The 144,179-nt window shown below is 43.8% G+C and overlaps 4 protein-coding genes, 1 long non-coding RNA gene and 1 other non-coding gene across 11 annotated transcripts; 3 read left to right on the top strand and 3 right to left on the bottom strand.

Annotated features, from left to right (window-relative positions):
* Positions 1–36,382: 36,382 nt before the first annotated feature.
* On the top strand, positions 36,383–41,228 carry LOC115169001 (keratin, type I cytoskeletal 18). 2 transcript variants are annotated; one of them, XM_029724597.1, is made up of 7 exons: positions 36,383–36,902; positions 38,881–38,963; positions 39,180–39,336; positions 39,695–39,859; positions 40,029–40,154; positions 40,305–40,525; positions 40,748–41,228. In XM_029724597.1, the coding sequence occupies exons 1-7, from the start codon at positions 36,465–36,467 to the stop codon at positions 40,866–40,868; spliced, it is 1,311 nt and encodes a 436-aa protein (XP_029580457.1). In that variant the 5' UTR covers positions 36,383–36,464; the 3' UTR covers positions 40,869–41,228. The 2 variants fall into 2 exon arrangements, with proteins under 2 accessions (XP_029580457.1, XP_029580458.1); XM_029724598.1 differs by having other exon boundaries at positions 40,305–40,541.
* On the bottom strand, positions 41,164–55,935 carry LOC115169003 (uncharacterized). Its single transcript, XR_003870801.1, has 2 exons — positions 55,834–55,935; positions 41,164–41,800 (listed from the first exon to the last, which is right to left on the bottom strand). It is a non-coding gene; the product is annotated as an uncharacterized LOC115169003 (long non-coding RNA).
* Positions 55,648–79,984, top strand: LOC115169000 (eukaryotic translation initiation factor 4B). 2 transcript variants are annotated; one of them, XM_029724596.1, is made up of 13 exons: positions 55,648–55,730; positions 57,958–58,104; positions 65,538–65,743; positions 66,140–66,256; positions 68,850–68,904; positions 69,056–69,208; positions 69,306–69,419; positions 69,518–69,718; positions 69,819–70,050; positions 70,161–70,249; positions 70,445–70,679; positions 78,937–78,974; positions 79,079–79,984. In XM_029724596.1, the coding sequence occupies exons 1-13, from the start codon at positions 55,718–55,720 to the stop codon at positions 79,096–79,098; spliced, it is 1,620 nt and encodes a 539-aa protein (XP_029580456.1). In that variant the 5' UTR covers positions 55,648–55,717; the 3' UTR covers positions 79,099–79,984. The 2 variants fall into 2 exon arrangements, with proteins under 2 accessions (XP_029580456.1, XP_029580455.1); XM_029724595.1 differs by having other exon boundaries at positions 55,662–55,730; positions 57,955–58,104.
* trnat-ugu (transfer RNA threonine (anticodon UGU)) lies at positions 63,813–63,886 on the bottom strand. Its single transcript has one exon. It is a non-coding gene; the product is annotated as a tRNA-Thr (tRNA).
* Positions 79,985–82,377: 2,393 nt separating the features above from the next.
* LOC115168998 (tensin-2) lies at positions 82,378–136,650 on the top strand. 4 transcript variants are annotated; one of them, XM_029724590.1, is made up of 28 exons: positions 82,379–83,531; positions 93,017–93,122; positions 93,428–93,465; positions 104,554–104,592; positions 104,864–104,905; positions 105,021–105,070; positions 105,593–105,776; positions 114,290–114,340; positions 114,451–114,573; positions 114,904–114,968; positions 115,215–115,298; positions 115,421–115,533; positions 115,910–115,970; positions 116,125–116,200; positions 116,360–116,489; positions 116,911–116,976; positions 117,120–117,236; positions 119,715–121,283; positions 121,420–121,582; positions 123,610–124,658; positions 124,758–124,889; positions 125,019–125,111; positions 125,452–125,529; positions 125,853–125,933; positions 133,238–133,406; positions 133,574–133,642; positions 134,068–134,097; positions 134,813–136,650. In XM_029724590.1, the coding sequence occupies exons 1-28, from the start codon at positions 83,406–83,408 to the stop codon at positions 134,952–134,954; spliced, it is 5,046 nt and encodes a 1,681-aa protein (XP_029580450.1). In that variant the 5' UTR covers positions 82,379–83,405; the 3' UTR covers positions 134,955–136,650. The 4 variants fall into 4 exon arrangements, with proteins under 4 accessions (XP_029580451.1, XP_029580450.1, XP_029580452.1 ...); XM_029724592.1 differs by lacking the exon at positions 82,379–83,531 and adding an exon at positions 87,378–87,617; XM_029724593.1 differs by lacking the exon at positions 82,379–83,531 and adding an exon at positions 88,058–88,082.
* LOC115168999 (dihydropteridine reductase) lies at positions 129,752–132,564 on the bottom strand. The gene is made up of 7 exons (XM_029724594.1): positions 132,355–132,564; positions 131,671–131,763; positions 131,402–131,498; positions 131,149–131,289; positions 130,935–131,043; positions 130,759–130,842; positions 129,752–130,310 (listed from the first exon to the last, which is right to left on the bottom strand). Exons 1-7 carry the CDS (start codon positions 132,445–132,447, stop codon positions 130,211–130,213), a joined length of 717 nt encoding a protein of 238 aa, XP_029580454.1. The 5' UTR covers positions 132,448–132,564; the 3' UTR covers positions 129,752–130,210.
* Positions 136,651–144,179: the final 7,529 nt, after the last annotated feature.

The raw sequence follows: 144,179 nt of genomic DNA, 5'->3' as shown, positions 1-144,179 counted from the left end.
GTGTGTATGTGTCTGGGTTTGAGTGGGGGCAGGTGCACTGCTGGTGAGTGTGCATATGTGTGTGTATCAACAACGTGGTCTTAGGGTAATTCGTATTATTCTGTACGTAAATCTGTGACACTCCATTTAGTATGATATATTACTTTACGTTCGGTTACATTATGAATAGAATAGCTATCGTACAATATCATATGAATTATAGGACATATAGTGTCATAAGTCTTACCCGTTCGCACAATAGTATATGAATTGGCTGAAGTAACTAATATAAATCTTGGAGGACGTATAGTATTATATGTCTTTCACTGAGACCAGGTTGCTTGTTGCGCTGTAACCACAAAGATCTGTAGGGAGTATTTACGTTGGCGCTCAGGGGAACTAACGGCAAATGTTAGGATAATTTACGTAAAAGGTTAGGAGAACTAAAATGACAAAGATTATGTGAATTTAGGTAGCAGGTTAGGTGAATTGTGTTACATTTTAGAATTAGGGTTAGGGGGAAGAGCTAGCTAAAATGCTACATGATACGTAAAGTATGTTTCGTATGCCTCTGAGACCAGCCTGGTATCAAAGAGGTTCAGTAATCCTTTCAACAGGACTCTAAAATGTCCTATCAGTCTTGACAGTTGCACCTTTTCTCATCGCTGAGCTGGTCCATTACTCATAGCGGTGATGTTCACAGACGTGTGAGAGATTCATTCATAAAAACAGCCGGTCTGTGATGTAATCATAGGGTACAGTAGCTACCGTGAGATATCTTCTACAGACATGACTCACACATTGCACCTATCATGATGAAGGATAGTTGCCAAATCCCTTGGCACCTTGATATATAGACATGGGAGGTGATCTCTCTCTGTCTCTGGCTTCCCCACTACCTTCATTGTCTCCTACCCACCCACACACACCTACTCATCCTAAGACCCTGACTATGATACGTACCCTACCATATAGTTATTGTAAAATGTGCAGGTTCTGATGACATGTTTCTGGAATGAGTGTTTCACAACACTGTGTGTACATACACACATACAAACACATACACTCTTGTCACCCATCGAGATTGTCTCATCACAATCCCATATGGAATCTGTGGGTGACAGTTGAGTGGCTGTGTCTTTAGCCTTTGGCCGTTACTAGTCACGCTTTCTGTCTGTGACGCACAGTCAACATGTGGTTGCCAATAGGTACATCTAGAAGACATGATTATAATTATGTAACATGCTCAGAGTCACATTCCAGAGAGATTAACAGCATGTATTAAACAGCATGATTAACAGCAGTTCAATGGAATAATTATAGACAACAGAAATTGATCAGAATACATTTTTTCTCAATGTTGCAATGAATGCGCTGCATATTTGTCCGTGTTTTACATTGTAGTTTGTGTAAATAAAGCAGGGAGGTGATGTTAGATGGGGCGTATGCTTTCCAGCTAAATTATTGTTAAAGTATAACATGTGACCTCATGAGCTTGACATTTTTTATTTAATTTTTCACCTTTATTTAACCAGGTAGGCTAGTTGAGAACAAGTTCTAATTTACAACTGCGACCTGGCCAAGATAAAGCAAAGCAGTGCGACACAAACAACAACACATGGAATAAACAAACGTACAGTCAATAACACAATTTAAAAGTCTATATACAGTGTGCAAATGAGGTAGGATTAGGGAGGTAAGGCAATAAATAGGCCATAGTGGCGGAATAATTACAATATAGCAATTTAATACTGGAGTGATAGATGTGCAGAAGATGAGTGTGCAAGTAGAGATACTGGGGTGCAAAGGAGCAAAATAAATCAAATAAATAACAGTATGGGGGATAAGGTAGTTGAATGGGCAATTTACAGATGGGCTATGCGGTGATCTGTGAGCTGCTCTGACAGCTGGTGCTTAAAGTTAGTGAGGGAGATATGAGTCTCCAGCTTCAGTGATTTTTGCAGTTTTTTCCAGTCATTGGCAGCAGAGAACTGGAAGGAAAGGCGGCCAAAGGAGGAATTGGCTTGGGGGTGACCAGTGAGATATACCTGCTGGACTGTGTGCTACGAGTGGGTGACCTTTGAGCTGAGATAAGGGGGAACTTTACCTAGCAAAGACTTATAGATGACCTGGAGCCAGTGGGTTTGGCAACGAATATGAAGCGAGGGCCAGCCAACGAGGGCATACAGGTCACAGTGGTGGGTAGTATATGGGGCTTTGGCGACAAAACGGATGGCACTGTGATAGACTGCATCCAATTTGCTGAGTAGAGTGTTGGAGGCTATTTTGTAAATGACATCGCCAAAGTCGAGGATCGGTAGGATGGTCAGTTTTACGAGGGTATGTTTGGCAGCATGAGTGAAGGATGCTTTGTTGCGAAATAGGAAGCCGATTCTAGATTTAATTTTGGATTGGAGATGCTTAATGTGAGTCTGGAAGTGATGCTGGACGGGCGGGCAAGTGTGGGCAGCGATCGGTTGAAGAGCATGCATTTAGTTTTACTTGCATTTTAGAGCAGTTGGAGGCCACGGAAGGAGAGTTGTACGGCATTGAAGCTCGTCTGGAGGTTAGTTATCACAGTGTCCAAAGAAGGGTCAGAAGTGTACAGAATGGTGTCGTCTGCGTAGAGGTGGATCAGAGAATCACCAGCAGCAAGAACAACATAATTGATGTATACAGAGAAAAGAATCCGCCCGAGAATTGAATCCTGTGGCACCCCCATAGAGACTGCCAGAGGTCCGGAAAACAGGCCCTCCTACATGATGTAAGTAACTCTAGTCTGAGTCAAACTGAGGAGAGAGACTGCTCTATTCGTCATAATATGGTTCCTGGTCTGAGAATTAACGACAGTAACAACAGTTTAGAAAAGTTACTATTACTGTGCATTTTCCTTTAAAGCTAGAATCTTTAGTTACTACACCCATTTTTGGACTATATATATATATATATATATATATATACATATACAGCATCATTTGTTTTTCAACAGGACAATGACCCAACACACCTCCAGGCTGTGTAAGAGCTATTTGACCAAGAAGGAGAGTGATGGAGTGCTGCATCAGATGACCTGGCCTCCACAATCACCTGACCTCAACCCAATTGAGATGGTTTGGGATGAGTTGGACCGCAAAGTGAAGGAAAAGCAGCCAAAAAGTTCTCCGCATATGTGAGAACTCTTTCAAGACTGTTGGAAAAGCACTCCTCATGAAGCTTGAAAATTCACAAATCTCAAAAAAAAATTGATTTGTTTAACACTTTTTTGGTTACTACATGATTCCATATGCGTTATTACATAGTTTTGATGTCTTCACTATTATCCCACAATGTCGAAAATAGTAAAAATTAAGAAAAATAATTGAATGAGTAGCTGTGTCCAAACTTTCTAGTGGTACTGTATATATTTATATACAAGGGTAATGAATAGTTTACTTGCCAAACCTTAGTGGATAGTTTTACTCAAACAGGCATTTTCTTGCTTCCTGCAAGTTGGCCTAAATTATAGTGCCAGGGGTCTGATCTAAGCTGACTGTTGAATTTAAAGAGATCCATTTAGATCTTTTCAACATGTAGTTATTGTTGATTCTCTGTCACATACAAAGCAAGGCTTGGGGTAGGCTCTCTAAACTAAAACATGTGTCATTGCTAGTACCGTAGCTAGACGGTACTAGCAGACAGCCTTCAGCCACAGACTGACAGTGGTATTCTGTAAAGCCTTGTCATGTCTTACCCCATAATGTGTTATCATAAGCCTCTTATCTTATGCACGATTATGTGTACAAGCGTGTAGGAGTGGTGCTTATGCCTGCAGGAGGGTGTTTTTCTAGGTGTGTGTGTGCTGTGTGCATGCCTGTCTGTGTATACATGCACATGCTGTGTTTGTCTGATCCTGTTGGTGTCTATGCATGTTTAAGTGATTGCGTCTAGGTTTTTATGTCCATTTTTTGTCCATTTTTGTATGAAGATAGTATGTGGCCCTGTTTAAGCTTTGCTCTGGGTTCTTATCTGTGCTCAAGTGTGTCTGTGTTTGCACGAGTACAACAGCATGTAGAGTGCAGCTTGATTGCAGTATTTACATTGTGCAGCTCTAATGTTTAGGTGTAGATTGAAGGTCTCAGACCACACTCTTCTAATGAGGTTTGGTTAGTGATAGAGTGGGGGTGTGCCGTGGCTGCTACTTACTACTCACATAATAGTCATGATTTGGGATGTATGGCTATTGGCTACTATTTAAATGACATGCACAAAATGGAATAGCATTGTTTATCTAGACACTATAGAGGCGCAATGCATTAATCTGTTTGAAGATCTGTTTTTGAATAAATAGAAATTCAGTTTTCTGTATTAACTTGGGAGCGTCCCTCAGGAGAGTTTCTCTGATATGTGTGGGAGGGGCTCTTACATCCCCTATAGGCAGGCCAAAGCAGCAAACATGCATATCAATCATGAGGTCTGAAGTGTGAACCATGTTCCTTAAGGAGGTGAGAGAGTGGACAAATCTAGACATTTCTGTTGAATGTCTACCAACTTGAGTAGTTAAAATGGTGACAAACCTGTCTGTGTGTACATGCACATAGACTTTGCAGAGGATAGAGAAGCTATTTTTGAAGTGTGCCGTTTTCTTACTGGCAACTTCTTGGAATGGGGGCACTCGAAGCTGATATCTCTAATCTCACACTTAATTACAAAAAATAAATAAAATACATAACAAAGTGTCTTATCTATCTATGAAAACTAACAAAGACACTTTTCAACATTTGCCAGAACACCTTTAACGTGACATGAACGTGTGTCAGAATGAGATCCACAATGTTGACAGAAACCTTTGGGTGGACTGTAGACTGTACCTCAATTTCATCCTCCTCGCCCTGAGAAGTATGTATCTACTCAGCAGCTTAGCAGGAATGCAGTTTTGGACATCGCCATGAGCCAAAGGTAATCAAGTAAAACACAATGGCGAAGCAAAACAGGAGGCACTCACGGAAGGGAAATTAAATGGTCTGACTCATTCCCCAAAGGCTGCTTCTGTTTAAGAAAGCAACATTTAAAAATTGTAGTTCTAGCCCTCAATTTCTGGATCTGTAGTTCTCAGCTCACCACTCATGGAGGTTATTATATCCTGAGTGGATAAGGATAAGGATTTTACTACTCCTTTCCACAGAGGTGCAGACTTATGTGCTGCCTTGCTGCTTATAAACTTGCCAAAAAGAGCCCGTAACCAGAAACAAGGGGCTGTATAAAACAAAGAAACAGGAGAGGAAAGTAGGCACACGTGCAATGCACTTGGGTAAATATTTCCCCTGTGTTGCTCGCGTTGCCAACCAGATTTTTTCCCCCCGTGGATCAAGCTAGCATGGGCCAGGAGTCCAGCAACACCAGAGGCCTTTGTCCAGGCCTGTTTTACCGTAGGGAGGACTGGGGAGTTTTAGGTCTGTGTGAAAAGCTTGCAGAGGATGATGGCAGGGGATAGGAATGCACTAAAACGGGCAGACAGAGAGGGGGTGAGGGGTCGGGGAGGTGGAGCTAGAGGGCAGTAACGAACGAGCACCGTTGCTGTGGAACAGATGCGGCAGGGATAAAGATTAATAGGCTTCAGGAAAAACACGTGAGGTGTTTAATTCCTCACTTCTTCTGTCCACAGCCCATAATCCAGCTCTCGCCGACTCTGTAAAAAAGAGACATTTTATCTGCTACAGCCCACCTCACCTGTGACCTTGTGTTAAATGTGCCTGAGAGAATGGGAATATTAATTCTTCAAACACACTATCTTGCTACACCCGGTTGGGTGTTAAAGAATGCTGAACGGTGGCCATGTGCATTTCTTATCTCATTGTTCTTTCACTCAGCACTCCCACACTGTTCTGATAGTGAGCTGCTTTGGTTATTCTCAGAGAAGGAACACTCCCTGCACAATCATTTTGTCAGGCATTTGGGGTGAATTATGAAGAGACTTGGCCTGTGGTTAGTGTTGCTGGAGGGGTTAAGTGCGTGGGAGAGGCCTCAAGGGAGAGAGGAGAGCAAGTTTATTGAGTTACCCAGTAGAGACTCTATCTCTGTGTTGTGTGTCTCACATCTGCTCTGATTGCGTAACACCCAAAACAGGCCAAACCCAGATAAGAAATGTAATATGTTTCTTCCCAACTCAATATTCACACATATCCTGTCCTTCTGGTCAATTAGATCTTGTTGTCTGTAAAATCAGCTGATGGACAGCTCAGCTGGAGTCCATGTTTACACACAGTGTTATCTTAAGAAGTGGTCACAAAGTAAATCCTCAGAACATGGGGCTCTTTTAGGTTGTTTCCCTGTTGATATTCAGAGCATTTATCAATGTCCGGCTGTGGGACGACTTTGGAGATCTGTATCCCTGCATGGGGCTTGGAACTAACTAGTACTCTAGGTCTTTGTATGGTGAAATTAGGACATTTGGATATGTTAACATGAGATTCAGGACATCTTGTTTTCCTGCCTAGCATGATTGTCAATTGACCCAAGTGGGGAATTAGTATTCATAGTTATATACTATGCCATAAAATGGTACTTCAGTAAATGATGGGTCAACAGAAAATGAAACGACTCATATAAGTAATCAAAACGAATATATATATTTTTTGTCACATGCGCCAAATACTACAGTACTACAATACTACCTTACCATGAAATACTTACTTACAAGCCCTTAACCAACAATGCAGTTTTAAGAAAAATAAGAGTTAAGAAAAGATTTACTAAATAAACTAAAGTAAAAAAATAAAAGAGCAACATTAAAATAACAATAACGAGGCTATATACAGCGGGTACCGAGTCACTGTGTGGGGAACAGGTTAGTCGAGGTAATTGAGGTAATATGTACATGTAGGTTGGGGTAAAGTGACTATGCATACATAATAAAATAATAAACAGCGAGTAGCAGCAGTATCAAAAAGGGGGGGGGGGTGGGTCAATGCAAGCAGCCTGGGTAGCCATTTGATTAGCTGTTCAGCAGTTTTAAGGCTTTGGGGTAGAAGCTGTTAAAAAGCCTTTTGGACATAGACATGGCGCTCCGGTACCGCTTGCCGTGCGGTAGCAGCGAGAACAGTCTATGACTAGGGTGGCTGGAGTCTTTGGCAATTTTTAGAGCCTTCCTCTGACACCGCCTGGTATAGAGGTCCTGGATGCCCCAGTAATGTACTGGGCTGTATGCACTACCCTCTGTAGCGCCTTGCGGTCGGAGGCAAAACGGTTGGCATACCAGGCGGTGATGCAACCAGTCAGGATGCTCTCAATGGTGAAGCTATAGAACGTTTTGAGGATCTGAGGACCCATGCCAAATCTTTTCAGTCTCCTGAGGGGGAATAGGCGTTGTTGTGCCCTCTTCATGACTGTCTTGGTGCGTTTGGACCATGATAGTTTGTTGGTGATGTGGACACCAAGGAACTTGAAGCTCTCAACCTGCTCCACTACAGCCCTGTCGATGAGAATGGGGGCATGCTCGGCCCTCCTTTTCCTGTAGTCCACGATCATCTCCTTTGTCTTGATCACATTGAGAAGTTGTTGTCCTGGCACCACACTGTCAGGTCTTTGACCTCCTGCCTATAGGCTGTCTCATCATTGTCAGTGATCAGGCTTACCACTGTGGAGTCGTCGCACCTGGGTTTGTGTATTGATGCACCCTACCCTGCCCTGAGAACAATGAGCTGAATCTATCTTCAAAAACATATAAACTCAAGTACTTGTGGTTGTCAGAAAAATGATACACTCCTATAAAGATGTGACAACCTGATTTATGTAACTTATTTTTTTTTTTTACCTTTATTTAACTAGGCAAGTCAGAACAAATTCTTATTTACAATGACAGCCTACCAGGAAACAGTGCCTTGTTCAGAACAACAGATTTTTACCTTGTCAGCTCAGGGATTCGATCCAGCAACCTTTTGGTTATGACCTAACGCTCTAACCACTAGGCCTATTGTTCTGTTACATTCAAGTGTGCTTTAATTAGCATTTGTTTTGTATCCAGGAAAAATTCTGGGATTCTAGATCCAGGAAAGGAGGGGTTAACGAGCAGGACCGACTGGTCTATCTGACAGCACAGGTCTCCTCGCTAACCTCAGGAGACTAATGGGGGAGAATCTGGGGTCACGGAGCAAGAGAGAGGAGGCACTGAAAGAAGGTTAGTGAGAGAGTAAAACAAGGCAAATGGTGCAGGTTAACTGAGAGAGAGAGAGAGCGTCAGGACATTTCTTACCACAGGGCCGTGGGGTGAGAAAGGGATGCAGCTTAAGCCCCAGCCTCTTTAACATACAGTATCTCACAAAAGTGAGTACACCCCTCACATTTTTGTAAGTATTTTAGTATATATTTTCATGTGACAACACTGAAGAAATGACACTTTGCTACAATGTAAAGTAGTGAGTGTACAGCTTGTATAACAGTGTAAATTTGCTGTCCCCTCAAAATAACTCAACACACAGCCATTAATGTCTAAACCGCTGGCAACAAAAGTTGAGTACACCCCTAAGTGAAAATGTCCAAATTGCGCCCAATTAGCCATTTTCCCTCCCCAGTGTCATGTAACTCGTTAGTGTTACAAGGTCTCAGGTGTGAATGGGGAGCAGGTGTGTTAAATTTGGTGTCATCGCTCTCACACTCCCTCATACTGACTGGTCACTGGAAGTTCAACATGGCACCTCATGGCAAAGAACTCTCTGAGGATCTGAAAAAAAGAATTGTTGCTCTACATAAAGATGGCCTGGGCTATAAGAAGATTGCCAAGACCCTGAAACTGAGCTGGAGCACGGTGGCCAAGACCATACAGCGGTTTAACAGGACAGGTTCCACTCAGAACAGGCCTCGCCATGGTCGACCAAAGAAGTTCAGTCCACGTGCTCAGCGTCATATCCAGAGGTTGTCTTTGGGAAATAGACGTATGGGTGCTGAAGGGGTGGGGGGGTCAGCCTGTCAGTGCTCAGACCATACGCCGCACACTGCATCAAATTGGTCTGCATGGCTGTCGTCCCAGAAGGAAGCCTCTTCTAAAGATGATGCACAAGAAAGCCCGCAAACAGTTTGCTGAAGACAAGCAGACTAAGGACATGGATTACTGGAACCATGTCCTGTGGTCTGATGAGACCAAGATAAACTTATTTGGTTCAGATGGTGTCAAGCGTGTGTGGCGGCAACCAGGTGAGGAGTACAAAGACAAGTGTGTCTTACCTACAGTCAAGCATGGTGGTGGGAGTGTCATGGTCTGGGGCTGCATGAGTGCTGCCGGCACTGGGGAGCTACAGTTCATTGAGGGAACCATGAATGCCAACATGTACTGTGACATACTGAAGCAGAGCATGATCCCCTCCCTTCGGAGACTGGGCCGCAGGGCAGTATTCCAACATGATAACGACCCCAAACACACCAAACACACCAAGACGACCACTGCCTTGCTAAAGAAGCTGAGGGTAAAGGTGATGGACTGGCCAAGCATGTCTCCAGACCTAAACCCTATTGAGCATCTGTGGGGCATCCTCAAACGGAAGGTGGAGGAGTGCAAGGTCTCTAACATCCACCAGCTCCGTGATGTCGTCATGGAGGAGTGGAAGAGGACTCCAGTGGCAACCTGTGAAGCTCTGGTGAACTCCATGCCCAAGAGGGTTAAGGCAGTGCTGGAAAATGATGGTGGCCACACAAAATATTGACACTTAGGGCCCAATTTGGACATTTTCACTTAGGGGTGTAGTCACTTTTGTTGCCAGCGGTTTAGACATTAATGGCTGTGTGTTGAGTTATTTTGAGGGGACAGCAAATTTACACTGTTATACAAGCTGTATACTCACTACTTTACATTGTAGCAAAGTGTCATTTCTTCAGTGTTGTCACATGAAAAGATATACTCAAATATTTACAAAAATGTGAGGGGTGTACTCACTTTTGTGAGATACTGTATATATATCAACGAATTGGCGAAGGCACTAGAAAAGTCTGCAGCACCCGGCCTCACCCTACTAGAATCTGAAGTCAAACGTCTACTGTTTGCTGATGATCTGGTGCTTCTGTCACCAACAAAGGAGGGCCTACAGCAGCACCTAGATCTTCTGCACAGATTCTGTCAGACCTGGGCCCTGACAGTAAATCTCAGTAAGACAAAAATAATGGTGTTCCAAAAAAGGTCCAGTTACCAGGACCACAAATACAAATTCCATCTAGACACCGTTGCCCTAGAGCACACAAAAAACTATACATACCTCAGCCTAACATCAGTGCCACAGGTAACTTCCACAAAGCTGTGAACGAGTTGAGAGACAAGGTAAGAAGGGCCTTCTATGCCATCAAAAGGAACATAAAATTCGATATACCAATTAGGATCTGGCAAAAAAAACTTTAATCAGTTATAGAACCCATTGCTCTTTATGGTTGTGAGGTCTGGGGTCCGCTCACCAACCAAGAATTCACAAAATGGGACAAACACCAAATAGAGACTCTGCATGCAGAATTCTGAAGAAATATCCTCCGTGTACAACGTAAAACACAAAATATTGCATGCAGAGCAGAATTAGGCCGATACACTCTAATGATCAAAATCCAGAAAAGAGGTGTTAAATTCTACAACCACCTAAAAGTAAGCGATTCCCAAACCTTCCATAAAAAAGCCATCACCTACAGAGAGATGAACCTGGAGAAGAGTCCCCTAAGCAAGCTGGACCTGGGGCTCTGTACATGAACACAAACAGACCCCACAGAGCCCCAGGACAACAACACAATTAGACCCAACCAAATCATGAGAAAACAAAAAGATAAATTCTTTCCAATATGTCAAGTAATTAACAAAAAAACTGAGCAAACTAGAATGCTATTTGGCCCCAAACAGAGAGTACACAGTGGCCTGACCACTGTGACTGACCCAAACTTAAGGAAAACTTTGTACAGTCTCAGTGAGCATAGCCTTGCTATTGAGAAAGGCTGTCATAGGCAGACCTGGCTCTCAAAAGAAGACAGGCTATGGGCACACTGCCCACAAAATGAGGTGGAAACTGAGCTGCACTTCCTAATCTCCTGCCAAATGTATTACTATATTAGAGACACATATTTCCCTCAGATTACACAGATCCACAAAGAATTCGAAAACAAACCCAATTTTGATAAACTCCCATATCTACTGGGTGAAATACCACAGTGTGCCATCACAGCAGCAATATTTGTGACCTGTTGCCACAAGAAAAGGGCAATCAGTGAAGAGCAAACACCATTGTAAATACAACCCATATTTATGTTTATTTATTTTTCCTTTTGTACTTCAACTATTTGCACATCGTTACAACGCTGTATATAGACACAATATGACATTTGAAATGTCTTCATTCTTTTGTAACTTCTGTGAGTGTAATGTTTACTGTTCATTTTTATTGTTTATTTCACTTTTGTTTATTATTTACTCACTTGCTTTGGCAATGTTAACATATGTTTCCCATGCCAATAAAGCCCTTGAATTGAATTGAGAGAGAGAAGTTAAAGGGTACAGGAGGACAATAGTGGGGGGAGCTTACATGTCTGTAATTTCCTATAGAATTTTTTATTTCATCTTTATTTAACTAGGCAAGTCAGTTAAGAACACATTCTTATTTACAATGACGGCCTACCCCGGCCAAACCCAGACAGCGCAGGGCCAATTGTGTGCCGCCCTATGGGACTCCCAATCACGGCCAGATGTGATACAGCCTCTTGTACTGAGATGCAGTGCCTGAGACCACTGTAACACTCGCATAATGTCAAAAAGTCTGCTTTGAAACAAGAAACCCATGTGAGGCGTCTACAAAGAAAACCATGTGAGGAAATGAGTGCAAAGAAAAAAAGGGCGGAGACTAGAGAGACCCCGTCATTGTGCTTACCTGTTCTTTACCTACTATACCTTGTAGCCTACCCGTGCACAGAACACCTACCCTCTTCTGCCCCCTACTGAAGTTTAAGAAAACAATGGTGCCCTGCACAGTTGCTGTTGAATGTGTAACTATCTATGACATGAAGTAAGATACAGCCTTAGACCCTTGCCACTTGTATTACTATTTAACCGCACAGTGCGTATCCACTTAGTTTTTCCTCCCTATTCGCCAGTGATTAGACAAGATAACATGTCTCTTCTGCAAAGGGTTCAATACTGTATCTAATGTTGACCACTGAGTCAATCCCAACTGACCCAGTGCGCTGGAAACCCATATATTTACACCTCTCATTTCAAGGAAGTGCCATTGGCTCAGGCATGTGTGACTAAGTAGATGTATTTCTTACCTAACAGCTGCACGTTCCATCTACACACGTCTGAAGTTTCCTGCTCTTCACTTAATAAATGTTTTAACCATATAAAGCAATGTGGGAAAAGTAATTATATGAGGTTTTCTTCTGGGTGTATTGACAAACCAAACAGAAACCTCCAGAAATCGAAATGACCTTGCATTCTCACATCTCTTGTGAAATACGCGAGTGGAATGTTGAATAGATAGATGTAGCAATAACTAGAGAGGAGAGAAGAGAAGAGTATGAAATGGGCATAGAGAGAAGAAGTCAGTCGAGAAATAAAGTAATGGGACAGGTTATGGCCTTCCTTCCAATGTTACTCTGATATCGTTCGAACGAAAGCTGTGCTTCTTGCCGACGACTCTGCTCAGTTCTTATGTCTTGTCATGTTTCCACCCTGGGATAAGGGGTCAGAAGGAACAAATTCCTACATTGCAGCTAAAGGGTCAGCTAGAAAGAGAGAGAGAGAGAGACAGAGACATATTAAAGAGAGAGAGGGGAGAATGAAATAAGAGATGAGAGGCAGTGACGGGCAAAAAAGAGGGAGATCTTTTTGGGGCACTGAACTGCAGCCGGTTCTGCTTTTTCCACAGGGTGTGTTCATTGGTCATATGATGCTGCCACTCCCATGTCAAAAGGCCAGATGTTAAGCAATTTATTTTTTGGTTGCTATTTTTATAGAGGTACCACATTTCACACATAGATAGGGAATGTCTAAAGAAGCATTTTTGGCTATAGTGCCATCGCAGAGTTTGTCCATTGCCACCCTGGCGGTCATTTTCAAATATGGCTGCCAACCAGCTCCATTGGGCCATGTTGGACAGGAGTCACATGGCCCTATCCCCATACATAATTGGTATATACAGCCCAATGACAGCTTAAAATGCTTGACGGGGTCTGGAGAACACAATAAAATGGTCTGAATATGCTACATACATTCCCCTACATATTTATTTGGACAATGAAGATACAACTTTTAGTTCTATATTTTCATTTTGGATTTTGAGATCAAATTCATATGAGGCGACAGTACAGAACGTCATTTGTTTTACAATTTAGTTTCTGAACACTTCTATATGAATGTGGATGCTACTGTGATTATGGATAATCATGAATGAATCGTGAATAATGACGAGTGAGAAATTTACAGAGGCATAAATATCATAACCCCCCCCAAAACATCCCCTGTTATTGGTAATGGTGAGAGGTTAGCATGTCTTGGGGGTATGATCATTGTGCCTCAATCTGCCTTTCTCACTAATCATTATCCGCAAAACATATTATTTTATTAATATTTACAATAAAAGTTACTCCAAAATGACACAATACATTATTTGCCACTAATTTCTATTGGGCACAACATAATCTGAAACACAATCAAAACAAACTGCAAATGCATCCAACAAATGTGTAGTCAAGCTTGATGTAATCATTGCGTGCTAGGAATACAGGACCAAATACTAAATGTTTGACTAATTTAACATACATATAAGTTAACTTGTCCAAAAACTTATGCAACCTTTAAATGGGGGGGATGCTTTCGTTTCTAAACAGTAAAACAGATGAAAACCCTCAAATTAAAGTGGATATTCTGTATTGTCGCCTCATATAAAACATTTGATCTTTTGAGTATAGAGCCAAATTAAAGGTTTTACTGTAGCTTTAGTGTCCAAATAAATATGTAGGGGAGCGTATATGTATTACTCAAAAACGTAGTAGAAAAGTGCTGACAAAGTGACCAATTGTTTTTTTTAAATGGTAATTTTTTTCATGTCTAGTTCCACTATTTTACATGTAAACACTACAAGTTATATTAAGTGTTCCCTGAAGTCTATTGATTAAAATTATGCATAATAGCATCAAATCAAATTTTATTGGTCACATACACATGGTTAGCAGATGTTAATGCAAGTGTAGAGAAATGCTTGTGCTTCTAGTTCCGACTGTGCAGTAATATCTAACAAATAAGTGTAAAGGAATGAATAAGAATATGTACATATAAATATATGAATGAGCGATGGCCGTGCGGCATAGGCAAGATGCAGTAGATGGTATAGAGTACAGTATATACATTTGAGATGAGTAATGTAGGGTATATAAAGTGGAATTGTTAAAAGTGACTAGTGATACATTTATTACATCCAATTTTTAATTATTAAAGTGGCAAGAGATGAGTCACTATGTTGGAAGCAGCCACTAAATGTTAGTGATGGCTGTTTAACTGTCACGGTTGTCGTCGGTTAAGGAGGACCAAAACGCAGCAGGTATGTGCAGGCTCATCTTGATTTTTAATTACTCTCATGAACATACAAAAATAACAAAACGAAACAACGAACAACAAAAAACAGTCTGGCAAAGCATAAGGCTCAACACAGAACAATCTCCCACAAAATACAAGACAAACACACCCAACTAATATGGGACTTCCAATCAAAGGCAACACCAAACAGCTGCCTTCAATTGGAAGTCCAACCCCAATTAACTCAACATAGAAACACACACACAAGACTAACCATAGAATACATGAAAACCAAACAGTGCCCAAAAACCCCGGAATATTTAAATCAAATGCCCCTTCAACAAACACACCACCCCGAAACACATAAAACTAATACCCTCTGCCACGTCCTGACCAAACTACAATACCAATTAACCTTATACTGGCCAGGACGTGACATTAACAGTCTGATGGCCTTGAGATAGAAGCTGTTTTTCAGTCTCTCGGTCCCAGCTTTGATGCACCTGTACTGACCTCGCCTTCTGGATGATAGCGGGGTAAACAGGCAGTGGCTCGGGTGGTTGTTGTCCTTGATGATCTTTTTGGCCTTTCTGTAACATCGGGTGGTGTAGGTGTCCTGGAGGGCAGGTAGTTTGACCCCGGTGATGCGTTGTGCAGACCTCACTACCCTCTGGAGAGCCTTACGGTTGTGGGTGGAGCAGTTGCCGTACCAGGCGATGATACAGCCCGACAGGAGGCTCTCGATTGTGCATCAGTAAAAGTTTGAGTGTTTTCAGTGACAAGCCAAATTTCTTCAGCCTCCTGAGGTTGAAGAGGCACTGCTGCGCCTTCTTCACCACGCTGTCTGTGTTGGTGGACCATTTCAGTTTGTCCGTGATGTGTACGCCGAGGAACCTAAAACTTTCCACCTTCTCCACTACTGTCCCGTCGATGTGGATAGGGGGGTGCTCCCTCTGCCGTTTCCTGAAGTCCACGATCATCTCCTTTGTTTTGTTGATGTTGAGTGTGAGGTTATTTTCCTGACACCACACTCCGAGGGCCCTCACCTCCCTGTAGGCCGTCTCGGCGTTGTTAGTAATCAAGCCTAACACTGTAGTGTCGTCTGCAAACTTGATGATTGAGTTGGAGGAGTGCATGGCCACGCAGTCATGGGTGAGCAGGGAGTACATCATATTACATAATGTGTGAATTTTTAAAAATGTGATAAACTTGAACTGTACACATCTCTCTAATTATAATCCCATAGGAATGTATTATGTCCTGCAGAGAGACAGGTCACCCATTTCCACAAAATGTCTTTGTGATGACACCATTCAACCTTTACAAAAAGCTAGCTATAGTCTAGCTATAGAGCACAGGAGGTTGGTGGCACCTTAATTGGGGAGGACGGGCATGTGGTAATGGCTGGAGCGGAATACGTGGAAAGGTATCACGCCATTCCATTTGCTCCATTCAAGTCATTATTATGAGACGTCCTCCCCTCAGCAGCCTCCACTGCAATAATGCCATTGTAGATTTAACCTATTATATTTTAAAAGGGACCAGGATTCCAAAGTGGCCGCCAACCAGCTTCATCTGTTCTTATTGGGCAGGAGTCAAAAGGCTATTTCAATCTAAATAATCGGTACATGAAGCCCAATGACGGCTTAAAATGCTTGAGGTGCTGTGGAAAATATAACAAAATGTCCCAAGTATGCCAGTGTCACAGGATCCAACGAAAGTGGCGCCCCTCCTCGGTCGGGCGGCGCTCGCCGGTCGTCGTCGCCGGCCTATTAGCTGCCACCGATCGTTGTTTCAGTTTCGTTTAGTTTGTCTGTCTGTTCCGCACCTGTTTTGTGTATGTCATTAGTGGGGACTTATTTAATGTGTGTTTTCAGTTGGGATTTTGTGCGGGATTGTTTGTTGTCCACTCAGGACGGTGGGCCTGTGAATGTAGTTGCTTCGCTAGTTGTATTTTGGATGTTTTTGTATTTTTGTGTTTTGTGCTGGCTGACGTCTTATTTCTCTCTTCGGACCGTTTTGCCCTGTGTTTTGGGTTGGTCATTATTATTACGCGCCCTTCTGTTTTGGCGTGACCAGTTTGTTGCCGGAGAAAATAAAGACCGTATACTTTACCTCTGCTCTCTGCGCCTGACTCCAACCACCACTCCTAGAATCATCTGACAGAATCCCGCACCAAAACCTATGGAGTCAGCAGGAGCAGAAGCGCCATCCATGGCTGAGCAGGTCTCCCAACATGCCGGCCTCCTCCACCGCCTAGGCTCGGCCATGGATCAGGTGTTGGCCCGGTTGGAGAGCTGGGAGAGAGGTGCCTCCCCAGCCAGACCAGCTCCGGTCCCTCACCCTACGCACCTATCCACACCCACTGAAGCGGGTGCCGGCGGGATCCGGATTTCACCGCCCAGGGAGTTCGATGGAACGGCCGCTGGGTGCAAGGGGTTCTTGCTCCAACTGGAACTGTACCTGGCGACCGTCCGCCCCCCCTCCCTCCGACGAAGAGAGGGTGAGCGTCCTCGTCTCGTGTCTCACGGGTCGAGCCCTGGAATGGGCCAATGCGGTCTGGGAAGGTCCAGACTCGGCCCGGGGTGACTACCCGGAGTTCACCCGCCGCTTCCGGGCGGTTTTCGATCATCCCCCGGAGGGCAGGGCGGCGGGTGAGCTACTATTCCATTTGAGACAGGAGACGAGGACCGCTCAGGATTTCGCATTGGAATTCCGGACTCTCGCCGCTGGATCGGGGTGGAACGAGCGGGCCCTGATAGACCACTATAGGTGTAGCCTTCGCGAGGACGTCCGCCGGGAGCTGGCATGTAGGGACAACACCTCCACTCTGGACCAACTGGTGGATTTGTCCATCAGATTGGACAACCTGCTAGCTGCCCGGGGACGTTCCAGTCGGGGCCTGTTCGTTCCGCCTACCAGTCCTCCCGCTCCACAGCCCATGGAGACAGGGGGGGCTGCACCGAGGAGGACCGGAGGGAGGGGTCTCTCTTGCACCCGATGTGGACACAGAGGACACACTGTGGACCGGTGCTGGAGAGGTCCCTCCGGGAGTTCGGAGGGCAGGCAGAGCACCGCTTCGGCCCCCCAGGTGAGTCCGCACCAGCCACACCCAGAGCCCCCTGTCGATCACTTGTACACCTCCGTTTGTTTCCCTAATTTTTCCCCTCACTTCCAGTATAAGGCGCTAGTCGATTCAGGTGCAGCTGGGACTTTTATGGACCATGGGTTAGCGAAGAGGTTAGGGATCCCCCTGGTTCAGCTGGACCACCCCTTCCCCGTGCACGCCCTAGATAGTCGACCGCTAGGGTCAGGCCAAGTAGGGGAGGTCACAGTGCCACTGGTTATGCAGACGTGGGGGGGTCATGTGGAGCGTATCAGCCTGTTCATCATTGACTCCCCAGCGTTCCCAGTGGTACTGGGAATCCCCTGGCTAGCCACTCACAACCCCCAGATTTCGTGGAGACAGAGGGCTCTTACGGGGTGGTTGAGGGAGTGCTCAGGTAGGTGCATAGGAGTTTCCATCGGTGCGACTACGGTGGAGAGTCCAGACCAAGTCTCCACCGTGCACATTCCCTCAGAGTATGCCGATTTGGCTATCGCCTTCAGTAAGACGAAGGCGACTCAATTACCCCCCCATCGACAGGGAGATTGTGCGATAAACCTCCAGGCTGACGCGGTTCTTCCTAGGAGTCACGTGTATCCTCTGTCTCAGGAGGAAACAGTGGCTATGGATACATACGTCACTGAGTCCTTGAGACAGGGATACATTCGGCCCTCTAAATCCCCCGTCTCCTCGAGCTTCTTTTTCGTGAAGAAAAAGGAGGGAGGTCTGCGCCCGTGCATTGACTATAGAGGTCTAAATGCTATCACAGTGGGTTTCAGTTACCCGCTACCTCTCATTGCTACGGCAGTGGAGTCATTTCACGGGGCGCGCTTCTTCACGAAATTGGATCTCAGGAGTGCGTATAACTTGGTGCGTATCCGAGAGGGAGACGAGTGGAAAACCGCATTTAGTACCACATCTGGCCATTATGAGTACCTCGTCATGCCGTATGGGTTAAAGAATGCTCCCGCCGTCTTCCAATCCTTTGTGGACGAAGTCCTTAGGGACATGCTCGGGCAGGGTGTGGTGGTGTACATCGATGACATCCTGATCTGCTCCGCCACACGCGCCGAGCATGTGTCCCTGGTGCGTAAAGTGCTTGGGCGGCTGCTGGAGCATAACCTATACGTCAAGGCTGAGAAATGTGAGTTCTTCAAAAGAGCCGTCTCATTTCTAGGATATCGCATTTCCACCTCGGGGGTGGAGGTGGAGTGTGACCGCGTAACGGCTGTGCGTAATTGGCCAACCCCAGCCACTGTGAAGGAGGTGCAGCGGTTCTTGGGGTTCGCTAATTATTATCGGAGGTTTATACGGGGTTTTGGCCAGGTAGCAGCTCCCATTACCTCACTGATGAAGGGGGGGCCGGTGCGGCTACGATGGTCAGCAGAGGCGGACAGAGCCTTTCATCGTCTGAAGGTTCTGTTTACCAATGCACCTGTCCTAGCGCATCCGGACCCCTCTTTGCCATTCATAGTGGAGGTGGACGCGTCCGAGGCTGGGGTAGGAGCTGTGCTGTCGCAGCGTTCGGGCGTTCCTCCGAAGCTCCGCCCATGCGCGTTCTTTTCTAAGAAGCTGAGCCCGGCGGAGCGCAATTATGATGTGGGGGACCGGGAGCTGTTAGCCGTGGTCAGGGCCTTGACGGTGTGGAGACATTGGCTTGAGGGGGCACGTCACCCTTTTCTCATCTGGACCGACCACCGTAACCTGGAGTATATTCGGGCAGCGAGGAGGCTTAATCCCCGTCAGGCGAGGTGGGCCATGTTTTTCACGAGGTTTAACTTCACTCTCTCGTACATTCCAGGTTCCCGGAACCGGAAGGCTGACGCACTGTCGCGTCTCTACGACACCGAGGAGCGGACCATCGATCCTACTCCCATACTTCCCGCCTCCTGTCTGGTGGCACCGGTGGTATGGGAGGTGGATGCGGACATCGAGCGGGCGGTTCGGTCAGAACCTACTCCGTCGCAGTGTCCCGTGGGCCTGAAATACGTTCCGCTTGATGTTCGCGATCGCCTGATCCGATGGTCCCATACTCTACCCTCCTCGGGTCATCCTGGGGTGGAACGGACAGTGCGGGGCCTGAAGGGGAGGTACTGGTGGCCCACCTTGGCTGAGGATGTCCGGCGTTATGTCTCGTCCTGTTCAGTATGCGCTCAGTGTAAGGCTCCTAGGCACCTACCTCGAGGGAAATTACAGCCCCTCCCTGTTCCACAGCGGCCATGGACTCACCTCTCGGTGGATTTCCTTACGGATCTCCCGCCGTCTCAGGGGAACACGGCGATCCTGGTCGTTGTGGACAGGTTCTCTAAGTCCTGCCGTCTGCTCCCTATGCCCGGTCTTCCTACGGCCCTGCAGACCGCGGAGGCCCTGTTCACTCACGTCTTCCGGCACTATGGGGTGCCCGAGGACATCGTATCTGATCGAGGTCCCCAGTTTACATCCAGGGTATGGAAATCGTTTATGGAGAGGCTGGGGGTCTCGGTCAGCCTGACCTCGGGATTCCACCCCGAGAGTAATGGGCAGGTAGAGTGCATCAACCAGGATGTGGGCAGGTTCCTGCGGTCATATTGCCAGGACCGGCCAGGGGAGTGGGCGCAGTTCGTGCCATGGGCCGAGATGGCCCAGAACTCTCAGCGCCACTCCTCCACTAATCTGTCACCCTTCCAGGTGGTGCTGGGGTATCAGCCGGTCCTGGTGCCATGGCAACAGAGCCAGACGGAGGCTCCTGCGGTGGAGGCATGGGTCAAGCGCTCTCAGGAGACCTGGAACGCGGTCCAGGAATGTTTAAGGAGGGCGAGCGAACGACACAAGGAGAGCGCTGACCGCCACCGCAGTGACGCCCCCGTGTTTAACCCGGGGGATAGAGTCTGGCTCTCGACCCGGAACCTGCCTCTCCGCCTGCCCTGCCGGAAGCTGGGTCCGCGGTTTGTGGGGCCGTTCAAAGTCCTGAGGAGGATAAACGAGGTGTGTTACAGGTTACAACTTCCTTCGTATTACCGTATTAACCCCTCGTTTCATGTGTCTCTCCTCAGGCCGGTGGTAGCTGGTCCGCTGCAGGACAGTGAGGTGCTGGAGGCCCCCCCGCCCCCACTGGACATCGGGGGGAGCCCGGCGTACACAGTCCGAGCCATCCTGGACTCCCGACGTCGGGTAGGGGGCCTGCAGTACCTCGTGGACTGGGAGGGGTACGGTCCGGAGGAGAGGTGCTGGGTTCCGGCGGCGGACGTTCTGGACCCCCCTATGCTGTTGGACTTCCACCGTCGCCGACCGGATCGGCCGGCGCCTCGCCCTCCGGGCCGTCCCCGAGGCCGGCGTCGGCGCGCGGCTGGAGCCGCGCGTCAGGGGAGGGGTACTGTCACAGGATCCAACGAAAGTGGCGCCCCTCCTCGGTCGGGCGGCGCTCGCCGGTCGTCGTCGCCGGCCTATTAGCTGCCACCGATCGTTGTTTCAGTTTCGTTTAGTTTGTCTGTCTGTTCCGCACCTGTTTTGTGTATGTCATTAGTGGGGACTTATTTAATGTGTGTTTTCAGTTGGGATTTTGTGCGGGATTGTTTGTTGTCCACTCAGGACGGTGGGCCTGTGAATGTAGTTGCTTCGCTAGTTGTATTTTGGATGTTTTTGTATTTTTGTGTTTTGTGCTGGCTGACGTCTTATTTCTCTCTTCGGACCGTTTTGCCCTGTGTTTTGGGTTGGTCATTATTATTACGCGCCCTTCTGTTTTGGCGTGACCAGTTTGTTGCCGGAGAAAATAAAGACCGTATACTTTACCTCTGCTCTCTGCGCCTGACTCCAACCACCACTCCTAGAATCATCTGACAGCCAGGTATATGTATCCTTTCAAATGTATACAGACTCGTGTTCAAAAGGTGTCATCAAATGGCAGTTTAGTAATTTTCAACTGGCCATAACTTCATCAATAAGTGGTATATTAAGCCCAATTAATGGATTAAAATGTTTGTGGGGGTGTGGAAAATACAATAAAATGTCCCAGTTAGAATAATAGTGAAGACATCAAACTATGAAATAACACATATGAGGAATGCTTTTCCAACAGTCTTGAAGGAGTTCCCACATATGCTGAGCACTTGTTGGCTGCTTTTCCTTCACTTTGCGATCCAACTCATCCTAAATCATCTCAATTGGGTTGAGGTTGGGTGATTGTGGAGGCCAGGTCATCTGATGCAGCACTCCATCTTGGTCAAATAGCCCTTACACAGCCTGGAGGTGTGTTTTGGGTCATTGTCCTGTTGAAAAATAAATGATAGTCCCACTAAGCGCAAACCATATGGGATGGGGTATCGCTGCAGAATGCTGTGTTAGCCATGCTGGTTAAGTGTGCCTTGAATTCTAAATAAATCACTGACAGTGTCACCCTCAAAGAACCCTCAAACCATCGCACCTCCTCCTCCATGCATCACGGTGGGAACCACACATGCAGAGATCCTCCATTCACCTGCTCTGCATCTCAAAGACAAGATGGTTGGAACCAAAAATCTCAAACTTGGACTCATCAGATCTAAGGAAAGATTTCCACCAGTCTAATGTCCATTGCCTGTGTTTCTTGGCCCAAGCAAGGCTCTTCTTATTATTGGTGTCCTTTAGTAGTGGTTTCTTTGCAGCAATTCGACCATGAAGGCCTGATTCACACAGTCTCCTCTGAACAGTTGATGTTGAGATGTGTCTGTTACTTGAACTCTGAAGCATTTATTTGGGCAGCAATTTCTGAGGCTGGTAACTCTAAAGAACTTATCCTATGCAGCAGAGGTAACTCTGGGTCTACCTTTCCTTTGGCGGTTCTCATGAGAGCCAGTTTCATCAAAGCGCTTGATGGTTTTTGCGACTGCACTTGAAGAAACGTTCAAAGTTCTTGATATTTTCCGTATTGACTGACCTTCATGTCTTATAGTAATGATGGACTGTCATTTCTCTTTGTTTATCTGAGCTGTTCTTGCCATAATATGGACTTGGTCTTTTACCAAATAGTATACCACCCCTACTTTGTCACAACACAACTGATTGCCTCAAACGCATTAACAAGGAAAGAAATTCCACAAATTAACAGGGCACACCTTTTAATCTAAATGCATTCTAGGAGACCTCATGAAGCTGGTTGAGAGAATGCCAAGAGTGTGCAAAGCTGTCATCAAGGCAAAAGGTGGTTACTTTGAAGAATCTCAAATATAAAATATATTTTAATTTATTTAACACTTTTGGTTACTATATGATTCTATATGTGTTATTTCATAGTGTTGATGTCTTCCCTATTATTCTAAAATGTAGAACATTTTAAAAATTAAGAAAAACCCTTGAATGAGTAGGTTTATCCAAACTGTTGGATGGTACTGTATATGGCATTACTGGGCCATTTTATTGAGTTCTCCAACAGTGTTGTTTCGAGACCACCTAAAGCGAGATGGATTCAAAACCAAGAAACTGTTATTTTCCATGTTACAGTCTAGGATAATGTTAGCACAGTGTATCGCTAGAAGAGACAGGTGCATAGTCGAGCTAGCTAAGAAAGAGAGTTAGCATTATCATGGATGACAGAAAATAACTTGAGATGGACATCGGAGCGGGAAAGCAATGTGATTGAAAAGGGGGGAATGAGTAAAGATAATGACATTTATTCAACTAAGAATACAAACTTTGGCATTAAAAACTGCTAAATGAGCGAACTTGAGGATGAAATGTCAGTGAGTGAAGTTAGCTGGGGTTCAAAAATATTGCCATGGTTGAGGACAATATTGAAGTGAGTGACAAATCAGGAGCCTATTGAGAAATGAAAAATGGCTGGAATTGTTGGAAACAGATAATATGATGTAAGTGTTGAGCAGTGGAGCTCATACAGAACAGTTTGTATATTTTGTTTCTCGCAAATGACATTGGTGAGGACAAAAATAGGCCTACATTCTTTTTTGTAATGGGGCAAAAGACATTTCATTTACTATGCAGCCTGCTACATCCAGACAGGCCAGGTAATAAGACATATGGGGATATTGTGGAAATAGTTTTTGAATGATTTAATTAAAGATATTGTCATAATGCTAATTTCACCAATGAGCCAATGATTGACAAGGAACAAGGAAACGAACCCCAACACATGTCGACTTTGCAGGTCCATTAGAATACAGAATGTTTCTTGTGGTTGTGGATGCGCATAGCAAGTGGCCAGAGGTTGCCATCATGAGGTCTACTACTGCAGAGAAGACCATCAAGAAGCTTGGAAAAGTGTTTACTCGATTCGGATTGCCCCTCCATTGCCACAGCAGCTAGTGTCCCAAGAAATGGGCACTTTCATACATGTGAATGGCGTACAGCACATCAGGTTTGCCCCGTATCCTTGATTAACCAATGTGCTGGCGGAGAGGTTCGTACAGACCATGAACATGCCTTAAAAGCATCTCAGGGTCAACGGACACTGACCAAAGCTTGAAAAGCTTCCTTCTATCCTACGGGAACACGACTCATGCAACCACCAAGGCTTTGCCTGCATCACTACTGATGAAGAGAGAGCTACACACAAGCTTCGACCGACTCAAACCTCGGAACACAAAGGTGCCAGTGTGACGTCAGTAGGAGAGTCAAGTCAAAGCTTTCAAACCTTTCAATCAAGGACAGAGCTTTTAATCCTTTTAATCCTGGAGAAAGCTGATACCGATTAATCGGATGATTTTTTTTATTTATTTGTAATAATGACAATTACAACAATACTGAATGAACACTTACTTTAACTTAATATAATACATCAATAAAATCAATTTAGCATCAAATAAATAATGAAACATGTTCAATTTGGTTTAAATAATACAAAAACAAAGTGTTGGAGAAGAAAGTAGAAGTGCAATATGTGCCATGTAAAAAAGCTAATATTTCAGTTCCTTGCTCAGAACATGGGAACATATGAAAGCTGGTGGTTCCTTCTAACATGAGTCTTCAATATTCCCAGGTAAGAAGTTTTAGGTTGTAGTTATTATAGGAATTATAGAACTATTTCTCTCTATACGATTTGTATTTCATATACCCTTGACTATTGGATGTTCTTATAGGCACTTTAGTATTGCCAGTGTAACAGTATAGCTTCCGTCCCTCTCCTCGCTTCTACCTGGGCTCGAACCAGGAACACATCGACAACAGCCACCCTCGAAGCAGCGTTACCCATGCAGAGCAAGGGGAACAACTACTCCAAATCTCAGAGCGAGTGACGTTTGAAACGATATTAGCGTGCACCCCGCTAACTAGCTAGCCATTTCACATCGGTTACACCAGCCTAATCTCGGGAGTTTATAGGCTTGAAGTCATAAACAGCACAATGCTTGAAGCATTGCGAAGAGCTGCTGGCAAACGCACGAAAGTGCTGTTTGAATGAATGCTTACAAGCCTGCTGGTGCCTACCATCGCTTAGTCAGACTGCTCTATCAAATCATAGACTTAATTATAACATAATAACACACAGAAATACGAGCCTTTGGTCATTAAAATGGTCGAATCCAGAAACTATCATTTCGAAAACAAAAGGAAATAATTTCAAGTCCACGTTGTCCGAGGCCGAGTCAAGACAGGGTAAACACAGTCAATATGGGGTTTGAGACTGGACTCGAGTACTACAAAACTGCTCTCCAGACCCCCTCAAACAATTTAAGCCATCATTGGGCTGTATGTATCTATTATTTATGCTGATACGGGCACATGACACCTGCCCAATTTGGCCCCATGGAGATGGTTGGCAGCCATATTATAAATGGCCACCAAGGGGGTGATATAAAAATGTGCAATATAGCTAAAACACTTCTAAGGACTTGTCCTAGCTGTGTGTGCAATTTGGTGCCTCTATCACAAAAGTCACAATTCCCCTCAAATGTTAGGATTCGCGCTGGACTAAAAGGCTACTGGTGGAGACAGATTGAATCATGATCCACACCCTTGTTAAAGGTTCCATTTTCTGGTTGCTAAAATTCTAATAGTTTGCCTAATTTCCGTTTATATGTGACAAAACAAGCAATCATTTTATGACCTAAACCGCTGTGAAATATATTTTTAATAAGCAGAAATATTGTATTTTCAGCTTTTTGAAGCTGGTGTACAAACATGAAAGTAATGCAAAAACAAAAAGTAAGAATGGAAGCATAGAAATAGCGCACATAGAACAGATCTGCTTCTTAGACTTGCTTTCAATGAGAATGACAGATTTATAACTCATATATTCCATCTGAATTTGGTCGGGTCCCCCAAAAAGTAAAATATTTCAGAATATGAATACTGTATACAGTCACAATAGAGACACAGCAGAGAGAATGTCCAAGATATATATTATATTTGTCATGAAGAAATAAGAATGGTGCAATTTAATTGGTCATGCTTTATAGCTTTGTACTAAAATGAGACGTGACTCAAAAGGTCATGACTCTTATTGGCTATCCCTGACACCAAAATGCCAACAAGTCATTGCCAGACAGATAGATTAATCTTGAACTTAGACTAGAGATATACCCCTTGTGACTGACAGAGATCGCTCTACTGATTTCTTGATAGCAAACCATGAAGAGAAAAACTAACTTCCCAGGTCGTTTTCATACTCATGTGGTGCTCTCAGCAAATACATGAGACATTTCTCTGAGTGTGTGTGTGGCGGCCTGGCGTGGCGCAGTGGGGAAAGGGGCCAAGGAGGGAGTGACTGAGCAAGCCTTTCCCAATTCACGCCAGTATGAATGAAGTTGAGCAGTATACTGCTGCCACTGTGGCGTGACATGGAAAAAAGAAAAGCAGTGGAATATGTGATGGTTTCCAGAAGTGCTTATGGTTGTAAAGGAAGGGTTCTCTTGGGACTGGGGATACCCCATTTGGAGGGGGTTTTCCAGACCAATCATCCCTATTGTAGGTTCAGTTAAGTGCACAGACTGTAGCTGGTAGCTAAGGTATAATTACATTTCTGTTAACAATTTGTGACTCAGATCCTGAAATAGACTCACTTCCCAAAAATGACTTGGTTACCCACGTGTCAACTGAAAGCTTTTACAAACGCCTTGATTAATTTATTGGACTAACTTTGGAAGATACTGTAACTGCCGGTTCCTGATCTTACTTGGTGAAGAAGCTGAGTGGCATTTTTAATGTCTGTTGGATAGAGCCGCAGATGTGGCTGGGATGTCACACTCTTTGTATTATTTCGGGACCTATATGTATCCCTAGAACTCTGTCACGGTTGTCGTAGGTTAAAGTGGACCAAGACGCAGCGGGGAAATGTGCACTCATCTTCTTTTTTATTTAAACGGATAAGAAGGTGAACCAAAACAAACACGTACACAACAAAAACACAACAACTAATAACAGGCCGGTAAGGCAACAAAGCTATACCTAGCACAATCTCCCACAAAACACTAAAACAAACACATACCTATATATAGGACCCTCAATCAGAGGCAACTAGAAAACACCTGCCTCCAATTGAGAGTCCAATCCCCAATTAACTAAGCATAGAAATACAAAATACTAGACTAAACATAGAAATACATAACCATAGAACATTGCCCAAAACCCGGAATAATAAATCAAACACCTTACTAAACACACAACCACCCCGAACCACATAAAACAAATACACCCTGCCACGTCCTGACCAAACTAAAATAACAAATAACCCCTATTACTGGTCAGGACGTGACAAACTCAGTAGGCAGATTCTTCACCACCAACAACAACACTGAAGGCCAGTGGTGTGAAAGATCAAATAATTGCTTTGTCTCATCCATCCCCTTCCCCTTGCCTCTCAATGACATCTTAAAGTGCAACTGACCACATTTTACCAACATGAAATCTTATTAAAATCTGTTCATATACTGTACACCACCAGGAAGAATATGACACTTTCTGACAAGCGAGCACTTAGATATTGTCATTTTCACGTTTTCATAAATTCTTAGAATGTTTGGGAATTATATATACTAAGGCATTTGTGAAAATTCTATAGCAACGTAGGTCGGGTGTGTTCGTAAATTCACTCTGGAGTGCCAGAATGCGCTCAGACTGCGCAAGGACGCAATCCAAGAGTGCGCTCAGGACGCAATCCAAGAGTGAGCCGCGCCGGAGATGCCCAACTCGGAGAGGGTGGAGAGGAGGATCTGATGGTTCACAGTATCAAAGGCAGCAGATAGGTCTAGAAGGATGAGAGCAGAGGAGAGACAGTTAGCTTTAGCAGTGCGGAGAGCCTCCGTGACACAGAGAAGAGCAGTCTCAGTTGAATGACCAGTCTTGAAACCTGACTGATTTGGATCAAGAAGGTCATTCTGAGAGAGATAGCAAGATAACAAATGTAAAACATGCGGGGTCTGTAAAATGTGCTGTGCTGTATGCTTGACAAAAGTACTGAACCTTTCTATTCTTATAGTTTCTACAGATTGTAAATTAAAAATAAAAATGTTTGCTAAAATAATAATTATATTATTGATCGATTGACTGTGACTTTTCAAATCACCCACTATTGCTATCAGCAGCGTTAGCTCTAGGTAAATGTTGCAATTCTTCAGGCATTCCTATCCCATCTGGACAAGAGGAATACCTATGTAAGAACGCTGTTCACGGACTACAGCTCAGCATTCAACACCATAGTACCCTCCAAGCTCATCATCAAGCTGGAGGCCCTGGGCCTCAACCCCGTCCTGTGACTTTCTGATGGGCCACCCCCAGGTGGTGAAGTTAGGAAACATCTCCACTTTGCTGACCCTCGACACTGGGGCCTCACAACTGTGCAGGCTCAGCCCTCTCCTGTACTCCCTGTTCACTCATGACTGCATGGCCATGCACGCCTCCAACTCAATCATCAAGTTTGCAGACGACACAACAGTAGTGGGCTTGATCACCAACAACGACGAGACAGCCTGCAGGGAGGAGGTGAGGGCACTCGGTGTGTGGTGTCAGGAAAATAACCTCTCACTCAACATCAACAAAACAAAGGAGATGATCGTGGACTTCAGGAAACAGCAAAGGGAGCACCCTCCTATCCACATCAAAGGGACAGCAGTGGAGAAGGTGGAACGTTTTAAGTTCCTCGGCGTACACATCACTGAAATGGTCCACCCACACAGACTAGTTGAGTATCTGGAGCATCAGCATTTGTGGGTTCGATTACAGGCTCAAAATGGACAGAAACAAATATTTTTTTCTAGAACTCGTCAGCCTATTCTTGTTCTGAGAAATGAAGGCTATTCCATATGAGAAATTGCCAAGAAACTGAAGATCTCGTACAGCGCTGTGTACTACTCCCTTCACAGAACAGCGCAAACTGGCTCTAACCAGAATAGAAAGAGGAGTGGGAGGCCCCGGTGCACAACTGAGCAAGAGGACAAGTACATTAGAGTGTCTAGTTTGAGAAACGGACGCCTCACAAGTCCTCAACTGGCAGCTTCATTAAATAGTACCCGCAAAATACCAGTTTCAATGTTAACCTGTCTGGGCTAGGGGGCAGTATTTTCACAGCCGGATAAAAAACGTACCTGATTTAAACTGGTTACTACTCTTTCCCAGAAATGAAAATATGCATATTACTAGTAGATTTGGATAGAAAACATTCTGAAGTTTCTAAAACTGTTTGAATGGTGTCTGTGAGTATAACAGAACTCATATGGCAGGCAAAAACCTGAGACAATTCCAAGCAGGAAGTGGCCTGTCTGAGATTTTGTAGTTCTCCCTTTGCTTCTCTATCGAAACTACAGTGCCCGTGGGGTTATGTAGCACTTTCTAAGGCTTCCATTGGCTCTCTAAAGTGTTCAGAAAGCGGATTGATGCGTCTCCTGTCTCTGGGCAGATAACAGGAGCACAGTTTGTCAGTGGACTGCCTGGTGGCTAAGAGATTGGAAATGCGCGTTCACGAGACCTCTGTATTTTTTCTCTTCCTTTTTGAATGAATACAGCATTGTCCGGTTGGAATATTATCGCTATTTTACGAGAAAAATACCATAAAAATTGATTTTAAACAGCGTTTGACATGCTTCTAAGTACGGTAAAGGAACATTTTGAATTTTTTTGTCTCGAAATGCGCTCGCTTTGAGAGGCTACCCTTTGGATAGTGACCTGAACGCACGAACAAATCGGTGCTATTTGCACAAAACTATGGATAATTTGGAACAAAAACAACATTTGTTGTGGAAGTAGCAGTCCTGGGAGTGCATTCTGATGAAGAACAGCAAAGGTAATCCAATTTTTCAAATAGTAATTCTGAGTTTAGGTTGCCCCGAACTTGGCGGGTGTCAAATTAGCTAGCCGTGATGGCTGAGCTATGTACTCAGAATATTGCAAAATGTGCTTTCGCCGAAAAGCAATTTTAAAATCTGACATAGCGATTGCATAAAGGAGTTCTGTATCTATAATTCTTTAAATAATTGTTAAGTATTTTGTCAACGTTTATCATGAGTAATTTAGTAAATTCACCGGAAGTTTTCGGTGGGAATACTAGTTCTGAACATCACATGCTAATGTAAAAAGCTGTTCTTTGATATAAATATGAACTTGATTGAACAAAACATGCATGTATTGTATAACATAATGTCCTAGGAGTGTCATCTGATGAAGATCATCAAAGGTTAGTGCTGCATTTAGCTGTGTTTTGGGTTTTTGTGACATATATGCTTGCTTGAAAAATGGCTGTGTGGTTATTTGTGTCTATGTACTCTCCTAACATGATCTAATGTTTTGCTTTCGCTGTAAAGCCTTTTTGAAATCGGACAATGTGTTTATATTAACGAGAGTCTTATCTTTCAAATGGTGTAAAAATAGTCGTATGTTTGAAATATTGAAATTATTGCATTTTTTAGGTTTTTGTATTTCGCGCCATGCCATTCCACTGGCTGTTGATTAGAGTGGGACGCTAACGTCCCACCTAGCCCATAGAGGTTAACAGTGTAGAGGCGACATCTCAAAGAAAAAGCTATATCGTAGACTGGCCAATAAAAAGAAAAGATTTAAGATGGGCAAAAGAACACAGACACTGGACAGAGGAACTCTCTCTAGAAGGCCAGCATCCCGGAGTCACCTCTTCACTGTTGATGTTGAGACTGGTGTTTTGCGGGTACTATTTAATGACTACTCCATTCTCATAGAGGAGTAGTCTTTGTGTCTCTTTACAATTGGCTATCAATATGCAGTTTATCTACTATGAGACCTACGCGTTTCAGTCTCTATTCCTTGAAAATTGTATACAGAACTTTGCGCTGTTCTGCAATTTCGTTAGGGAACTGATCATTCATGCCTATTTTCATGCCAGCAAATCTTTTACCCAGGTTTTTAACCATTATTTTGTCTTTAAAGAAAGCACATTTGGCAACGATTGGGAGTTCATGAAGTAGTTTTTTGTTGTTGTATAAACTGGGAATATGATATTTTTGACTGATACTATGATTGTCTGTTTCATATCTGCAAAGTAGTTAAAACGCTGTCAGTTCCACTTTAATGCAGCATTTTAAGAATTTAGCGCAATGAACCATGTGCATTCTTTTAAAATAGACTCTTTATCATCTGGAGTAAAAACAGAGTGTTTTTTCACTGTGCCCATCCACTCAAATGAACCCATTGTGCCTCTAAAATCCCAGCCTCTATGCAGGGAGTTACTAACAGAGAAGTGAAGCGAGCGACTCCAGCTGTGCCTAGCAAATGCTTGTGAAATATGGTGTGTCAACTCCACTGAGACCTGCCAAGAACTGTCTGGGATCGTTTTGTATGAAACCGGCTATGTGCTTCCAAATGAACGCAAATCTTTGTTTTCTGTTGCCATGGGCACCATGGGATCGTTTTGGAATTTTCCTGTGGTTTCGACGTCAGAGGGAGGATTCCTAATGGTAATTACTGAGAATGTGTGGTGTGGAATAGGGGGAGACGGATAGACAGAGTGGGAATGAGCGTGCAAGAAGGAGAGAAAGCGAAAGAATGAGAAAGAAAGAATTTCTGAGTGAATAAAGAGAATTTGTAGAAATAGAAGAAAGACAGAGGGGCGATTGTGATGTATGTGTGTACGCGCTGTGCATACTGTATGTCCTTGTCCTTAGAGCTTGTCCTCCAGGGCCCAGTGTCTCACTCCCCATCACCACTCTATGTCATAGCTCCCACCCTATAGACCTCACCCCAGTTATATGTCGTTCACGTTGCCGACTCATTACGGCAGGACGAAATCGGATGTCATTGTTTACAATAGGACAGTACTGCAAATTCCACCAGGGCAGACGGCATGGGCGCCAAAAGTAAAAATATCTCTACTTTTGACGTTGACTGTGGCGGCAAAGCCAAACCAGATGTTTGTCCTTGTGACTATTCTTAACTAAAACAATACAACAGTGAGTCATTTATATTTAGCAATATCAGCTAGCATCTAGCTAAGAAATATTGTGGTTCAAAGTGCTGTATTTATTCTGTTTAGAATTTTTGACATAACCACTGTGCACATACGTCAATTCAACATCTATTCCACATTGATTCAATGTAATTTCATTGAAATGACGCGGAAACAACGTTGATTCAACCAGTGTGTGCCCACTGGGAAGCTAGCATGTTTTTCAAACTAGCTAGGCCACCGTTTTCATGCAGCGCTACAAGCAGCTATATCGGTCCAGTAATACAGGACTACTAAAGGCCCAGTGCACTCCTTTGGTGAATAATTGTTATTTTATTATTATGATTTTTCAGGGGGTGCTGCAGCACCCTCAGCACCCCTACTTCCCGCGGCTATGATGCCGTCTGATCAGACTTTCTTTGAGTCTGTAATGTGAGCGCGGCATTAGCACTCATTTACAGATTCGCTCCACCCGGTATAGCTCACCCCACCTTCTCACACTCATCCCAACCCAACCCAGAGACCCCCACCCTCAGACCTGGACAATAGCTGCTGTAATTTGCTCAACAGGAATCCAGGAGTCATCTTTACGGTCAGCCTGCAAGCTGATGCATTGAGCCCACCACCAGGAAACCTGAAAAGAGAATAACACACACACACACACACACACACACACACACACACACACACACACACACACACACACACACACCTGTGATGTCAGGTGGGTTTACACTAGGTGAGTGATGTGATGTATGTGGTGCACCATTCAACCTCAGAGGAATGTTGAGCACACCTGATAATTGTTTGCAGCCATCTGCATCTGCACAGTCTTATGAATCAGATGAGCTTTTCTTATGTCATGCTACATTACAAGTCCATCCATGTGACATGCACATTTGTTTGTTGTTTATCAACATGAGACAGCCTGTTGTAGCTAGTTGATCTGAGGGGCTTTGTGTGTTTAATGGGAGTTTCTGGGAAAGGTCTATTGTCAGTTGTAATTTTCAGGGGTGAGAGATGTCCTGCCAAGTCACATTGAGAGACTGACCCTGGGTCGGCTAGTCTCTCCAGTGGCTGGCTTTAGATATAAGGTCCTCTGTGGGTGTTCTTGAACTTGAACAGAATGGGCATGGCTAGAACAGAGCCTTACAGACCGTCTAACAATCCTGCTCAGTCAGAGCCTAAGAGGAAACTCCTTCATACTCTAGTGAAAAACGGCTCTCTGAAGATGGCCCAAAGCCAGAACTCAATGGGGCCAATCACGGCCAGGTCACGAGGCTTATCTGAGGACAGTCCAAATAACTCTTCCCAGAACTTAAAAGTAAAAGTGAAACCCGGCAAACCCACTCCTCCATTCAACAGAACTGGTATGACTCAATCACCGTAGCCTCGTCTACACCTTGCACTAAGATGTGAGTTTCGTGATCTGATCAATATAATCCAATCACTATCTGATCAAGGTTTGTCGTGTCTACACATTGTATTAAAATGTGTATCTTATCCGTCCGATGTGTCCGCATTATAACCAGATTAGCTGGTGCCTGACTATATGCAAATTATTTTACAGTTATACTTATTTATTTTAAGACAATTACTGATGCCACAAGTTAATGGTGCTACCCGTCAATGATTTTAGAGGCCGGTATATGTCTCCAAATGTTTATTGATTGAAAGCATTTTAAAAATTGCACAATAAGAACTTGTCTCTCAAATACATCATTACAGTTGTTGGTTAGCTAGCTAGTGAATTTGATCCATATTAGCATAGACATGATATAAGTCCAAACACCTCAAAACACAAAATGGTATCAAGAACAAGATACCACTACCGTAGCTGAAACGAGCCATCTACGATTACCCACATGGCAGCTTCTTTTCATTGTTGCCAGCTATCTGACAGTTCACAAACACACTGCCTTTTACCCCTGTGCGCACATCATTTTCGTGAAGTTGTCAGGCAACCCTATCTATACACCTGCTCTCCAAGTTTTTTCAAGGTATGATTCATTCGTAATGTGAAACAATATGGTGCCATAGTAGCCTACAGTCAAGTTATCCTACATTTCCCTCACATTTCGGTCATTTAGCAAATGCTCTTATCCAGTGTGACTTACAGTCACTAAAGTTGTCCTTTGGTTTCACAGGAACCATTAAGTAGCCCTTTTTACAACATGTTTATGAAGGACCATAAACTATCATGAGTTTACTGACATTATGTTGAGAATAGAGATACCGCTAATCTTGCATCACCATACTCCCAAGTCATTTGCAGCGTTTAGCTTGAAAGCGATCTCTGCGAACGCGGTTACATTGCCTTTAAAAGTTGCACTGTCTACAAGGGCAATCGGATTGACTTCTGGCCTAAGATAACACTGTGTTTTCCAAGATTGTGAAAAAGAGGACTCATTTTAAAAAGGTGGGTTAGCAGGGTGGTTTGCTTATGAGATGGAACACTGCAGATAAGACAGACAAGCTCCAACAGGATGGGCCACATTGAGCCAGTTATCCCCATCCGCATTAGCCCCCATCAACATCTCTGTGTCCCAAGCTGGTGTGGCACCAGGGAGGACCAGGCAAGACTCTGCAGGCACAGCCTTACAACTGGATGAGCTTGGAATGCTAACATTAGCAAACCATAAAAAATACCATATGAGGTCTGGGTGGCTGTGCCTTTGGAAAATATAACTCACATTATGGCTCACTGCATTTGGATCAAACATTCCATTATTTTATAACCACCACACCAAAAGGGAATATCTACTGTACATAGGGTACTTTCTCAAACTGTCTAAAACAGTTTCTCATGGTTCTAACTACGCATATGCCTCCAAGAGAGACAAAGATAGTTGTTTTACATTTGTAAGGAATTCTTTCTTGACTTAATTTCCTGCCTCATGCTCCTTCCTGATTCTCTGGGACAGAAATACCTTCTACTGGGATGAGAGAAGAGACAATAATACCACAGGCAGCATAAAGAAAGTGATCTTTGTTTTATCGGCTTTGTAGGACAGGCTTGTTTGTTCATGGCCTCTTATATTAGGTATATCCAAACACTGCTATACTATTGGTGGTACTATGTGTAAATACTGTAGGTGCCTGTGTGTACACTGCTAAGATATCCACAAGGAGAGAGTGTGCGAGAAAGAGAGCGGTAGATAGAGAGAGAAAGAGAGCGGTAGATAAAGAGAAGAGAGAGCTCACCCTTACCGCCCTTATCTTTGCATTGTTCTTATGCTCTGAGAATGAATGGGGCCGTATCAATTTACTACCAAGGGAACGGCATCTGAGAAAAAACCCCGCCTTTAAGACTTTTCCATTTTAGTCATTTAGCAGACGCTCTTATCCAGAGCGATTTACAGTAGTGAATGCATACATTTCATTTCATCTATTTTCTTTTTGTTGGTACTGGCCCCCCATGGAAAATCGAACCCACAACCCTGGCGTTGCACACACCATGCTGGCGTTGCAAACACCATGCTCTACTAACTGAGCCACAGGGAAGACTTTTCTCTTGTTGGGAGCCAATTGCAGCTTTCCATATCTCAGTGGGGAATGTCCCGGGTAAAATTACAGGGGGTCTCTTCCGGATATGTTTACAACAAGATTAGAGTTGTCTTTGTTCCTGCATGTCTGCACAGGGCTAGGCTAATTGTTCTTTTGTTTAGCTTGTCTGGAACTCATATCCTCAGATAGGTGGAGGACAATTAGGTCCATGTCCGGTTCTTTGCATAATCTCATGTGGTGTACTAATAATGAGGGGTTTAACTGGTCTACTCTGTTTCATTTTTCATTATTTGTATAAAATAAGCTTATATTTTGGGTTCTGATGGGTTTAACAGTTGAACAAAGCTCATGCAAATAAGTTATATTCTTCAAGAATCAATGGCTATATATAATTGATTTAAAAGGTCCAAAAATGGATGTATCAATCCTGAATTGCCCCATAAACTTTCTGTGTGGTTTGTGATGCAAACTGGCAGGGACATGAGTCGCATGTGATTCCAGGTTTTCAAGGTATGCCCGTGAGGAAACCCTGTATATGGAGTGGAAGACAAATACATTAATAACACATTACAATTCACACACAAGCAGTTAATATAATATATTATCATATTTGGGCACAGAATTAATCACAAATATGTATAAACAGAAAATATTTCTGATCACCCTCATTCTGTTTTACCCGTCCATACTTATTCTGTGACATTACAATTAAAGAGATGGCAATCTCAAATTACCAAGGGATTTTGACAGGAAAAGCTACAAACTGAGGCAAACAAAAATAGTACCATCTCACTCACATTTGAAGAAGTTTCACTTTTGGGAGAGCAAAGCCAGACATGAGGACAAAGGAGTATGAAAACTGCTTTTGGGGCATAGAGGAGAGAGGGAGGGAACTTGGGCAGAGGGGAGTTTCTAGTGGGAGGGACTGTGGGGGCCTGCAGGGTTATATTAGTTAGAACGGCTTCCTCTCTGCCTCTGCTCTTTGTGTCTGTGTGCTCCGGTTTCTGCTGGCCCACTCTTCACTCTCTGTGCCTCTCTCAGTCTCTCTCACTCCAACGAAAATGAGTGTCAAACGAAGCAGCGTCAGGGGACCTGGTAGTGGGTACAGCCACTCCATCACTCGCAGCTCTGCTGCTCCCGCCTACCGGGCCGCCAGCACCTATGGTGGGGCTGGGGGTCAGGGGACCCGCATCTCTTCTGTGTCCTACTCAGGTGTGCGCAGTGGGATGGGAGGGATGGGGATGGGAGGATCCGGGGGCTCCATGTCCAGCAGCATCCAGGTGAGCGCCAGCGGGGACACCGCCAACATCATGGGCAATGAGAAGTTTGCCATGCAGAACCTCAACGACCGTCTGGCCTCTTACCTGGAGATGGTGAGGAACCTGGAGCAGGCCAATGGCAAACTGGAGCTGAAGATCAGGGAGGCCATGGAGAAGAGAGGCCCAGGCGTCAACGACTACAGCCGCTACAACGCCATCTTGGATGACCTGAGGAAGAAGGTGAGAGGGCTGTGGGAGGAAGGAGGGTACTATTGGCTAATATTAGAGATGCTGGAGAATCTCTACTATAGAGCTTTAGGGAAGTAATATATCTTTCAAATGCAAGTTCACTGTCCTAGAATTGGCTGACCCAACGGAAAAGAGAGTAACAGAGTGTCAGAATGTAGTTTGGGAGTGAAAGAGGGAACACAGTGGCCCTACTTCGTTTTCTTGTCAGATTATTCCCCTTGGTAGTAAAGACTCAGGTCAGCTGGTTTGTTCATTAGAGCAGTGCTGATCAGTGATGGCAGTGTGCCAGCATCTCCAGACAGAAGGCCAAAGGTAGACATAAAGCAATGAGAAGGGGAATTCCAAGGGGTTCTGCTAGCTGACTTTTGACATGGCCAGAGTTCTGGGTCCAGCTAGCTTTTTTGGGACACATAGATGGTTAGCAATAAAAGGATTATCGATGATATACTGTAACCACTGACAAGTTTCCCCAAGATAAAGTTCAAGAGGTTGTTTTTATATTGTCTCTCTGCTTTGGTGAGTGTATAAAAGTTAAATGGAAATACAATTCACTAGTATCAATGAGAGAGAAGGGAACTCACACCTTATAGTGTAGTTGATGGTGTGGTCCTTACTTTTAGGGTGGAGCATGGTAATCAGTTTGAGTCAATGTGTGCCATTAAAAAGTTGTCCATCTAACCATCTAAGTAATTCCAATCCCATTCATCTGATAGTGTTACATTCATATATATACTGAAAAATTGACATATGGGTTTGTAATGCCTTTATGTGTGTACACTGTGGGGAAATTAAGAACATTCTGTGAGTCATCCAACTGTAAATGAGAGCTGATGATACTTCAAAATAGGCTAATTATCTGGGGGGGAAATACTGTTATAAATCAAATTATAGGCCTAATGCATTTGCAACAAGTTACTGTTGTACTTTAGAGTATACAGCAAATCCTTTATACTATATTTAATTTTTTATAAAAAGATATAACTGAAAAACTCTTTCCATTGGATTCTGGAAGATTCCAGTCATCCTACTATGGTTTGGCTATTTGGACCTTGCTGAAGCAACATGCCAAAGTAACAACCCAAAGTGACAGAGTAACTATGCAAAATATGGAGATTATATGGTAGATGTCAGATACCAATAGCGAAAGACAAAATGCAAATAGGACAGACTATCACCACAGCATTCATATTGCTTTGTCCTTTGAAAAAAAAATCTGAATAAGGACGTTGAACTCAGCCTTGAAAAAAAAGAAATGGTAAAAGCAACATGAGTGGTTTAAATATTTGTTTAGTCTGCTGCTCTTGTTTTGGCTCTCATTATGAAGCCTTGAATAAAGCGTTAGGGGAGGAAGGGAGTTAGGGCTGATGTTTGCCTTGCCATTAATGCTTGCCTTTGTTGGCTTTACCAACTACCCATGGTATCTAATCGACCCCCAACTCCATAGATTAGAGTCCCAACAGGTTTATTTTTCTTTGTCATGATACCAGGATGTGGTTGCTAGTTCAAATGTTCATCCTTCAAAAAACAAGGCTTATCTTGCCAGGAACAACAGGATATCCAACCCAGTAAACATCCCCCCCCCACACACACACACACACACACACACACACACACACACACACACACACACACACACACACACCAATGCAAATCCCACCTGATGCAAATCCGCTGCCTTCTTCCTGACACATCAACTAGCTCACCAGCAGCTTGGCTGTTTGTTAATGATTGCCCAGATTGTGTAACCTGCACGCATCCATCCCCACCCTTATCTACTGTACCATGGAGAACCAACACTATGGCTGTGGGGTAGCTGGCCTTCACTGCTCCTGGCTGCCACTGCCTTCGGAATTCCCACACCTGCCTTTTCACCGTGATACTCATTACAGAAAAGTATTGAAACTGTTGTGAAAAAAAATGAAATTAAAAGCGTGTTGACTTTGAACTCATTCCTCCTCGTCGTTGGTAGGTGTTTGATGCCACAAAAGACAACGCCCGTCTGTGTCTTCAGATCGACAATGCACGCTTGGCTGCTGATGACTTCAGGGTGAAGTAAGTAATGCTTAGTAGAGCACAAAACCATCAGTCAGTTGCTGACACACCTTAATTAAACGGCAGCATGATGAACATCCAATGAAAACAAAACAAAGACAGTTGATGTGCCACATTATCTGCATACCCTCTACACTATTAGTGACACTTTAGAGAATATTCCACCGTAGCTCTCCAGGTGACTGTATCTGATGCTGTTTCCTGTGTGTCTTGCAGGTTTGAGTCCGAGCTGTCCATCCGGCAGTCTGTTGAAGCTGACATTGTTGGCCTGAGGAAGGTCATTGATGACACCAACATGGGCCGCATGAACCTGGAGAGCGAGATCGAGTCTCTTAAGGAGGAGCTCATCTTCCTAAAGAAGAACCACGACAACGTAAGCTCTTGACCCACCCCCACCCCTCAACCACCAAACCATATAAAATACACATGACCCAACCCCACCTCTCTTGCACCCCCAAATGTATATTTACCATACTCCTTGTCATTACAATGGTTTAGCAAGAGTAAGACCTAACATGCCTACATAGGAGACAAAGTCAACCTTACTGTATAAACAGGGGTGTTTTGTGTGAGAACTTTTGGATTTAGCAATGGAGCGGTAGGTGCGGCGCAACCATAGGATTCACCCAGGGGGCCCCTTGAGTACCCAAGCAAACGGCCTAAACATGGATGCTGTCTTGAAAACATATTGCTTAATGAATGTTAACGTTGTTGTCCATTTGGCCAAACAGGAGGTGATGGAGATGCGTAACATGATCTCCCAGTCTGGAGTGCAGGTGGATGTGGATGCTCCTAAGGGACAGGACCTGGCCGCTATCATGGCTGAGGTCCGAGCCAAGTATGAGAAGGAGGCCCTGAAGAACCAGGAGGAGCTCAAAGCATGGCACGAAACACGGGTAACACCTAGCAGCTTAATCACTTGAAAACAGTGCTGACTTTACAGTGAAACCGTCACATGCACAGCCACAGAAATGCCCTCTAAACCAATGATTTTTAAATGGACATCTATATCCTCTATCCCTTCCTTCCATCTATATCCTCTATCCCTTCCTCTATCCCTTCCAGATCACAGAGGTGCAGTCTGTGGTGTCACAGAACACAGAGGCCCTGCAGGGCGCCCACACGGAGTTCAACGACCTCCGCAGACAGCTACAGACACTGGAGATTGAGCTGGACTCACAGAAGAGCTTGGTAAGATCCCTCAATAACACTATACTCAGCCATTGTGTACAGCCAGTGTGTACAAAATACATCACGGCGTCAATGCCAATGGTTAAGTTCATGTTAATTTACAAGTCCAACCACCTGTCCTGACGGTCTTCCTCTTTCTCTCTCTAACAGAAAGGTTCTCTGGAGGGAACCCTGCGCGACACAGAGATGCGCTACAACATGGAGATGGAATCCTTGAACAACATCCTCGTGGGTCTGGAGTCTGAGCTGACCAACCTCCGCTCCAACATCCAGCAGCAGACGCAGGAGTACGAGCACCTGCTCAACATCAAGATGAAGCTGGAGGCGGAGATCGCCACATACAGAAGACTGCTGGACGGAGGAGACTTCAAGTGAGTAAGACAGAGGGTGAGATAGCCTTAATTGGTGTTGCACGTGTACTTCCAACCAATGAAGTAGACCTGAGAAAGATAACGAGGTTTGTTGTCGGCCAAGAGACTATTGGGGTAAATGGTAATCTAAAAGAGCCATTTTCTATCTTGGAGGCACAAGTAGCCATATTGAAACCAGGTTTCTGTTGGCTGAAAGTTGTGAAACTCTCTCCCTCTCTCAAGGCTCCAGGATGCTCTGGAGGACCAGCGCACAGTGAAGACCAAGGTGATGACCGTCACACAGACTCTGGTGGATGGGAAAGTTGTCTCCTCCAGCACAGAGACCAAGGAGAGGAAACTGTGAGACCACACCCATCGTTCCCCGTCATCCTTAACGTACAACACCAAACGACACCTCATAGGCATACAATAACATCTAGCTGGATAAGAAGAAAGCTATCTCATCACTATATTTATTTCATCATTGTTTCTTTTGTGTTTTTTTATCTTACGCATGTAGGCATACATACGTTTATAATACAAATTTTGGACGAAGTTGGTTTAACCAATGTTTTAGACCTTTAAACTAGCAATTGGATGAAGTAAAATATCTGTATATCTATTAACTTTCTTTTTCTACCATTGTCATCTTGGTTTTCTTTCTGTCCAATTGAATTTGCCTGATGTGATGTACCTTCATTGTCCAATAAAATGTTTACCAGAATCTTGACTATTTTCTTTCAATGGCTGTGCACTTCTTTGAACATTTTACTCCAAACATGCACTATTGCTGCATAGTAGAACAAACAGGTTTTCTAGGTTATCACGTTTCATAATGGATTGTGGTTAATGTCAAAATAGCAACTTTACTACAACAAATTGAAACTAATAACAAATGCACATTGAACAGAGAAGGACAATTATTTACACAGATCATAAAGGTGGAAGTCATATTTGCTCTCTTCTTCTATAGGTTAACTACTGATAGTGCTTTACAAAAGATCGTAGCTGAAAGTAATATTTGCTCTATGGGTTAGCTATGATAGTGCATTGCCGCGCCATCGTCCTCCACCCTATTTCCAACCCAGGAGGTTTCTACCTCAGGTTCGAATCCTCCGAGCTCCCCCTTCATCAGACCGCGAGAGTCTGAGGCTCCGGCCCCTTCGTCAGCCATGGTAGATTCTACGGCTGGCTTGGGTCCACCATGCCCCAGCTTCCATCGGTCCTCAAGGAGTCTCCTGAACCACTCATCAGCTGTTATCATCGGAAGCTCTATGGTGAGAAACATCTCGGTTCCTGGGGCAAAAACCATGTGTTATTCTGGGGCACAAGTACAGGACATTACTAGGCGGCTTCCTACCATTCTACAACAACTGCCGTGGGCTGACACTGTCATAATCCATGCAGGCTGAAACAACATTAAGAGGGCTAGCTCGGAACTGCTGAAACTGGATTTAAAACATTTTATTCTAGATCTGAAAGACACCAAAAAGCGGACGATTATTTCAGAACCTGTGCCATCGCTGAGCCGTCGCAACGAAAGATTCAGCAGGCTACTGGCATTACACATCTGGTTAAAAGACTGCTGTAGCTCTATTGGCATAACTTTTATAGAGAACTTTGACACCTTTTGGAAACAGAAAATTCTCTACAGGAATGATGGTGTAATTTTTCATGGAATAACACCCGGGGACATGGCAAAAATGCCTACATCCACTGAAAAAAAATGCATAAAATTCCCTTGCAAGATCCATATTTTAGTATTTTTAAGGTAAAGGACAGCCTTTCGGAATACACATTTTAGACTAAATAAGAAGAGATATTTCCTGGGGACAGAAAAGGCACCACTTCAACTTCAGCGCCATTTCAACTTCAACATTTTAAACATCATCAAATCACCTGTGCTTAGTCTAATACAGTGACAACTAAAATATTCCAAAAACAATTTAGTCCGATCAATGTAAGCAAAATATAATGTGGCTTTCCATTGTTCTGATTTCTGTGAGTGTGTGTAAGTAGAAAAAAAACCATGTTGACTCACTCTACTTGCAGAGCAACGCCAATGACATCCTCCTTTTTTTCATGTTGTCATACAGTACACACTATTCGTTTTTGTTGTCCTGGAAGTCCTGGCTAAAATGCTTGCTCGCTAGCCTAACTTACTTTCATGTGCAGCTAGTTAACATTAGCCTATTGGCCCTTTCCTAAATTAGCCATGGACGGAGATAGGGATTTGGACTTGTGGTTTTACTTCAATTCTCCGTACTAGCTAAGGATTATACTAGCTAATGATTAGGTAAATCTGATTCAACCATGAATTCATTCATACATTGTGTGCCCGGCCTGAGAGGATGGAAGTTCAATATGTATCCAAATGTAGTATTTTGTTCTTGGTACATTTTTTGGGGAAGCCTGGCTTCCCTTGGCATCCATCAGTGGCGGTCGGTGCCATTTTAAGATGAGGGAGGACAATAATTTAGGTGCACAGGTTCAGACTACAACATCATACTAACATTTTCCCTATACCCATTATGAGGTTGATACAACCTAGACTATGAATGAAAGTTGACAACGTAGGTGCGCAGGTTCGAGAGAAAGATTTGAGGTGAGACAGTGACACGTGGACAGACAGTTACACATTCAATACCGCCGTTACACATTCAATACACACTTGCCTGCATCTAGCTGATCTAGGGTGTAATCATTAGTTGTAAACAAAAGTTTTCTATTGGACAAATTCAGGTATGTTTATCCCCATTTTGTTCCATTTAAGAAATGTTTTTCAACAGAATCGGTGGAATGAATACACCCCCTGATCACATGCAAACAGTTCACTTCCGTAGGCACATACAAACAGCTCATTATATTCCTTCTCGCATCTACACCCTCTCCTACTCTCACCTTTTCCCTTTGCTTGTGGACTTCACTGCAGAACACATCAGCTGTCTGTGACCAGGCAAAAAAAAACTTTCCAAGCCATACCATCATACCATAACCTAACCGCTACATTGTTGTCACCCTATTAGCTAAAGTAATGTCATAGTAAACATAGCTAATAGAACTAACATAGCTAATAGTACAGTGTGCAGTCAGTAAGCTGTTTGGCAGTTACTAACGACCCACTTAGCTGTTCAACGAGTGGTCTGAGGCAGGCGTTAGATTACCAGTGGTCTGAGGCAGGCGTTAGATTACCAGTGGTCTGAGGCAGGCGTTAGATTACCAGTGGTCTGAGGGCAGGCGTTAGATTACCAGTGGTCTGAGGCAGGCGTTAGATTACCAGTGGTCTGAGGGCAGGCGTTAGATTACCAGTGGTCTGAGGCAGGCGTTAGATTACCAGTGGTCTGAGGCAGGCGTTAGATTACAAGTGGTCTGAGGGCAGGCGTTAGATTACCAGTGGTCTGAGGGCAGGCGTTAGATTACCAGTGGTCTGAGGGCAGGCGTTAGATTACCAGTGGTCTGAGGGCAGGCGTTAGATTACCAGTGGTCTGAGGCGTTAGATTACCAGTGGTCTGAGGCGTTAGATTACCAGTGGTCTGAGGCAGGCGTTAGATTACCAGTGGTCTGAGGGCAGGCGTTAGATTACCAGTGGTCTGAGGGCAGGCGTTAGATTACCAGTGGTCTGAGGGCAGGAGTTAGATTACCAGTGGTCTGAGGCAGGCGTTAGATTACCAGTGGTCTGAGGCAGGCGTTAGATTACCAGTGGTCTGAGGCAGGCGTTAGATTACCAGTGGTCTGAGGCAGGTGTTAGATTACCAGTGGTCTGAGGCAGGCGTTAGATTACCAGTGGTCTGAGGCAGGCGTTAGATTACCAGTGGTCTGAGGGCAGGCGTTAGATTACCAGTGGTCTGAGGCAGGCGTTAGATTACCAGTGGTCTGAGGGCAGGCGTTAGATTCCAAACATTTTCAAGTGCAACGTTAATAACGATGGTCTTGGGAAACGGCTCTGAGATTTAATGATGCTCCTATCAACGTTCTTTTGGAAAACTGAGTCATGATATGGAAAGTGATATGACTGTGTTTTAGTTACAGTATCCAATGGCTGCCTCAGACCACAGACCACTCTTTGTTTTCATCTGTGCTTTTTTTTTTTTTTTTTACATTGTCGAGAAAAAACACACAAAATATTTCCGAACAAAGACTGTGGTTGTCACCCAGACACTGATGGATGGCAAAGATAACTGCCCAGTCAAAAAACATCTTCTCTCTCATCATTATCGTCCTCATCATGACACACCACAACACTCGTAGAATAACAGTTCATTGTTCAAAAATGATAAATGAGACAATTACAATAAACAATACACTGGCTGTCTGTGTGTGTGTGTCTATTTTCATTTAGTGTAACACGTTTAGTACATTATGAAAAGTCAGTTTGTTTCCTCTAAATGCATACAGAACACCTGCAAAGTTGATATGAGGTGAAACGCAATATTACTCAAACTTAAAATCCCACAACATTTTATAGAGCTGCAAAAATAATTGTCCCTATGCCTTCATCCAGCTCTGTTCCCAGTCTAGACAGAATTTTTTTTCTCATGAAATCTCTGTTTATTCTTCATTTTGACCCAAAGTTCTCTATATACCCCCCGACTGCTGGACTGGGCCTCAATTCCCATGCTATTTCACATTATTACTCACAATGCACTCTTGCTTTGGTTTATTTTCCTTCACATTAGCTAGTCTGCATTTTGTTTGCTTTAAGTACCATTGACCTCATTTGGTCTCTATGGTGATACACTTGTAGTGGTTAGTTAGAATACTTGTTCAATTAAGAAGAAAAAAAACTAGACCAAAATATCAAGGAAAGGTTGAGAGAGGTTATTACACCTAAAATATTGTTGCCCAAATCATGATTATCTTGTCTCTTCCTGCATTCCAGTTGTTATGTAAAACATGTGTAAAAGTCAGTCTGCTGATGGTGGTTCCTCCTCTCTACCTGACCATGCACTGGCTAGTGTTGTATAGCTGTCCTCCACACACACACAGATATATTTTGTTAGAGCCAGAGATCTCCAGCCGCCTTGCATTAGAGGGATGAAAGCGAAGCAGCGGGTGTATCAGGCAGACAGCATTCCAAGCTGATTCCAGATGGGGCGTGCAGAATATCCATACTGCATACCTGCCATTCCTCTGCATTGCTGGGCTCCACTGGACTCTCTAGCCAGGAGATTAGCCATGCAGGTTATCACAAGTGAGCCCTTTAGGTCCATATAGATCATCCACACTATTATACTGTCTCTCATCCCATCCAATTCAAAGGAATACACAGGAATGTTTCATGGAGTTTTTCCTTGGAGGAAGTAGGCCAATTATATTCATACATCAAATTGTGTTTTTACAGAAATCTATTATAGAGTAGGAGGGAGAACGTCTTTGGCTTCGCTCTGGGTGGTTTGAGCCCAGTCATGGTCAGTGTTGTAACCTGTCATGAATGAGAATTAAAGCTTGTGCTCTAAAATGGGATAAAATTGGAATGAACAAACAGCAAACTTAGCGCAAGGGAGAGACAGGCAAAGACTAAACAGCGCAAAGTAATTTTTACATTTACATTTAAGTCATTTAGCAGACGCTCTTATCCAGAGCGACTTACAAATTGGTGCATGGTGCATTAACCTTATGATATCCAGTGGAACAACCACTTTACAATAGTGCATCTAAATCTTTTAGGGGGGGGGGGTTAGAAGGATTACTTTATCCTATCCCAGGTATTCCTTAAAGAGGTGGGGTTTCAGGTGTCTCCGGAAGGTGGTGATTGACTCCGCTGTCCTGGCGTCGTGAGGGAGCTTGTTCCACCATAGGGGTGCCAGAGCAGCGGGAACTGTGCTTCATCATCAGAGCAGCGGGAACTGTGCTTCATCATGCTGAGCGGGAACTGTGCTTCATCAGAGGTAGGGGGGCCAGCAGGCCAGAGGTGGATGAACGCAGTGCCCTCGTTTGGGTGTAGGGACTGATCAGAGCCTGAAGGTACGGAGGTGCCGTTCCCCTCACGGCTCCGTAGGCAAGCACCATGGTCTTGTAGCGGATGCGAGCTTCAACTGGAAGCCAGTGGAGAGAGCGGAGGAGCGGGGTGACGTGAGAGAACTTGGGAAGGTTGAACACCAGACGGGCTGCGGCGTTCTGGATGAGTTGTAGGGGTTTAATGGCACAGGCAGGGAGCCCAGCCAACAGCGAGTTGCAGTAATCCAGACGGGAGATGACAAGTGCCTGGATTAGGACCTGCGCCGCTTCCTGTGTGAGGCAGGGTTGTACTCTGCGAATGTTGTAGAGCATGAACCTACAGGATCGGGTCACCGCCTTGATGTTAGTGGAGAACGACAGGGGGTTGTCCAGGGTCACGCCAAGGTTCTTAGCACTCTGGGAGGAGGACACAATGGAGTTGTCAACCGTGATGGTGAGATCATGGAACGGGCAGTCCTTCCCCGGGAGGAAAAGCAGCTCCGTCTTGCCGAGGTTCAGCTTGAGGTGGTGATCCGTCATCCACAATGATATGTCTGCCAGACATGCAGAGATGCGATTCGCCACCTGGTTATCAGAAGGGGGAAAGGAGAAGATTAATTGTGTGTCGTCTGCATAGCAATGATAGGAGAGACCATGTGAGGATATGACAGAGCCAAGTGACTTGGTGTAAGGTTAATTGGCCAGTTATCTCAGCCTATTTTATCTTAGCCTATTTTATAACTTCATTTAGACTACATAAACAACCCTGCAGCACCAGATTGTGAACAGTCACTTCAGAATAACAGACTTCAAGCATGAGTCATTTACATTTTTGGTCAAAGGTTGCGAATAACCACTCTCTTCTCTACCAGACACATCTGTAGGGTGTAGCCTTCTCTGCTCAGAGTAAGAATGGGCAGCGTTTCCTCCCAGAATGCTCAGAGAGAGGGGGAAGACAGGGGGAGGGAAACGGGTGGATGGGAAAGAGGCCACTGCCCAGCTAGCTGCCGGTCTCTTCCTCCATTTCATTTTTCCATTTCTGATGCATGGGTGGAGAACTGGAAATGTCAGGCGAACCGCACAAAGACGTGTTTTGGCTGCTTTGGTAGCGCATGAGTCACTCAGTCTGGTCACAGTGGTCTGTCCCAGTGGAAAGTCCAACCAGGGAACTCAACGACCAGTCACAGAGAGCCACACAGTATAGCACAACTAACATGGTTACCCCTTTCGGCTAAAAATACAAAGAAACCAAACTTCTACTTCTTGCTGTAAGATTTCACAGTGTGCATGAGCTCTTCCAGTAAATCTGTGAGGAGTTACTATGAAAACAGATCTGGGAGTAAAATTCATTTTGAAATAAACTCAGAAATGATTCACAAATGATCACAAAATGAAACTAAAGAAATGTGAACTTGTTATTCTATGCCAGTACCAATGTAAGCACGGAATCTAAAACCTATCCTTGGCATTCGTTGAATGAGTAACTACCACAGATTCCAGAATTGAAGGTAAATGATTAAAACATGTGGCAATGGTGTCTGGCTACAGTAGCTCAGGGTCCTTTAGTTCCTTGTGTGCAACAAAACACTATACTTTGCCATGTAAATACCGTGTAGAGAAAGGAATTTTACAGCAGGAAGGGAGAGTCGATATTTATAGTGAACAAAGGTTCACCCACCCACACCTTCACACCTGCTGAGTTCATCAACAGATCTTTCCGCCAACATGAAAGGCCCATAGACACGACAGGTTCACTGTGTTCTGGACAAGACATTGGAAAACAAAATCCAGCTAGTTTCCGTTACGAGTGGAAAACATGGTTTTGGGTAGTCCTGTCCATCCCATTTACATTCCTTTGTATCTGGGCACTGAGACAGAGGTACAAGTCAGGCCAAAGGAATGTAGGGAGTGGAGACCAAGTCATGGGGTTAAATGTCAACAGTACTTTGATGATTAGGTCAGACATTCCCTCAGAGTCCTATCCACAGCCCTGTCTGAGTGCTAATTGTCTAGGAATCCATCTTAGAGACAACTCTCCCCCACATGTGTTATATGGGTATATTTGTTGTGAAGGTCCTTGGTCTTCAGGACATTGTGTCAATACTTTGTCTTGACTTGACATCACTCTAGTAACATGTTGGATGTTAAGTGAGCTCTTCTTTCATGGCGCTCCATTACAAAGGCCTTTGTTACATGGACCAATGTTTTCCAGTCAGTACCCCCAACAGCACACGCTTTTGTTGTAACCCCAGACAAACTCGCTCATTGAGGTCTTGATGTTAAGTTGACATGTTGAATCAGGTGTGCTTGTCTAGGGCTACAACAGAAATGTGTGCTGTTAGGGGTACTGGAGGACTGGTGTTCAGAGGATAGGGTTTGTGTTTATTGACTGAGTTTACTGACACAATTAGCGTACATCCATCAGGTTGGCATGAGGTTTGATATACTCAGAGGCAATGGGGTCATTTATGGCATGACAATCCTGTTTTTGACCAGTTGCTCTGGCAACCATCACAGAAAACTTGCTCTGTAACAAATATCAAGTCAAAGTTGTGTCATACACATGGGATACATTATTTGTTTACAGAGCACGTTTTTGGGGAATGTTGCCAGAGAAACAGGGCAAACACACTCATGGCTTCTGAGTAAACCATCTTTATGCTATAAAATAGATAAGGAAGTAGCATTCTACATAAGCATTAGCTGTGAGAAACGGCCGCCATCTCTGGCCTGGAAACCTGTCGTCAAGGTGTGTGACTGTCACCACACAGCTTTGACAGAGACCACAGTGAGGACAGGATCATCAAGGGACTGTCACCATCATCACACCCCTCTACTGGCCAGGCTCCAGGCATGGCTGGTCACAGCACTTTGCACAGCAGTCATGCAGAACTGCTGCTTTAGTCCTAGCTACTTCCCGCTCCTCAGGAATGGTGACCCACATGGGATTCCCCGTTACCAATTACTAATCCACAACAAAACATATTGCTGTTGGAATGCCTTGGCTTGTATCCTGGTTATAATTTCAGATCACTTCCTGTATTTGCTGATAACAGCCATTGGACCATTTCAGACTACCTCAGAAAAAGAGTTTTAATTACATACAGTATAATTACCAGCAGGCTATGTATAAATCTAATTTCATGCTTGCTTAATAACTTTTCTTATCTGAGTATTAAATCAGAAATTCCCGGCATGACAGCTCTGACTATGAAACAAGAAAGGAGCAGCCCAGGCCAAGTTGCAATCGTGCAGCTTGGCTAGGTCTACTGTGTTCCCCCCTATGGACTAGTTGGCTTTTGGCCTCCCATTCCAGTCAGATATGACCAAAAAAGGGTACTTTCTGCTACTGCTGGGAATCAGGCAATATTTCTCGCCTACACAGCAGTGGAAAACTGACTCAGTAGTTGTGGGGCAGAGTGGAGGAATGTTGCAACTGCTACAGAAGCCAGGAATGATTTACCTGACTGTAAGAAACGTGTTATCTGACAGTGATATCTGTTGAATTATCATATTGTTTTACACTGTATTGTCTACAGATTACTGTAGCGTCTGAGGTGTCTCTCGTTGGAGCTTTGCAACTCACTGCCTTCCGGATTGTCTGAAGGCGCAACAGGAAAACATCATAGCTCTGTCCTTGTTGTTGAATGCTCTTTGGTCTGGCATCTGTCTGGAGATAATACTGTATGTCTGAGCCAGGAGACGTGTGTGTGTGTGTGTGTGTGTGTGTGTGTGTGTGTGTGTGTGTGTGTGTGTGTGTGTGTGTGTGTGTGTGTGTGTGTGTGTGTGTGTGTGTGTGTGTGTGTGTGTGTGTGTGTGTGTGTGTGTGTGTGTGTGTTTCTCACAGGTAAGGCTGACTCACAGATGAAAGATATTGTTGCGTAGAAACCCGAAGTGGGTGGCCAGCAGAGATAGATGGGATGGGCTGAGGGAAGCTGAGGGTTGGTATGTGGAATTGGAGACAAGTGGGAGAGGAGTTGCTGTGTGAGAGATAGAATGATGGCCAAAGATAAAAGTTGTATTTTTTTAATTAAAAAAATAAAAAACATAATAAAAAGTACATTTGAATAACACTAAGTGGCAGTGTTTTTACAACTAATGCCGGTTTGCCTGAGGTTGGATGCCGTGCAGGTGTTTGTACACATGCATATACACACACACTGTCATTCAAAACATACAAGAACACACACATACATGTAATAGTGCCAGACATGCACACAAACATATACAGTTGGCATTGCTGTTATGATTTTAGTTGTCCTTGATGTCCTTTGTTTTAAATTGATACTTTTTTTATATAGTTTGTTGCATTGTTGTTGGCTGTTTTCTTCTGTCTTTTCCTTTTTTCTCTTTAGTTCATTCTCTTGGTTGTTTGTGCATTGGGGGGGTTCTTGGAGGGTGGGGAATGGAATTAATTGTATTTTTTTTTCCTGGGGGGGGGGGACTGTGGGAGGGGTCTCGAATGGTTGAGGGACAGCTATTGGGGAACTATGGGGGAGTTTGGGTTCATGTTTTTTGGCCTGGTGGTAGATCGGTCAACATGCCCTTGAGCAGGGCATTGACCCTGGATGCTTCTGTGTGTCGCTCTGAATGGGAATCTGTTGAATGACTGGTATGATGTAGTTATTGAGTGGCTTCACTGCAACTATATTGTATGTTTCGAATATTCAATAAATATATATTTTTTAATTATAAAAAAAAAAAAATCTGACTCACAGAAGACAGGACACACACAGATATAACAGCAGGGCTTTCTCACACCCACACATATTATGTGCACGCAGCACAGGACAAGCAATCATAGTGAAGGAATATGAGAACGCTGCTAAGGCTTAAACCTGGACATGACAGAACAGTGTCAACTGACACAATACGAATTCAACCGATACCATTTCAGTTGCACTTTCACTGCTCACTTAACCCTGGTGTTACGTAAGAGGACTAGACGTTCTGACCTCCTCCCAGGGCTTCTCTGGGCTAACTTATCAAACGCCAGCCCAGCTAAACGCTCCTTATGAAAACAGGGAAAAGAGACTTGACAGTTTGGTAGGATCAGGATGTTTAAACCGTATCTGGTCTGTTTATACAAAACATGTCCCCGTGGGAACAAAACAGGTCATTTCTTAAAGCTGACCCATCAGGTACTTAATTGATCTGATCCCGGATCACAAAAAAAGAAGATTACAGAATACATAATATTCTGATCCAGATTTTAAAAATGGAAAAACTGGGCTCCAGATGATGATGATGCATAAATATACCACAAGGGTGATATTATGACCTTAAGTGGGCCCTACATTTTGAAGCATGCTATGTATCTGGCACAACAGGCACATATTTGGCACATATTATCTCCTGACTGTAGACATTACTGCTGAGATAACACATTCATCATCAAGGCCCAGACAGGCCAGGCAGACACACCGAGAAATACTAGCTACCTTGAGCTGAGCATTGAATTTCTTAAAGCGTTGGCTCTGTGCCCATCAACACAGACTGGGATGAATTCTCAAGGATTCAGATAATTAAGAGAATTGACTCAAACTACCAAAGCTGACAAAACTGCTAACAACAAAATAATGAAAACTGGCTGCTGTTTTGAATGGACCCAGATCACTAGTCCCTCACATGGTATTGGTGAGGATATCAGCCAACAACACTCTCTCACTCTCTCTACAAAAACAATACTTCATCATAGTGATGTCATTTTCAGGGTTCACATGTGAACATGTATGGATGGCTCCTACCGGTAATCTTAAGACTTCAAGGACTGTTCAATGTAATAACACTTTGCTCAAAGACCCTCCTGTGCTGTAGCCTATGTTGCTACATTAGCAGCGAATGGGGGAATGACAGCCACTTCTCTTGGGAGAGTTCGAGACAGTCAGTATCAATCACATGTGAGCGACAAAAACAAACCCAGGACAGTAAATGGAGTCCTGTATCTTAGATTCCCAACCTGGATTCCTCTGTCTCCCCTCATCGGTGCTCATCAGTGAGGATGAGGAGATTTAAGATTTCCGTGAGCCAGGCATCTGTAAAACCTCAGGGGACTAGTTTGCCTGCCAAGAGTGACAGTGGGAGAAGGGAGGGTGTCATTAAAACTGAGCTTAAATATTGTGATTAACTGCCACTCCTGCACACGCTTGAACAGTTTCAGATGGAGCGTGATCCACAGCATACATCCCACTTAGCTCTGTAAAATCACATTAAACTCAATTACCAGGCTTTTACTCGACTCCTGTTTGCAAAGCAAGGAGTGTGAGAGAACAGATGTTTACTCAATCATGCGGTTCGTCTGCACACCTTTTGCAATGTTGACAGACGTGCCTTTTGTGGTGCTCGAGCAGTGATGTTAGCGCAAACAGCAGAGTCCAATTCAGTACAGCTGCACGGCCGCTGCAGTTATGGCTTTACCGACCTCCCGCAGGTTTTAGCTCATTTTCTGGCCTATCCAATGTCTTTTTACAGGCCACTCTGACATCTGCGATTGCATATTTTCTCAAGACAGCACAAACACAGCTTGAACTGTCATAAGGATAAATTGTGTTTACTTGACTTCTCTCAATTAAAAAGTACAATAAACAATTGTGTGCTCTTCCAAACCTCTAAAAGCACTTAACTAAGTCCAGCAAATCCAGCATGGTCAGTGTGGTTTTTTCTAAAGACACAGTGTTCAAGTCAATCTTTTGACTATGTAATGAACTTGAGCCACATTCCTTCTGCTTTCTGTGCAAAAACATCTAATAAATAATCCTGTCAATAACCACTGAAGAATCTTGAGTGAACCTGGCCACGCTGTTCCCGAGGGAGATCATCTTGGCATCCTGACTGGATGCACAATTATGACTTGTAAATTTATTTTAGTAAATTCATTACTTTTGGCTAGTACATGCCAATTACACATTTAGTGTGAAACACAGCCTCCTTTACAAATAGTACAGGCTCCTTGCTAAAAATATTGATATTCCTGATATGGCTTAATATTAAAATAACATCTGGAAACTGATAAGGTGAGAACTATAACAACAGAGCTGGTGGTGTTGCACTGTGAATCCACAATCAGCAGAACCCATGGAACGTAATAAATATCATAATATAATGTCATTGCTAAAGGGAGTCGGAACGGCGCGGAATACACATCTATCTGGAGGACTTTAGATCAAACTGATGGTGGAGGTGAGAGTGAAATGAGACATCTGTTACACTACCAAATCTATGGAACTCTGCACTCAATGTCCTTGAACAAGTCCAATTTGTTATTATTAATAGTTTGAGAAGTGTTCTATTGTCCATGATACTGTATCTGTCTGTACACACAGGCGACACATTGATAGAGTATGACTAATCATAATGAGATGCTGTTGAAACATGCAAATAAAGTACTTACAGTAGTCAATTGGCAGGTGCGGTCTGTTGCTTTTCAGTGGAACAAGAGAACAATCCAAAAAGAAAAGGACAAGAATCCACTTGCACTGACAAGAATCTAAATCCAAAAATAATTTTCCAATGAAAAATGTTCTGAAATATTTGTCTATCATCCCATCTAGCCTATTCTTTAGAAATGGTACCCACATGTTGTGTATATACAGTATACTGCTGGTAGTATACAAAAACAGATCTGTCATCAATTACCCCCTCCTCCCCGATCTCTCACACACACACACACACACACACACACACACACACACACACACACACACACACACACACACACACACACACACACACACACACACACACACACACACACACACACACACACACCATATTGAAATTATTTCCAGGAAGACAGGTCAACCAACCACTAACTGACTGGCAGCCATGTCCCTGTGCTGGAACAAGGACCCTGTGATAGAAGGGAGAGCATGAACTCGACTCACTGGTTTCCCACTCTGTCATACACCAGCAGCTTCTAGCTTAGCAAAATACAGTCAAACCAGGGGGAAGTTGTGGGGGAAGTTGTGCAGTCAAACTAAATCAGCCCAAAAATTAGTCGGACCTCAACAACGTTACATTGACTTATGATTTAATAAGCAACACTCACATAGACACCCATACACACACACAATCAGACCAGGATTTCCTGTCTTGTCATTGAGCAGAAACTCTGACGTTCACCAATGTTCTCCACAGTAATGAGGATCAAGGCAAAAACAAATACAGTACATTTGATATACTGTACACATGTTTAAAATACTTTGGCATTGGACAAACAAATATCGATAAACATACATAAAGACGACAATAATGCAGTTTTACAAGTGAGGGTTAAAAATGAGCTTTCCTCATTCTGTCTTCTACTACAACAGCTGTATCTTTTCACTTGACAGAAAGAAAGTACATCATGAGATATTTGTCCAGCACAACCTAATGGCCGTATGTCAAACTAGCACGTTAAGTCAACCAAAATTAGACAACCTTGGTCTTCCAGTTCTTTCATTACAAAGTCGTATCACAGTTACATTGTACTCCAAAGTCTAAAGGCTACTGTGTGGAATGCATGTGGGAGCCACTGTTTTCAAAACACTGAAGTGTTTTGGAGTTACTAAGTATTTCAGGCCTTGGTTGCGGTGACCAAGGAAATGAGGGAGGGAGTTAGGACCGCCCCTTGGCCCTAACAACTGGCTTGTGTGATACCGGCCCTATAGCCTTTTGTGAGCCCTAGGCGAGATTTGATATTGGACATTTTAGTGCCCCCCCCATCTTTGCGACGGAGAGAAAATGTTTTATGTTAAAGTTAATTTCCTGTAATTCTACACATGTTGCTATGGGGAATAGAGAAGTTTAGCAATTTTGAAACAAAGTTCATACAATTCTACTAAGTTTGCCACGGGGCAGAGAAAACGTTGAAACGAAACTGCAAACAAGCACATTTTTAAACTGCACCTTGTGTATTCTCCTATTCTAACTTTCAACAGTATGCTGAGACCCCACTGAGTTCCTAAAACAGATATTTGTAAAAAAGTATTATAACTTTTTGGTCGGGGGCCAGGGGCCCTAAGCGACCATCATATTGGTGTCATCATGCAACGGAATTAACACAGTGAACATGCGTACAAAATGTTAAATTGGACAACAGATCCCCTTCTCATGAATTACTTTTGAGAACCTCGCTTCAAATTCCGTTAACTAGGCTTACACCGCCCCCCAGTGGTGATAGAGTGACCGACACCATTGCAATGCAGCCCTGTAGGTGGACACGTTGCGAAACATGCACGCGGAAACTTGCGTGCCCACGTCTCCGGGATCCAGGGCAGGCTGTCGATCTCCAACATGGCGGCGTTAGGTGAGGATTATGTTAGCTAAATTCTGCATGGGCCGGGTGTGGCAAGCATGGAGATATGCATTGAGTAGCATCGACTAAACATTTTAGAAAGGGATGGACTCACCTTTTGAAATACATACTTTCTCTGGGTGTTTCAGAATTGCGTGCTCTGTGTCAGGGCTGTATCACGATCGACGCTGCAGGGTGGGAGTGGGCATGGGACCGAGTAAACATCGCACTTACAGTTTCCCCCCCCCCCCCCCCCCCCCCCCCCCCCCCAGGAAGAGGATCTGGTCATTGACCACAGGAATGACCATGCGTCTTCATAGATATTGTTTGTTTGGGACTACGATAGTTGCATACTGTGCCGACAGTGAGTTATCTGCTGGGTTTTAGAGGTAGTTACCTGTAGACGCTTGACATCTACACTATATATACCGAAGTATGCGGACACGCCTTCAAATTAGTGGATTCGGCTATTTTAGGCACACCCGTTGCTGACAAGTGTATAAAATCGAGCTCACCGCCATGCATTCTCCGTAGACAAACATTGGTAGTAGAATGGCCTTAATGGAGAGCTCAGTGACTTAAAACATAGCACTGTCATAGGATGTCACCTTTCCAAAAAGTCAGTTTGTCAAATTTCTGCCCTGCTAGAGCTGCGCTGGTCAACTGTAAGTGCAGTTATTGTGAAGGGGAAACATCTAGGAGCAACAATGGCTCAACCGCAAAGTGGTAGGCCACAGAAGCTCACAGAACGGGACCGCCGAGTACAACACTCACAACCGAGTTTCAAACTGCCTCTGAAAGCAACGTCAGAACAAGAACTGTTCTTCGGGAGTTTCATGAAATGGGTTTCCATGGCCAAAATCACCATGCGCAATGCCAAGCATCGGCTGGAGTGGCGTAAAGCTCGTCGCCATAGGACTCTGGAGCAGTGGAAACGCGTTCTCTGGAGTGATAAATCATGCCGCACCATCCGGCAGAGAACACTACCTGCCTGAATGCATAGTGCCAACTGTAAAGTTTGGTGGAGGAGGAATAATGGTCTTGTGCTGTTTTTCATGATTCGGGTTAGGCCCCTTAGTTCCAGTGATGTTAGATATTAACGCTACAGCATACAATGACATTCTAGACGATTCTGTGCTTCCAACTTTGTGGCAACAGTTTGGGGAAGGCCCTTTCCTGTTTCAGCATGCCCCTGTGCACAAAGCGAGGTCCATACAGAAATTGTTTGTCGAGGTCAGTGTGGAAGAAGTTGACTGGCCTGCACAGAGCCCTGACCTCAACCCCACCGAACACCTTTGGGATGAATTGGAACGCTGACTGTGAGCCAAGCCTAATCGCCCAACATCGGTACCCGACATCACTAATGCTCTTGTGGCTGAATGGCAGCAAGTCCCCGCAGCAATGTTCCAACATCTAGTGGAAAACCTTCCCAGAAGAGTGGAGGCTGTTATAGCAGCAAAGGGGGGGGGGGAGATCAACACCATGTTAATGCCCATGATTTTGGAATGAGATGTTAAACGAGTAGGTGTACACGTACTTTTGGTCATGTAGTTAATGTAAACAAGAGAGTTGACAGCTGGCTAGCCCACGTTGACAGTATCTGGGGCATGCACAGTAGACCAGGGTGAGGTATTTATGTTTTGTGGGGTGTGTCAACATCTGATGGAGGAGGGGAAGGGGATGTCGGTATGGTGAATCAAATAGGGACCCTTGTGCGTCATGGCCTCATTTCATGCCATTGTGAGCTCTCTGCAAGTCTGTAAAGGGAACATCCACACAGCACTGAAATGGTCTGACTGTGAACCATATGGCCGGCTTGGAATGACCCTTAAAAATCAGGGAAATGTTAGTCTTGCAGGTTTATACATTTTCCTTCACTGCTAAGGGACCATCATCGACCCAGTGCAACATCCCCAAACACGTTTGCCTGATTCACACTACAGGCCCAAAAGCAAGCCGAGCTGCTTGGTTACGCAGCCACCATTGTTGCTGGAATCATGTTGGAAAGAACAGTGTGACTGTGAAAAGAAAATATCCAAGCCAGCACAGTAAGGGTTTGGGTCGGCCCTTTGGTATGAATCAGGCAATTGAACCAGGAGGAGTGTGTATGCCACTATATGATGCACTCGGTCTATGTTGGTCTGTTAGGCTATGAAGCAGGCACTCTGGTTTTTTCATCAGTCAGTCTTGTCAGAGAGCTGTTTGACCATGATGGTAAATGTTTTCCTCTACTCAGCAGCTAAGAAGAAGGGGAATAAGAAGGTGAAGACTCTATCTCTGACTGACTTCCTTGCTGATGACAAGGGGGGCAATGCTCCCACAAGTTACGCTCCCACCAAGCCCACTAGCAGCTGGGCAGACGAGACAGATGACCTGGAAACAGAGGGTGAGATACTTCAGAAAAAAAAAACAATCGCCATAGATATTTTCTCCTATTTAGGCCTATATGTTGAGTGTTTATTCAACCAGGATAATGTTGGCTACTGTAATTCGTTTAGGCCCGATCCTGTTTTGTGATATTCACCTCTGGTGTCAGTGCACCTGTGCTTGGTATTCATAGTCAACGTGTCAACAGCCGCTGACATCTTATTGTTAGGATCCGTACATACAGTACCTAGCCAGCGTGACCTTAGAGGCAGTTTGCACTTCAAACAACAAAAGGGACACCCTGCCACTGTTTTGTTAAATAGGTAAGGGATGGGGCTGGATAAATGTAACCACTCTTAAATTCATAGACATCTGTGGATGCAAGGACTCTCATCATCCATGAAATCAAAATTATAGATCAAATCAAATTTTATGTCACATGCACCGAATACAACAGCGAAATGCTTACTTACAAGCCCTTAACCAACAATGCAGTTTTAAGAAAAGTAAGTGTTAAGTAAAAAATAGCAGCAGTAAAATAACAATAGCGAGGCTATATACAGGGGGTACCAGTACAGAGTCAATGAACGGGGGCACCGGTTAATTGAGGTAATATGTACACTACCGTTCAAAGGTTTGGGGTCTCTTATAAATGTCTTTGTTTTCCATGAAAACATACATGAAATGAGTTGCAAAATGATAGGAAATATAGTCAAGAAGATGACAAGGTCATAAATAATGATTTTTTTAATTGAAATAATAATTGTGTCCTTCAAACTTTGTTTTTGTCGAAGAATCCTCCATTTACAGCAATTACAGCCTTGCAGATCTTTGGTATTCTACAGTGGCTTGCTAAAGTATTCACCCCCCTTGGCATTTTTCCTATTTTGTTGCCTTACAATCTGGAATTAAAATGGATTTTTGGAGGGTTTGTATCATTTGATTTACACAACATGCCTACCACTTTGAAGATGCTGCAAGTCTCTTGGGGTATGTCTCTATAAGCTTGGCACATCTAGCCACTGGGATTTTTGCCCATTCTTCAAGGCAAAATTGTTCCAGCTCCTTCAAGTTGGATGGGTTCCGCTGGTGTACAGCAATCTTTAAGTCATACCACAGATTCTCAATTGGATTGAGGTCTGGGCTTTGACTAGGCCATTCCAATGCATTTAAATGGTTCTCCTTAAACCACAAGTGTTGTTTTAGCACAATGCTTAGGGTCATTGTCCTGCTGGAAGGTGAACCTCCGTCCCAGTCTCAAATCTCTGGAAGACTGAAACGGGTTTCCCTCAAGAATTTCCCTGTATTTAGCGCCATCCATCATTCCTTCAATTCTGACCAGTTTTCCAGTCCCTGCCAATGAAAAACATCCCCACAACATGATGCTGCCACCATCATGCTTCACTGTGGGGATGGTGTTCTCAGGTTGATGAGAGGTGTTGGGTTTGTGCCAGACATAGCGTTTTCCTTGATGGCCAAAAAGCTACATTTTTGTCTCATCTGACCAGAGTACCTTCTTCCATATGTTTGGGGAGTCACATGCCTTTTGGCGAACACCAAACATGTTTGCTTATTTTTTTCTTTCAGCAATGGCTTTTTTCTGGCCACTCTTCCGTAAAGCCCAGCTCTCCGGAGTGTACGGCTTAAAGTGGTCCTATGGACAGATACTCCAATCTCTGCTGTGGAGCTTTGCAGCTCCTTCAGGGTCATCTTTGGTCTCTTTGTTGCCTCTCTGATTAATGCCCTCCTTGCCTGGTCTGTGAGTTTTGGTGGGTGGTCCTCTCTTGGCAGGTTTGTTGTGGTGCCTTATTCTTTCCATATAATGGATTTAGTGGTGCTCCGTGGGATGTTCAAAGTTTTGGATATTTTTTTAGAACCCAACCCTTGTCTGTACTTAGCAATGCAAATAGTCTGGGTAGTCCTTTGATTAGCTGTTCAGCAGTCTTATGGCTTGGGGGTAGAAGCTGTTAAGAAGCCTTTTGGACCTAGACTTGGCGCTCCGGTACCTCGTGCCGTGCGGTAACAGAGAACAGTCTATGACTAGGGTGGCAGGAGTCTTTGACAATTTTCAGGGCCTTCCACTGGCACCGCCTTGTATAGAGGTCCTGGATGGCAGGAAGCTTGATGTACTGGGTCGTACGCACTACCCTCTGTAGTGCCTTGCGGTCGGAGGCCGAGCAGTTGCCATACCAGGCAGTGATGCAAACAGTCATGATGTTTTGGTACAGGTACAGCTAACTAGCGCAAAAATTATATTGCGATATTGTCAAAACGATATGATATATCGTCAAAAATAATATTCCTAAATGTAACTATCGTCACCCCCACCACTATCTTTGAGTCTAGACAGTGTTTACAATGGAGTAAAACAAATGTATATTTGGGGTTCTGGTCGGGTATGATAGTTGAACTAAGCTCATGAGGCATTTATACATTATATTCTTAATTAAGAATCAATGGGTATGTATGTGGACACCCCTTCAAATTAGTGGATTTGGCTATTTCAGCCACACCTGTTGCTGACCGGTGTATAAAATCTAGCACACCGCCATGCAATTGCCATAGACAAACATTGGCAGTAGAATGGCCCATACTGAAGAGCTCAGTGACTTTTAACGTGGCCTTGTCATAGGATTCTACCTTTCCAACAGTCAGTTTCTAAAATTTCTGCCCTGCTAGAGCTGTCCCGGTCAACTGTAAGTGCTGTTTTTGTGAAGTGGAAGCGTATAGGAGCTACGTCTAGGAGCTGCCACACAAGCTCACAGAACTAGACCGCCTAATGCTGAAGTGCATAGCACATAAAAATCATCTGTCATCGGTTGCAACAATCACTACCGAGTTCCAAACTGCCTCTGGAAGCAACGTCAGCACAAGAACTGTTCTTCAGGAGCTTCATGAAATGGGTTTCCATGGCCGAGCAGCCGCACCATGCACAATGCCAAGTGTCGGCTTGAGTGGCGTAAAGCTCACCGCCATGGCAGCCAATAAGTCTGTCCGTTTGTATGTCTGATCCTTGAGATCAGAGTTTTAAGAGTTTTTATGTATTAATGACCCTGATCCTGTTTACAGAAGCAAACACTTTTAATGTGTCTTTTTGACGAAATGTACTTTGAGAAGGCTTTTTTTCTGCCTCGGGCCGCTCGTAAATTGTAGCCTACACCTTTTTGGAGTTGGAGCCTGCCGAGTCAGGAGCGTCTGTCTGCATGCTAGGCCTGCTACGCGAGCGCAGGTGCACACTGAAGGCTAGGATAGGAGAAGCAGTTGCCAGATTGTAAAACCTGATGCGCCATGGGAAAATCTACATCGTTCTACACAACGTCTACTGGTTGTTGCACACCTGTGCTGAAAGAGATATAAAAACCGGCATTATGTATCTGTTACTGTACTTGCTCTTTACTCAATGACATCCTGGATTAAATAGGATGAATGATCAATGGGTGAGTGAATTATCTTCGCCTTGTGCCCTACAATTTGCAAACACTCTGACGAGACCATCATGTCAATACCACCAGGTTCTTTCTCTGCAATTGTATTTGTACCACTCTCTAACGCAGGTGAGCCTTCACTTGATGGCATACTTTCAAAATCTCAATCTCTTGAATTACCTTTTTTCTATGTCGAAAGACTCAGCTCGTTTTATTGACAATGGTGCTGGCTCGCCAAGTCCTCGTGCACTGGGCAACTGAGATATAGTGTTATGCTTTTATTGTTGATGTCTGGTAATGTGGGACCAACCCCTGGGCCGGTAGATACAATGCAATCTCCTTTGACTCCTTAGGATTTTAAAATCAGAGCAGGTTTTGGCCTCTTGCATGTTGTCAGAAGTCTATTTCCAAAAATAGATATGATTAGAATATGTGCCAATATGACAAATGCAGACATAATGGTTTTTATCAGAAACTTGGCTAAAGAAATAACCTGATTTCTATTGATGATACAGTTTTTAGAAAGGATTGGATGAGTAAAGGAGGACGGGTTGCAATTTATGTGAAATTCTCTCGATTACCAAACCCAAACATTTGGAATTTCTTTAGGTTAAAGTCAACGTATACAAGGACTCCCACATCACTGTACTCGGCTGCTACAGACCGCCCTCGGCTTCGGGAGATGCAAGTAACTCTCTTTCTGATGTCCTACACAAGCTAAATGACTCTGAATTCATTCTTTTAGGAGATTTGAACTGGGACATGATTACATCTGTATCGGACTCTTAAAGAACTGTGTGACTCTCTGAATCTCGCTCAATTAATCAATGCGCCTACAAGACCGAGTCCCAGAGCACCTAACAAATCAACGCTATTGGACATTCTTCTAACGAATACCCCTCACAAATACTCATCGACTGGGATATTCTGTAATGGCGTCAGTGATCACTGTGCAATTGCTAGTGTTAGAAATCCAAAAATGACCAAAGCCAAACCCCGTTATATTTTACAAGACATTTTAGACCGTTTGATGAGCAAGCGTTCTTACATGATCTGTACCATAATATTGACAGAGTGGTAAGCACGCCCCTGTGAAGAAATGTAGAATCAGTGGTTTTCAGATAACTTAGCAGAATGAATTAGAAAGAGATATCTCTTGGGCTCAAGCGAGACATACATATGCTCCTGTTGACTGGGCCTCCTTCAGTGCACTAAGAAATAAATGCACAGGATTGATCAGGAAGTCCAAATCAGATTTCTATTTAAATGCAGTCACAGAGAACCTAAACAACCCTACCAAGTTCTGGAAGCTAATCAAATCAGTGTCAGGTTCTAATGTCTCCTCTGGCCTTCCTGACCATTTAATTATGGATTCTAATGAAGTGAAGGATAAAGCCAATAGTGTAGGGGTTTTTAACAAGCACTTCAAATCTGCTGGTTCTGTTTTTGATAATGGTGGGTCCCAGGCCTCTAATGTAAGCTCCGTTACAGTAAACTATGATATAGGCCCTCGTGAACCATTTTAACTTTGAGCCTGTTTCTTATGCTGAGATCTATAAAGCATTAAAGGCAATAGACACTAAAAAGTCTGCAGGTCCAAACAACCTGGATCCCCTACCTCTTAAAGATAGCAGCTGGTATTATTACTGAACCTCTGGTTCACATTTTCAACTTGAGTCTCTTGACTAATTCCTTACCCAGCATTTTGTAAATCAGTTTATGTCCTCCCACTGCTAAAGGCTGGAGATCCCTCAGATGCTAATAACTGTCGTCCTATCTCTAAACTCCCTATCCTTGCCAAAGTCTATGAATCCCTTGTGAACTCAGTTTAAAAAACAACGTTTTAATTGAAAATAACATACTGAGCAGGGTTCAGTCTGGCTTTAGATTGGGACACAGAACCACAGCTGCAGCTATGGCAGTGGCAAATTACATCATAAATGCAGTTGATAAAAAGCAACATTGTGCTGCTCTGTTTGTTGATTTATCAAAGGCATTTGATTCAGTTGACCATGAATTGTTGCTAGCTAGACTCAGTAACATTGGTCTCAGTGAAGAGACAGAACTCAATGTGTATATACTGACAATCAAAAGTCTAGCTTTCTTGTGTGCCTCAGGGTTTCGCTTTAGCTCCTGTGTTCTCAATTTGATTAATGATTTGGGAAATGGGATGCAACCAGTGAAGTTACATTACATTTTACATTTTAGTCATTTAGCCGACGCTCTTATCCAGAGCGACTTACAGTAGTGAATGCATATATTTCATACAATTTCATACATTTCATAATTTCTTTTCTGTGCTGGCCCCCCGTGGGAATCGAACCCACAACCCTGGTGTTACAAACACCATGCTCTACCAACTGAGCTACAGGGTGCATCTATATGCAGATGATACAGTCATATATTCATGTGCTCCTTCTCTGGTTCAGGCTGTTGAAGAGCTCCCAGACTGCTTTTCAGTCACTGCAGGCCTCCCTTTTATGGTCTCAAACTGGTCTTGAATGTACAAAAAAACAAAATTCATGACCTTTACCAGAGCTCGCACTCAGCCAGAGAAGGTTAGCATTGTCACATCTGGTGGCTTATCCATTGAAAAAGTGTCATCCTACAAATACCTAGGTATATGGTTGGATGACAAGTTGTCCTTTAAAGTTCATATGAATGATCTTGTAGCAAAGCTTAAATTGAAATTGAGTTTTTATTTTTGTAATAAGGCTTGCTTCCCACTTATGGCTAGAAAGAAGCTTGTTCATGCCTCTTTTCTCTCTGTAATTGATTATGGTAACTTGTTGTATATGTATGCAGCCTCCTCCATTTTACAGAGACTGGACTCTGTTTATCATGCATCCTTGTGCTTTATTACAAATGCCAAGTCACTCACCCACCATTGCACCTTGTACCAAATGATAGGTTGGAACTTACTTTATATGTGCAGGAAGTTTCATTTGTAGGTGTTCATCTACAAAGCCCTTTTGGGTAAACTCCCTCTTTACCTCTGTAGTCTGGTCTCCTTCACCACCAGCAGATACCATACCCGGTCTGCTAGGTGGTTGCTACTTAAAGTCCCCAGGATATATACAGTATTAGGCAAGACTGCCTTCTCTTCTTGTGCACCAGAGGCATGGAATAGTCTACAATCCATGCTTCATCTAGATATGTTAGTGCCCCTGAATGAATTGAAAATATTGATGGGAGACTCTGTTACAGAGGAGTGTAAATGCTTTTTTTAGGCTGGATCATGTTTTAATTGTATGTATTGATTGTTGCTGCTGCCTTAGCCAAGTCTCCCTTGAAAAAGAGTCTCTGGGTCTCAATGGGCTTTTCCTAGTTAAATAAAGGTAAAAGAACAGGTTCTCTGGAGTTATGAATTACGCTTCACCATCTGGTAGTTCAAATGACGAATCTGGATTTGGCTGATGCCAGGAGAACACTACCTGCCCGAATGTGTAGTGCCAACTGTAAAGTTTGGTGGAGGAGGAATATTTGTCTGGGGCTGTTTTTCATGGTTCGGCCTAGGCCCCTTAGTTCCAGTGAAAGGAAATCTTAACTCTACAACATACAATGACATTGTAGACGATTCTGTGCTTCCAACTTTGTGGCAACAGTTTGGGGAAGGCGCCTTCCTGTTTCAGCATGACAATGCCCCGTGCACAAAGCGAGGTCTATACAGAAATTGTTTGTCGAGATTGGTGTGGAAGAAGTTGACTGGCCTGCACAGCGCCCTTACCTCAACTCCATCGAAAAACCTTTGAGATGAATTGGAACGCCGACTGCGAGCCAGGCCTAATCGCCCAACATCGGTGCCCGACCTGCTTTTGTGGCTGGATGGAAGAAGGTCCCTGCAGCAATGTTCCAACATCTAATGGAAAGCCTTCCCAGAAGAGTGGAGGCTGTTATAGCAGCAAAGTGGGGACCAACTCCGTATTAATGCACATGATTTTGGAATGCGAGTATGTCCACATACTTAAAATCCCAAAAATAGATTGACCCTTTGATCTCTCAATTCTCTCCCTTCTCCTTCATCCAGTGTCCACCTCCTGGCATACAGAGGAGGATATGTACAGGGCCCCGGCCATCGACCGCTCCATCCTGCCCACAGCACCCCGTTCAGCCCGGGAGCCAAACGTTGACCGCTCCCGTATCCCCCGTGGTCCCCCTTACACCGCCTTCCTGGGCAACTTGCCCTACGACGTCACTGAGGACTCAATTAAGGACTTCTTCAGGGGTGTGGGGGTAAGTGCACTACAAATGTAAAAACATGAAACCATATGTAAAATGTATACACGTGTGACTGTAATTCGCTTTGGAATTACAGTCAAAATAATCTGCTAAATGGCATATTGTTTTATATTATTACATTATAAAGCCCTCAAATTCAAGTCTGGAACTCGAAACCAGATCCGATGCTCTTTTTCATTATTTCCCTAGAGTCAGGGACTGATATAGACCAGGGACACCAGGTGGTAATTAATGATCAGGTAGAACAGAAAACCAGAAGTAGTCTGGACCTCGTAGGGTAAGATTTGAATACCCCTTTTATAAAGTATTTGTCAAGTTGCTGCTAGTATTTGTTCATCCAAACTCAGACATATCTGTGTTTGAACCGTGTCTTTTTCTCTCTCTGTGTAGATCAGTGCAGTGCGTCTTCCTAGAGAGCCCAGTAACCCAGAGAGGCTGAAGGGTTTTGGCTATGCTGAGTTTGATGATGTGGAATCCCTCCTGAGTGCCTTGAGTCTAAACGAAGAGGTGAGTCAATTTTACAAAGTGAGCTACAAGGGAAAAAGTCAGTGAAAACACCATTCAATAGGTTTAGCCACTAGATGGCATCCATTTGTTTTTTAAAGGCCCAGTGTATTCAAAAAACAGATTTTTTTTCAGTGTTTTATATATATTTCCACACTGAGGTTGGAATAATATTGTGAAAATTATGATAATGCCTTTCTACTGTAAGAGCTGTTTGAGAAGACTGCCTGAAATGTCAGCCTGTTTTGGTGGGATGGAGTTTTGTCCTGCCTGGTGACGTCACCAAGCTGTAAATGAGTTAATAGGCCAATAAGAGTTCCAAACCTCTGCCAATAACAGCTAGTTTTCAATTTTCCCCTCCCCTTTAGACCACTCCCAGACAGTCCTAGCAAAATTCTTGCTTGAGAAATTGCTCTTTGCAATCTTGAAAAATAACTGATATTGGCCCAAGGTGGAAGGAATGTTGAAACATAATTAACTAAATTACAATTATCGAAAATGTACGCTTAATCCATTATAAACTAATGTATAGAATTGATTATACAAGTGACACAAGTTCTATAGCACAACTGCAAAGTCATGTGTTAAGTGTAAAAGTAACCTTTTTATGCCTGTAAAGTCCATGTTGGATAAAACATTTCACTACAGGCCTGATGGAAACACAACATTTGTTGATAAACTTTCCAAATGGCGATAAAGTATGCTAGACAAGGAGGCATCTTTGTTGTTGTTAAATGAATTATGCGAGAAATGTCGGTGGATGGCTTTTATGGGCAAATATTGATATATACTGAACAAAGAATATAAATGCAACATGCAACATTTTCAATGATTTTACTGTGTTAGTTTGTAAAAGGAAATCAGTCAATTGAAATAAATGAATTGGGCCCTAACCTATAGATTTCACAACTTGGCAGGGGCGCAGGCATTTGGGAGCCAGGCCCACCCACTGGGGAGACAGTTTTTCCTCACAAAAGGTCTTTATTACAGACAGAAATATTCCACTTCTCCAGCGTGCCAGTGGCCATCGAAAGTGAGCATTTGCCCACTGAAGTCGGTTACGATGCCAAACTGCAGTCAAGACCCTGGTGAGGACAACGAGCACGCAGATGAGCTTCACTGAAACATTTTCTGACAGTTTGTGCAGAAATTATTGGATTGTGCAAATCCACAGTTTCATCGGCTGTCCAGGTGGCTGGTCTCAGACAATCCCGCAGGTGAACAAGCCGGATGTGGAAGTCCTGGGCTGGCGTGGTTACACGTGATCGGCAGTTGTGAGGCCAGTTGGACGCATTGCCAGCTCTGAAGGACGCTCCTGCAGTCAGCATGCCAATTGCACGCTCCCTCAACTTGATACATCTGTGGCATTTTGTTGTATGACACAACTGCACATTTGAGAGTGGCCTTTTATTGTTCCCAGCACCTGTGTAATGATCATGCGGTTTAGTCAACTTCTTGATATGCCACACCTGTCAGGGGGATGGATTATCTTGCCAAAGGAGAAATGCTCATTAACAGGGATACAAACAAATTTGTGCACCAAATTTGAGAGCTGTGTTTTTTGTGCAGATGGAACATTCTGCTCATGAAACACGGGACCAACACTTTACATGTTGCGTTTTATATTTTTGTTCAGTATAATAACCATCACATCGATGTAGACTTGGAGTCACGCAATGACATGTTGTGTGGTCCTCCCACTACGATTCTTCGGGAAAGCATGGAGTTTTAGGCTACAGATTAATACATTTATGATGAACTGCACAAGGTGGTGAAAGTGCAAGGTGATGAGCTTGATGCTCCTTTCCAATAAATATCCAGGGTCTTCTTCTAGTGACAGGATGATCGATGCTTGACTGCTGTTTGACAACAACAAAAATATTCTCGCTCTCATCCATAATTATCTCATCATGTAGACTAGACTACCTGCACAGCCTAACCACACTACGTCTGTTGTTTGCTAGAGCGCACGTACCAAGACCAAAGCAGGCATTTGCTATTTAACTCAACAGTTTTTGTGACAAACTATTGGTAGAGTGGAAAATGCGATGGACACAGTGGTTTTTATTCGGTACATGAAAATGTAACCGAAAAGTAATTTTTGTGCGCACTACGTCATCACGTACTGATTTTTATCCGCAAGCACTCCGTTTGGGGTGCAGTGAGATACCAGATGGGTTGGACGATACTTTTCTCATCAATCATCTTGAAAAAACGTATACTTAACTGGAAAATCAACCAATCCTCCATCGTTAACGCAATGAAAAGGTCAAATGCTTTATTATCTAAATGTTGAAAGTGTGCGGGCGATGGAGAGAAACGAAATGGTGCAGTTTGAGGCCATGTGTCGGAGAGTGATGCGGGCGTTGGGGGGGGCTGGGCAGGTGTGATGCTATCGTTTGTATGTGTACTTTTTGTCATGTAGGAAATAAATATATATACTTTTTTTATGCTCTTTGCTAAGCTATGTTTGTTTTCAATTAGGATTGTTCTATTTTTTGACAATCACAGTAAGGTACTTGTTACCAAGAAAGGATTTGATATTGAGATAAAACAGCTGCATTGGACCTTTAATGTTTACTCTTTCCCCATGCAGAACTTGGGAAATAGAAGAATCCGTGTGGACATTGCAGACCAGTCTAATGACAAAGGTGTGTATCTTATCTTGAAGCTACAGTACTACCATACACATTTTTGCAGCTGTGCATTCTACAAACACTTGCGCAGTTCAGATGAACTTGATTAAGCATCAGAAGAGTTTGTCTCCACTTCCTTTGTGACTCATCTGTGTCTCTCTCTCAGGGAGGGATAATCACTCCATGGGTGGCCGGGACAGGGACCGAGGGGGAGACTTTGGCCCAGACAAGACAGACTGTGATGACTGGAGGGCTCCTCGGCCCAGTGGAGGAGAGAGTGACGACGGGCCGCCTCGGAGAGATGACGCCTTTGGAGACCGTGAGTACAGTATAGGTCAGAAACTACATGTCCTCTATGTGGGGTAGATTGACCCCCTAAACCCCTCCGCCCCCTCTCTGTCTGCCGTTTGCTCCAGGGTCACGGGACCGCTACGAGTCAGACAGGCCCAGAGGAGATGATCGCTACGGAGGGGGCCAGGACAGGTTCAGGGATCGCTATGATGACCGGGATCGCAGAGATGACCGAGGAGGTCAGTTGGAATGCCTGGTCTTACACCAGTACACCTATACACATTCAGCATTTTAGTGAGAAGGCTTACTAATATAGTATTTCTGCCGCTTCCCTCAGGTGGTTTTGGTGGCGGTGGTGGTGGCCGCAGGGCATTTGGCACTGGTTACAGGCGCGATGAGGGAGGACAGGATAGCTACCGGCAGGATAGCTACCGGCCGGATAGCTACCGACGGGATGACTACCGGGTTAGTGGGGATCGTTATGGTGACCGTGGTAGCGATCGATACGAGAGACGGGAGGAAAGCCGGGATGACAGAGGTGAGAAAGTTGAATATTAAAATACATGATCTCATTCTTCATGTGCACCGACCCAGTGGAACCTGCACTGTACCAGGGTGTACTTTTTGGCCATTCTTAGTTGCTGTCGAGAGGCCCAAATTGATCCTGAAGCCCCGTAGCGTACCCAAAGAGGTGGAGCAGAGCAACACCCCGTTTGCCCCCTCAGGCAGGGCTGCCTCCATCTTCGGCGGGGCCAAGCCAGTGGACACGGCCGCCAAGGAGAGAGAGGTCGAGGAGAGGCTGAAGAGGGAACAGGAGAAACTACAGCGACAGCTAGAGGACAGGATCCCAGACCGCAAGCCCAGAGAGAGGTATGTGACGAAGGGCAGAAGAGCATAGGCTAACATGAGGAAATGGAGTAAAGAACAAACTTCATGTATAGCATGTTACCCTTGACTCATTGATCCTGGTCATCCCTCAGGCACCCCAGCTGGCGCAGTGAGGACCAACCTGCAGAACGCTCTCGAACTGGCAGCGAGTCTTCCCAACCAGGCAGCCAGTCTGGCAGAGGTGAGAATTTGACTGGCTATGATGGGTAATGCAGTCAGCCATTAGATCAGTACTGTAGTCGCTGAGACGTCTTTGGAGGGTAATGTTGTGATTTCAGCTGACTTTGGGAGGGTTGGTCTAAAATAATAGAATACACATTTCCTGTTGGACGTTGGACAATAAAGTCCTATTTTCTTCTTCCTGTCCCATTGCCAGCCTCCAAGCGCAGGGAGAGCGAGCGCTCGGTGGACAGTGGTCGTGAAGAGGAGCCCTCCTCCCCTGTGACCCTGCCCCCTCCCAGACAGGACGGGCAGCCCCTGAAGGTGGTGCTTGCCCCGCCCCCCAAGGAGAACGCCTGGGCCAAGAGGACCACGCCTGTTGGGGCCTCCAGTGAGGGCTCGGCTGGGCTACCTGTCGCCCCCAGCAGTGACACAGCCCCACAGCTCACCAGGTTAGAGGTCATCACATAGATTGATTCTATGGGTCACCCCACCCTACAATCCTAACGCCCCTAACACCTACAGTGGTTCCTCAATGAAACGTTCTGAGATTATGCCGCAGGACATTGAGGTGATTTGTATGTTACCCTGCGTCACTGATTCATATGCTCCAGACCACCGCAAGGCCGTGTTAGAGCGCTGATTGTGCTTTAGGGTACATTGTAAAATGTTGGTCCCAACGCGCTAATGTGTCTCTACCTGAGTGAATGCTGTCAATGAATGGGCAATATGGCGCAGATCAGGCTCCGTCACAGCCGGCCGCGACCGGGAGACCGATGGGGCGGCGCTCAATTGGCCCAGCATCGTCCGGTTTAGGGGAGCGTTTGGCCGCCAGGGATGTACTTGTCCCATCGCGCACTAGCGACTTCTGTGGCGGGCCGGGCGCAGTGCACGCTGACACGGTCGCCAGGTGCACAGTGTTTCCTCCGACACATTGGTGCAGCTGGCTTCCCCGGTTAAGTGGCCATTGCATGGTTGTGTTGTGTTTCGGAGGACGCATGGCTCTCGACCTTCGCCTCTCCCGAGTCCGTACGGGAGTTGCAGCGATGAGACAAGACAGTAACTACCAATTGGATACCACGAAATTGGGGAGAAAACCGGGTAAAATATTTTTTTTAACGGGCGAGATAAACCAAATAGAAACTGGTAATTGTGCACGACTTCGCAATTGTATTTGAATGAACTGAATGATGAGGATGAAGAAGAAGAAGAGGGTGATTGAATTTAGAACAATAGTGTAAGAATTGCTCTTCCTCTGTCCTGCATGCGCACCCAAAAAAAGACACTTCATCAAGGGAATCTGTAACTGGACTGTAGCATATTACTTCAACTGTTACACTAGGGTTTTTATTCTAAGTTAAAATAAAAATGTTCAGTTATATTCCATGATAGTCGTCAGATATACTGTGTGTGTTGACTGAATATAAGCACCTAGTGACGTCTGCTAAATAAACAAGTTGACGGCGCAGTCATATAGCCTCGGCTACTAGGCACAGATAAAATACAACTCAAAAAAAGGTTTCACATATTTTCAAGACCAGAGCTATTTAGTTGATTAGTTGTATTTATTACTTTTACTTGTGGAATGTTACTGAAATGTTACCATCTGGTGGAGCATGGAGTGGAAGTGCTCTGTACTGTAAGAATGTTACCATCTGGTGGAGCATGGAGTGGAGGTGCTCTGTACTGTAAGAATGTTACCATCTGGTGGAGCATGGAGTGGAAGTGCTCTGTACTGTAAGAATGTTACCATCTGGTGGAGCATGGAGTGGAGGTGCTCTGTACTGTAAGAATGTTACCATCTGGTGGAGCATGGAGTGGAGGTGCTCTGTACTGTAAGAATGTTACCATCTGGTGGAGCATGGAGTGGAAGTGCTCTGTACTGTAAGAATGTTACCATCTGGTGGAGCATGGAGTGGAGGTGCTCTGTACTGTAAGAATGTTACCATCTGGTGGAGCATGGAGTGGAGGTGCTCTGTACTGTAAGAATGTTACCATCTGGTGGAGCATGGAGTGGAAGTGCTCTGTACTGTAAGAATGTTACCATCTGGTGGAGCATGGAGTGGAAGTGCTCTGTACTGTAAGAATGTTACCATCTGGTGGAGCATGGAGTGGAGGTGCTCTGTACTGTAAGAATGTTACCATCTGGTGGAGCATGGAGTGGAAGTACTCTGTACTGTAAGACCTCAACCCAATTGAGATGGTTTGGGGTAAGTTGGACCACAGAGTGAAGGAAAAGCAACCAACAATTGCTCAACATATGTTGGAACTCCTTCAAGACTGTTGGAAAAGCATTCCTCATGAAGCTGGTAAAAAAGAAAGAAAAACCCTTGAATGAGTAGTTGTCCAAACTTTTGACTGGTACTGTATATTGAAATAGCAATTGAGAGAGAGACCTTTGGAGATTAGGGGGCAATTATCAGACCAAATGTGAGGACACTTCACCTGATACAAGACTAAAGTTATAAATGTATCAATATCACAGATCTGATTTGCCCTAACGAAAAATGCATCAACACCCTACAAATATGTACATTTATTATAACCCACATAATAATCAAATCAACCTTATAATAGGCAATGATTTATACGTTTCCAAAAGAAAGATGCATATACATATACAATATTTGTTCATCAACATCTTTGTTTTCATTTAATAAAATTATGATCAAGACTCAGATGTTTGTTTCAACTACATTTTAGTTCCACCCCCCCCTCCCAACCATGGGTAAAACCTTGCTGAGAAGATTCATGTATTTGTTGCGTTGTTGTATCGTCAGTTTCTCAAGCCAATACGTCTTGATGCACTTCACTGGTTCATCTTTGCTTGTAGGCTTGGCAGAGTTACAGATTGTTTTCAGTTGATGCCAATCAAGTTTTGATCAGATTTAAATCGGGAGACCTACATTATCATATTTTTTTATATATATACTGTAGGCGAGGTGAGTCTCACTAGTGTTGAGTAATGTGCTGTGAAAAAAGTGTTTTAGGTCTACTTACTCTGCTGGCGTCTTGACCCAGATTATACCCTCGTTTGCAATGCAAACCCAGGCGGCAGTGTGTTTTGAGTCACTGTCTGCATTTGAGAGAGATCGCTCAATCATCATAGCTACAGTATGTGCTATAGCATAATCAAAGTGAGGACAGTGGGAGGTCTGCTGTATACGTATGGCCTATTGTAACATGGAGTCACACTATGCCAGTACTCATCACCCCACCCTAAACTCTGCCATTAACACAGTTACCATTAAAGAAATTATGTTTATCTCAGAATATTTTCATTGAGACCAAGGAGAACAGACGGAATGGACATAGCCAGCTTCTTTCTATGGTGCTACCCGGTCCAGAGATACGGGCGATATGGAGAGTCATGCAGCATTGGCGGAGAGTCAGGCGGAGAATGACGCGTTGAAGAGGGCGAGGGACGAGATGGAGTCACGATCCACGCCAGGCACACCTGTGAGCTCTGGAACTCCACCATCGACAAGCAGAGGCAACAATGGTGGAGGCTTCGTCAGGTCGTCTGTTCACCCCGACATTTCCATTCCTCTTCTTCTTCTGACACCAGAACTGCTCACCACGAGTGGACACAGAACACCAACTGGGATGGATCCCGAGGCAAATGTGGCTTACCAGTGAACCTCCGAGTGTTCGTCATGAATACTGTGTTTCAGAAGTTTCTGTCCATGAGTGATGCAACCCGAAAAAGCATAAAAGACAGAGTTAATGAGTACTTGAGGTCGCTGAGAAAGTCTGGACATGGCCTGCTCTCCCTTATCTAAGGAATTAGGCATACAGTATATCTAGGCTACAGTAAACATCTCATGGTCCTGTTGGTTTTTGTCACATTGCACAGTAGCCTAATAAACATGTGCATTTTGAAACGGTGGGAAAAAAAATAAAACGTCTAATTCAGTATATTTCTACCACTAGATGCTGCGTTTTTATTTTTTGAGTTCTTGGCTTACAGAAGCGATGGACATTGGTCGCAGGTCACGCATTGATGAGCCATTTAAACTGGACAATAGCCAGCCAAAACCCTCATAATAGCTAATTGGTGATCGAAACTAATTTGTATCTGGCCATCCAGATACAATGACATATTTGAAGGGGTTGTTGCATTTGTCAATTTATTATAATCCACATAAATCACCATACAAAAATCTCCCAATTTCTGGCTCTAATTTCTGGGTGTAAGTACATTTGACCGTCATGCTCATCGGTCTATAGAATAATTAGCATAATTGTATTTGTCAACTGGTAATTAAAGTGCGCCTCCCATTCACCATTCAAGTGCAGGCGACAGGCTATCAGCGCTTCACCCACCACCTTACAATGTGAGCTGGAGGCGTTTGTTTTTCACAAGTGTAGCAGGTTGTGAACAACGTTTCCACACGTTTCCAGACTGAGAATTGTAAATGACTGTAATTAATGCATTCATTCGATACATTTGAATACAAAAATATGCCATACACCTATGATGAGCTATTAGCTAGACAATAGACTCTTGCCAAGTTGATTTCTATTTTTATAGACTTGACATTTATTAATGGATGTTTGCCTAGTAATGATAGTGACATGAAGAAGGAGATCAAGAAGCAGGGTAGGAGGAGCAAGCTCTGGGTGCTTATTACAGTATGTGTGATTTCATCTTTATTTTTTTCTGACAATTTCAAACAGTGTTAAACACAACAAATACAATAATCATTCACAAACAGATTATAATCAATCCCGTATAGTCTGTTCTAACAAAAAAGGTTTTAAAGTCGTTAGTACAGTCAAGATTAAAAACGGTTGAATTAATTCCTGAATTCAGTTGCTTTAGCCGACATGTTGTGGTTGATTTATTGTTTAATTATTCAAGGCTCCTTTCTCTTCTCTGTGCTGGAGTTCTTTTAAGAACTTGATGGTATAGCAATAGTCTAATAAACTTGAAATTAACTTGAATCATCTCTCTTCATTTTACCCACAAGAAAAATCACTAATAGTCTAGTTTAGTCCCATGTAGCTCAGTTGGTAGAGCATGGCGCTTGCAACGCCAGGATTGAGGGTTCGATTCCCATGAGGGACAAGTATGAAGAAAAAAGTACGAAAATGTATGCAATCACTACTATAAGTCATGTCTGGGGCGGCAGGTAGACTAGTGGTTAGAGCATTGGGCCAGTAACCGAAAGGTTGCTAGATCGAATCCCCGAATAATAGTGAAGACATCAAAACTATGACATAACACATATAGAATCATGTAGTAACCAAAAAGTGTTAAACAAATCAAAATATATTTTATATTTTAGTTTCCTCAAAGTAGCCACCATTTGCTTTGACAGCTATGAACATTCTTGGCATTCTCTCAACCAGCTTCACCTGGAATACTTTTCCAACAGTCTTGGAGTTCCCACATATGCTGAGCAATTATTGGCCGCTTTTCCTTCACTCTGCGGTCCAACCTATCCCAAATCATCTCAATTGGGTTGAGGTCGGGTGATTGTGGAAGCCAGGTCATCTGATGCACCACTATATCACTCTCCTTCTTGGTCAAACAGCCCTTACACAGCCTGGTGTTGTGTTTGGTCATTGTCCTGTTGAAAAACAAATTATAGTCCCACTAAGCGCAAACCAGATGGGATGGCGTATTGCTGCAGAATGCTGTGGTAGCCATGCTGGTCAAGTGTGCCTTGAATTCTAAATAAATCACAGACAGTGTCACCAGCAAAGCACCATCACACCTCCTCCTCTATGCTTCACGGAGGGAACAACAAACACGTAGATCATCCGTTCACCTACTCTGCGTCTCACAAAGACATGGCGGTTGGAACCAAAAATCTCTAATTTGGGCACATCAGACCAAAGGACAGATTTCTACCGGTCTAATGTTCATTGCTTGTGTTACTTGGCCCAAGCAAGTCTCTTCTTATTGGTGTCCTTTAGTAGATCATAAAGGACAACAACCCCCCGAGCCACTGCCTGTTCACCCCGCTATCATCCAGAAGGCGAGGTCAGTACAGGTGCATCAAAACTGGGACCAAGAGACTGAAAAACAGCTTCTATCTCAAGGCCATCAGACTGTGAAATCAAATGTTATTTGTCACATGCGTCGAATACAACAGGTGAACAGTGAAATGCTTACTTACAAGCCATTAACCAACAATGCAGTTTTTAAAAAATACCTTTAAAAATAAATACCAAAAAAACAAAAAATAAGAGATAAGAAAAACAAATAATTAAAGAGCAGCAGTAACAGCCATCACTAGGTAGCTTCCACACAGTTACGTAATCCTGCACGTTAGAGGCTGCTGCCCTATATACATAGACTTGAAATCACTGGCCACTTTAATAATGGAACACTAGTCACTTTAATAATGTTTACGTACTTTTGCTTTACTCAATTCATATGTATATACTGTATTCTATTCTACTGTATTTAGTCTATGCCACACCGACATTTCTCATCCTAATTATATATTCCTTAATTCCATTCTTATACTTTTAGGTTGTGTGTACTGTTGTGAATTGTTAGATATTACTGCACTATTGAAACAAGTCCAAATCAATTTAATATACCCAATCACAAAGAAATCCATTCATATTTTGTTTAGGAAGGTCATAAAAAAAAACTGATACTAAGACAATTTATTTTCAAAGAACAGAAAAGCATGTTTTAAGATGCGTTTCTCTGTGCTGTAGTAGTTGAGGCTATGGTTGCTTCATGTCAACAAAATGAATGAACTTGCTATGCTTTTTAAGATGGGGTATAGCAATCAAAACGTCTGGCCTGCACGGACCTCCTGTAGAATTATTTGAGAAAGTAACCAAGCACCGACAAGCTTCACGAAGACGCCCTCAGAGATGCCCTCTGGTGGTTTCAACGAGCATTAACTGCAACAAAGTCTGACGGTAAAATACACTGCTCAAAAAAATAAAGGGAACACTTAAACAACACATCCTACATCTGAATGAAAGAAATTATCTTATTAAATACTTTTTTCTTTACATAGTTGAATGTGCTGACAACAAAATCACACAAAAATAATCAATGGAAATCCAATTTATCAACCCATGGAGGTCTGGATTTGGAGTCACACTCAAAATTAAAGTGGAAAACCACACTACAGGCTGATCCAACTTTGATGTAATGTCCTTAAAACAAGTCAAAATGAGGCTCAGTAGTGTGTGTGGCCTCCACGTGCCTGTATGACCTCCCTACAGCGCCTGGGCATGCTCCTGATGAGGTGGCGGATGGTCTCCTGAGGGATCTCCTCCCAGACCTGGACTAAAGCATCCACCAACTCCTGGACAGTCTGTGGTGCAACGTGGCGTTGGTGGATGGAGCGAGACATGATGTCCCAGATGTGCTCAATTGGATTCAGGTCTGGGGAATGGGCGGGCCAGTCCATAGCATCAATGCCTTCCTCTTGCAGGAACTGCTGACACACTCCAGCCACATGAGGTCTAGCATTGTCTTGCATTAGGAGGAACCCAGGGACAACCACACCAGCATATGGTCTCACAAGGGGTCTGAGGATCTCATCTCGGTACCTAATGGCAGTCAGGCTACCTCTGGCGAGCACATGGAGGGCTGTGCGGCCCCCCAAAGAAATGCCACCCCACACCATGACTGACCCACCACCAAACCGGTCATGCTGGAGGATGTTGCAGGCAGCAGAACGTTCTCCACGGCATCTCCACACTCTGTCACGTCTGTCACGTGCTCAGTGTGAACCTGCTTTCATCTGTGAAGAGCACAGGGCGCCAGTGGCTAATTTGCCAATCTTGGTGTTCTCTGGCAAATGCCAAACGTCCTGCACGGTGTTGGGCTGTAAGCACAACCCCCACCTGTGGACGTCGGGCCCTCATACCACCCTCATGGAGTCTGTTTCTGACTGTTTGAGCAGACACATGCACATTTGTGGCCTGCTGGAGGTCATTTTGCATGGCTCTGGCAGTGCTTCTCCTGCTCCTCCTTGCACAAAGGCGGAGGTAGCGGTCCTGCTGCTGGGTTGTTGCCCTCCTACGGCCTCCTCCACATCTCCTGACGTACTGGCCTGTCTCCTGGTAGCGCCTCCATGCTCTGGACACTACGCTGACAGACACAGCAAACCTTCTTGCCACAGCTCGCATTGATGTGCCATCCTGGATGAGCTGCACTACCTGAGCCACTTGTGTGGGTTGTAGACTCCGTCTCATGCTACCACTAGAGTGAAAGCACCGTCAGCATTCAAAAGTGACCAAAACATCAGCCAGGAAGCATAGGAACTGAGAAGTGGTCTGTGGACTCCACCTGCAGAACCACTCCTTTATTGGGGGTGTCTTGCTTATTGCCTATAATTTCCACCTGTTGTCTATTCCATTTGCACAACAGCATGTGACATTTATTGTCAATCAGTGTTGCTTCCTAAGTGGACAGTTTAATTTCACAGAAGTGTGATTGACTTGGAGTTACATTGTGTTGTTTAAGTGTTCCCTTTATTTTTTTGAGCAGTATACTATGACACGTGCGCTGTAACATGCTGTACCATACCGCAGCGTTCTGCGAGCTGTGCTGCAGTATGATCCAACTTTTAAATGAGGACCCACTGTATGAACAGGGATGCCCCAACCCTGTTTGTTTGATATTCTAGCAATGCACCTAACTGAGGATCGTTTTAGTCAGCCATGTTTGATCAGTACATTTCTCCATGGACATATTCCATTAACGTGCGTGTTTCTTTTCAGCTCCTCAAGCTTAGCTGATGATGAGGCGAATAAAAAAGGTAAAGATTGGTCGCTGACACTGAATTAACTGCTATATTGAGATTTTAGCGATTGTTCAGACTTTTCAATGGAGAACTCATACTTTCTCCGCAATTCTGTTCAGAGGTCGAGCTCAGCGAATAAGTACAGTATGCTGCCTTGCTATAATGGACGCAGACCCACATGACAATACGGAGGACAATGCAGACAGAGGTGGAATGAAAGAAGTGAAGATGTTTGATGCCAAAAAGAGTGAGATCTCTGCTCTGCACCACGACCTGGCTGGAGCAGCACTACAGCTCCCTTCCTGCTAACCTGCTTCAATAGAAACCCACCCCACAGTGCTGACTGGCTGCACCTTCAGGACTGTACCTAAACATAGAGAAATAATGACTGGTTTTAAGTAAAAAGAGACTGGAGGTTGACGTTTTAATCATTATAACAATTTTGAAAGGTGGGGTTGAGAAAACATGTATTGCTACGGGCGTCGTCGCCACCCACCGCCAGTCTAAATGCTGGACTATGTAAGCTGTCTGAGCTCTGTAAGCCTGGTTATGCTAATGATGGAGCGCCTGTGTCCAAGAGGGACAGACAAGAGTTTTAATAAAAGAAAACGGACAAAGTCTCCTTATTTTAGGGGGCTTTGCTGACATACCTTAACTTTTATTTGACTGAGGGAAGCAATGTTTGTGTTCCTCTGATCATGTATAGCAGTCAATTAGCTGCTTCTTTCCAGGGTCTTTCCCAATACACCGTCAATGGCTTCCTGCTTCCTTCACAGAAAGGAACCGCTTCCTCGTCTCATCCGGACCTGCCTGGAGGTCAACGCCAAGGCAACCATGTCATGGAAAATCATATGAGCTGTGTGATAAATGTTTTGGAGGAAAGCTCTTCACTCACTCTTATCCATGGGCCAAGTGTTGACTGGCGTTTAATGCAGAGGATGTTTCAGCATTGTCGTATGTAACCCCACTATCACATGTAACTGAAGAAGGAGATCTCATTAAATGTTTCTGGATGTTTCTGTTTCTCTATCTGTTACGTGCATGACTGTAGAACCTGGCTTAGGGTTCTTTAAGCCATGGGAATGTCAAGTCACCCGTAACTCATTATGGGGAGCTTTTAAAGAGTGTGAGAGCTTGATCAAAATGGATATAAGGATTTTTTTTATATAGTTATACCCCAAGGGTAATGGTACGCCACTGCTAAATTATGCAGTTTTGATTGTCGAATCTAACCTCCACTTCCCGTCTTAAAACAATATTCACCCCAGATTTTGGTTTCTAGGTGTATTTTTGTCACATTTTAGGTTCTCTTGTTCACTTCAAACAGATGAAAATTCGATATTTGAGTATTTATCTTGTAATATCCTGTCTATACAAACCACCTCTTTCTTTACATCCCTGACCTGCGTGACCCTCAGGTTGTGACCTCTAACCTTGTGTGACAGGACTCATTAAGCACAGCATTTTTTGGGGTTCTCTGCTTCGGAACGCTGATAGTAAACAGACATTTCTGTGTACATTTTTTGGGGGGGGAGCAGGGAACAGGACCCAGTGTGTCTGAGGAGTATACTGTAGCCTGAAGGCGGTCCAGCTGCATGTGCTCCAAGTCACTGTTAAACTCTTGACATTTTCCCAGCATCTTTTCCTGCTTGTCTCCCATATGGTCTATTCCTAGATGCCAAAGCAGGCGCCTCCGCCCCCAGGGGAAGTCTAGATGTCCTATCCTGGGAGGGAGAGACAAAGCCCCTGGCTGTGTTCAGTCAAGGTTAAGGGGGGTCAGTAATGGGAAATGTGTGGAACACTGCCTCAGATCTGAATTCAAGGTTGGAATTAAAGGAATTTTACAAGGTAATACCCTCATCGCCGCTTTAAGGAGTCACAGTTGAACTTTCTTCCCAAAAGCAACTTTTATTGGTCACTTTTGAATGTGAATCTATTAAATGTCCTACCTAACTGCCTATTATTTGTAAAAAAAATAAAAATAACTACTCTTAATAGTATCCTCAATATCATGAAGATGGTTCCTATTTGGCACATTTCCATCACATCGCTTGTTCTGTACCTGTTTCCTCCTCTGTTTTCCATAACTACAACCTTTCGCCACTACTACGTTTCATATCTGGCCTTGGTTGGTATGTTGGTAAGTCCCACATATTGTACTTGAATATACAGCACTTCATTTTGGTTACTTTCCCTTTTTGTCTTGTGGTCTGTGATATGGCCCATGTTTTGTTCTTTCCTGTTTATGGATTATGCCCACACTCTTGGCACAAATCTGTCCTTGGTCAAACGGCAAAAAAAATGTAGGTTTACCATATGCAGACAACTATGTTCTATTTGAGTTCATGCTAATGTGTGTTTGGGCGTAGAAAGACACCAAAAAGTGGTCGGCTTAAAGGAGGGTGCCCCTTAACACTGATAATCATTTGAAAAATACTAGCTGAGAATGTGGCTCATTCATTTACATCGCTGAAACAATGCACAAAAACAACCGGTGGAAAATATAGTGTTTATTAATATATCATGAATGTACATTGTAGTATAATAAATCTTTATCACAGAAATCTGTGATGTTGATTTGCAACATTTGAAATTTGAAAAGGAGCATAGAAGTAGACATAAGGAAACAAATTGACATTCATTTATTGTACAAATTTTGCAATGGCTTTCTCAATCTCCAGACTCAAACTCCATTGAAAATCTTTGGTTTGAATTGAAGAGGGCAGTCCATAGGCGCAGATATCAAGGAAAGTATAAAAAGAATAGGAGTGTCAATCATTTTGACACCTATCTTTTTTAGATTGTTTATTATTACTTGTAAATAAATACAAATATTGAGCAATTATATTAGTATAAAATAATAGAATTGCCCCCTTTTTTTTGCATACAATATACTATAGCTCAGTATTTGTATTATGTATCTCATATAGTCTTTTTTGCTCATTTTTATGAAGTGTGACAATTTTGGCCGTGACTATCTTTCTCGCTCTCCTCGCACTTTCTCTCTCAGGGTTTCTCTCATCCCATATTTGGACTCTATGATCGCTCTGTCTGTCCTTACTCTCCTCTGTCATATTTTTCAATGTATAGAAACCCACGGTGAGTGTTTTTTCAGTATGGTTATATGTGTCACTGTATCTGGTATGCTTTGATAACCAGTACTGTCTGGGACCCCAGCTACAGATCCTCAGCTTCATCCAAACCCTCTCCCTGTGATCAGTCTGCTCCACACAGGATATAAGGGCTGTAAGTTGATTAAAAGGAGTTAATTGTACTGTGGTTAAAGCAGGAGGGGTTCAGTTAACACACAAACGAGGATCTGGAAACAGACATAACTGGAGGGGTGGGAAGAGAGGGTTAGGGAAAGAGAGTTGGGGGTGAATACCTGCAAGGGCGTCTGGAGGGAGCAACACATTTACAACAACAAGACATAGCCTGGCCTACTGCTGTTTTCAGTCTACTGAGGTAGGAGGGGAAAGAGAGAGAGGAAAAGGGGGGTGGAGTAAGGGAGTGAGAGACGGGGTTTGGAGGCACATCAAGAATTTGCCATTTAAGGGGTACGGTCTCCAAGTCCTGCGAGTTCACATGCAGCAGCCAAAACAGTCTGAACAGGATAAACAAAGAACACCGAAAAGACAGAGGAAAAACAAAGCAAAAATAATACTAATGTTATTCTCACTCTAGTATAAAGGGCCTCTTTTGGGAGCAGTAGCAAAGTGTGAGAATGGGTAAAAGTAAGTTAACTTTGTCTACTCTAAGGTGTAGCCAAAATGATAGAAGTTTAGAGTAGATGGATGGCCATAGCAGCACTTCTGACCACTTCAACTCTGCTGGAAGTATTTGGAATTGATGTTGCAAGTTCCACGTTTGTAAGTAGCATAGGGAGAGGGGACTGCCTCCACGCTAAGAGGTCTGTGTCTTTTAGAGCATCCAAACTGCAACTATTGTGGTTTTGTTGGTTTGTGAACCCATTTCTAGACAATACATGCAATGTCTGGCAAAATGACTGTGTATGTGTGAGCAGGAAACAGAGACGGTTTCAGAGCGAGAGAGGGAGGGAGAAACAGAGAGGTATTGTATATCCGTATGAGAGAAGAGTTAGTTAGAGGGAAAGAGAGAGGGTAACAATTTGTGCCTGGGAGAGAGGGAACGAAGGAGAGAGACCATATATGTACTGTATGTCTATATGTGAGTATTTGAAATGGGGGGATGCATGTGTCTGTGTGAGACAGAAGGAGAGGAGGGAGAGAACGTATATCCTCTGGCCCTTGGCGAGTGTGCGTGAGGCTGAATGGGAGCCAGGAAAAGGGGAAGGGCCTCGCGTCCGCCGACAAAAACAGCTGCCTGAGAGTACGCAGGAAAACAGTGTCTGGTAGAGTATAGTGAGCGGGGGACAGGGAAAGAGAGGACAGGAGAGAAAGAGAGCGCCAGGGCCCACATCTCTATATGGGTTGCGCCCTGAGTGCGGAGCCTTGCTGTGGGGAGGAAGCGGAGCCTGTGCCCTTGGTGAGAGGGTCACTGAAGCGCCGAGGTCCAGAGAGGTCCAACAGCGTCAAGATGAAGCTGACCAAGGTGAGTGTCTGGGTGGGCTTGTCTCGGGTTACGCGTGGGGCCACAGCTGGTCCAATACAAAAGAGCTGTATTTTAGGAAACCTTGCACATCATGCATGATATACTCATACATTTGAGTGCATGTGTTTGGTCTGCGTATATTAGCGTGCTTGTTTCTTTGAGTTGTGTCTGGTGTTTGTGCCCATGTTTGGGTACAGGGTTTGAATTACACAGGGCTATGGAGGGATGGCTACCCCCCATAAAAAAATCATGGCCCCCTCATCAGAATGGAAATTGTCAAAGAAAGAGACGTCGGGCATCCCCAAGAGTCTGTGTATAATTGGAACCCTGTTTGGGTACATGAGTGTTATTGTAAGTCTCCATGGTTACAGCACATGCTGTGGAGCGTGGGAATGCTTAGCCCCCTGGACGACGTCAGTCTACTGCATCCAACTGACCCGTCAGTATGGGTGTGGGAACCGGAGTCTACAGTCAGAATGGATCATCCTCTTTTCATGCTCTCAACCAATTCATTTAAATGATTATTTACTTATCACAGAGCTGATGTACAGTATTGGTGGCCTCTGAGGAACTTGACTTCATTTTGACTGGTTTGGCTGCAGCCGTTGAGCGTCAAAGAATGATCCATGAACCGATAAGTATGGAAGAGATATCATTGACTTCTTAACAAATACACTTCACAACAGTGTCCTTCTGGCCGATGCCTGTTTTCCTGTTGCTGGAATAGCAATGCTTTTTATTGGGTGCCAAAGGCAAGGTGGTGGTTATACTGGTAATTGTTTTTAAGCCTCACAGGGTTATGTGCTATGAGTCATGATGCGTCACAGCTTTGTTATACTGCTGGCTGCAGTGCATCCTATGAGTGGGCTGGCTGTGTTATCATAGAGAAGCTCCATTAATGGCTTATAGTATTCAATTACTTGGCGAGCAAAAGAAAAACACAATTTGCTGTAGCTAAAGGCACAACAGGGATCAAAGCCAGAGGTGTAATTTCTGCTTGGCGATTGAATCTATCGTGATATGATACTCACTCTTTCAAAGCCTATCTTGATCACCAGAGAACATTGTGATCTTGGTTTATGATCCCCTCACCCTAAGCCAGAGCTGGGCAGCTCTCCATCTCTTGAATGTGAAGATAGAGTACAACAACACTGTAGTGACTCGATTGGAATAGATGACTAGATATCCCTCTTGTTCCACCTGTTACAGATGTAACATACAGCGGTTTCTGCAGGCTCAGATTACTCATCCCTTCAAAGGTCAAAAGACAATTGTTTGAATTCCTTAAAGAACCAACGACACTTTAAACTGGCACTGCCTTACAGCGACCATATTCCACAGGCATTTTCTACACACCCAACACAGAAAAGAGCATTGGCGGATCAAGGGTAAAAATAGCCTCTACGATCCATAATGCTCACTCAGACACAAATACACATAAACACACTGTTCCACTGGCACACATAACCACAAACTCACTCACATGGAAACTCACTCACTTCCTGTTATCTGTGGTCAAACTTTAGTCAAACCCCAGGGAAGCTTTGACTAGACTTGACTCCTCTGGTTTAGAACAAAACTGTTACCAGTACTTGAGGAATGTTTGTGTGTATGGGGCAGAGTATGAGATGAAAGTAGAGAAATGGGAAAAGGAAATGTAAAGCCTTTCCTTTCTCCAAAACCTGCCACCCCAATAAATCCCAGGCCCACCCATTTAAATAACAGAACCCCCGAAGATAATATTGTATGCAAAAGAGTGTTTTGAAAGAGTAGGACATGTTTTGGGAATGAGCTGGAATTTGGCAGGGAGAGTAGGGAGAGCACATAAAGTAAGTGGGATATGATTCAGCATTGTATTACTCTCATGGAAAATGAATGTAAATATTCCCAAGATAAATACAACCCCAAAGAGACCCTAGCTTTGTTTACTCTCGTGCGTATGTATTCATAGTCTCTCTCCCTCTCTCTCTCGCTTTCCGTCTGTACAGCTGTACCTTATCAACATTTGGCTTAGCGCTGTCTTACACAATCATTCCTCAAGCAATACAGCTCCCCCTTCACTCCCCTTTCCCCCACCCCATTTCCTCTTGGCCAATGTTCCCACTCTCGAAACCTTTTCCATTTACCTCCATGTTGCTCCATGCATTTCCCCTATTCCCAAAAGTGTTATATCCTTTGTATTTAGTGAACCTAAGCCAAAAGCAGTATTTTATTTTAGAGGTATCATTCTATGTTCAGTACTGATGAGGATCAGTCAGGCTCACTCGGACTCAGTTTCTCAGTATCTCTGCACAGTTAAAGTTGCAATGATGGGAGGCATTTCTGCCTGATTTGCTCTCGACACAGGCTTATCCGACCCCCTATTTGAGGTTCAAAAGCTGTTGCTCCCCCTCTCTATTGTAGTTGTCTCTGTTCATATATCTTTCTTTGTAAATAACTACACATGTCCATCCGCAGGTTAGCGTTTTTCATCATGAATCTTCCTCGGGAAGCAGCTCTGCAGAGTGGTCACTTACTGGCACAGCTTGAAAGTCATAAAATCTGATTTGAAACCTAGCCCTAACCTTAACCACGGTGCTAACCTATCTAGCCTATCCCTAACATATTTTTGTTTTCATGAATGTTTACAATTTTGCAGCTGGTCTATCTAAGGGGATATCTCTCAGTTCTGCCTCCAGGACAAGACTCATGACAATAAACATCAACCTGCTGTCCATCCATGTCTATGTGTATTTGAGGACGTGACAATAACATTTGTTCTAGGGCCAATTCAACAGCTGTAATCAAATCCCCATCCCTCATCTATCCCCCAACCCCCCAACCCTACCCTCCTCTCCAAGTCCCAGACTCCAAGCAACTTGTCAGCTCGAGGAAGTACCCCTGTATTTTGTTAAACTCTCCTGTGGCCTTCCTGCCCCTCCCTCCCCCTCTCCTCCACTCCTCTCCAATAGAGAAAAGCTACAGACAAATAAACGTCCCTGGTCCCTCCGTTTTCACATGAGCCGGAAATTCCATGGCGCTTAGGCCTTTTTTACGGCTGGACTGAATTACCCTATGTGTTGTTCTGGGATTCCTGTGAGTTACACTCAAATGATGTAGTGGTTAGATAAACGTAGGTCCCGAACACAGATATACTCAGTCATCATAGTCATGTTTCTAAGAATGTGTTTACTCTCCTATTTCTGAATAGTCCTAAATCCTGTCAAGGTCACAGATTATTGGTATTTATCACTATTCTCTTGAGCATTATGGCATTTAATAGTTTTTATCTTGGCTTCTAGTTGGCTGGGTAGAAATATCGACATAATGCTCCCATCTATCCCATCCTCTCAGATCGACAGATGTGGCTGGGGAATAGGGACTAGGAGTTGATTTGGAACTCACAAGACCACCTCTGGATTGTGTGAAAATGTGCTACGCCACAGAACTGACGCACTTGCACCCTACTTGTTGCACCTCTCTCTTCCCCCCACGTGGTGTAGCTCTTGTGCTATTGGTAACATGACACGAGTTTGGCTCACCTTTATTATGTCAATGTCTAATCTTGCAACCTGTGTGCATGCATTAAAAAGTGTGTGTGTGAGTGCCTGTTTGCGAGAGAGAGGAGAGAGAGTCAGAGAGGGCTACATAACCACATGAGGGGCCTTTTGGGGGGATTGTGTCTGGAGAGTATTTACAAGTTTGGATCTATAATTGTCTTACCACAATTATACCAAAACAACCATAACAGTTTCGAAAATTCATGATGGTTAACATGCAATGTTAGGACCCTTTTGACTTGCCCCCAGAAAATACATATCTAATTCCCAATCCTGACCAATCCTGGGGAAATTTCTTCACTCTCCCCTCCCAGATCTGACCAATCACAGAGTGGAATTCCAGTCATTCAATTCCACAATAGCCTTTCATTTAATGGCTCCACCCACAGCGACAGAGCAGAGGGAGGCTAAAGGAAACAAGGTAACCTTTAGTTGCAAACTATGTTTTGAGGACTTTTTAGGGATGTAAGAGAACTTTTGAAACTAAAAAGTCTAACTCGGACCTATGCCTCGAGGCGTAGATTTAAAGGAAAACGAAATGAATAAGGTAAGAAAATAATGGAAAAGTAATTATTATTGAAATGTGTTTTTATTGTAGGACTAGTATTACATAGTACTACTTATGATCAATCAAATAATACAAATTCGTGAGGGAATCAAAGTGTTACATTGGTGTGTGGGGGACTGTGCAAGCATCTTCTTTGACAGTTTATCCCATTAATTTGCGCACGCTGCGCTTGCCATCTCCCTCAAAATGTTGTCATGTTGATATCAATAGCTATAGTCTCTTGTCAAATGTTCCAGTGCTGTTAGTTTTTTTTTTATAAACAATTATCTTTTTCTGTAAATGTTTTTGTGCTGTTAGATTAGTGGATTAGTCACCTTTTCAAACTCGCTTGTTCTTTGACAGTACACCCCGCTAGCCAAAAGTTACACCGCAGCACATCGGACAGGGTTATTTGTCCGACTGAATGAGATGTTCGAGACTCTTCCACAGAGTAATCATCCTCTGGTAAACTATACTCAATTGAAATTCTAGACTACTAATATTGTGGTTTTACTATGAGATTAATATCCTCGCCTTAGTGGAGTCTATTTGCCCAATTACAGTATAATCCGATGTCATAGCAGGCTAATTGTGCAGTATTCTTGCAGGTCTGATACAGAAAGCCTAAACGGAAAGTGGTTCAAGGATCATATGACTCCATGCGCACCCCTCCCCTCCCGTCTCTCCATCCCAATGTGTTCTGTGTTTATTACTGCGTCATAGCAACTTCCCAATCCTTTACCATTATTATGATTTTGTGAAAGTGTATTTTGATCTCCTTAGAAGTAGGTGTGTGTGTGTCTGTCAGTCTGTCTGTCTGTCAGTCTGTCTGTCTGTCTGTCTGTCTGTCTGCGGGTGTGTGAACTTAATGACAAATGTCAATTTTAATAACCAGGTGGTGTGTGTGTGTGTGTGTGTGTGTGCTTTCTTGCAAGTGTTGTGTACAGTGTGTGTGTGTGCGAGGGGGAGACGTGGATGTGTGCTTTATGTATCATCCAATCAATCTCCTCCAATATCATATTCCCATGTCAAAAGTTTCTTCCCTGCGGTCTGAACATAATAACATGAGGGAAACCACAGTGAATAGGTAACACGATAACATTGTCCAATCTTTCCTTTGGCAGTGATAACCATGTTACTGCTAATAGACTGGCGCTGCTGTGTACTGCAGTGGCCTGAGCATGTAATTTATCAGTTGATAGATAGGGCCCACTCCAGCAGCACAGTGTTGTGGTTCAGACTCTGAGGGAGAAAGGAGCAGAGACAAAGTAGAACCAGCCCAAGTCTCATCGTAGGATTACCTATCTAGGATCTGTTTTGCATTTTAGATCAAAATGAATAAGAATACAATGGACAGGGGGGACCTGATCCTATATCAGCAGTCCTACTCTGAGAGATATGAAAACGGCCCCTGAACAACAGGATCAGGATTGGGAATGTGAGAGGAGAGGAGAGGACCCTAGCCAGCGACAGCAGCAGTGTGGCTGACCACCAGAGGTTAAAACAGTGAGGAGGGCTACACAGGAAGTGTGTCATGGCGCAGCGCTGACCTCACCACTGGAACAAGCTGTCTCTGTTCCCTCCACTGCCTGTCCCACCCTTTTGAGACACACTGGCCTTCTGTGGAGGAAGGGACGGAGGCTGCACAGAGAACACACACACACACACAAACACGTGCACACACGCGCGTGCACATCCACACACACATAAACACGTGCACACATATTCAAACACAGACACACACACATCCGCGTCTTTAGACTTTCTATTAAGGGAAGGGGAATACAGAGAGAACACACACACAATTATGCACACACTTGATCTCCATCTGTGACACACTGGCTTTAATCGAGGGAGGGGTACTGTACTGCAGACCCACACAAACAACCCCTGTAACAATATGAGTCACAAAGACTCATAGTGGAGAGAAGATGGCATATTACAAACGATATTATGCTACCGTAATAATTTTACCAGATGGAACATAAAGTATGATGCTCTTGCACTGAACAGTGAACACTAAGCTGCTCTGCAGCTCTTCTCCTTCAACCCTTCTCCCTCAGCTGCTGGTGCCCCTCATCCAGCGAGTGCGCCACAACATCAGAGGAGTTGACATTCAGGTCCAAATACAGCTTCAGTTGTTTAGATATTGGAGTCTAAAGGGAAACCCAAGAGAAGACCTACCCTTATGGAGTATCTCTATAGTCCAGCTGCCTTGGGCCCCTGGCCTCGCTTTAGCCTGGGGTCAGTGGGTCCAGTCCGGTAGAGAGAGTGCCACACAATAACCATCATTGTGTAAACTAAATATCAACCTATTTTTGGAGGGGAAGAGGGAGTCAGAGCATCCAGGGGGTCTGTAGGGATGGATGTGTGTAGCATCTGTGTGTATGGGTTGGCTCCTCCCTTCAATCACGCTTCTGTTCTGGGGGCTTCTGGTAGACAGGGAGAAGGAAAGGGAGGGATTTATTTTCAAAAAGCGGTTCTTTGACTAAGGAACTTCTGGTTTTCTGGGCTGGACGACATAAAAATAGGAGAACAGAACCCTTTTGTGTGCTGAACTGCTGTTGATGCCTGGGGGGTGAGGGGGGAGCTGTCCCAGAGCAGACGGGGGACACAGGGACTTGGCGATAAAGGTTGTCCCATTACACTGACTGACTACACAAACAGTCAGGTTTGTGAGGTAGCAGCTCACTGGTGTGTACTTGAAGGGTGTTTTTAGGAGAGGAGGGGTTGTAGCAGAGAACTGTCTGCAATTTTTTTTTACCCCAGAGTCTGAAGTTCTATTTGGGCGGCTAACGAGGTAAGATGTTATGCATGCCCATTTTAGACATACTTTGCCATGAAGGTGAATGGGATATAGCCTGTTGGTGAACATTGCGAACTTGTAATAATAAATAATGTTTGTATAAATAAAGTACGGTATGAGGAGAATGTTAGCATGTTTTTGAACAAATATGTAAACCAATGACTGGAGAGCGAAAAATCATGAAAACCACAGACAAACTTTGTAAAGACGGAGGGAAAACCCAGATATTTGGTTTGAATCAACTCAACCAGTCTAAGTTTTCAAGTTGCTGTGTACACTTTGAAAAAGGGGGTTTCTGCTATCCCCATAGGAGAACCCTTTTGGTTATAGATACAACCCTTTTTAGTTACAGGTAAACCCCTTTTGGGTAGAACCCTCTGTGGAAAAGGTTCTACATGGAACCCACAAGGGTTCTACCTGGAACCAAAAAGCATTCTTCAAAGGGTTATCCTATGGGGACAGCGAATAGGTTCTACATAGCACCTTTTTAACTAAAAGGGTAGCAGTTTCACTAGATACCCTTATCTATCTTTTCCCCCCCATCTCTCTTTCCCTCCATCCTGTCCTCACAGCTCTCATTTGGCAGCTGATTATCCAAAGAGAGCCAATCATTCCTATTACCGTAATTTCCGGACTATTGAGCGCACCTGAATATAAGCCGCACCCACTGAATTTAAAAAAAAATCTTATTTTGAACATAAATAAGCCGCACATGTCTATAAGCCGCAGGTGCCTACCGGTACATTGAAACAAATGAACTTTACACAGGCTTTAACGAAACACGGCTTGTAACAAAAATAAATAGGCTTTAACGAAACACGGCTTGTAACAAAAATAAAAAATTTGCAGTAAGCTTTAGTTGTCTTTTTGCACTGAGTCAATTCCTAACGCTGCTGTTTCCAACGTCTTATCATCGACTCATTAAGACCAAGCTCCCGTGCAGCAGCTCTATTTCCTTTTCCAACAGCCAGATCAATCGCCTTCAACTTGAAAGCTGCATCATATGCATTTCTCCGTGTCTTTGCCATGATGAGGGTGACAAAATGACTACCGTAATCAGAATGATGGGAAGTTTGAGAGCGCTCGATTTAATCTAAACAGTAAACAAAAAAGTTGTTTGACCTTAACCCGTTCGGCAATTTCATTGGTCGAATGAAAGCTTCATGCCGCCAAAAAACAGCACGTCACAGAATGTGTTTTTTTGGAGAGAAAAAATTTGAAAGCGGGAAAATCCATATATTAGCCGCGTCATTGTTTAAGCCGCGAGGTTCAAAGCCTGGGGAAAAAAGTTGCGGCTTATAGTCCGGAAATTACGGTATGTCATACAGAAGGATCCATGCGACACATGTCTCACATGGGGGACATTTTCATTTGTTACACCTAATTGTCATCGTAAGGCCCCAACTTGCACATTGTTTCAACTGAGTGTTTACCAACTGTGGCCGGCTGCTTGTGCTTATGTCAGTATCCAGGTCCGTGTTCAGTATTGCACAATGCTGTGAAGTGTTCACAATGACTGAAATGTCTCTCTGACAAGTAAAGTAAGGATTCATGTCAGCTTTTTATCTCTGCAGCATTCAGTACACTGCACCTTTTTCTGAACGCATCCCAGGGTATGCAGGCGCTGCAGTCCGTCCGTCCGTCTGTTTCTCTGTCTGTCTGCCAGGTGGTCTGTCATGCAAAGTGATCGTGTCTTTAGCAAAGATGTTGTGAAACCATGCCCAGTATGTGTGAAACTGCTTACAATGTTTGACTCGCATACAACAGTAGGCTTGCGGTGAAGTTAATTAATGTCTCCATTTAAACTTTGTTCCCGGTCCACTCCATGGCTGCAGACAGACAGACGGGCAGAAAGTTTCAGAGAGACAGTTGTTTAGTGTCATGCCTGGTATGCTTGGGGTCAGTGGTGAGGTGGGGCCATGGGTGGGCAGGGAGGGGGGGGGGCTGCCAGCCCTGGGTGTCCACACAGTTACGTAGTGAACATGGTAAGCACAGTCTCCTGCCAGCTGTCCAAATAGTGCCCAGTCGTAGCGGGAGAGGAGAATGGAAAAGTGTGCAAACAGCCCCTTTACTGAAGAGGAAAAGCACACACTGCCGTAACAAAGGTTCATGATACGTTTCAGTTTGATTTCCGGACCAATGAAAACAGACAGGCTTTGAGGCAGTAGATAGATTGTACTGTACACACACGAACATTGACACACGGCCATGCATGGACACTTCTGAGGGCTTACATTAACTGGTGGATTTGCCCTCAGTATATCTGACTGGGTGTTTCTATGCCTTCATTTTTTCCCACAAACATTCTCCATCCTTTCTTTCCTTAGTTCACGACATAGGGAGACAGAGTGTGTAAGAGCAGAGCAACCATTGGTTTACATTGGCTTAGTTACCATGCCATGAAACGTGTAACTCCCATCCCCCTGCAGTCTCATGTTCAAAGCCAATTTCATGTTGTGAAACAAAGTGGGATCATGGGCGTGTTACTAGAAGATTACCTCCGTTATAGGACCAACCATCCACAACCTGCTAGTGTGTGTGCTACTCCCTAAGTACTGAGTTTCTGACTGTGTGTGTACCTGTGTGTTGACAGACGGGCAAGGAAGAGCCCCATGTCTTCAAGGAGAAGACCTTTAGGAAGAGGCGTCAGTGTGGGGTGTGTCATCAGAGTGTGGACAGCACAGGGTCCTTCTGTCGAGGTGAGTCTCTCCCTCTTTCTCCGACTCTCTCTCTCTCCTGCTTTCTCTCTCTCTCCCTCTCTCTCCACCCTCCTCCATGGAGGATCCTGTTCAGCTGGCACTCCTGTCAGCTCTAGCTAGCTGTCTCTCTCAGAGCCAACATCCTCCTGACTGTAAGCTGATTATTGTCTAGGGAGCTCGGCTCAGTTAGATCATGTTTTTAACAATGCTACATCAAATACACAAAATTAACCTGGATGATGGAAGCTGACTAATTGCTCCATTCTCTGTCTCCCTTTGTTCCATTCTCATCCTTCTCTCTCCAGTGTGTAAAACAGCCACTCACAAGAAATGCGAGGCAAAGGTAAGACTCCAAACTGATTCACTCCTGCGTAACTTGCCCAACTCTGGGATTGTCCTCCCTGTCTCTACCCTATGAGCTAGATGCCACCTCTGAGTTGAGCTGCAGCGGGTTAAGGAAGGCTACAGTTTCTTTCCACTGATGTGAAGGCTTCACTGTTCCATTCCCAGAACGGGGACCGGCCGCACCCAAGCCCCACGCTGCTCCATGTGAAAGGGTCATTGATGGAGGAGTGAATGCCAACTTTGGCCTGAGGCAGGGAGAGACTTGGCAGACTGCGGCGGCGGGCGCCATGCATTATGGAAGAAAGCATGTGGCAGAGACTGCCTTCCAATCTTCGTAGCATCTTTTCCATCTGACGAGAGAGCATTAGAGGATAAGTGGGGGTGGGTTTGGAAAGTAGCAAATCAATAAAAGTCCATAGCCGGTTGTTTTTTCAATATCATTTTCATATTTGTTGGTTTCTATCTAGGAATGGGCACAAACTCGTCTGCAGTAGACCTGGAATAGTATGTAGGCCATTCTTGTCCTGTGGATTGTAAAGGTCTGGCTGTGTTTCCTCAAATTAATGCTTTTTGTCAGAGGGATATTATTTCCACATTGCTGTGTTGTTTGTGGCCTGGATGTGTTTGGGTTTGGAGATGATAGCTGCATAGCTGAGGCTGTCCTGTTGACTGGGGGTGGTCGGTGCCCAGGCAGCGATAGCCATCGGTCCTGCCCAGGAAGGGAGAGGCCAGGCCAGCCTCCGGGGGCATGGCCATCTCAACTGTTATCTGGCCTTAAGAGCCAGCGCTGAGGGCTAAAGGGGCTCGCCCATGAAAGCTTGGGATTCAGGAAGCTCTGATCGAAGGAAGCTGCCTGGGGTTTTATTGAAACCACATACAGAAGAGCAAACACAAACCCCAAATACACATGGTACAACATCCGTCTGGCCCTGAGGGTTTTATAAGTTATTGTCCACGAAAATCTGTCTAATTTCAATAAAAAGACCAGCCTCTGTGTTATGCTAGTGTAATAACCTTAGCTTTATCACAGTCATTGAGAATGAAAGAGAGAGCGAGAGATCGACAGATGGTCAGGTCAGTGTCAGGCCAGGGCCCGTATCCACAAAGCGGGTCCCGACCTGTCCATATACAGATTACAATCTTAAATTAAGCCAGTTTGATACAGCAGGGAAACAATCCTACAGCAAGAGGAAATGTGAAATATTATGGGTATTATAATTAATGGAAATAGTTTGAGGGGTTGCTACATTTTTCCTAGGGCAAGTCAAGTCTGAAATTTTAAAGTGGAAATTACACACTTTAGAAGCATTTTTAAACCTTGAATACACTACAAGTTTGAAATTCTCAGCAACAAATGAGTGATCAAATTAAGGTCCTACATCTGTACTCTTCTTCATTATGATCTAAAAGGTAAAACTGATCCTAGATCAGCACTCCTACTCTGAGAGGCTTTGTGGATACGGGCCCAGATCTGTATTATCACTTGTCTGACCGCTTGCATGATGACACGTTTCTCACACGACTGGCCTATCTGAGTGATGTTTTTTCTCGCCTGAATCTAGGATTACAGGGACTCTGCGCAACTATATTCAATGTGCGGGACAAAATTGAGGCTATGATTAAGAAGTTGGAGCTCTTCTCTGTCTGCATTAACAAGGACAACATACAGGTCTTTCCATCATTGTATGATTTTTTTGTGTGCAAATGAAGCTTACAGACAATGTCAAATGTGATATAGCGAAGCACCTGAGTGAGTTGGGTGCACAATTACGCAGGTACTTTCCCGAAACGGATGACACAAACAACTGGATTTGTTATCCCTTTCATGCCCTGCCTCCAGTCCACATCTGAACAAGAGAGCCTTATCGAAATTGCAACAAGCGGTTCTGTGAAAATTTGCACTCAGAGTATCCTGCCTTGGCAAATCGCGCTGTTAAGACACTGATGCCCTTTGCAACCACGTACCTAACAGAGTGGATTCTCGGCCCTCACTAGCATGAAAACTAAATACAGGCACAGACTGTGTGTGGGTAATGATTTAAGACTGAGACTCTTTCCAATATAACCCAACATTGCAGAGTTATGAGCATCCTTTCAAGCACACCCTTCTCATTAACCTGTTGTGAGTTATTCACAATTTTCGATGAACAGTAAGGTTTTATATGTAAGATGGTTAAATAAAGAGCAAAATGATTTATTATTTTATATTATTATTTGTGCCCTGGTCCTATAAAAGCTCTTTGTCAATTCCCACGAGCCGGGTTGTGACAAAAACTCACTCATTCTTATGTTTAATTAATGTATCGTATAGTGTGTGTGTGTGGCAGGGTTACAATGATGGCAAATGTTGAATGTTTGAAGGGGTACGGGACTATAAAAAGTTTGGGAACCATTGACATAGACTGACCAGGTGAATCCAGGTGAAACTATGATCCCTTATTGATGTCACTTGTTAAATTCACTTCAATCAGTGTAGATGAAGTTGAGGAGAGGTTAAAGAAGGATTTTTAAGCCATGAGACATGGATTGTGTATGTGTGCCATTCAGAGGGTAACTGGGCAAGACAAAAGATGGAAGTGCCTTTGAACAGGTTATGGTAGTAGGTGCCAGGTGCACCGGTTTGTGTCAAGAACTGCAACGCTGCTGGGTTTTTCTCGCTCAACAGTTTCCCGTGTGTATCAAGAATGGTCCACCACCCAATGGACATCCAGCCAACTTGACACAACTGTTTGAAGCATTGGAGTCAAAATGGGCCACCATCCTTGTGGAACGCTTTCGACACCTTGTAGAGTCCATGCCCCGACGAATTGAGGCTTTTCTGAGGGCAAAGGGGGGTGGTGCAACTCAATATTAGGAAGGTGTACCTAATGTTTGGTATACTCAGTGTGTATCTTATCACCATAGGAACACGTTTAAGGTTAACAAATAATGTGACAAATATTAGAGTGAGGAAATCTTACCTGCTTCGATGACATCTGCTTTGTCAGTCCAAGAGATTTTTAACTTTGGCAGAAGATTTGCAGCAGCAATAAGTTAGGGATCTTCCTTCATTCCTCCAAAGCGCTTTCAGAGACCCTCTCATGAGTGATAGGGACATCTTGCACGATGCTTCCAGCCTCTTAAGTTTTGATTGTAGCGATAAGATCACCGGCAGCAGCCACCCCACAAGTGTGTTGGTCTCTGACTATAGGATGTTCAAAGCCGCCACTTGCCGTCACCACAGGTCTCATCACGGTCAAGAAGGCTATTTCTGTAGGGCTCAGCCTGTAAGACATAAGCACATTTTAACACCTGTTAGAATAGTCATAGTTCATGGACAATAACTGTTATAGAAATAAATTACATACATTTATTTATATGTTATCATGGCAGATATCTTCGCTTGTTTGATGGTTCCTTGGTCCGCTTGTTTTTGCGTGCTGAGGTGAGGTTATTGTAGACCGTCATCTTTGATGGAGGTTCCCTCTGAACAAAAAGATTCCATCAATGTATGCAAAATGAATGTCACATGACCTCATGAAACACACAGAGATTGGTTTTATACAAATGAATGTAAACAAACCCATCTGCTGTTCTCGCTCACTTCACATACACACTCAATAACATTTATAATGATGTGTAGACAAAACATCACTTGTGAGAGACACTGATGTTGAAAGAATACATCAATCATGAAAGTTAATGTAATACATTATAGGCCTACTTAAACACTCATTAAGGTGTCATGAATGGCTTCATAAAGGTGTTTTGAATGCTTATGTAAAGTTTGTCCCAGTTATAGTAAAGATTTAATTATGTGATATTTGGCTATTCTATGCTTTCATCATCTGAGTAAACAGCATGTTCGTTACAAAGGTGCAACTTGTGCTGGGTACAATAAAAGGCCGCTTTTAAATGTGCTGTTTTGTCATACAACACAATGCCACAGATGTCTTAAGTTTTGAGGGAACGTGCAATTGGCATGCTGACTGCATGAATGTCCACCAGAGCTGTTGCCAGAGAATTGAATGTTCATTTTTCTACCATAAGCCGCCTCCAACGTCGTTTTAGACAATTTGGCAACCGGCCTCACAACCTCAGTCCAATTTGGCAACCGGCCTCACAACCGCAGACCACGTGTAACCATGCCAGCCCAGTACCTCCACATCCGACTTCTTCACCTGCGGGATCGTCTGAGACCAGCCACCCGGACTGGACAGCTGATGAAATTGTGGATTTGCACAACCAAAGAATTTCTGCACAAACTGTCAGAAAAAGTTTCAGTGTAGTGTGTGCTCGTTGCCCTCACCAGGGTCTTGACTTGACTGCAGTTCTCCATCGTAGCCAACTTCAGGTGGCAAATGCTCATCTTTGATGGCCACTGGCACGCTGGAGAAGTGTGCTCTCCACAGATGAATCCCGGTTTCAACTGTACCAGGCAGATGGCAGACAGCGTGTATGGCGTCGTGTGGGTGAGCGGTTTGCCGATGTCAACGTTGTGAACAGAGCGCCCCATGGCGGCGGTGGGGTTATGGTATGGGCAGGCATAAGCTACGGACAACGAACACAATTGCATTTTATCGATGGCAATTTGAATGTACAGAGATACCGTGACGAGATCCCGAGGCCCATTGTCGTGCCATTTATCCACCGCCATCACCTCATGTTTTAGCATGATAATGCATGGCCCCGTGTCTCAAGCATCTGTACACAATTCCTGGAATGTCCCAGTTCTTCCATGGCCTGCATACGCAGCAGACATGTCACCCATTGAGCATGTTTGGGATGTTCTGGATTGACGTGTACGACAGTGTGCTCCAGTTCCCGCCAATATCCAGCAACTGTACCCCCACAAATTGACTTGGTACTGGTACCCCCTGTATATAGTCTCGTTGTTGTTATTTTGTGTTACTTTTTATTTTTTACATGAGTTTATTTGGTGAATATTTTCTTAACTCTTTCTTGAACTGCACTGTTGGTTAAGGGCTTGTAAGTAAGCATTTCACAGAAAGGTCTACACTTGTATTCGGCACGTGACAAATAACGTTTGATTTGATTGGCCTGTTTTGGTGTGATGCGTGACATTTGATTTGATTGGTCACTGACTAAACAACATGAGCAGTTTTATTGCTCCGCAAACTTTCCGTGCCATTATAATCTACTATTATGATTAGCCTACACAGTTGTGCTCTGTAACAGATGGTTTTAAAAAGGTAGCAGAGTACAATACTTCAAAACATACTTACAGTGTAAGTAAAAGTACAGTTATTGACTTTGAAAAATTAACTACTCGGAAAAGCAACTCAATTACAGTAACAAGAGTATTTGTAATTTGTTACTTCCACCTTTGAACAAGACCTTTGGCTGATCTTCACGTTAACCCTAAATGTCTGAGTAGGGTATGTAAAAACTCAGTTCCTCATTTAAGAGTTTAAGTCACGTAGGTTTCTACCATGGATCTGGAGACATCCTAATTCACTAGCCATCTGTGAACCATCGTGCTCTCATTATGACTGAATTTACAACCTTTTACAGACAAGTGTTGCCATGAGCCTGGTGACAAACTGTCCCGTAAGTTACTTCACTGTCCTGTCAATGCTCCCTTGGGAAAACCCCCTGGTCTCTTCTTCCCAGAATAAAGCATTTCCTGGAAAGGAGGGGGACCAGAAAAAAGAATTGTCTGTGTGCTTCTCCCTATGGCTTCTACTCTTGTACTTGTCTTGTGGAGTTGCGGTCAGTCATCCAACCACGAAGTCAACAACCAACAGCTGGCTCATCTCTTGTCTTTCATGAGCGATCCCACATCAAAAATACATCAATATGCCAAAACAGTGTTTTATTTCTGCTTGTTCTCTGTAGAGAGAACAGTTCCTCCTTATCTGTGAGCTGGAGTGGAACATGTGGTCCACAGGGAGCGAAGGGGGACCGGGGGTAGGGGAGGGGGTCCAGGATTAAGGGTCAGGGAATGTTGCCCATGATGAGCTACCCAATAAGGCAGGAAGAGACATTTCCGCTATTTCGGGAGGAATAGTAACCCCCCCCCAGCTGGATATTGGTTGTAATTTACGGGAAATCAGTTGAAGGTGTGTGTGTGTGTGGGGGGGGGGGGGGGGGGGGGGGGGTGTACAGTACTGTAGACAGGAAGTGGTGGAGGGACAGCAGACAACTGTAAGAGGAAGGCCTGTAGATCCGGTTAACCTCTACTGTTTTTCTAACCCTGTCAACAACACAGAGCTGACCCAGCATCCTCTCTGCTCATCTTCTATTTCCTGTCAGACCCAAGCTCAGAATAACGGAAAAATCTTCCTGGTAATCATTACTAGGGATGTGTCACTGGTAAATAATCTTATTCAAATCCAGTTGTTATATATTTATCTCTTAGTTAGTTTATATAGAAATAGAATGAATGTGTCTCATCATCATCGTTAGGGACTCTGAGTCACCACCCCATCACAGAGTCATGTTAATTGCCGGGGTAGATAGCGTGGCTTGTTGTGAATGTGGGGCAGACGAGTGAGTGAGTCAGTGTGATGCTGATCAGCGTTAAAACCGTAAGCGTGACAGTTGGCTTAGCAGGTCTGGGACTCTGCCAGACGACCTTTGGTCTAGGGGAAATAAGCCAGGCTAATTGGCCACTGTTTTGCTCTGTTCTGACTGCACAACGCTGAAGGCTGCATAGTCTCCCTATCATCCCAAGAATGTCTTTCCACTTTCTCCACTACAGGGCAGACCATGGTAATGTGTCTGGTGCCGTATTCAATAGTCATTACATCCAGGTTATTGCCATTTGTAGATACATACATGCATTGAACTGACTATACATTGTATAATGTGACTGTATAGTGAGTCATGACAGTCAGTGTGTTGCTGTGTACATGGGGCAATAACTCCTTGCCACAAAACATTTCTCTTGGAACGAGAGGAAGAGAAAGAGGCATCGCCATCTGAGGAATGTATCTGTTCAGATTTCAGCAATATTAGTGGGACAACAAACGAGATTAGCTCTAGCTAGAATGGTCAGGACGAACCCATTTTAAACAACAGAGGGAACAGGGACAGAGGAAACCATTTAGACACGATATAAAAATGTTGGTTGGTTCACAGGGGATTTTTCCAGTGTTGATCTCTCACAATCTCGCTTTGCTGATTTTTTTCGATTCTGTTTATTTACCACTGTTTATTTTTGTCCAGCATTGCTCTTTGAATACTTCTTGCACTTGGAGGGGGGGGGGGGGGTGAGTAGGAGAGGAGGGGAGTTGTTGTGGTCACTGTGTTGACTCTGGCTCTATGACTGGGAGTCCCACACAGTAATTACAGATACCAAAGGGACATATTTGACCTCTGACCTATCTGTTCTGTTCTGTTCTGTATCCACCCTCAGCTGTTTGGTGAGAGAGATGGAGAGAAAGAGAGATGAGAAAAGAGGGGGGAAATGAAGGAAAAAGTAAAGAGAGGGAGAACTTAGAGGAAGTAAGAGAAGCGATGAAGAGAGAACGGGAAAGGGGAGGAAAGAGGGAAAGAGAGAGGAAGAAAGAGAGAGAGAGGGAGACAAATATAATGGACAGAGTTTAAGCCAGATGGATAAAGAGATCATTCCCTACAGCAGTTTATCCCAGTCCTGGCATTCGAGACCCCCAACGTTAGCTAGTTTTCTCGCATGATTCACTTTCAGGGACTCTCAGAGACAGCACACCTTGCAATGATTTAGGGGCGTTAGCTCTGCTTCAGACTCCTCATGCCAGCGTAGTAAAAATTATTGAATGGGGGTTGGGGTGTTTGAATAATGAAACCTAGCGCAGAGATATACAGTCAGGTACCTCCACTGGGACTTTAACCTTTGACCTTAGTCACACCTCACTATCTTCTATATCAGGAGGGTCTATGAGAATGGACAACTGCCTGAGGGACACTAACCAACCCCATGCCTGTTGGGCACTATGACATCACCAGCCCTCTGAAAAGACAGTAAGACAAAGGACAAATACACTCAGTGTGCTCTTTCCATGACCTAGACTAGACAGGTGAATCCAGGTGAAAGCTATGATACCTTATTGATGTCACTTGTTAAATCCACTTCAATCAGTGTAGATGAAGGGGAGGAGAGATTTTTATGCTTTGAGACAATTGAGACATGGATTGTGTATGTGTGCCATTCAGAGGGCAAGACAAAAAAATGTAAGTCTCTTTGAACGGGGTATGGTAGTAGGTGACAGTGAGCGTGACAGGAACTGCAACACTGCTGTTTTTCACACCCAACAGCCAACCAACTTGACACAACTGTGGGAAACATTGGAGTCAACATGGGCTTTCGACACCATGTCCCGATTAATTGAGGCTGTTCTGAGGTGTTCCTAATGTTTGTACACTCAGTGTATTAATCATATTTACGAATGTGCATACCATGTCAGTGAAGTCATAGAAATACCATTTCTGTGTGTGATTCTCTCCCATGCTAATTGAAAGCTGAGAAGAACCAGATGGTTGGGGCTGGTGATTAGACAAGCAGAAATTCCTGCCATGTGGGTTTCAATCACCACTCTATTAGACCGCAGTCTGTTTTGATATGTCATGAGGTTTTGTGGTGACCCTGGAACAGAGTTATGGTGGATACAAAGTGTACAAATCCAGTGAAGTTTCTATGGTTACACATACAGCCTTAGCATGCTCATTGTCAGTTTTCAAAAACTGTTTTCGAACTCTGTTTAGTGATAGGCTTGATGGAATAAAAGAGACTCTTGAGAGACTCAAATCTTGGACAAAACATGAATCGGACTTGACAGAGAAAGGCTGAATGAATTATCATTGGGGTGGGGCAGAATCAAAGTTGATGAAGTCCAATTGGCTCCAGTTCTGCTCACTAATGATATTGTTTACATGATGTTCGTATCCCCATTACTCCTCCCTGTCTCCTCCCCTGTTCTCCAGTCTATTTACCCTGTAATCCACTTACAGAAACACATTTTGGTGTCAGTGGACATGAAGCAGACCCCTTTGTTCTCTCATGCACCCTAGGATCTCCCCTATACCCACACACTCACTTACTCATACGTATAACATACCAGTAATGCTACCTCATTATCAGTTATCTCTCCCATAGCTAGTCTTGCATAGCACTGAAGAGATGCATTCACAGAGAGTGCATTAGCCATGGTCCCTGGCTTTAATGGATCAAGGACATTGGTTGGACCAGTGGCCCATCTAGAAGAGGCAGAGAGGGGTTAGCACCATGAGCCTTACCAGCTGGGCCTGTTTGGAGAGTGATATAGTGGGAGAGGTACATGGAGGGAGAGCGGGAGGGAGGGAGAGGGGAGGGGGAGAGCACTTGCAGGAAGCGCGAGCGTAAGTGTTGGCCCAGGAGATGGAATCTGGTGTGTTTGTTCTGGTGTAATGCGCCCCTGCTGCAGGCCCCATCGCTCGCTCTGAGAGGGGAGGGCAGCAGGCCGGGAGAGAGAGAGAGGGTGAATGCTGCTGGAGAGAGGGAAAGTTTGACAGGGAGTGAGAGGGGAAAAGAGAGGCGGGAGAGAGAACGCTGGATAGAGGGATTATTGGAGAAAGAAAACGTTAGCGAGAGTCAGTTTGGAAGAGAACGAGGGAAAGAGAGGATGTGGCCGGAGAGAATTGGTTAGAGGCAGAGGAGAGGGACAGTTGGACAGAAAGACAGTGGACAGTGTGCTGTCTGGTTCACCTTCTGGCCATCAATCAATCAATCAATCAATCAATCAAATGTATTTATAAAGCCCTTTTTACATCAGCAGATGTCACAACGTGCTATACAGAAACCCAGCCTAAAACCCCAAACAGCAAGCAATGCAATGCCATGTTGTTCTTGTGTTAGCAGCAGTACCCTAATACATCCTTTTAACATGGTTCTTGTTCTTGTTTTCATAGTTATGTGGTCTCAGTTTCACAAGCCCAACTGGCAGTCAGGACACAAGATAAGATCTGCTATGATTCTTAAAGAACAGAAGTATTATCCGTCATGGGGACAAAGTGTTCCACTGCTTGACAGAATAAAGCAGTGGTGGTTCCATGAACTTTATTGTAATCAATCAGAAACAAGCTCTGCGATGTTGTCATGTGTCTCATTACAGCACATTGTCTGTTGACACCACCCTGCTTAGCCTATAGCTAAGGAGAGGTTTGAGGCCCACACATTTTCTTCGAAATGCACACAAGCACACTAGCTATATCTGGCTCACACACACTCAAACACAAACATACTCCCACCCAAGGGGTCTGTAACTTCCCTCTGTACACAATGAGATATACAAGCCTTTGCCCTTTCCTGTGGCCAAACAAACAGGCGTAACAGGGTTGGGGAGTGGAAATGCTAGGACATACTCTGGCCCGCAGTGTGCTTGGCCATTACGTAAGCATGACTGTGGTCCTCAAGCCTACCTCAAATATACCACTGCTGCTACAGTGCTTCCTTCCACTTGCTCCGGAACATAGGTCTGGGTTCACGATCTGCAGACCATTGCACATGGGAAATTACATTGTGTGGGTGTGCATGCGTGCCTGAGTGCGTACGAGACAGCAAAGGCTGTAGTGTTGTCAAAGCAAATGTTTCTAATAAATGCTTTTAACCAGGCTATTAGTTGTACTTTGTAGTGCTTTGTGTTTACATGAATCAGTGTGAACATGACCAACATGACTATGTGCACATGCTCCCTGGCTACCAACTGTGCCATTGTGTGAGTGACACCAAAATGGAGTGGGTTAGCAAGCTAAATTATGCAACCTCTGGTTTTTCTCAGACCGTCCCACCAAGCACCCCCAGAGAATGTTGGGACTTGCATACCATACTTCACTTGTCCTGGTATTTCTACTGTAATCATGTCTACATGGGATGACAGGGCTCTCGTATCTGGCTTAGATGTGTTTTTCTCTCTTTCTTTATCTCTCCGTCTGTCTGAGGGAGCATTTCCTCTGGCCCATCTTCCCCGGCCTCGCCAGCCTCACCACTCCCTTCCCTCTTTCCTGGAGAAAAATACAAGGAAAAAAAACGGACAGCGGAAAACGAGACTAAGCGGACAGCCTCAAAACGTGTAATGTGTATGTTTGATCATGTTTCTCGTTGGAAAAATGGTCTGTTGTTCTGTTTCAGGTGACCACAGCATGCATCCCAGCTCCCCCATCTGATCTGGTAAGTAGACCCCTCTGTCTCTCACTCTTTAAATAGTCCTTCATTCCTTCACTTTATGACAAAACAACAAGCTGTAACCATCCATAAATCTGCAGTGCTGTTGGAAAATGGCGGATGCCCCTCTTTTCCTTGGCTAGTAGAGTGGGCTTGGTTTGTTCTTGGATGAGAGCGTTGTCTAGAAGTCAGGTTGCTACAATAAGTAGTATAGGTGGGCCTTCAGGAAGGAAGCCTGTTTGTTGAATCACCATATATCTCCCCTTGTTGTCTACAGCAGCGCAGAGGGACAGCTCCATCCCGACACGTCCAACACCTGGTGAGAAGACTTTTCCAGACACACTTTTCTCACTTCCCCTCCACAAATGAATGTTCATGCTGTTCTTCTCATGAGTGTGAGAAATGGTTCTAATTTAATTTCTCTCTGTCTTCAGGGTTCCACAAAGTCTCTGACTTACACCAAACAGAGGACCACCCTCCCCAGGTAACACAGCTCCCTATGATAACCTAATTAAATTCATTATTTAACATGTCTCTCTCTCTGGAGAAGGAGGAAGAGGAGGATGATGAAAAGGAGGAGGTACTGGATGATTAAGAGGAGGATTTCACACTGACTCCTATCTCCTCCTCTTCATTCTCTTCTTCTCTTTCCCAGTCTCTTCCTTTTTGTCACTCCTCCTTCATTCCCTCTTTTTATTCCTGTCATTCTACACCTCCTCTCATTATCCAACTACACTTCCTCCTGTTTTTCTCTCGACCCCATTTTCAAATCAGGCAACGCCACATGGGGTCGCGACCCCAAGTTTGGGAAATGCTGAGTTAATGTAAGGGAGGCTGCAAATGAAAGGTTTCAGTGTTTCTGTGTTTTAGAGCTTTTAGAGCTTTCAGTGTTTTAGAGCTCAATGGAGTGTTTTAGAGCTCAATGGAGTGTTTTAGAGCTCAATGGAGTAACACAACATCAATCTGTAGACCACTGCATAACCCCTTGCGATTTTCCTCTGGTCAGGAGTTTCAGTGTGGACCGTGTGATGGAAAGAGTCATGGAGGGCCACTATGACTTTGACCTGACCTACATCACCGAGAGGATCATCTCCGTGTTCTTCCCCCCTCTGCTGGACGAGCAGCGCTACCGTCTCAACCTCAAGGAGGTGACCGCCATGCTCAGGTCCAAGCACCAGGACAAGTTCCTGGTGAGTACATTATATCCTGCCGCTGTCGACATGGGCTGGGTTCAAATATCTACACTACTATCATACCACTCCAAATGAAGGATTGTGTTGGGCATGTATTATAAGTGGTAGGCTGGTATGGATTTTGGAACGTAGCCATACACTCAGTAATGCTTTCATATGTGTTTTCATAGTCACCCAGAAAAGCAACCAAGAAAAAGGTTACAAAATAGCCCACATTAACATATTTAGCCTGAGAAACAAGGTTCATGAAATCGATAACTTACTAACATCAGAAAACATTCATATACTGGCTATCTCAGAAAGTCATTTAGATAATTCCTTTGATGATACAGTGGTAGAAATACATGTTTGTAACATTTATAAAAGAGACAGGAATGCCAATGGGGGAGGTGTTGCTTTATGTATTCAAAATCATATTCCTGTAAAGAAGTGGTCACAAACCTTTTCTGAGCCGAGATCACTTTCTGAATCAAAATGGCGGCAGAATTATTTTTTTTAACATGACTTAAAAGTCGTAAGCCTATGCAACACTAACCTATTAAAAACAGTGCTGTAGCAATGAGGTTTGTGCAGTAGGCTCAATACATTATCACTGCATATTGGTTATTCTTGAATTGCCCTGCCATTGTTGTTCTTCTTGGACCATTTAAAAATTATATATTATCAGAATGTTAATACAGTGCATTCGGAAAGTATTCAGACCCCTTGACTTTTTCCACATTTTGTTACTTTACAGCCTTATTCTAAAATTGATTAAAATCATTTTTTTTCACTCATAAATACCCAATACCCCATAATGGCAAAGCAAAAACAGGTTTTTAGACATTTTTGCAAATGTACAGTTGAAGTCGGAAGTTTACATACACTTCGGTTGGAGTCATTAAAACTCGTTTTTCAACCACTCCACAAATTTCTTGTTAACAAACTATAGTTCTGGCAAGTCGGTTAGGACATCTACTTTGTGCATGACACAATTAATTTTTCCAACAATTGTTTACAGACAGATTATTTTTTCACTGTATCACAATTCCAGTGGGTCAGAAGTTTACATACACTAAGTTGACTGTGCCTTTAAACAGCTTGGAAAATTCCTGAAAATGATGCCATGGCTTTAGAAGCTTCTGATAGGCTAATTGACATCATTTGAGTCAATTGGAGGTGTACCTGTGGATGTAGTTCAAGGTCTACCTTCAAACTCAGCGTCTCTTTACTTGACATCATGGGAAAATCTAAAGAAATCTGCAAAGACCTCAGAAAAAATTGTAGACCTCCATAAGTCTGGTTCATCCTTGGGAGCAATTTCCAAACGCCTGAAGGTACCACATTCATCTGTACAAACAATAGTACGCAAGTATAAACACCAAGGGTCCACGCAGCCGTCATACCGCTCAGGAAGGAGACGCGTTCTGTCTCCTAGAGATTAACGTACTTTGGTGCGAAAAGTGCAAATCATTCCCAGAACAACAGCAAAGGACCTTGTGAAGATGCTGGAGGAAACAGGTACAAAAGTATCTATATCCACAGTAAAACGAGTCCTATATTGACATAACCTGAAGAAGGAAGAAGCCACTGCTCCAAAACCGCCATAAAAAAGCCAGACTACGGTTTGCAACTGCACATGGGGACAAAGATTGTACTTTTTGGAGAAATGTCCTCTGGTCTGATGAAACATAAATAGAACTGTTTGGCCATAACAATTTTCCATTGTTATCTTTGGAGGAAAAAGGGGGAGGCTTGCAAGCCGAAGAACACCATCCCAACCGTGATGCACGGGGGTGGCAGCATCATGCTGTGTGGGTTCTTTGCTGCAGGAGGGACTGGTACACTTCACAAAATAGATGGCATCATGAAGCAGGAAAATTATGTGGATATATTAACGCAACATCTCAAGACATCCGTCAGGAAGTTAATGCTTGGTCGCAAATGGGTCTTCCAAATGGACAATGACCCCAAGCATACTTCCAAAGTTCTGTACAAATGGCTTAAGGACAACAAAGTCAAGGTATTGGAGTGGCCATCACAAGCCCTGACCTCAATCCTATAGAAAATTTGTTGGCAGAACTGAAAAAGTGTGTGCGAGCAAGAGGGCCCACAAACCTGACTCAGTTACACCAGCTCTGTCAGGAGGAATGGGCCAAAATTCACCCAACTTATTGTGGGAAGCTTGTGGAAGGCTACCTGAAATGTTCGACCCAAGTTAAACAATTTAAAGGCAATGCTACCAAATACTAATTGAGTGTATGTAAACTTCTGACCCACTGGGAATGTGATGAAAGAAATAAAAGCTGAAAGAAATAATTCTCTCTACCATTATTCAGACATTTCACATTCTTAAAATAAAGTGGTGATCCTAACTGACCTTAGACAGGGAATTCTTACTAAGGTTAAATGTCAGGAATTGTGAAAAACTGAGTTTAAACGTATTTGGTTAAGGTGTATGTAAACTTCCGACTTCAACTGTTTATATAACAGAAACTTAAATAAATATTTACATAAGTATTCAGACCCTATACTCAGTACTTTATTGAAGCACCTTTGGCTGCGATTACAGACTTGAGTCTTCTTGGGTATGACGCTACAAGCTTGGCAAACCTGTATTTGGAGAGTTTCTCCCATTCTTCTCTGCAGATCCTCTCAAGCTCTGTCAGGTTGAATGGGGAGCGTCGCTGTACAGCTATTTTCAGGTCTCTCCAGAGATGTTCGATCGGGTTCAAGTCCGGGCTCTGGCAGGGTCACTCAAGGACATTCTGAGACTTGTCCCGAAGCCACCTCTGCGTTGTCTTGGCTGTGTGCTTTGGGTCGTTGTCCTGTTGGAAGGTGAACCGTCACCCCAGTCTGAGGTCCTGAGCACTCTGGAGCAGGTTTTCATCAAGGCTCTCTGTACTTTGCTCCATTCATCTTTCCCTTTATCCTGATTAGTCTCCCATTCCCTGCCGCTGAAAAACATCCCCATAGCATGATGCTACCACCACCATGCTTTATCGTAGGGATAGTGCCAGGTTTCCTCCAGACGTGACGCTTGGCATTCAGGACAAAGGGTACAATCTTGGTTTCATCAGACCAGAAAATCTTATTTCTCATGGTCAGAGAGTCCTTCAGGTGCCTTTTGGCAAATGGGCTGTCATGTGCATTTTACTGAGGAGTGGCCCTTCTCCCCCGATTGCTCAGTTTGGCCGGGCGGCCAGCTCTAGGAAGAGTCTTGGTGGTTCCAAACTTCTTCCATTTAAGAATGATGGAGGCCACTGTGTTCTTGGGGACCTGCAATGCTGCAGAAATGTTTTGGTACCCTTCCCTAGATCTGTGCCTCGACACAATCCTGTCTCTGAGCTTTACGGACAATTCCTTCAACCTCATGGCTTGGTTTTTGCTCTGACATGCACTGTTTAACTGTGGGACCTCATATATACACAGATGTGTGCCTTTCCAAATCATGTCCAATCAATTGAATTTACCACAGGTGGACTCCAATAAAGTTGTAGAAACATCTCAAGGATGATCAATGGAAACAGGATGCACATGAGCTCAGTTTTGAGTCTCATAGCAAAGGGTCTGAATGCTTATGTAAATAAGGTATTTCTGTTTGTTTTTTAAAATACATTTGCTAAAATGTCTAAAAACCTGTTTTCACTTTGTCATTATGGGGTATTATATCTAGATTGATGAGTGCACTGAATACTTCCCGAATGCACTGTATTTCAGACCAGTTTATTGTAAATTACCCATTCTGACACTGACTGTAACTCCTTGCTAAGAGTTTCAGTGAGCTCACTAGGTGTAGGTGCTGATGTGTAGAGTGTGCAATCGTCAACATACATATAGTCATTTTAGCTGGTGGCTTATCATTACTGATGGATGACAATTGTTTTTCCACCTCTTCCACACAAACTTGACCATATTCAAAACAGCAATTCTTCTCTTTCAATATTGTATATTCAATACACACAGAGATGGACAGTATTTCTGTTACTTTTTCGTGTTTGTCATTTGTATTTCACTGGCCTACACTACAGTCCAATGTATTTTCAAAATACCAAATACTTTTCAACAGACCCGATACAAAATTATTTAGGGCGAAAATAAATTGAAACAACTTTCCTTTTTACATTTACATTGCATTTTAGTAATTTAGCACGGGGCTCTAACAGTTTTCACAGATTGTTGACAAACATTCACCTGTTAAGAAACTATTTGGAAGAATAATTGTGCAAAAACTCAAAGTGCTGCATCTGGATTCACCTCCTTATACACATCAGACCAACATCTTCGACAAACGTCCTGAGAAAACATTTTGTATGATCTCTTATGAATAACTTTAGGCCCTGCCTTTGGTACTTTGGCTTTCCTTGTTATTGCCACAATCTTATGATCACTACAGCCAATGCGAACTGATATTGCTTTGGAGCAAAGTACTGCAGCATTAGTGAAGATATGATCAATACAAGAGGATGTCACAGATCCAACACTATTGGAATACACTAGTTGGCTGAGTGATAACATGGTTCATGTTACAGGCATTAGCCACAGTAAGAAGCTTCCTCTTGAGAGGACAACTAGATGATAACCAGTCAGGTCACCCAGAAAATATATTTCTCTGTTAGCATCAGAGACCTTGTCTAACATCACACACATATTCTCCTAGAGAGAGAGAGAGAGAGAGAGAGACTCATGCACCAATTCATGTTGCTACTCGTATGACCAGAGAATGTTAAATACTCCTCGATGTTAGATAGACACAAGCCATTAATAACAACGCAAGTCTATCGATACATTAACTCACTCATAAAAACAGCAGCTCTTTGCTGTATTCATTGACAGCCTCTCTTGTCATGGTTTAATATCTTTTTTTTATCTCACACGGTAGTCGACTATCAACTTCGCTGTGAGTTCATGGAAGCTGCAGACACAGTGATCTGAGCTATCTGATTGGCCAGCGGTAGGCCTATAGGTGCACTTGATTTGCTGTCTTTGCCTTCTTGGTAGGGGGAGTTTGTACATTCAGACACATCGAATGGTTCAAAATGGGAGCACTTCGACTACCCGGAATGCAGGGCAGCTGAATCAAGTGCAGCTACCACCAAATAGCGCAAAACAAATAGATAAATAGGAATGCAAGGCTTTATCGTTGGCCTTTTTACATAAATATTTGCAGATCGACTGGTTGGCGAGTGGATAGAGAGGATTTCATGTCAAATGCTTTTGAAGTATATATGGCTACAGATTCACCCACCTCACCTAAAGCCTATCCTTGTGGGAAGTTGCTATAGACCACTGAGTCCTAATAGTCAGTTTTTGGATTACGTGTAAAATGAGAGATATATTTTCTGACCTAAATATTGACTGGTTTTCATCAAGCTGTTCACTCAAGAAGAAGCTTCAAACTGTAACCAGCGCCTGCAATCTGGTTCAGGTTGTCAGTCAACCTATCAGGGTATTTACAAACAGCACAGGAACGAAATCATCCACGTGTATTGATCATATCTTTACTAATGCTGTAGCCTCTTCGCTCCGAGAGACCTGTAACGTTACACATTGATCTGTCGCTGAAGGCTAAATCCCGTACCCTGAAAACATATTTACCAGCCTTCTGGTTTATTATTTCCGTCACCAAAAGCAAATCTGGAATGCCTTACCAGTTGTTTCGGACTATACAATGTGGGAAAATAAACGTTTAAATAAAACTTTTCCAGAGTTAGCCGAATTCACACCATATCTCCCCAAAGGTGCGCTGCCATCTTGGATCACGCGGTAATCTCGCTTGGCAACCATTACGGAGATTGGGGACTAGGGAATGAGCTTCGGGGGAAAAAATGTTACGTCTATTTTTAAACATTGTATAGCCCGAAACGACTGGTAAGGCATTCCGGATAATAGATTTGCCTTTGGTGACGGAAAAAGTTAATCGGAAATAGGTAAACCAGAGGGCTGGTAAATATGTTTTTTTAGGTATGGGATGCTGTGATGGGAGATATGTGTAGTGTACAGTTCTCCCAAAGTGAAGAGGCTACAAGCAGTATCCACACCCGTTGGCTGTAGTGATCATAATATAGTGGCCATATCAACAACAACAACAAAAAAGGGCCTAAAATAGTGTATAAGAGATCATACAAAAGGTATCTAGTGATTCCTATGTTGAAGATTTAAAAAATATTTGCTGGTCTGTTTTGTGTAATGAGGAGCAACCAGACGCCACACTTGACACATTTATGAAATTGTTCCTTCCAGTTACTGATAAGCATGCACCCATTAAGAAACGGACTGTTCAAACAGCTAAATCCCTGTGGATTGGTGAGGTATTCAAAAACTGTATGGTTGAGAGGGAAGAGGCAAAAGGAAATGGCAAGTAAGTCTGGCAGCTCAGCCGATTGGTAAACCTACTGTAAATTGAGAAATCATGTGACTTAACTAAACAAAAAGAAGAAGAAACTGTACTACAAAACAAAGATACATGATAAAAAGGATGATAGAAAAAAAGCTTTGGAGTACCTTAAATTACATTTTGGGAAAAAAGGCAAACTCAGCTCCATCCACTGAATATCACAAAACCCTCTGATACTGCCAACAACTTTAATTACTTTTTAATTGGCAAGATTAGAACACTTAAGCATGACATGCCAACAAAAAACTCTGAACATTCATATCCAAGCATAACTGACCAAATAATGAAAGACAAGCAATGTAATTTTGAATTCTGTAGTGAGTGTGGAAAAGGTAAAAAAATTATTGCTGTCTATCAATAATGACAAACCACCTGGTACTGACGAGGATGGAAAATGACTGAGGATAGTAGCGAACTATATCTCCACTCCTATTTGCAATCTCTTCAATCTAAGTCTACAGGAAATTGTGTGCTCTCAGGCCTGGAGGGAAGCAAAAGTCATTCCACTACCCAAGAATAGCAAAGCACCCTTTACTGAATCAAACAGCCGACCAATCAGCCTGCTACCGACTCTTAGTGAACTTTCGGAAAAAATGGTGTTTGACCAGATACAATGCTATTTCACAGTAAACAAATTAACAACAGACTTCCAGCATGCTTATAGGGAAGGGCACTCAACATGTACAGCACTGACATAAATGACTGATGATTGGTGGAAAGAAATTGATAATAAGAAGATTGTGGGAGCTGTTTTGTTCGACTTCAGTGCAGCTTTTGACATTATCAATCATAATCTGATGCTGAAAATACATGTGTTATGGCTTTACATCCTCTGCCATATCTTGGACCAGTCTAATAGAACACAGAGGGTTTTATTTAATGGAATCCTTTCTAACGTAAACCAGGTAGAGTGTGGTATACCTCAAGGCAGCTGTCTTGGTCCTTTACTGTTTTCTAGCCTTGAGTAAAGCCTGTGTGTCAACTGTATGCATGCTGATGACTCAACATTATACACATCAGCTACCACAGCAAGTGAAATCACTGCAACCCTTAACAAAGAGCTGCAGTCAGTTTTAGAACAAGTGGCTGGTAATAAGTTAGTCCTAAATATATCAAAAACTAAAAGCATTGTATTTGGGACAAATCACTCGTTAAACCGTAAACCTCATCTAAATACTGTTATTAAAAATGTGGCAATTGACACGTTGAGGAGACTAAACTGCTTGGTTTAACCCTATACTGTAAAATGACATGGTCAAAACATATTGATGCAACGGTTGCTAAAATGGGGAGAGGTTTGTCAGTGATAAAGCGCTGCTTTGCTTTCTTGGCATCACAATCAACCAAACAAGTCCTACAGGCCCTAGTTTTATCCTACCTGGACTACTGCCCAGTTATATGGTCAAGTGCTGTAAAGAAGGACATAGGCTAATTACAGTTGGCCCAGAACAGAGCAGCACAGCTGGCCCTTAAATGTACACGGGGGGCTAATATCGTGAACATGCATGTCAATCTCTCCTGGCTCAAAGTAGAGGAGAGATTGACTGCATCACTTCTTGTCTTCGTGAGAGGTATTGACGTATTGAAAGCACCGAACTGTCTGTTCAAACAGCTAACACAGCTCAGACACCCATACATACCCCACAAGACATGCCAACAGGGTTCTCTTCACAGTCCAGAACTGAGGCTGAGAAACACACAGTGCTACATAGAGCCATGAATACATCAGGTAACTCAAGCTAGCAGTAAATTCAGATAAATAAAACAGATAAAACAACACCTCACGGCACAACACAGCCTATGAAGAGACACACAAACACACACACACACACACAAATTTTAATATTGAATTGTTGTAATATTGTACATTTTATATTGTGGATGTGTAATGGTGGAGCAGTGTAAACTTGTATAGTGCACAATGTCTTGTGTGATGTATTGTTTTATTTATGTTGTAGACTATTGTTTTGTTGTGATGTGTTGTTTTGTTCCTGTTTGGACCCCATGAAGAGTAGCGGATGCCTTGGCAGCAGCTAATGGGGATCTTAATAAAATACTAAATACTAATATGTGCTTTTATATGTGTAGCTTGAGTACACACATCATTCATCTCGAATATGAATTTTGCTTTCAGCTCTTCAATCTCTCTGAACGACGCCATGACATCACCCGAATGAATCCAAAGGTGTACATTTTTTTATTTTCTGTATCAATTCTGTATCAGTTCCACTTTCTGTGACTTATTATATTAACATACTTTTTCCATCTTCCTCACTATTTTCCCATGACATCCAGGTCCATGACTTCGGCTGGCCTGACCTCCATGCCCCTCCCCTGGACAAGATCTGTGCCATGTGTAAGGCCATGGAGACCTGGCTGACCTCCGACCCTCAGCATGTGGTAGTCTTGCACTGCAAGGTCAGGGTTCGGCCTGCTTTTGACTGGGTTTTAAACGGCTGTTTTGTTGTTTTAGGGGCTTTTAAAGAAAACACAAAAAAACCAGAATGCTGGGTTTACCCAGATGACTTGCATTCAATTTACAGAAGCTCTTTGATATATTTAAGGGCAATATGTAATCTCATATTTGTATCTTTTCATTGTGAAGTGTTGAAATCGCTGTGAAGTTGGTGGTCAGAATGTTCTTATAAAGGGTAGTGACGTCCGTACCTAATCAGTTTAATGCCTCAAGCCTTAGGCTAAAAACAGTTGGTACTTTATGTCCTGATGGCACGGATCTTCCTCTTCCAGGGCAACAAGGGCAAGACAGGAGTGATTATTGCAGCCTACATGCACTACAGCAAGATCTCTGCAGGGTAAGTTTCCTGTCCTGCATCCAAAGCCACAGTTTCCATGCTGAGCATGGTTTAAGGCTGTAGTAATGGAAACTGGTTTGTTCTTTGGCTCAAGCCTGCTGCATTCATGTACTTCTGGCTCTTAGAGACCCTGGTCTTAAGCCCATAATGGGAATGTTATGTAAATGTTGTATAATTCTCTCTATGAAGTATGTATTCTTCTTGTGCATTGTGTCGGTTTAATTCTGTGTTTCTGTGTTTGAGCAGGGCAGACCAGGCCCTTAGCACACTGGCCATGAGGAAGTTCTGTGAGGATAAAGTCTCGTCCTCCCTCCAACCGTCCCAAAACAGGTAAGGACTATCTACAGACATATTGTCTGTATCGCTAACCAACAAGCAAGCCCCATCTTTTTATTTGTTGTCTTAAGTGATGTAGGCTTACTAACCCCCCCCCCCCCCCCCCCCTCTCTCAGGTATATCTACTACTTTGGGGGGCTCCTCTCTGGGGCGATCAAGATGAACAGCAACCCACTGTTCCTCCACCAGGTCCTCATCCCCACACTCCCTAACTTCCAGGGCGAAGGAGGTGAGGCCATGCTAGTGGCACTACGCATTTGTTCACCCTGACTGACATCCTCAGATAAGACCACTCATTCCCCTACCTCAGGGAGCTGAGTCGGTTTTCAGTCTATGTTTACAGACTGAAAACCTGTGGTGTGTGTGCGTGCGTGTGGTGTGTGTGCGTGCGTGTAAGTGTGTGCGTGTCTATGAGTGCATGTCTCTGCACAAGGCTCTGAGATATGGCCCTGTGAATGACAGCAGTGTTTTCACATGGTCAAGTTCACCCTCCACCCACACACTGGCCTGTTTATCTTTAATCGTATGACAAAGGACAGGGGGAGAGACAGTTAGCACAGTCCACTGTGTAACGCTGAACACCGCCTCTCTTTATCGTTGCCCAGGTTACTTTCCCTTCCTGAAGATCTACCAGTCCATGCAGCTGGTCTACACCTCAGGGATATAGTGAGTCTGCATCACTTTATGTCCTACAGTATTATTAACCAACACAGCTGACAGAAAAGCCATAGCTCTAACATACTGGACAGGACGTGCCTTTACTTTTCCTTGTCTGTGTGCGCCTATCTGTTTGTATTCATATGTTGTGTGTTGTCCACAGTGACTTGCAGGGTTCCGGGGGCCGAAGACTGTGTGTGACCATTGAGCCTGCATTGCTGCTGAAGGGAGACATCATGGTAAGTCTGAGTCAGACAGACAGTCTGACAGATTATTCCACTGTTTCTCAAGTTAAGTCACTGCCTTGCTAATGTCTGTTCAGAAAGTAGGTTGATTCTCCACTCGTCCATCTCATCGGTTGTTCTGCTCCCTTCCCACATCTCTGTCTCCCCTTGCAGGTGAAGTGTTACCACAGACGGGCCCAGAGTGCAGAGAGGGACACAGTGTTCAGACTGCAGTTCCACACCTGCACCATCCACGGGGCACAGCTGTGGTTCGGCAAGGGGGAGCTGGATGAGGCCTGTACTGGTATGGAGGGGGAGGGTCTGGGGAGAGGGCAGGGAAAGGCTCTTCTTGAGACATGTATGGAAAGGGTTTATTATCAATACAAGGCCTTCTTGGCAGTAACAGTTAAGCTAGTGTGGAACAATAAAAATTGTTGGTTCATTGTGGTGGTTAAGAGAAGTGGAAATTACTATATAGAACCGATGTGTCAAAATGAATCCCTCAGGGTTAATTACTTAATTGTATACTTTTTTGTGAACACACTAATTTCCTAATTCCCCCGTTTTTACTTTCTGTTAAATTACTTCCAGCTGAAAAGTTGTGTCCTGTATTGTAAAAGCACCAGGGGATTATGTGGAAGTAATTAGCCCAATTGAACCAACCAAGCCACTCTAAAGGAAAACATTAAAACGCACCCGATAGATGTGGTAATTTCTTTTCTCAGATGAACGATTTCCCTCGGACGCAACTGTAGAGTTTGTATTTTCCTCTGGACCAGAGAAGATCAAAGGTTTGTTCTTACTATGTGTCTCGTCTTCAGCTCTATCATTTCAGGAGAATTTACAATGTAACAGTACCGGTGAACACAATAGCAGTTTGTATTAGTGTGCTTGTGCTTAGTCATATGTCTAATCATGTGCACTATCCCCTCAGGGCGAGAGTACCAGAGGAATGACCCTGCTGTCACAGTGGACTACAACACAGCTGACCCAGTGGTGCGCTGGGACTCCTATGAAAATTTCAACCAGCGCTACCAGGACAGTCTAGAAGGTACAGAAAGCCTCCCTGAATTTCTGGTGGGCTCTATCTCAATCATACAGCTAAAAGTAACTGCCCAGTGAAAATGTCACTTTTAAAAGTTAATATTTGATTAACTCATATCCAAATAATGTTGTTGACTCGTCCTATACACTTCAAAAACCCTGCCTCAAACTTGGATCTCAAGCCAGAGAGGGATAACTAGGCCCAAAATCTGTCTTTCACCACCAATTTTTTTTGCACACCGAGCGAAAGGTCAATGAGTGTCAAATTTGGTCAAAAAATGACTTAACTTCTATGGGCTAGGTGGGACGCTAGCGGCAAATTCAAAAACAACAAAATGTCATAATTCAACTTTCTCAAACATACAACTATTTTACACCATTTTAAAAATACACTTCTCCTTGATGTAACCACATTGTCCGATTTCAAAAAGGCTTTACAGCAAAATCAAAACATTAGATTATGTTAGGAGAGTACATAGACAAAAATAATCACACAGCCATTTTCCAAGCAAGGACATGTGTCAATAAAACCCAAAACACAGCTAAATGAAGCACTAACCTTTGACGATCTTCATCAGATGACACTCCTAGGACGTTTTGTTATAATACATGTATGTTTTGTTGTATGTTTTGTTAGATAAAGTTCATATTTATATCCAAAAACAGAATTTTACATTGGCGCGTGATGTTCAGAAAATGTATTCTTACCAAAACATCTGGTGAATGTGCACATCAATTTACAAAAATACTCATCATAAACGTTGACAAAATACATAACAATTATTTAAAGAATTATAGATGGACTACCCCTGGATGCAACCGCTGTGTCAGATTTTAAACTAGCTTTACGGAGAAAGCACATTTTTCAATATTCTGAGTACATAGCTCAGCCATCACGGCGAGCTATTCAGACACCCGCCAAGTTCGGGGCAACCTAAGCTCAGAATTAGTATTAGAAATATGCTCTTACCTTTGCTGATCTTCGTCAGAATGCACTCCCAGGACTGCTACTTGGAACAAAAACAAAATTTCATGTTCCAAATAATCCATATTTATGTACAAATACCTCCGTTTTGTTCGTGCGTACAGATCACTTATCCAAAGGCATAACGCGCGAGCGCGGAACGAGAGACGAAAAGTCAAAATGTTCCATTACCGTACTTAGAAGCATGTCAAACGCTGTTTAAATCAATCTTTATGGTATTTTTAACGTAGAATTGCGATAATATTCCAACCGGACAATAGCATATTCATTCAAGAAGAAAAAGAAGGAACGGCGTGCTCGCGTGACGCGCATATCCAATCCCTTTGTTGCCAGGCAGACCACTCAGTAACTGAGCTCCTATACCCTGCCCAGTGACAGGAAAATGCTCAAACCACTTTCTGAAGGCTTTAGACAGCCAATGGAAGCCTTAGGAAGTGCAACGTCACCCCACAGACACTGTAGCTTCGATAGAGAATCAAAAGAAGAACTACAATTCTCAGACTTTCCACTTCCTGCTTGAATTTTTCTCAGGTTTCTGCCTGCCATATGAGTTCTGTTATACTCACAGACACCATTCAAACAGTTTTAGAAACTTCAGTGTTTTCTATCCACATATACTAATAATATGCATATTCTAGTTTCTCGGCCAGAGTAGTAACCTGTTTAAATTGGGTACGTTTTTCATCCGGCCGTGAAAATACTGCCCCCTAGCCCAGACAGGTTATTAATGGCTTATTTGCTACGTGAGGTTTATTTGATTGAATATAACTTTTGTAATGCTTAGGTAGTTATGAGTGTACTGATATAAGTAGGGCACGTGACAACATTAATTAAAAAAAATACTTTATATCAGAGTTGTGCTTGTTAATGGATCCTTGGGACGTCCCAATCCCTAAACCCTAACCTTAACTGGTACCTTAACCATTTTAAACGTCAACTTCAATGGGGGGTAGGGACATACCAAGGATCCCGGATAGCAAGGACTGTTGTGGTTGGTCACACATGTATCTACCCTCTCATTGGCAAGAATGGTGCCAACTTAACATTGCCTCCTCCTGACTGCCTTCCATTTTTTAAGACATTTATTTTTATTGTTAGAGCGGCCAATGGAGTATCTGTATAATATAATGGAAGAGACCGTTTAAAAAATGCTTGCTATTTCCTCATAGAACATGATGCCATCTCCCTGAGGAGGATGAGTTGGCCAATCAGTGGTCTAGAGAATGAGCTGGCCAATCAGCGGCTACTTGTGTGAATATTTTTTATGACTGGGATATGGACACACCATTTTGTTGTTGGGGTACACCCACCATTCCAACACAGCTGATCTTTAAGATACTTAATTTAAACAATTTGGAAATAAAACTATTTCACTCATATTGTAAATAATTATAGGTCATATTTCATAGAAATATGGAAACAATGGGCAATTACTTTATGGCTATACTGTCGATACTGTACTCTGAAGGTACAGAATGTTAAATCTCTACTCTCTCTCAGACATAGCCCACACCAGGGGTCCAGTGGATGGCAGTCTGTACGCCCAGATAAAGAAACGTCGTTCAGGCCCAGGTTCAGGCTCCCTGACCTCCACCAATGGGAGTCCAGCAGGCACCAGTGAGGAGAGGCCGAGTCAGAACCAGCTCCTCTCCCCTAGCTCTGACTCTCTCAATCACTCCGGCCTCTCCGGCCACACTAGCCACTCCGGCCACTCTTCCCACTCTACAGCCCACCCAGAGCGTCCAGAAGAGCCCAGAAGGCCCCCGCCCCCCACTCGGCAGGAGAAGGAGGAGCTGGAGCGCCTGCTGGGAGGCATCGAGGGGGAGCGGGACGACCGGGACAGGGAGAGGGAGACTGCCATTCTGGATGACGGGGACTCGTCCTCTCCCTCTGAGCGTACAGGTACCCTGAGGCTGGGCCGCTCCTGTTCCTGCCGGGTGGGCTACCGCTCCCAGCACTGTGCCGAGCCCGGTTGTGACCAACTCCACCTCATGCCCAACAGCTACTGCCTGGACAGAGCCCCGGGCACCAATGGACATCCTGGGGCACCGCCCTCAGCTAACCCTGCCACCGTCCCCTCACACATGGACCTGTGCCAGCACTACAGTCCCCACCCTCACCCTCATCAGGCCCTGCCTCCCCCTGACCTGGTGTGGGACCGCCAGCAGGGCCCGCCACACTACCTGCACCGCTCCTGCTCTGAGGGACCCTCTCATCACCCCTCTCTGTGCCCCTATCCATCCCAGGAGCTGACCCCTCACCCCCACTCCCACCCACACACCCTTCCTCCCGGGCGCCTGCTCTGTAGAAGTGATGACTATGGTCCGTACCATCACCCTCCCTCACACACCCATCACCACCCTCACCACACCAAGTCCTCCGGCCCCTACCACGACATGCTGCTGCTGGACGGTCTGCCGCCCCCTGGCTGCCCCTGCCGGGACTGCCTCATTAGGAGGGAGGACTCAGCCTTCCGCGGCCTGCGGCTGGAGCGTGGAGAGAGCTTCCACTGGGACAGAGAGGCAGAGCTGCAGCATCGTGAAGCAGGGCTGAGGAGGGGGAGGGAGTCTGAGCTGCCCAGAGGGGTAGAGATGCACTGGGAGAGGGAGGCAGTGGGACTGAGAAGAGGCAGGGAGATGTCACTGCATTGGGACAGGGAGGCAGAGCTCCAATGGGAGAGGGAGAGAGAGGCAGACTATTGGCACAGGAGGGCCACAGTGTCTTCCTATGGGCCCCAGGGACACGAGCTCCCTGCCTTCACTTTTGACCCCCTGCCGTCAGGCCACCCTGCGTACCCAGAGCCATCTCGCTCCCACGCCCACTCCCACCTGGATCTGAAGTACAGCAGCAGCAGCAGTGGCTACCAGACCCCCCACCAGGCCTACCCCTGCTCCCCCGCCCAGCCTTCCCCCTCTGAAAGCAGGGGCTATGCCTCAGGCTACCAGTCTGAGTCTACCTCCCCTCTGCCCCCTCCCTCCACCCTGTCAGGCCCCTGCAGCCACACCACAGGGCCAGCAGACCACCACCCTGGAGCCCACCCTCAGCAGTACCTCTCCAACAGCCAGACAGGTGAGACAACCTCGACTGACAACATTTTATAAAATCATTTCATGAAATTACATTTAAACCAATGTAGGAAATAATTTGTCAATTGTCAGTTCGGTGTCACATAAAATAATTCCCTCTTTTCTCTGTCTTCCATAAGATGGAAGGGGGATGAGTGAGAATGTGGGTTGGAGAGACCACATCTCCCAGGGTTCCTTCAAGAGGATGCATCGAGATGCCCATGTCCCGTCTTCCACGCCTTCTGACCGCTCTGGGCCACCCACTCCTGTTCATACCAGCAGCCCTCTGCGCACACAAGAAAGGTATTATCTTTTTTTTAACATCTGCATGTCACATATCAGTCGTGTGTGTCGATTGAAGACATGCTTCAGAACTTTGGCAACTACTAAGTATTTTTTTTACTTCCCACTTTGGGCTGGATGTGTCAATGTGCAGTTCATACATGCATAATCTATAATTACTGTCTTACCTCAATTAGCCACGAAATCCCTAATTTGAAAGCAACTGTTTTTGTCAAAGCTCTGCTGCCCCATTTTCCCTACATTTTCCCCCACGTGGGCCAGCCCCCTAGCAATTTGAGTTCTAGCCAATGAGCTTCAGCCCCTCGCCATTTGAGTGACAGCTAGCAAGATGCACACACAGAAGAGTGAGCAATGAGGTGGTGCACATATCTGCACATATGTGACGTAGTAGCAATTTTCGGGGACCACTTTTGGCTTATAAGCGCTACTTTCAGAACTACTGGTTAAATGAACTCAGCAAAAAAAGAAACGTCCTCTCACTGTCAACTGTGTTTATTTACAGCAAACTTAACGTGTGTAAATATTTGTATGAACATAAGATTCAACAACTGAGACATAAACTGAACAAGTTCCACAGACATGTGACTAACAGAAATGGAATAATGTGTCCCTAAACAAAGGGGGATCAAAATCAAAAGCAACAGTCAGTATCTGGTGTGGCCACCAGCTGCATTAAGTACGGCAGTGCATCTCCTCCTCATGGACTGCACCAGATTTGCCAGTTCTTGCTGTGAGATGTTACCCCACTCTTCCACCAAGGCACCTGCAAGTTCCCGGACATTTCTGGGGGGAAATCGCCCTAGCCCTCACCCTCCAATCCAACAGGTCCCAGACGTGCTCAATGGGATTGAGATCCGTGCTCTCTGCTGGCCATGGCAGAACACTGACATTCCTGTCTTCCAGGAAATCACGAACAGAACGAGCAGTATGGCTGGTGGAATTGTCATGTCAGGATGAGCCTGCAGGAAGGGTGCCACATGAGGGAAGAGGATGTCTTCCCTGTAAAGCACAGCGTTGAGATCACCTGCAATAACAACAAGCTCAGTTCGATGATGCTGTAACACACCGCCTCAGACCATGACGGACCCTCCACCTCCAAATCGATCCCGCTCCAGAGTACAGGCCTCGGTGTAACGCTCATTCCTTCGACGATAAACGCGAATCCGACCATCACCCCTGGTGAGACAAAACTGTGACTCATCAGTGAAGAGCACTTTTTGCCAGTCCTGTCTGGTCCAGCGACAGTGGGTTTGTGCCCATAGGTGACGTTGTTGCCGGTGATGTCTGGTGAGGACCTGCCTTACAACAGGCCTACAAGCACTCAGTCCTGCTTCTCTCAGCGTATTGTGGACAGTCTGAGCACTGATGGAGGGATTGTGCGTTCCTGGTGTAACTCGGGCAGTTGTTGTTTCCATCCTGTACCTGTCCCGCAGGGGTGATGTTCAGATGTACCGATCCTGTGCAGGTGTTGTTAAACATGGTCTGCCACTGCGAGAACAATCAGCTGTCCGTCCTGTCTCCCTGTAGCGCTGTCTTAGAAGTCTCACAGTACAGATATTGCAATTTATTGCCCTGGCTACATCTGCAGTCCTCATGCCTCCTTCCAGCATGCCTAAGGCACATTCACACAGATGAGCAGGGGCCCTGGGCATCTTACTTTTGGTGTTTTTCAGAGTCAGTAGAAAGGCCTCTTTAGTGTCCTAGGTTTTCATAACTGTGACCTTAATTGCCTACCGTCTGTAAGCTGTTAGTGTCTTAACGAAGGTTCCACAGGTGTATGTTCATTAATTGTTTATGGTTCATTGAGCATGGGAAACAGTGTTTAAACCCTTTACAATGAAGATCTGTGAAGTTATTTGGATGTATACAAATTATCTTTGAAAGACAGGGTCCTGAAAAAGGGACCATTCTTTTTCTGCTGAGTTTAGTATACAGAAGTACCAGACAATTTCCTTAAATAAACAATTCAAAATGTCATGTAAGAATATATTGCATATCTCTCTTAAAATGACTTACTATTTTTTCAGGCCCAGTCTAGGTGTACAAGAGGATGAAGTTCGATCAACTGACATAGTCAACAGTGACTTTGAATCTGCCCAGTCTCAGGATAGGCCCGATAGTACTGCTGCTCAAGTGTCTCAGCTCAACCAGCAACACATCCCTGACCCCTCACAGTCTTCATCCGTGACACCCACACCTTCCCCCACCCAACTCAACAGCCACTGCACCACACCGACACATCCACCCTCACCCAACCAGCCCCAGAACCACTGTACCACACTCTCACCTACAACCAGCCAACCCAGCAACCACTGCCTCCCCGTATCACCCACTCAGACCCCCCCTGAGAAAGTTAGCCCACCTGATCCAGAGACCACCCTTCCTACAGAGACTGCTGCACTGCCTCTTCTTGCCCAGCACCAGCCACCCAACCCCAACTCTGCACCTGGCACAACGGGACCCTGCCCAGCTCAGGGCCAGCTGAATGGAGCATGTCCACCCAGGGAGCTGACCCCAGAGGTCCCTAAATCCATCTCCACTTCGGCCCCTTCCTCCCCCCAGCCTCCCATCAGCAGTCTGGAGGGCTCCCCCTCCTCAGAACCTCCTGTGCCTGGCTTCGCCACCCTGGGCCGGAGGCTGATGCTGGGCACTGAGCCCCCAGGACCCCTGCAGCATTACCCTGGCATGGAGGGCAGTGCCAGTGGGCACTCTTCAGCCCCTGAGGGGCATGACACCCCCACCTTCCCCACCTCTGCCACCGGCTGCTGTGCCCAATCTGCCCCCCATGTGCCATACTCGGGCTACAGTGCTGTCACCATCCCCCAGCCCCCACTCCCAGAGAAACGGCGGCAGTCTGCCCAGCCAGGATCACCTAACGGCGGGGTGGGTACCCTGAGGCCCTCCCTCTCACAGCACCATGTCACCTTCTCTCCAACGGTGGGGGAGATGGCACCCCCTGCAGGCCAAGGAGAAGGAATTCTATCTCTGGAAGGAGATATGGCAGGCAGAGTCAGTGTTAAGTTTGTCCAGGACAGCTCACGCTTCTGGTACAAGCCTGGCATCTCCAGGGACCAAGGTAACTTAAGTTACTTTTTAACTCGTCATAAAGAAAGCTGTTTGACTGTTATGCAAAATGCATGAAACTTTTTTATGTCTATTTTCTGTTTTCCTGTAGCCATAGCTGCGCTGAAGGAGAGAGAACCAGGGGCGTTTCTTATCCGGGACAGCAACTCCTTCCAGGGTGCCTATGGCCTGGCACTGAAGGTGGCCATCCCGCCCGCTAACGTCAACAACCACAGCAGCAAAGGTATGACTCAACAACTGCCCGAGCCTTTTGCCTTCATCTCAACACCCTACATTTCCTCGACACAAAGCACTTCAATTTCGGCTAGCTAATAGTGCTCTTCATGTTCTCTCCCTAACACACACATGGTAGCCAATCCATTAGAGCAGCTGGTGCGACACTTCCTGATTGAGACGGGCCCCCGTGGAGTGAAGATCAAAGGGTGTCAGAATGAGCCCCATTTTGGTGAGATGTTCAATAAGAATAGTATACTCTCAGTTTTGGGCTATATTGTTTTAGTTTTTTCAGTATTCAGCTATTTAGGCATTCAGTCATTATGTTCCATAGTTGTTGTTCCCAATGGATCATTTAGTCTAAGGGCTCTATTCAGTCCGTATCACGGAAGTTCAGCATTACAGCGAGATTGAAATTTAAAGGCAATGTTCCCGCGTTAGCGGACACTGCATTCACAGTAAACGCTGCATATGTCGGCTCAATCAAAAATTACCTTTACATTTCTATCGTGCAATCGGTAACAATTCAGCAATATAGATTGAATAGAGCCCTAAATGTCTGTGTTCCACAGGGAGTTTGTCTGCATTGGTGTACCAGCACTCCATCACCCCCATTTCCCTACCCTGTTCCCTACGGATCCCAGAAAAAGGTCTGTAGTCACTCACATTATGGGCTATTATTAGCTAGCCGGCTAGAGTCATTTTAATGGGAACCAGTCCCCACCGAAGTAAACATAAGCTGTTTTATAACCATTGATGCTAAGTACCCTCTCACAATCTAATCCCTAGACAATTTGTGTAATAATAGTACATAGACATGTTATGTTTGTAGCACTTTTCACTGACACATAATGCCTAGAATTATAACCTTCTGGCGAGGTTGAAATATTTCCAGCAATTTCCTCCAGATGGAGACAGAGTATGGATACTGATTCAAATACCTTTATCTAATTTGTACATCCCTGTGTTGCAGATCCCATTGGAGAAATGCAGGCGCTGCAGTCGACTGCCAGTAACATGAGCACTGCTGCAGACCTGCTGAAACAGGGTGCAGGTGAGTTCCCTAGCCTAGTCAGTTATCACAATGTTCAATTACAAAAGGCTGCATTCCTGCTGTTGTTGGTGAGATACCCTGTTGTGTGTGACATATATGAACACCATGGTGATTTATAATGTAATACATCTTATTTTACACAGTATATAGGGCATAAAATATGTTGTAGTCCATGCAACTGATAATGATGGAAGAAGAAAGTCACGTTTTATACATTTGTATAATATACCCGTTTTTCTCATATTCATTCAACAGTAGGGTGACCATACGTCCTCTTTTTCCTGGACATGTCCTCTTTTTGGACCTAAAAAAATTGCGTCCGGCCGGGATTTCTAAATCGCCCAAAATGTCCGGGATTCTGCTTTTGCTTTCTACAGTCGCCATTCATTGTTTTGGGGGTTTTGCATTGCTTTGACCTTTCTTTTTAGGTCCCGCCTTCTCACACGCCACCATTGGTGGGTCATGTAGGCCTACGCAAACATTGGTCAAACTGTATCTCAATCATTACCCTCACCATGGCAACAGCCAAGAGACAGAGCAGCAGCTTGCTTGTCAACAGTGGCACATGGCTCCAGAACAGCGTAAAAATGCCCAAACGCAAATGTAAATTCACAGACGATTTACAGAGAAAATTCCCGTGTTTTCGTCTTGGTCGGGATCCGTGTGAAGCAGAATGCATGACCTGCAAAGCTGGCACGTACGTGTCAGTGTCAAATAAAGGTGCTAGCGACCTAGAAGCCCACATAAGCTCCGCAAAACACAAAATTGCAGCCAAAGGAGAGAGTTCGTCAGGTAAATTAACTGACTATTTTGTGAGAGCAGGTAAAACAGAAGATGCTGTTACTGCTGCGGAGGGAGTTTTTGCATTCCACAACACGAAGCATCACAATAGCTACAGATCAATGGACTGCACGTCTGCCTTGTTAAAAAAGGCTTTCCCTGATTCCGAAACTGCGCGAAAATTTTCGTACTAAGACCGAAGCAATTGTTAACGCTGTGAAAGCACCACATTCTGTCGACATAGCTCAGAAAGCACTAGAAGACATACCTTACTGTGGTGTTTCTACTGAAGGGAGCAATCACGGTGCTGTGAAAATATTCCCTCTGCTTATTCAGTATTTTGATTGGAAGAATGGTGGTGTGCAAAGTAAAGTAGTCGAAGTTAAAAACACTCCAAATGAGACAGCTGATACGATCGCGCAATACATCAAAGAAACACTGGAAAATAATGGGATGTTTTCCAAATGTATTGCATTTACAGGTGACAACTGCAATACAATGTTCGGGGGAATCCGACGTGATGAAGAAGGAAAGAATGTTTTCGCAAACTTAAAGAAGTCATTGAAGAACTAGTCTTTAATCGGTGTGGGCTGCCCAGCACACGTCTTGAACAATTGTGTTCATTACGGGGCAGACACACTAGATGTCGATATTGAGAACATCATCTTCAAAAGATGTCAATACTTTCACATCTACACTGTGCGCACAGATAATCTGAAGGAGTACTGTGAATTTGTTGATGTTGAATACAGAAGTCTCCTTTCTCACAGCAAGACGCGATGGCTGTCATTATTCCCAGGTATTGAGAGGCTGCTACAGATGTTTCCAGCCTTGAAAGCATTCTTTTTGTCACAGGAAAAAACACCCTCCTTGATAAAGACGTTTTTTGAAGATGAGTTCAGTGAAATATACCTCTGGCACATGCACTTGTAACAGTGTAGGTTCCGTCCCTCTCTTCGCCCCAACCCGGGCTCGAACCAGGGACCCTTGCACACATCAACAACTGACACCCACCGAAGCATCGTTACCCATCGCGCCACAAGAGCCACGTGAAGGGGAAACCCTACTTCAAGTCTCAGAGCGAGTGACGTCACTGATTGAAATGCTATTAGCGCGCACCACCGCTAACTAACTAGCCATTTCGCATCGGTTACACACTCACTCTTGTGTGTGTTTCATTCACACATTCAGGAGATGGAAAGGGAGAGTAATTCAATTGTGGAAGTGAAGAACCTTTTGAACAAAGTCCACACCATGCTTCTTGAACGCAAGACCAATAACTTCATGTCCCTTACAGTTAAGGGACTATTGGCACAAATGCACAAGGATGGACTTGGTAAGAATTGTGACCATTTAAGTGCTCAAGTACAGGGTCTGTACAGTTCATGCCTGGAGTATCTGGAGAAATGGATAGCACCCATGGAGGAGTTCTCTTTCATGTGGATGGATCTGAGTGAGACACCTGACTGGAATTACATAGAAGCCTGTATAAAACACCTGGGAGAAAAGAGGGTACCAATTGATGATGCAAAGTGCTTTGATCAGGTCACCAACCTGAAGAAATTCACAGAAAGGTGTAACAGTGATGGAGAGTTCAGTAATCTGCAAGCACACAAGAAGTGGACCAAATATTTTGAAAGGTCCAAAAGCATAGATTTTCATTCAGAGCTACTGAAGATTGCAGTTTCTTTGCTATTCCTTCTCACAATGCAAATGTAGCGTTTTTTCACTGATGCAAAGCCAGTGGACAAAGGAAAGGAATCACTTGTCTGTTGAGTCACTGAAGGGGCTTCTGTGGACACAATACAACTTTAAAAACATGTCTTGCAAAGACGTTCATGCCTACTTGATTGGTAATCAAGGACTGTTGGGAAAGATTCGTTCTTCGGGAAAGTATACCAGAGAGCATCAGGAGGACTGACATTATTTTTGACTGAAATAGATTTAAAAATATATATTTTAACCTATGGCCATGAAAAGAAAGGTGTTAAAAGCTAAACTATTTTTATTATTTTATTGTTGAGGGCTGAATGGAAAGGATGTATTACTTTATGTATTAAAGTTCAATAACATAGTTGCGAACGCATTTGTATATACCGCCCACTGTGTCCGTCTGCCTCCCGCTCCCACTGTCCTCTTTTATGAAAACTAAAATATGGTCACCCTATTCAGCAGTGACCTGCCAATTGCTAATGAAAATGCTTTTAAGCCTACCTCCACTTGTAAATTAAATCCATTCGTCTATCCTTCCGGATGAATGGAAAATTGTTTGCGGTGCATAATATCCATTTTGTCAGGTTATTGTTTTTGCTAGCTAGTTAGCTTCGTTGACGTTAGCTGACACTCAGAGGATGCCAGCACCAAACTATGTAGACGCCCCAAATAAGCACTGTTAATCCATTTTTTTAAGGCAATACGAATGTGCAAACTATGAAATCCGCTCAATTAAATGAATGAAGCTAGCATCATGGAGAAGGCAGCAAAGCCCTATGCCTGAAACGTCCATCAACAGTTACTGGAGTGCATTTCAGTTAACGGGAAGGAAGGCACTGCATACGACGATCGTGATGCACACCCTGGCAACTCGAGGTTTTGATGCAGTTTTAGTACATTTTAGGATTTGTGAGAATTTTTTTTTTTGCAAAAACAAATATTAGATAACTAAAAAAATACTTGAAAAAACATTGTATTTTCAATTTGACTTTCATAACAGCTATTTTGATTAGATTGTCATTACAGAGTAAGCACCGTCTACCCTGACTGCACGTCACTGACACACACACACATAGGGTGTGTTTGAGCAGTAACGCTAACAAAGCCCACAGTAGATTTAGTCGGTGAGTGAAGGCGGGGGAGATGCATCTGCGACAGTCAAAAGTTGGGACACTGTGGGGGGTTTTCCAGCAGCAAGGCTCAGATCAATATGGCAGTGTCAACATAGCTGCTATTGTTAAAAGTTTTTCTTTACAAGATGTTGAAATATACTTTTATGTACCCTCATATCAAACTGAAAACATAACATGTGTACAATTAATTTGTTAGATCTTAAATATCACTTGTTTTTATTCCCTGTAGCTTTAGAATCATGGCAAAGGTGGTTCCTGTTTCAGTCACGTTCACGTGGGTCAACCAAAAACACTAATGATTGCTTAACTCAAATTTATAAAGCCCTTTTTACATCAGTAGATGTCACAAAGTGGTTATACAGAAACCCTGCCTAAAACCCTAAACAGCAAGCAATGCTGAATTAGAAGCACAAATGAAGCACAATTATTTTATTCAATTATTATTATTTTTTTACATTTGTAAAGTTCATGCAATCGATATGTAGGCACATGTCGAACTATTTTTATCCCCATAATGCAGCACACTTTGAAAGGCGGTGACTGACTAGACAAAATGAATCCGCTTGAACGCACCCAGCATTAAGTAGTGTTGTGGTGAGGACAGTGAGCAGATGATTGCGGAAGAGGGTGCACATACACGTGCGTGCGCCTCTACATCGGTGTGGCCTGTGTCTGGCCCTGTGATGTCACCAGCTGCAGCAGAGTTCCAGAGGCCGGTCGGTTCTCTCCTGTCGACCAGCCGTAGAACATTCTGGAACAACACAATTGAACATTCCATAGATCACAGCACGGTTGAACACCATACAGTATAACATTCTAAAACATCACATCAGACAGCACTGAATCACAACACGTTATTATATCACAGTACTGTGTTAAAGCAGTGCTTCTTAATCCTGATGCCAGGGATCCAATGGGGTGCACATTTTAGTTTTTGCCCTAGCACTGCACACATCTGATTCCACTATTCAAAGGTTTGATGATAAATTGATTAGTGTAATCAGGTGTGTAGTGCTAGGTGTCCTCCACCAGGATAGAGAAACTGTTACAGCATGGCTCTTGCAGCATCAGGGTTTTGGGTTCGATTCCGGCTGAGACCACCCATATGGAAATGTAAGCCGGCATAGCTAAATACTGTATATTACATCATTATATTAGATTTTGTGTGGTGTGTATGGACAGCACTGTCGCACACTCACTCTGCCACATATTCCAGTGGTGTCCAGGAAGTGACATCAGCGTCAGGCATGCACTTCCTGTTCATAGGCGTATCCAAGGTAATGCTGTCAGAGAGTGAAAAAGATGATTACAGACTGGTGTGAATGTGTGCCCGTTCGTGGGTGTGTGTGTGTGTGTGTCTGTCTGTCTGTCTTACGGTAGTATAGTGACAGCAGCAGCTTGTGGAGGGAGGCCACTGTTGGTTCCCGCTAGAGACTGACATAGCTGGTGGACCGCTGCCTTCGCCATACCATAACCCAACATACCTTCACACACATGCAGAGGAGGGAGAGAACAATATATGGAATCTACTGCTCACATTCTTAATGGATGCCAATCATAAAAGCCAGGCACAGTGTGTGTGTGTGTACCTGGGGTTCCGGTCAGGGCAGCCTGGGCTCCAGACAGTGTGAGCAGCCCCCCTTCTCTCAGGTGTCTGGTTGCTAGGTGACTGGAAATGGTTGACGTCCACACACTCTGCTTCCACATCAGATCACTGCTCTTATAGAGAGCTACACACACACACCACACACACACACACGATCATTGTCTTATACAGGGCTGAAGAGAGGGAAAGAGAGATCAGTGGTTGTGTGTGTGTGTCTGTCTGTGTCGAGCCCTGACCTTTAGCCTTGGCGCTGCCTCCGGCCCATCCTCCCGCCACACACAGGATGGCATCCACCTTCTGGTCGCCTAGCAACGACAACACATCCGCTGTCACCTGGCAACACACACACACTCCATGATCAACATGGGCATACATACAGCATATAACAGAGTCTGGCTTATTGTCCTCTTCTTCCCTTATCTCCTTCCCTTCCCTCTGTGGTATTGAAGGAAATAGCTGAGGGAAAGAGACAAGACAAGGAGAGGAGGAGCGGGGAGGGTCTCACCTGTTCTGCCTGGTCAGTAAAGGAGTCGGTTGGTTTGACTAGGATGTTGGCGCTTGCCTCCTCATTGGCATTGATGTCAATACACGCCACCCACTGGAGAAACACACACAGTACTGTAGGCAGGGCTGCAATTTGAGTGTGGCTTCAGCTCCTCATATTCTATATATTTAACCTTAGTTCGGTTAAAAGATCCTTGAGGTTAGAGAGCTCTTTAGCGAGGGGTACCTGGCCAGTTAAGACAGTTCCTAATTCTACTCCTACTGGCACCAACGTTACACCTTAAACCTGGGGTGTATTAATTCCGCCGATTTTGTTTCAAAACGTTTCTTAAACGAAAGCAAACAGAACAAAACGGGGAGCGACTTACCTGGATTTGTCCAATAGAAACTCTCGTTTTAGGGGTGTATCATTAGTGCACACAAAGTAGCAAGCCGTTGCAAAACGTTTGGCAACGAAAACGAGCGTTTCAATTAGACAAATTCCGTTCCGTTTGCTTTTGTTTGGTTCCGTTTGTTCCTAGTGAATACACCTTACAAGAGCTACCATAATAACAACACTATAAGTCTGACAGTCGGCATCAGTTATATTTCTATACTGTTCATATACCTGACGTTGTTGAAGCTAATATCGTTCATTGTAGCTTTACAAAGAAGAACAACAGTTTGTCTGTCTGTCAATTCTCACCCAGTTTTTAGACTTGAAGTATTGAACACAAGTGGCTCCAAGTGCTCCTTTCCCGCCGTAGATAATTACTTTTCGTGCCTCTCCCGCCGCCATACCTATAGCTTTGTCTGGTACGTTAACTAATGTCCAGTAGTCTGTCCGCGGACAGAAGGGGCTGTTGTAGGTTCTAGAACTAGACTATAAACTCCTCCGTTCAGACTTTGCTCTCTGGTCGTCACTAGTTATCGCAGCCACAAAGTCATAATTATGGCTAAACCCCTCCTATTTCTACCATTTATCTTCTTAAAATCTGGCCTTAGTCTTAACCCTAAACACACTGCTAACATGATGCGTAACCTTAAGTTAAGACAGTTTTTTTTGTTTGTTTTATCATGAATGTTTACGAGTATAGGCTTTTTTTTTTTTTACTTTCTGGCTGTGGTAACTAGTGACAACCCTTCCACCAATGATCAGTTCACCCGGAACTAGTTACTAACCAAATACCGCCCCAGAGCCCGGAGGACCAATAGAAATTCTCCAAATTGAAATCTGACCAATCACTAAAAGATTGTGAGCTCGTTTGCCCAGCAGGGGGAGTTGGGACAATACCTCAATGGTTGGGACGTCACAGTACTAACTTTCCGTGTTGAACTTAACTGTTCTGATACCGTACAAAAAAATAGAACAAAACACACTGGAATTAATTCATCACTGTGATGTGAGCTGATATAATTCCTATGTGATGCATAATGCATTAGCTGCTATTGATGTCGAATTTGAAAAACTTGCCTAGTTAAATGAAGGTTAAATAAATACAAATGTCGAATTTGAAACTAAATCATTCTCTCACAGTTCCCTTCCTGATTGTTCTGACTTTTTCCTGTCCCACCCCTCTCCCGTCCAGCCTGCAACGTGCTCTACCTGAATTCTGTGGAGACTGAGTCACTGACTGGACCACAGGCCATCTCCAAGGCAACCGGAGCCACACTGGCACGAAACCCCCAGCCAGCGGCCACAGTGGTCCACTTTAAAGTGTCTTCACAGGGCATCACACTGACTGACAGCCAGCGCAGGTAACATTACCACTGACAAAATCATATGGTCTAAATGTCACCCACATAAGTTTTCTTAGGAAAGAAAACAGGAAGAAAGGTTGTATGGATGTATTGTGGTAGATTAGTACATATGATAGTGATATCAATGGTCACACTAAATGGTCTTTCTGTCTGTCTATCTATAGGGTGTTCTTCAGGAGACACTACCCAGTCAACAGTGTGACTTTCAGCAGTATCGACCCCCAGGACAGGAGGTGGGCACTAGAGTAGCACACTAACACGAACCATTCACAAACAATTTAAATGTCAGTCAACCATGACGTATAACATGAATTACTTGAAGACTGTGCCCTTATGCGATCTAATACACCTCGACCACACTGTTTATAAACCATCTCAGCTAACCATCTAAACAAGAGAAAAAATGTAGGCATTTCCATTCTGTCATCACCATATTTCATTCATCCTTTGCTGTAAACCTGCGCATGGATCTGTGTGTGTGAGCTTGAAATATGTGCTTCTGAGTGTGTGTGTGTGTGGGAGACAGAATGTGATGTGTTTATGCCTGGGCAATGCAGGCCGTGGCTGTGACTGCACCTGTACCCATGCCTGTGCTTGTTTGAGAGCTCTGTCTGTCAGTGTGGGTCTTGAGTCCGGTCTGTCTTTCTCTTTGCTTCAGGTGGACTAACTCAGACAGAACAACATCTAAGTAAGTGCTCTATGTGTGTTTGTGCATATGTTTGTTTGGGAGTGTGATGTGTTTGTATGTGTATTGATTGGTGTGACATGACCTTTGATTACCTGCATGGCATCATATTGCTTTTGTTTCTTTGCCATCATCCCAGTAAATACAGGATCTGTTGATCACGGTCACGAATTCATGTTCACAAATATTCATGCTCACAGCTTCTGTTTTATGCCAGTTCATAGGCTTTATGTACATTTGTGTAGTTCGATTATTATTTATTTTTATCGTATATTAGCTTAGGAGATATTATCATAGCCTGATCCACCATCCTGACCGCTACTTCACTTCACTGAATCCGAGTAGCGGAACATAATGTACTGTAAGCTCGCCAAAACGGATCTGATTGAATTGAGCCTTTAATCACAGAAGTCTCAGTCATAGTATTAAACCAGTAAGAATGGGCATCAATATGTCTAAATAGGGGCTTGATTCAATCCGGAACGCAGAATAATTGCAATATAGCGCAATTTATATTTAAAGGTAATTTCCGATTGAGCCGACATATGCAGCGTTTACCAAGAATGCAGTTTCCGCAAACGCAAGAAACCTTGTCTTTAAATGTCAATTGCGTTATAATGCCGATCTTTTGCAGTCAGGTTCGAATCTAGCCTTAGGTGTGTATTTCTAACCCTCTAATATCTATTTCCTCTCTCCCCCTCCTCCTTCTGTTCAATAGGGTGTTTGGGTTTGTAGCCAAGAAGCCAGGCAGCATGGCAGAAAACGTGTGTCATCTGTTTGCTGAGCTCGACCCGGAGCAGCCAGCCTCTGCCATTGTCAACTTCATCAACAAGGTGATGTTAGGGCCGCAGCGCAGGTAGAGAACCAAGCCAAAGACCCGTCACTGGTGTTACACTGCCAACAGTGTTACAACTCCCAAAGAGGAGGCTTCAGAAACAAATGCTTTACAGACCCACAAAGCACCATTGGCGGTGGCCTCTTCTCAAAGACTGAGTTTTGGAACCAAAAGGCTCAACATTTTAAACATGACTGCCATTTTGAATTATAGTCAAAATGTATTAGTTGTTTAAATGTCTAATGTCTAAAAATGTCTTAAAGGTCCAATGCAGCCATTTTTATCTCAATATCAAATCATTTCTGGGTAACAATTAAGTACCTTATTGTAATTGTTTTCACTTAAAATGGTTAAAAAAAAATCTTTCTCAGCAAAGAGCAATTTCTCAAGCAACAATTTTGCTAGAGCTGTCTATGAGTGGTCTAAGCGTAAACTGAAAAACTAGCTGTTATTGGCAGAGAGGTTTGGAACTCTCTTATTTGTCTATTAACAAATGTATCGCCTTGTGATGTCACCAGGCAGGCCAAAACTCGATCCCACCATAACAGGCGGATATTTCAGGCGGTCCTTTCAAACAGCTCTTAAACTAAAATGGCATTTATCATTTTCACAGTATTATTCCAACCTCAGTGTGGAAATACATATAAAACACAGGAAACCTAGTTTTTGACGGCACTGGGCCTTTAATTTCATATTGCCTTAAAGTTACCAAAGCCTTGTCGTCACTTGCTAGTCATTTAAGGTTTCAGATATGCAATAAGCAGCCTAGTCCACCCACAGGCCTACCAAAGACTACACTTAATTACAGATAAAACTTGCCTCAACCCTGCCACTCTCCCCAGTATAAGTCAAACAAAATGTTGAAGATGTAGTCCTTCAGTAGGCTACAGTAGAAAGTAAAAGTGAATGTGAGAAACGTCTATTTGTAATGTGCAAGGGAGAGAGTGTATGTGGTTAGGGTATCAGTGTGTGTAGAGGCTAGGGCACAGATATGGTCAGTAATAGAGATTATGAGGTATTGTTATGTTTTGTTTGTATGAATTGTACTCTAGAAAGAAAAGTTTGTAGTAACCAAGGAATAATGGTGTGCCGCACCAATGCCGTCTCTAATGTATTGTATTTATACCTATGGCTTTTTCTGTTAAGAGCAATACACAATAATATTGCTGCAAATAGTCATTTTGTTCTATTCCACAATTTTTTTGTGGGTCAATTATCTAGACTATGGGGCAAATACTAGTCCTTATTATACAGTATAACATTGAGAAATGTATTCAAACATTAAAAACAAGACAAGAATAAGTCACAATATCAATGTAACTCCCACATATATTTTTACCTGTATGACTTTATGTACAAAGTTAACACACAAAGCAGACCGTTGTCTAAGGTCCTATGTACTTAACCAAAGACAGAGCACTCCTGTATTAAGATTTAATCGTTCATATTTTTAAGCTTCATGTATTTGTATTCTTAGTGTTTTGCATTGTTTTTGTAAGAAATAGAAAGACACTACTTTGTATGACAGCGGTAATATATTGTGGTCTGTTTTCTTATTGGTCTTTATATGTAGTAATATATTTTCTCACATGCAGCTAGGAAAGGGAGGACAAAAGGAAACATTTGTAAGAAAATCTGTTATATGCTATTTTTTAAGAAAGCTTTGTATGCACAAATGAAGAATATAATAAAAAAAAAAATGTTAAAATTGTGGTACCAAATCTGACTTTGCTCATTGGATTTATTATCACTAGGTTTCTAAACTGTACTCCAGAATTTAAAGCCTCATGTATTTTGCTTAATTTTTTCAAGAGCAAGAATCAGGCCTGAAAACAAAGATGTCACAAACAGAGGAGACACACAGACAGGTCCCAAAAAATAACCATCTTTATTAGTTGAATTATTTTTTGCCATTTTAGAATTCTGCATTTGAAAAATTTCACCTTTCTCCATTGTAGCCTCGTCCCATGATCTTTGTGCTCTTGTCAACTCATTGCTGTCATTTTCATGCCAACTCCCTGTCAGTCATTGTCAAACAGACAGGCACTCAGGCCATCTCTATTGCCATTTAGTGCAATAATACTCTTCAAATTAAACAGCCAATCCGCAAACTTGGAAATACCACACAAACGTACAACTTTTTAACGTTCTCAAAATACAACTCTGAAACTACATTTCAAGCCATTTCATTAGCTTATTCTTTGTAGGTCTATGACAACAAGAGGGTGTGCTTTGGAATGTAAACAACATTAGCAGGATGCTCAACATAATAGGACAGTGAGTGAGTTAATGTAATTAAAGTTATCCTGACCTGGTTAATACCACAGCAGTTGCCATTACAAAGATCCCTTTTACAAGCCACTACGGAGTTATGTCCAAGCTGGGCCTCCAGACAGACGTCCATACATCATACTGTGCTAGTGCTGTGTACTTGGCAAGACTATGCTTTTTGTATTACAATCTTGTCAACAACTTGGACGTAAGGGTTGGATTTACTAGCTAATCGTGCTCAACTAAAACATTTTCAGTTTCCCCCATAATTTAGGGCAGTAAAATGAACGATCCCAAAAACATAAAACTGCCTTATGAACATTGTCTTTACCATCTTATCTTACTTTTAAGTTTAATCTTCAACTGTTGCACATAGTGCCTTCAGAAATAATTCATACCCCTTGACGTTTTGTTGTTACAGCCTGAATTCAAAATGGATTAAATTGAATAAAACTTTCCCCCTCACACAATTACACACAATACCCCATAATGACAAAGTGAAAATATGTTTAAATTGTATTTTTTGCAAATGTATTGAAAATGAAATACAGAAATCAAATGTATATAAGTATTCACACCATGAGTCAATACTTTGTTGAAGCACATTTGAGGCGATTACAGCTTTGAGTAATTTAGGGTTTTCTGCATCAGCTTTACACATCTAGAGTTGGGAATTTTCTCTCATTCTTCCTTGCAGATTTTCCCAAGCTTTGCTACGTTAGATGGGGTATGGCGGTGAACAGCAATCTTGAAGTCTTTCCACAGATTTTCAAAGGGACTCAAGTCTGGGCTTTGGCTGGGTAACTCAAGGACTTTAACATGCTTGTTCTGAAGCCATTCTCGTGTTGCTTTGGCTGTATGTTTGGGGTCATTATCCTGTTGGAATGTAAATCTTCACCCTAGTCTAAGGTTGTTTGCACTCTGAAATAGGTTTTCATCAAGGATTTGTCTGTATCTGGCTCCATTCATTGTTCCCTCTATCCTTATCGGTCTCCCAGTCCCTGCCACCGAAAAGCATCCCCATAGCATGATGCTGCCACCACCATGCTTCATGGTAGGGTTGGTGTTAGATGGTTGATGAGCTGTGCCTGGTTTTCTCCAGATGTAGTGCTTTGCATTCAGGCCAAAAAGTTGAATATTTGTCTCATCAGTCCACATAATCGTTTGCCTTATGATCTCAGTCTTTCACTTGCCTTTTTGCAAACTCCAGGTGTGCTGTTATGTGGCTTCTTCTCAGGAGTGGCTTCTGTCTGACCACTCTCCCATAAAGCCCAGATTGGTGAAACTATGTAGGGACAGTTGTCCTTCTGGCTGGTTCTCCAATCTCAGTTAAGGAACTCTGTAATTCTGTCAGAGTGGTCATCGGGTTATTGGTCACCTCCCTGACCAAGGTCCTTTTTGCCCGGTTGCTCAGTTTGGTCGAACAGCCAGCTCTAGGTAGTTCCATATTTTTTTTTACATTTTCCAATTATGGAGACCAAACTGAGGGGGGGGGGGGTGCTATTTTGATGATGACATGCTATTTTTAGAATAATTAACTATGTTTAATTATTACATGATTAAATTAATAATGTAACAATTAACTCATTAGTAACTTGGGGCACCACGTGAAAAGTTTGTTTAATGAGTTACTGTTTCCCAAATTAACTCAAGAATATATCCGAATATCTCGATATCATAACAGACAATAATTAATCATTTCCTCATATCAGTCTCATTCTGAAAGTTGTAGACTCCGTAAATCTGCACAAACCCGGGTCTCACTAATCATTCCGTACCACACAAATTGAGTTAATTATTTATTTACTAACAAGCTAAATGATAACATAAGATACACACAGTCTAGGTTATTGCTTAGAACTTAATACAATGACAACAGGTCCCTAGCGGACCAACTCAATATGACACGTGTTTTGAGAGAGAGAGACTTGGATACATTTGTAAACTACGCTTAGTTTAGCCCTAATACCTTGCCCCGGACTGCCGCTCCTATGGGTAAGAAGTGCAATGCATGTATTTACATGTTGAAGGTCTCCGTTGGGTATCTCTGTTGGGCCCACTTCGGATGGCCTGGTTTTTCGTCCTCAGCTGTAAGTCTCTGATTGTCCACAAGATGTCACAATGTCCTTTCTCTTAGTTGTCTGTTTCCTTGCACTCGTTCTGTAAGAGTGGTCTATGTGGACACCGTTTCAAATTAGAGAATGACTATTTCAGCCACACCTGTTATACTGACAGGTGTATAAAATCGAGCACACAGCCATGCAATCTCCATAGACAAACATTGGCAGTAGAATGGCCCGTACTGAATAGCTCAGTGACTTTCAACATGGTAGTCATAGGATGCAACCTTTCCAACAAGTTAGTTCGTCAAATTTCTGCCCTGCTAGAGCTGCACTACATAACATGGAGTTAAAGCCTTCCAACTTCTCCAGTCTTGCTCCTGTGCTCCCCCATGCCCATGAACCTTTGGTTATGTAGTGTACTTACACCAATCGGTGCGCCCTTCGTGGTAACGTATTACCTCAAAATATAAACAGAAAAAACAAAACCTGTAACATAATTTACATAAGTATTCACACCCCTGAGTCAATGCATGTTAGAATCACCTTTGGAAGTGATTACAGCTGTGTTGTACAATATTTGCACATTATTATAAAAAAAAATATTTAAGCTCTGTCAAGTTGGTTGGTCATTGATCAAGCCATTTAAGTCTTGCCATATATTTTCATACCAATTTAGGTCAAAACTAGGCCACATTCAATGTTGTCTTGGTAAGCAACCAGTGTATATTTGGCCTTATGTTTTAGATTTTTGTCCTGCTGAAAGATGAAGGTGTCTCCCAGTGTATGTTGGAAAGCAGACTGAACCAAGTTTTCGCCTGCTCTTAGCTCTATTCGACTCCTTGCCAATGACAAGCATACCAATAACATGATACAGCCACCACCATGTTTGAAAATATCAGTGATCTGTTGATTTGCCACAAACATAACACTTTGTATTAGTGCCTTATTGCAAACAAAATACATGTTTTGGAATATTTTTGTTCTGTACAAGCTTCCTTTTCACTCAGTAATTTAGGTTAATATTATGGAGTAACTACAATGTCAATTTTCTCCTATCACAGCCATTAAACTCTAACTGTTTTGAAGTCACCTTTGGCCTCAGTGAAATCCCTGAGCGGTTTCCTTACTTTCCGGCAACTGAGTTAGGAAGGACGCCTGTATCTTTGTAGTGACTGGGTGTATTGATACACCATGCAAAGTTTAATTAATAACCTCACCTTGCTCAAAGAGATATTCAATATCTGCTTTTTTACCCATCTAGGTGCCATTCTTTGCGAGGCATTGGGATAAATTAAAACAAAAAAAATACGAAATAAATGTCTCTGGTTATTGGTATTGCCAATAGCCGGCTAGCTACCTATCTAGCTAGCGTGCTAATTGGCATCAAATCATCAAACTAACCAACTAACCTGTAAGCCTAGCTAGCTTCTTAGGGATAGGGGGCAGTATTCGGAAGTTTGGATGACTGAGGTGCCCAAAGTAAACTGCCTGTTACTCCGGCCCAGAAGCTAGAATATGCATATAATTGGTAGTATTGGATAGAAACACTCTAAAGTTTCCAAAACTGTGAAAATAACGTCTGTGAGTATAACAAAAATGATATAGCAGGCAAACACCCGAGAAGAATCCATACAGATTTGTTTTGTTTGTTGAGCTCACCACTCATTGAAATGGCTGTCTATGGGAATATCAATGGAATACCTCCCAGATTGCAGTTCCCAGGGCTTCCAGTTGATGTTAACTGTCTTTAAAAAGAGTTTCAAGCTTGTTTTTAAAAAAATGAGCTAGAATTTGTAGTTTTTCTAGGTGGCTCCCATTTTGGCTGTAGTATTGTGGCGCGCACTTTGTTATTTATCTCCGGTAATGAACATACTATTCTCCATCTTAAATTGTATCGTTTATTTACATATTAGGGTACCTGAGGACTGATTAGAAACGTTGTTTGACTTGTTTGGACGAAGTTTATTAGTAACTTTTGGGATTCATTTGTATGCATTTTGAACGAGGGAAACCGGTGGATTACTGAATCAAGCGCGCCAACTAAACTGACCTTTTTTGGATATAAAGAAGGACTTTATCGAACAAAAGGACCATTTTTTTATGTAGCTGGGACCCTTGGGATTGCAAACAGAGGAAGATCTTCAAAGGTGAGTGATTTATTTTATCGCTATTTCTGACTTTCGTGACGCCTCTGCTTGTTTGGAAAATGTTTGTAATGCTTTTGTACGCGGGGCGCTGTCCTCAGTTAATCGCATGATATGGTTTCACCGTAAAGCCTTTTTGAAATCTGACAAAGCATCTGGATTAACAATAAAGTAAGCTTTTAAACGATGTAAGACACTTGTATTTTCATGAATATTTAATATTACGAATTTTGTATTTTGAATTTCACAGGATGTTGTCGAGGTGGGGCGCTAGCAGAACGCCTAGCCCAACTAACTAATATATTTAAAGATTGTTAACAGATTATTGGTTAGTTTCTTACCTTAAAATAGCACTAATCCAATTAAAATTCAGGCTGTAACAAGACAAAATGTGGAAAAGTAAATAGCTGTGAATACTACTGAAGGCACTGTATTTATGTAATTAGCAGTCTCATTAAAGTTTGGCTAGCGCCTCCCTCATGTCAGCATCGGTGTGGACATGAGAGGCTGTAGCCATATCACCTAGACTACACTTTGACATGTAGGCTAATTATTTATCTACATTTTTGCTAAATGAACTCAGCAAAAAAATAAACGTCATCTCACTGTCAACTGCGTTTATTTTCAGCAAACTTAACATGTGTAAATATTTGTATGAACATTACAAGATTCAACACCTGAGACATAAACTGAACAAGTTCCACAGACATGTGACTAAGAGAAATATAATAATATGTCCCTAAACAAAGGGGGGGTTCAAAATCAAAAGTAACAGTCAGTATCTGGTGTGGCCACCAGCTGCATTAAGTACTGCAGTGCATCTCCTCCTCATGGACTGCACCAGATTTGCCCGTTCTTGCTGTGAGATGTTACCCCACTCTTCCACCAAGGCACCTGCAAGTTCCAGGACATTTCTGGGGGGAATGGCCCTAGCTCTCACCCTTCGATCCAACAGGTCCCAGACGTGCTCAATGGGATTGAGATCAAGGGCCCTTCACTGGCCATGGCAGAACACTGACATTCCTGTCTTCCAGGAAATCACACAAAGAACAAGCAGTATGGCTGGTGGCATTGTCATGCTGGAGGGTCATGTCAGGATGAGCCTGCAGGAAGGGTACCACGTGAGGGAGGAGGATGTCTTCCCTGTAACGTGAGATTGCCTGCAATGAATACAAGCTCAGTCCGATGATGCTGTGACACACCGCCCCAGACCATGACGGACCCTCCACCTCCAAATCAATCCCGCTCCAGAGTACAGGCCTCGGTGTAACGCGAATCCGACCATCACCCCTGGTGAGACAAAACCGCGACTCGTACGTGAAGAGCACTTTTTGACAGTCCTGTCTGGTCCAGCGACGGTGGATTTGTGCCCATAGGCGACGTTGTTGCCGGTGATGTCTGGTGAGGACCTGCCTTACAACAGGCCTACAAGCTCTCAGTCCAGCCTCTCTCAGCCTATTGCGGACAGTCTGAGCACTGGTGGAGGGATTGTGCGTTCATGGTGTAACTCGGGCAGTTGTTGTTGCCATCCTGTACCTGTCCCGCAGGTGTGATGCTCGGATGTACCGATCCTGTGCAGGTGTTGTTACACATGGTCTGCCACTGCGAGGACAATCAGCTGTCCATCCTGTCTCCCTGTAGCGCTGTCTTAGGCGTCTCACAGTACAGACATTGCAATTTATTGCCCTGGCCACAGTGTCGTCCGGGTTAGGGGAGGGTTTGGCCGGGGGGCTTTACTTGGCTCGTCACGCTATAGCGACTCCTTGTGGTGGGCCCGGGCGGCTGACTTCGGTGGTCAGTTGAACGTGTTTCCTCTGACACATTGTTGCGGCTGGCTTCTGGGTTAAGCAGCAGGGTGTTAAAAAGCAAGGTTTGGCGGGTCATGTTTCGGAGGACGCATGACTCCACCTTCGCCTCTTCTGAGCCTGTTGGGGAGTTGCAGCAATGAGACTGGATCGCAATTGGATATCACAAAATTGGGGGTAAAAAAAAATAAAAAATCCCCAATATGGAAAAATCTGCTGTTCTGTCCTTGAGCAAGACAACTACGCGTGGATTTCAATTAAGGCAGCCCTCCACACCTCTCTGATTCAGAGGGGTTGGGTTGAATAACAATGGGATTTAAATGTGTTTTGTAAAGTTTATTATTAGAATTATAATATTAATATTGTTATTAATATTATTATTATTTACATTGGCATTTTTTGATGACCGTAGCAGCCTATAGGGCTACTATTATTAACAGTAGCATTATAATTAATGTTTTGTTACTGTTGTTACCATAATACTAATCTAGTCATCATTCTTTTTAATTCTGTTAACAATATTTTCAATGCTATATTAATTATTTGTGCTATTAAGCCTATTAACTTCATTCCTTTTTGGATAATGTCAAACAAAATTCTAAGTCTGCTAAGATTTCTTAATACATTGTTTTTACACATTTTTACCATTTCTATATATCTTTCTTCCGGGACTTTTAGTTTGAAGATAGATTGCCAAGGTTACTGCCTAATTCTTGCTAGGTCTTGCTTATTCTTGCTGGCTTCTCAGAGTTCGAATTTTCGAGCAGCTGTTTAAATAAAAATGATTGCAAACTTGTGTGAAACTAGCAACAGTAACAAATCATGTTTGTAAAAGGCCTTAAATAAAATCACACATTGTATGGCAAAATGTATATGAATTATGAAAGCAAAAAATATGACAAATACACAATATATTAATTTCTAAGGGTACCCCTTATTTTTAAGTATTTTGTGTGTACTGATTTAC

This window comes from Salmo trutta, chromosome 30 (genome assembly GCF_901001165.1).
Source record: "Salmo trutta chromosome 30, fSalTru1.1, whole genome shotgun sequence".
NCBI lineage: Eukaryota > Metazoa > Chordata > Actinopteri > Salmoniformes > Salmonidae > Salmo > Salmo trutta.
This window is presented reverse-complemented; position numbering and strand designations above follow the sequence as displayed.

Excerpts from the sequence above, each read along its gene's own strand:
- LOC115169001 (XM_029724597.1), top strand. The coding sequence starts at position 36,465 with ATGAGTGTCAAACGAAGCAGCGTCAGGGGACCTGGTAGTGGGTACAGC. Across the intron at positions 39,860-40,028 it reads AAGCATGGCACGAAACACGG|ATCACAGAGGTGCAGTCTGT; the intron begins GTAACACCTAGC and ends TATCCCTTCCAG. Across the intron at positions 40,526-40,747 it reads CTGGACGGAGGAGACTTCAA|GCTCCAGGATGCTCTGGAGG; the intron begins GTGAGTAAGACA and ends CCCTCTCTCAAG.
- LOC115168998 (XM_029724590.1), top strand. The coding sequence starts at position 83,406 with ATGGGTTGCGCCCTGAGTGCGGAGCCTTGCTGTGGGGAGGAAGCGGAG. Across the intron at positions 83,532-93,016 it reads TCAAGATGAAGCTGACCAAG|ACGGGCAAGGAAGAGCCCCA; the intron begins GTGAGTGTCTGG and ends GTGTGTTGACAG. Across the intron at positions 114,969-115,214 it reads TACAGCAAGATCTCTGCAGG|GGCAGACCAGGCCCTTAGCA; the intron begins GTAAGTTTCCTG and ends GTGTTTGAGCAG.
- LOC115169000 (XM_029724595.1), top strand. Across the intron at positions 66,257-68,849 it reads CCTTGAGTCTAAACGAAGAG|AACTTGGGAAATAGAAGAAT; the intron begins GTGAGTCAATTT and ends TTCCCCATGCAG. Across the intron at positions 70,250-70,444 it reads AGGCAGCCAGTCTGGCAGAG|CCTCCAAGCGCAGGGAGAGC; the intron begins GTGAGAATTTGA and ends TCCCATTGCCAG.
- LOC115168999 (XM_029724594.1), bottom strand. The coding sequence starts at position 132,447 with ATGGCGGCGGGAGAGGCACGAAAAGTAATTATCTACGGCGGGAAAGGA. Across the intron at positions 131,290-131,401 it reads AGGCAGCGCCAAGGCTAAAG|CTCTCTATAAGAGCAGTGAT; the intron begins GTCAGGGCTCGA and ends GTGTGTGTGTAG. Across the intron at positions 130,843-130,934 it reads GCTGCTGTCACTATACTACC|CATTACCTTGGATACGCCTA; the intron begins GTAAGACAGACA and ends ACTCTCTGACAG.